The sequence below is a fragment of the Vulpes vulpes genome, chromosome 8, assembly GCF_048418805.1.
Source record: "Vulpes vulpes isolate BD-2025 chromosome 8, VulVul3, whole genome shotgun sequence".
In the NCBI taxonomy this organism is placed as follows: domain Eukaryota; kingdom Metazoa; phylum Chordata; class Mammalia; order Carnivora; family Canidae; genus Vulpes; species Vulpes vulpes.
The window spans coordinates 62,595,202-62,725,588 of record NC_132787.1 but is presented as its reverse complement, the minus strand read 5'-3'; the positions used below and the strand labels follow the sequence as shown (position 1 = coordinate 62,725,588).

The 130,387-nt window shown below is 41.8% G+C and overlaps 4 protein-coding genes across 5 annotated transcripts; 1 reads left to right on the top strand and 3 right to left on the bottom strand.

The window, feature by feature from the left end:
• Nucleotides 1-2,656: 2,656 nt before the first annotated feature.
• ACTG2 (actin gamma 2, smooth muscle) lies at nt 2,657-27,544 on the bottom strand. The gene is made up of 9 exons (XM_025994531.2): nt 27,424-27,544; nt 17,777-17,938; nt 16,814-16,942; nt 11,042-11,152; nt 10,714-10,798; nt 8,683-8,844; nt 7,722-7,913; nt 5,702-5,883; nt 2,657-2,878 (listed from the first exon to the last, which is right to left on the bottom strand). The coding sequence occupies exons 2-9, from the start codon at nt 17,900-17,902 to the stop codon at nt 2,735-2,737; spliced, it is 1,131 nt and encodes a 376-aa protein (XP_025850316.1). The 5' UTR covers nt 17,903-17,938; nt 27,424-27,544; the 3' UTR covers nt 2,657-2,734.
• A 29,286-nt stretch (nt 27,545-56,830) lies between these two features.
• STAMBP (STAM binding protein) lies at nt 56,831-82,967 on the bottom strand. 2 transcript variants are annotated; one of them, XM_025994532.2, is made up of 10 exons: nt 82,892-82,967; nt 80,841-81,058; nt 70,468-70,543; nt 70,083-70,178; nt 68,597-68,963; nt 66,210-66,334; nt 65,180-65,317; nt 59,521-59,633; nt 58,878-58,977; nt 56,831-57,498 (listed from the first exon to the last, which is right to left on the bottom strand). In XM_025994532.2, exons 2-10 carry the CDS (start codon nt 81,041-81,043, stop codon nt 57,442-57,444), a joined length of 1,275 nt encoding a protein of 424 aa, XP_025850317.1. In that variant the 5' UTR covers nt 81,044-81,058; nt 82,892-82,967; the 3' UTR covers nt 56,831-57,441. The 2 variants fall into 2 exon arrangements, with proteins under 2 accessions (XP_025850317.1, XP_025850318.1); XM_025994533.2 differs by having other exon boundaries at nt 82,433-82,913.
• Nucleotides 82,968-94,558: 11,591 nt separating this feature from the next.
• On the bottom strand, nt 94,559-101,735 carry C8H2orf78 (chromosome 8 C2orf78 homolog). Its single transcript, XM_025994693.1, has 3 exons — nt 101,639-101,735; nt 97,342-98,103; nt 94,559-96,501 (listed from the first exon to the last, which is right to left on the bottom strand). Exons 1-3 carry the CDS (start codon nt 101,733-101,735, stop codon nt 94,559-94,561), a joined length of 2,802 nt encoding a protein of 933 aa, XP_025850478.1.
• Nucleotides 101,736-108,601: 6,866 nt separating this feature from the next.
• DUSP11 (dual specificity phosphatase 11) lies at nt 108,602-124,295 on the top strand. Its single transcript, XM_025994535.2, has 9 exons — nt 108,602-108,841; nt 110,241-110,316; nt 114,280-114,411; nt 116,176-116,299; nt 119,990-120,050; nt 122,088-122,134; nt 122,404-122,479; nt 122,707-122,892; nt 123,822-124,295. Exons 1-9 carry the CDS (start codon nt 108,741-108,743, stop codon nt 124,015-124,017), a joined length of 999 nt encoding a protein of 332 aa, XP_025850320.1. The 5' UTR covers nt 108,602-108,740; the 3' UTR covers nt 124,018-124,295.
• Nucleotides 124,296-130,387: the final 6,092 nt, after the last annotated feature.

Here is a 130,387-nt window from a genome sequence, read left to right as displayed (position 1 = left end):
AATCATATAGTAAGTACTTCTTTCATTCAACATAATATCTATGAAACTTAACCATGCTGTATATGTAGCAATAGTTCATTCTTGTGGTTGTATAATATTTCAATATGTCGCAATACCATAATGTATTTTATCCGTTCTACTATTGCTGGACATTTATGAGTTTCTAGATTAGGGCTATCATGAATAGGGTTGCCACAAATATTCTTCCATATATCTTTTAGTAGAGACATGTAATTCTCTTGGGTAATATCTGTGAGTGGAATTGCTATGTGATAGGTTATTTGTATGTTTAGCTTTAGCAAACACTTCCAAACAGTAGATAGTTCTACAGTGTTTGTATCAATCGACACTGCCACCATCATGAGTGAACGCTGTGGTTGTCCCACATTCGTAACAATAGTTGGTATTGTACGTTTTTTCATTTTGCACAGTCTGCAGCATATAGTTTTAATCTGCATTTTCCTGATGATTAAAGCAGCGAAACACTTTTTCATATAGTTTACTGGCTATTTCAGCAAACTCTGTATTAAAGAAGTTCCCAGAATACACTCTGACGGATACATCTAATCACAAAGGGAGGCATTTAAGGAGTAATTAAGAGTGTGGGCTCGATAGCCCCGGGGGTAAGGGTTAACAAAGATAACCCACCAGCAGCACTTACCACCTGCACACAGCTACCACCCACTACACATTCCATACTCACTAATGGCTTCCTTCAGTATGACCTTCAGTGCCTGGGACATTATTGCTATTTATCTTTAGTTGACTTCCTGTTGTGTTTCCTTTCTCCTCAAGCCACTGCAACCCATCCATGTCCCCCTCACTATCAGCACATGATGTGACTTCCAATGAAGACTTCAAGGACAACGCTTCTTGATTTGGGGCAAGACTGGGTTGGGGCAGGGTGAGGAACAACCAGTCAGACTCCCCATCTTCTCCCAGTCTGATGCATTCCTCTATAGCAGGGATTGTCAGTGCTCCACATTTCCTTGGATCCTGTGTGTGTGTGTGCCCTCTTGCCTCCTCACCATGCTTTCTCTCCCAACAGCCTGTGCCTGCAGCTCTTCTTTGCAAGACTGCTGTTGACCTACTGAAGCCTTTCCCAGCACCTGTGGAAAGCCTGGGACTTTACCTCCCCCCAGAATGTGCCTTCCCAATCCCTGATAGGCCAGTATGAAAGCCCAATTGCATCCAGTCAGGCTTTTACACGGGCTGCCTCGGGACTGGGGTGAAGCCACCTGCTCTGGGACTCAGGGACTCATATCAGAGAGGTCCCCTACTGGGCTTCCTCCCTTTTCTTCTTCCGCTTCTCTTACTCTGCTCACTGTTTCTCCTGTGAGCACTTCCTTAAATCACTTGCCCGTGTATCCTCACTTCAGGGTCTGCCTCTGAGAAACCTGTCCTAAGACATAAGTCCACTAAGGATTTTTGTAAAACATGCTTCTCCACCCCACCCCCGAGGACAAATGGTAGGGATGGTAGAAGGAGAGTGTCTTACATTGAGGTCTGTGCTCTTCCACTGGGGCCCACTGTCTCCAAATAGGTGTGTCTGGGAAGGCTCACAGCCAAGTGGGATCTGCTCAAGAGCATCAAGGTTGGGACTTGATTACCCTTGAGAGAGTGAAGGGTACACCAGGCAAAGGTGGGGATCTAGTTATGCTATTAGCTAGCTGGGTGAACAAGTTAACTTGTAAACTAGCTATGAAATGGGAATGATACTAGTATTTGCTAATAGGTTATGGTGAGGATTAAGTGAGGAAACCCATGGAAAGCTCTTACTTAACCCAGGACCTTATATATTGTGAGCTCTTGACCAATGTCAGCTATTCTTATTACCCCTTGTTTTCTCATTGCACATTGTGGGTGCTTCTGTTGCACCTCGAATCATTGTCTTGTATGTGTCTTCTCTCACTTTACGCAGTGAGATTTTGATGGGCAAGAATCATCTTTGCTGGATATGTAAATTTTGCATGGCCTTACCAAGTAATAAGAGATGCCAAAAATTCAGAAAATACTTGTGAAATTTAACAGAATTGACCAAGGGCAGGAGTGGGGAACAAATAAAAAGAAAGAGAGAGAGAAGGAGGAGGAGGAGAGGAGGGAAAGAAAAAAAAATATTCTTCCTAAGAGTGCTCCTCCTTTCTTGGTTAGTTTTGGGGCAGGGTACAGCCTAATCTTCAATAACAAAGGGCCTCATAGAGATCTTAAGCCCACTATGATCTTTCTCCACCCAAATTCAAACATTGTGTTTGAACCACTTATAGGTCACAGCCTATAAAACCTTGTGTTTCTCTTTCCAGTCCTGTTCCCTGTGTATTGCCCTTGAGCACAAGGACTTAATCTCTGAAAGCCTTTGTTTCTTAACCTCCCACCCCTGCCAAAGAGTCATCTAGCCCTCACTATTATTCATGTTCAAGGAAAGGGAAACAAAGTAGTATAGTAGGAGTACTAGCTTTAGAGTCAGACACACTTAGATTTTAATCTTGGTTTTGTGATCTTCAGCAAGTCCTTAACTTCTCTGAGCCTCAATTTCCTCATCTTTAATATGGGAATATATGCATCTCACAGGATCATTGTGTGAATTAGAAATAAGGAGTGAAAAGGCCTTAGCACTATGTAAAAGCCCAGGGTGGAAAAAAAGCCCCACACAGAGAAGTAAGGCTTGCAGGTTTTAATGTATCATGACTGGTAACAGAGCAGTCTCAAGGGGATCCCCGGAGAATCTGTTCTGACTTTAGAAGCACTTCCTGTGGACAATGGAGGGCCCTGCCTCATCATACTCGGGCTTGCTGATCCACATCTGCTGAAAGGTAGAGAGAGAAGCCAGGATGGAGCCTCCAATCCAGACTGAGTACTTCCGCTCGGGGGGAGCAATAATCTGCAAAGAATAAATGTGGTGTATCATGATTAGTGCCCAAGGGAACAGGGAGGTGATCCAGGAGATCATCTCATCACAGTGCCTGGTTGCCCCAGATAAGGACAGCCTCCACAGTCAGAAACAAACAGGATAAACCCTGTGGTAGAGTAGATTGTTGCTCAAATCTTTACTCCCTCCCTTGTCTTCCCCGCCATGGGAAGGATGCACTGTTTCACCCTGTGACTTTGGGCTGGGCCCTGTATTTGCTTTGACTGATGGGTCGTTTGCAGAGATAACACAAACAGGAGCTTAAAGATACCTCAGACACACAGCTGTGGCTCTGCCATCTTGATGAGAAGGGCTTCCCTTGAGAAGCTGCTGGCGCTTCAGTCTGGGCCCCATCTTGAGAGCTATGGACCTGACCTGAGCTGGCTAGACCGGCAGAGCTGCCTAGCCACGCCTGACTTAGATCAGCTGACTCTCAGCTGACCTGTAGATGCACAAGCAATAAATACTTATTGTTATATCCCTGAGATTTCACAGTTGCTTGTCCCTCAGCGATAGGTGATCAACACAGACAGCTAGAGGGAAAGTGCCTCTCTGTTCCTGCCTGGAGTTTAGATGCATGGGCAGCACAGGCTGGGCTTCTCCCAATCCTGAGTCAGCCAGTCCACTCAGACCCTGTCTTGAGCTTCATCTGTCAATAGCCACTGGTATCTGACAAGTTCTTAAATTCACGGATACATGGTTCATCCTCGCCACTGGAGGTCCTGAGCTTAGCCTCTAGAAATTGGTTGTCCTGTGAAACAACTTTGAACTCTACCTACAAGTGGCTCCAGAGGGACTGCTACTATAGAGTCTAAGAATTCAGTGCTAGAATAAACCGAACACTGAATTGATTGTTTTTGTCTCTTTAGACCCTCTCAACATCTTTCCTAAATTGCAGAGATCATGGAATTACAGAAGAAGAAGGGTTCTTAGAAGTTTTTCAGTCAGGCAAAGGTCACTCGGTCACCCTTTGGACTGATACCTCAAGGACCAGAACAGCCGCCTTATTGCTGCACAGCTCTAGTCATGAGAAGAGTCTGAATACTCCTGGGCTGGAGGTCCCCCATTTGATGCCACCTCACCTCACTTCTCTTGGTTCCACTGTACAAACCTGGCTGTCTTGTTTAGCTGGGTTATTCATACCTGCACACATACCCTGGGGCACCTCTGCTCACTCTATTTCCCCTGCTTCAAGCACCCTTTTCCCTCCTCTTGTTTTATTTACGTTGCCTTCTCGGTGATCATGTCTACTGATTAGATCCTAAACTCCTTGAAGGCTGGCATGTGTCATTAAACTCAGGGCAGTGGCTCACAAATTGGGATATGCATCAAAAAGCTGGTGTTTGTTTATCAATGGGGGCACCCCGCATCTGGTGAGCCAGAATCTGGGGGTGAAATGAGGTGTGGTACCTTGACACACAGACCTGGTGAAAAGCCCCTGCCTCAGGCCTGGTGCCATGCCTCCAGTGTGGCAGGCCTCAGTAAGCGTGGCTGTTCAGTGGCTCCTGGTGAGAAGGGCCCACAGGTTCCCACCTGTTTTCTGGTTCCCCCCTTTGCTTCCCTATGCTGAGGGCCATCTGTTAGGCAGGGGGAAGGCCTGGGGCAGCCTTCCTTTGTAGAAAAAAAGTTTCTTAGAATACACTTCCTCAAATGAGGCCTTCTCCCAGAGACCAACTTTATTGTGAGACTTTGTAACTTTCAACTTATTTGTTATCTCTAGTCGATTCCCAACTCCTTTTCTAAACCTGCTAGGAGCAAAGTTCCTAGAAGTCCTAGAAAGCTCTTTCTAGGTTTCTTAGGGACCAGAGGCTGGGGAGAAGTGGAAGACAGGTGGGCCTCCATTCTCATGAGGCCTGTGAGGTGAGCTGCCTGGGTGAGCAGCCACATGGGGAGGATGGGAGCGAAGAGGAGACAACAGAGGCGCCTAGGTGGCTTAGTGGTTGAGCATCTACCTTTGGCTCAGGTCATGATCCCGGGGTCCTGAGATCAAGTCCTGCATCAGGCTCCGCATAGGGAGCCTGCATCTCCCTCTGCTTATGTCTCTGCCTCTCTCTCTGTGTGTCTCTCACGAATAAATAAATCTTAAAAAAAAAAAAAAAAAAAGAGGAGACAACAGATCACAGGCTGTCCAGGAATCAAGTGATGTCCCTGTGAGTTTGAACCAGCAGCCTGCTCCACACTGAACTGTCTCTCTGGAACTTTCACTCTCCTCTGGGGTAACACTCACATCCTTTATTTTATTTTTTAAAATATTTTTATTTATTTATTCATGAGAGACACAGAGAGAGAGAGGCAGAGACACAAGCAGAGGGAAAAGCAGGCTCCATGAAGGAAGCCCGATGTGGGACTCGATCCTGAGACTCCCAGATCACGCCCTGGGCAGAAGGCAGATGCTCAACCACTTGCCACCTAGGCGCCTGATCCTTTTAAAGGCATCCCCCCACATCCTTTTAAAGTCTAAAGATGCTGTAGTGTTGCTTCTTTTCTTTGCCCTCTATTTCTCTCCTCCTGATTGCATCCTCAAACCCCTCAATGTTCTCATCCCAAATTCTTTCACCACCCTCTCAAATCATATGACATCATACGATTATGTTTGAGATCTCACGCTAAACATGTCTCCAACTCATCAGTGCCCAAGGACATAATCCTCTGAGATGAAATCTGTCCCAGGCCAGGACAACACTGAGCTCAGGAGACCACCACTCTATGGGCCCGGCAGACTGTTTTGGAGCATTGCTCAGGTAGGCAGGTCTTTGTCCGAAGGACAGGATTGGGGGGAAGTGGGGCAGGACTCACCTTGATCTTCATGGTGCTGGGGGCCAGGGCTGTGATCTCCTTCTGCATCCTGTCAGCAATGCCAGGGTACATGGTAGTACCCCCGGAAAGGACATTGTTGGCATATAAGTCCTTGCGGATGTCGATGTCACACTTCATGATGGAATTGTAGGTGGTTTCATGAATCCCGGCAGACTCCATGCCTAGCATAGGCCATAGTATCTAGTCAGCATCCATCACTTCATAAATACCCACACCTCCGACTCCTCAAGTGACTCTTCTGTTGTTGCAGCTACCTTAGTTCAGACCCTTAATCACCTCCTGAATAGATTACAGGATCCGACCTTTAATTGGCCCTTGGTTCCTCCTGTTCTCATTGATCTTTCACATTGATCAGCTGAAGTATATTTCTAAGGGAACACTTTCCCTGAGTCAGCTTTTTTCAAGCGTTATTGAGCTATAATTCATATATCATAATATTCACCCTTCCAAAGTGTATAGTCCAGTAGTTTTTAGTAGATTCACAGATTGTGCAACTGTTGCCAAAATTTTAGAACATTTATAATACCCCAAAAAGAAATTCCATACTCATTAGCAGACACTGTGATCTTCCTCTTCCTCCCTCCCCCTAACCTTGGTGACCACTAATTTATTCTCTGTCTCTATAAATTGGCCTGTTCTGGACATTTCCTATAAATAGAATCATACAATATGCAGCCTTACTGTCAAAAAATATTCCATTGTGTGTCTTCTTTGACATGCAATGTCATGTCATCTTTGACAGCCCCCCTCCCCCATCTACAGGTCCATGTTATCCTGGCAGCAAGGCCTTTCACAGTGAAAGGCTGCATGCCAAACCAGCTCATGCCCACCTACCTGGCTTCCCCCACCTCTAGTCTTTTCTGCATGTGACAAAATTCCACACTGAGGTTAGAGGAATCTTTCTAAAATACAAACTTGGTCTTGCTACACTGCTGCCTAAAAGTTTCAGGGACATCATTGCTGGTGTGATTAACCACCACACTCTGTGTGGTCCAGCAACTCCCTCCAGTTTCCCTTGTGCACACACACACACACCCCCCACATTTCTCTCACCATGTCCCAAGTTGAACATGACCTTTCAATCACCGTGCTTTTACATGTACCCTTCCATCTACCCTGTATGCCATTCCCCATTCTGCACTCCTTCCATCCCCAGATACGATCAAATGATGCTCATTCTTCAAGATTCTGTTCAAATGTTCTCCTTCCCTAAGAAGTCTTTACTGATTTCTTAGGCTTATATCACTTTGCTCAGTTGCTATGTACCACTTCACTGTCTATTAACATTTGCTTACAGGCCCAACTCTTCCTATACACTCCTCAAGAAAGTAGTTGTCCTTGTATGAAATATTCTTATGTAATCCTTGTTACAACCCTATCTAGTTGGTACTATCATGATTTCCACTTTATAGATGAGAAAACCGAGGTTTAAAGAAGGTAACACATTCAAGGTGACAGGCTTTGAAAGGACAGAGTCAGGATCTGAGACTGTATCTGACCCCAAACCCATCCAACCTACCGCTCTGGGTTTTGGCTCCTGTGACCTAAATGTTCAGCAATCCAAGAAGTGCTTTGTGTATTAACCTTATTCTTAGTTTTATGTTATATTCCCTATTCTGCTTTTCTTTTATTTTTATTTTCTTATCCTTTTTTATTTATTTATTTTTTTTTTTATTTTTATTTTCTTATCCTTTTATTTAAAGTTAGATTTTATCAGGGTGCCTGGCTGGCTCGGTTGGTAGAGCATGTGACACTTGATCTTGTGAATTTGAGTCCCATGTTGAATGTAGAGATTACTTAAAAAAATAATATCTTAAAAATAAATAAAAATTAGATTTTATCTGATTGTATTGTTGATGTGTTTTTTGGCCCTTCCTGGGAATGTGGGCTATGTATGAACTATAAACAAAGTGTGCATGACTCTTGGTGTTTCTCCTTCCCTTCCCCAGCCCTCCACCTCCTCCACACCAATTAGCAGGGACAGTGGGCAGAACCTCACCAATGAAAGAAGGCTGGAAGAGGGTCTCGGGGCAGCGGAAGCGCTCGTTGCCAATGGTGATGACCTGCCCATCTGGCAGCTCATAGCTCTTCTCCAGGGAGGAAGAGGAGGCTGCTGTGGCCATCTCGTTCTCAAAGTCCAGGGCCACATAGCATAGCTTTTCCTTGATATCTCGCACAATTTCTCGCTCAGCTAGAAAGAGTAGAAAAGACAGAAAGTAGATACTCTGTTCTGTTAGTTTTCCTATTTTGATCTCCATGAAAACCTCCTCTTCTGCTTTGATTCATTCTTAGGACTCATGTTAATTTTTCATTCCTCTTCCTAAGTGCATTCCTCTTTCTAATCTTGATTCCCAGGTAAAACTTTGCAGGGGCTTTTCTCCTTGTGTCTTTACTTTGCGCTGACAAAGCTATGGGCCTTCCTGGGGGCCTTACAGGACACTTTTATGGTAGAGATACAGGAGGATTTGATGTGGTCTTACAGAATCTGGGAAAGCCCCTGCCTAAAATCTCCTCTTGCCCAGGGTGGGCATTGAAGCATAACAACTCCGCCTTGGAAATTTGGACCTTATTTATTCCATGTGTCCTCAGACAAACCATAAATGCCCCTAGGTAACAAAGTGTGTCGTCAGATTTTTACTACCATTCAACCTTGGAAAACCCAGCTCTGATCCTGGTGTAGACATGGAGATCCCTGGGGAGAGAGGGAATGCTGTGCAAGGGCACTTAAGGAGACCTTGTCCCTATCCCCAGAGCATCTTGGTTGGGAACCTTCCTCCATAAGTAAGGCTGCCTTGATCATCTGGTCTTGTCCAGAGGCCCAGCCCCAGCCTAGGATCCTCCCCATCTATTTCAAGAGAGTTTGAGGACAAGCAGGCCCACAGACTTTTCATCAGAGAACACCTGGTCCTAGAACAGATTTGGTCTGAGCTCAAGTTAAAATCAGGACAGGGGCTGGATACCTGTGGTCACAAAGGAATAGCCTCTCTCTGTGAGGATCTTCATGAGGTAGTCAGTGAGGTCACGGCCAGCCAGGTCAAGGCGCATGATGGCATGGGGCAGTGCATAGCCCTCATAGATAGGGACATTGTGGGTGACACCATCCCCTGAATCCAGCACAATGCCTATGGACAGAGGGTATAAGAGCTATGAAAATTTCTTGTCTTTCATCTTTCTGGACCAGCTGCCACATGGTCTTCAACTACCATATTTTTCTCTAGCAGCTGAGAAAATTTACCCACCGTGTATCATCAATAATATTTTTTGTGAACATCATTTATTCTCCCAAATGAGACTGTAACCTTATAGAAGGCAAGTAAAACCTCTTCTTGTATTCCTTAAAACACTTTCACAGTACTGCATCTTTAGTCAACGTGCATCTCAATTGCACATTCTTTAAGAGAGACTAGATAATTTGCACATCCTTCTGGCTTTAAACTAACACATATGTACGTGCATGGAGAATGTTAGATCTGGAAGGGTTTTTTTTTTATAAAAACCAGCCAATTTGAAAAAAAAATTAACATTCCCTACTGATGAAACTTAGTAAACCATGGAGGGAAATGAACTTTTTAACAATGATAATAGGGGGCAGCCCCAGTGGCACAGCGGTTTAGCGCCGCCTGCAGCCTGGGGTGTGATCCTGGAGACCCTGGATCGAGTCCCACGTCAGGCTTCCTGCAGGGAGCCTGCTTCTCCCTCTGCCTGTGTCTCTGCCTCTCTCTTCGCTCTCTCTGAATGAATAAATAAATAAATCTTAAAACACACACACACACACACACAATGATAATAGGGCACCCCAGGTGGCTCAGCAGTTTAGCGCCATCTTCAGCCCAGAGCCTGATCCTGGAGACCAGGGATCGAGTCCCACGTCAGGCTCCCTGCATGGAGCCTGCTTCTTCTGCCTCTCTCTCTCTCTCTCTCTCATGAATAAATAAATAAAATCTTAAAGAAAAAACAATGATAATAAATCTCTCTCAATCCAACAGCCATTTCATAATCAATGGAGAAACTGTTAATACTGTTAGATTGCATTATTAATACTGTCCTAAACATTCTAGTCAATGTAATATGACAGAAAACAGAAATAAGAAGTATTATCAAAAGGAAATAGAATTGTCATTGTTTGTAGATGATGAGGCTGTATACCTAGAAAACCTAAGAGAAACAACTGAGATATGATTAACACTAATAAGATGGTTCAGTAGGGCAAAATAAATATCCAGGGACCAGTAGCTTATACTTGTACAAGGATGCTGATCACAGCATATTTTATCATAAAAAATTAAAACTGGAGACAACCTGAAAGTCCAGTAGTAGAGAAATGGTAAAACAAACTATAGAACCATCATACATTCCCCATCACTGTCCTTGTCATCAGCAGTGAAATTATATTTTGTTTTTATGCACACCCCCCCCCCACACACACACACAGTGAACTGTTGGCTCTATGATGGCAGGGCTCTCTTGCCTGTCAGTGTGTGCCCATGGCCTGGTACAGTCTTTGGCACATGGTAGGGAGTAATGGAAAATATCTGATGAATGAATGAATGAACAAATAACGAATACTTGAGTGAATGAATGTTGAACTATGTTCATGGAAGCTGTCAAGTCCCCATGACAAATTGCTTTATCTTGAAGTTCCCTCCATTTCCTTGAGCACCTTTCCATACCAAGGGCACATATACATCTGCCATCACAGGTTCATGAGCAGAAACATTCCAGTGTTGTGGGAAAGTGTGTGTAATCTTGGGGACTGATGGCTGTGAGGGAAAACGCCCCCGCTGGATGCACTAGCCATGTTTTGTCCACATAAATTCCTGCCAGCTCTACTGGGTAGACCTGAATGAATTCCACGTGGGCTTCCCTTCTGTTACTCCTAAGCAGGATTTTCCCTGGACTTTGGCTGTCTCTTTGATTCTCCTGAGCAGGTACCACTGCAGGAGCCCCACTTTCCCTTCCGCCCCTCCTAGTCAGGAAGGGAACAGACTCACCTGTTGTGCGGCCAGAAGCATAAAGAGAGAGCACGGCTTGAATGGCGACATACATGGCAGGGACATTGAAGGTCTCAAACATGATCTGAAAGGACAGTGCAGGATAAAGGATGATGTGACAGAAATCACAGCACCTCTCGGCCCACAGGATGGTTTGGGATCTTATTAAGAGCAAGGGCTGTGCCTATTTATCCTATTCCTACCTCCCATAGGGCCTGGCATAGACTATACACAGAGCATGTCCTCAAAATTTTTTGTTGTACTGATGCATGAAAGGGAGAAGGGATCCATGCTGTATTCTTCTGCTCAAGACTTTCTGGCCTCTTACCTGGGTCATCTTCTCCCTGTTGGCCTTGGGATTTAGGGGGGCCTCTGTCAGCAGGGTGGGGTGTTCCTCAGGTGCTACCCGCAGCTCATTGTAGAAGGAGTGGTGCCAGATCTGGTTGAGACAAAAGTCAAATGAGACAAGGAGACTCATAGGAAATTCCAGTTGGTATGCCCATGATGGGGGAGCATGACACGACATTCATAGCACAGGCTGGGTTCTGGAGAGGAGACTGTGGGTCCTGGGAACCTCTGCTTGACCTTTAGAGATTATGTTCCTTTTCAACAGGGTCCCAGATAGGATGCGGACCTATGGCCAATATACTCAGTCTATAGATTATTCCCATCTGAACTTCCCTCCTCTTTACTCTTCTGTCTCTCCCTGCTTTCTTCCTTGGGGGCAGGGCCAGGCCAATTACATCTCTCGGTATTCCTTGCTTCCTGGCTTCTGTGTTTGGTTGATGAAAGATATCAATAAGAGGCTGGGGAGTGGGAATAGGAGAGAGGTTAGGGTGTTTCTCCAAGCAATGTTGTGGCCTTCTGTGAGCCCAGCTCCTATTGGATAGCCCCTCTTCCAGCTGTAGTGATGCTGCCCCACCCCCATCCTTCAGGTTTATGGGTATAAGAGCTTTCCTCTGTTCCTAGTACTTGACTGCCTCAACATTCCTTTCTGGTTCCATAACTCTGTTCACATCTCTCTAAGTAGTCCTTCCTTAATTTTAAAACACCCACTTAGTGTATATTATGTCCTGCTGGGAACCTGACAGATATGCTTGAACTGTCACTGTTTATTACTGACCAGGCTGGTGTTTTAGAGCAGGGTTTCCCAACCTCAGCACTTTGACATTTTATTTTTTTTAATTTTTATTTATTTATGATAGTCACAGAGAGAAAGAGAGAGAGGCAGAGACATAAGCAGAGGGAGAAGCAGGCTCCATGCACCGGGAGCCCGACATGGGATTCGATCCTGGGTCTCCAGGATCGCGCCCTGGGCCAAAGGCAGGCACCAAACCGCTGCGCCACCCAGGGATCCCGTACTTTGACACTTTAAGTTGGATAATTCCACGACATGGAGAGCTGACCAGTGCATTATAGGATGTTTGGCATTCCTGGACTCCACCCACTTAGATGCTAGAAGCACTTCTCCAGCAGTGACAAGCAAAAATGTCTCCAGACATTGCCAAATGCCCCCCAGGAGGCAAAATTGCTCCTGTTGAGAATTACTGCCTTAGAGGAAGGCATTTCTTCCCACTATGTTCAGTGATCCAAGATGACCAAACAGGAGTCTTTATTTCAGAGGGACTCAGCAAAGTGTCAGGGACATAGGCTCTGATTTCCTTAGAGGCAGGGCATAGGATCATCTGCCCTGTTGTACCCCATATATTTGTGGGCACTCTACTTTGGGTTAGGATGGTGCTAACTGTGGTGAGGGTAGATATGAATCAGATAAGGCCCCTGGATCTTGGTTTCAAAGTCTGGAGGGGAGAAAAACACCCAAGAAGACAACATACAAAGATACATCCGCATTTTGAGTAAAAGAAGAGGCAGTTCATTATCTGGGGGATTTGATCAGGCCCTGCAGGCAAAGGAAGGTCTCCAGCAGCTGAGAAGGGCATCTGAGGCTGACAAAATGGCATAAGTAGACAGAGGCCCTGTCTGTGAAAGTTTCACAGAAGGCGTGAATGTCAATTAGTCTTAATTGAGTGATGTCAGTATTTCTTCAAATGTGGGTCCCAGATGCTTTGTAGCAGAATCACCTGGCATGACTGTCATAGGTGAAGGCTCCCAGGCTGTATCCTAGACCCATGAATCAGAATCTTGAGTGTTAGGCCCCAACACCTGCACTTTATTTCATTTCACTATTTAGAGCTTTTATAAAGTACTTTAAAAGTTAAAGATGTTAATAATTTTAAAATTAGAAAAATATTTTTAGGAGGAGTAAAAGTCAGCCACATTTCCATCACCTAGTAATAAATAATTAGCACTTTGGCTTTTTCTTCTTACTAATCTTTCACCTTTAAATATTTTCAAACTTATTTCTATCACCATTTATTTATCTCATATACTTGTATTCATTTATTATTATGCTATTTTTATACTTTTTAAAAAGATTTTATTTATTTATTCATGAGACACACACACACAGAGGCAGAGACATAGGTAGAGGGAGAAGCAGGCTCCATGCAGGGAGCTCGATGTGGGACTTCATCCCAGGACTCTGGGATCACACCCTGGGCCAAAGGCAGGCGCTAAACTGCTGAGCCACCCAGGCATCCCCTATTTTTATACTTTTACACTCAATTTTGTTTCCTGCCATTTTGCAATTACTGTAACATAAATAATATCCTTTTCCATAGTAAACATTTATGTTTACATTTATTTTTAATGCTTACATAACATTTCATCACATACCATCATGTATTTAATATTACTATTCATGGTATCTTTGATTTTTGTTTACAAATAATCCTGTCATAGTTATCTTTGTGTATATTACATTTTCTTTTTTGCCATTCAGGATGTTTCCAAATAAATAATTTTTATTTTTTATTTTTTTAAAGATTTTATTTATTTATTTGAGAGAGAGGGAGAATGTGCATAAGCAGGGGGAGGGGCAGAGGGAAAGGAAGGAGGAGACTCCCCACAGAGCAGGGAGCCCTACAAAGGGCTCCATCCGGGGACCCTGGGATCATGACTAAACTGAAGGCAGATGTTTAACTGAACCACCCAGGGCCCCCCACCCCCGAAAAAATTTTTAAAGTGGAATTACTAGGCTAAAGAGCATGGCAATTGGAAGACTTCGATTTTTATTCCCGAGAAAGAGGTTATATCACTCTACTCCAGAACAAGAAAGCCCATTTTACCCATACCTGTATTCAGGGGTCTTGCTCTTAGTATATGAAATAATTTGATAGGGAAACATTGTTTAATTTTGAAAATTTACATTTCTTTCAAATGAGTTTAAGTTTTTTCATATTTGCAACTTTTTACAATTTCTGTTTGGCAAATTGATCGTATCCTTTGTTTATTTGTCTGGTGAAAATGTATTTTTAATGATCAATTTACACTAGCTGTTAATGTAATCTTCATTGCACTCGTGAGTTTTTTTGCAATTTATTGTTTATCTTTTAAATCTGGTTATTTTTTTTCACATACTAGAAGTTATAATTTTTAAGAAATCACATTTGTTATCTTTTCCTCTAAGACTTCTTTCACCAGAAATTTGATGATTGTTCATGCTTACTATATTGTATTTTTTTTTTACCATTTGAATTTTTATATTTAGCTTTTATATTCAATTGATATGGGTTTGGTGAAATGGTATAAGGCAAAGAAGACTCTCCATCCCTAAAATAACTCATCAGTTGTCCTGGAATAATTCACTGAATAATCCTTTTCTCCTTTTAGAGTTCTAAGTTTCATTTATGATGTATTTCCTCTTTATTTTTGTTCTGGTACCAAACTATTTTAATTTTTATAACTATATTATATTTTAATATGTGGATATGGCAAGTCTCCTGTCATAGTTTTTCTCACTCATTTTGTTCTCATAAATTTTAGCCTTATTTATTTCTCCAGACATACCTTATGATTATTTTTCAGGATTAAAAATGGTGATTTTTTTTTCTTTTTTTACTCAAACTCATAAAAGCAGAAAGTAGGATGGTATTTACCAAGAGCTGGGGGGAGGGGAGATAGGGAGATGTTGGCCAATGTGTACAAAGTCTCAGTTATGTGGGATGAATAAATTCTGGAGACTTAACGTATAGCATGGTGTATTTGAAATTTGCTAAGAGGTAAATCTTAAGTGTTGTCAGTACAAGAAAAAAAAGTAACTATGTGAGGTGATAGATACACTAATGAGCTTGAATGTGGTAACTCTTACAAATATAAATATCTATCAAGTCATTAGGTCACACCTTAAATACATACAATTTTTTAAATTGTGAGGGTTTTTTTTCTTTCTTTTTTTTTTTTTTTTACTGGAATGGGTTCTGGGATTCTGTCCAAAGTTGGGCTCCCCACTCTGCGGGAGCCTGTTTCTCCCTCTGCCCCTCCCCTCACTCTTGCTCTCTCTCAAATAAATTTAAAACATCTTTTTTTTTTTTTAAGGTTTTATTTATTTATTCACCGCCGAGCCACCATGGCTGCCCCACTTCGAAATCTTTAGAATAAATAAAATATATCAAAAAAATAAAGAGGAGGGGATCCCTGGGTGGATCAGCGATTTAGTGCCTGCCTTCGGCCCAGGGCATGATCCTGGAGTCCCAGGATCGAGTCCCACATCAGGCTCCCTGCATGGAGTCTGCTTCTCCCTCTGCCTGTGTCTCTGCCCCTCTCTCTGTGTGTGTCTCTCATGAATAAATCTTTTTAAAAATCTAAAAAAATAATAAAAAAAAAATAAAGAGGGGCGCCTGGGTGGCTCAGTCGGTTAGGTGTGAGACTTTGGCTCGGATCATGATCTCTAGGTCCTAAGATCCAGCCCCACAACTGGCTCTCTGCTCAGCGGGGAGTCTGCTTCTCTCTCTCTCTCCCTCTGCCCCTCCCCACCGCTCATTCTCCCTCTCTTTCTCAAATAAATAAATGAAATTTTAAAAAAAATTTAGAAATAAAGAGTTCACACATTGTTACTACTGTGCTAAAATATATTTATACTAAAATATTTTGTCTAATATGTTTTTGAATTAGATGCTGTTAGATCCATATGAATAATATATGCTATTTATTGAGAATGAAGTATGTTGGATGCCTTGAGATTATACTGAGTACCTAATTCAATTTCCAAAGCACTTTAATGAAGAAAGTATTTTTATCTGCACAAATGAGGAAACTGAGGCTCAAAAGGAAGACTCGCTCCCAGACCTCCCTGCCACTGCCTCCAGGGCAGGAGCTCTTAGCCACTCCATGGTGCGAAGCGAAAACTATAGTGTTGTGTCTATTTATCTCACACCCAGAGTGACTGAGTCTGGGATTTAGAGAAAAGTAGGGTGCATTACAGATTTCACAGCAACATTCTTTATTTCTGGTTGCAGTCTGTTCTATTACACTTCAAAAGGCACTCCTCGCAGAAACAAGGATTCTCAGACTAATGTCAGCAGAATTTATCAAAAGAATACTAGAAGAGCTCCGTTAGCATTTCACACACATGATTTTGTTGATCACAAACTACCATTTAAAAATTGCCCCCCACCTCTGTATCTTCTTGCACACACACACAAGCTTCTAAAAACCTATAGAGAGTCCTACTTAGAATTTTCATTAGAGAATCAGCATAACAACCTGGCATCAATGTACCTACCTGAGGTCATGACAGAGAACATGAAAGGGAGAGAAGCCATTTATGCCTGAAGAGGCGGCAGCAGTAGCATTAAGCCCTGCTCGCTGAGAGCTGCTTGCGAGGATGAAACTGGGCATTGGGTGGGACAGGCCCTTCGATGCCAGACAGGAAGTTAGGGACCTATTCCTACTCCAATTAATGAGGAGCTACTGAAGATTCCCAGAGAGGTGAGTGATGTGATCTGGTTTTAGAAAGACAAGTTCTGCCGCAATGTAGAGAATTCATGGATGGTGAGGCAGGAGACAAAGAAATCAGAAAGCCATTGCAACCATCCAGTGAGAGCTGTTGGCAGCCCCATGGAGAGTAGCCATGTGGTTGGACAGGAAGGAAAAGAAGGATATGAGAAACATTTTAGAGGCAGTGGACAGGGCGGAGGCCTGGGGGAGATGAGGGTCATGATGATGCATTATTATACCCAAAGGGTGAGTCCACCAATACCTTCTCCATGTCGTCCCAGTTGGTGATGATGCCGTGCTCAATGGGGTACTTGAGAGTCAGGATCCCTCGCTTGCTCTGAGCCTCATCCCCTACGTAGCTGTCTTTCTGGCCCATTCCCACCATGACACCCTGCGATGCAAAAGATAAGAAGGAGTGAGTTGGCTGAGGGCTTCATGAAGGGTGACCCAGGAATTGGATGGTCTCTGAGGAAGGATACAGATAGGAAAGATACCCTTCTTCCCTGGAGACAGGACAGAAAGAGACAAGGGCAAGGCAGACACCCATGACCGTGGAGGTGGCAGGGAGAGAAGGCAGAGGGTTTCCTGTGGGCTTGCCTCTCTTCTCGCTCCTAAGGCAATATCATTTTCTGAGCGAGCAAGGACTTCTATACACTTCTTGCCTTACTTTGCACACACAGGACTGGTATTTGTCTTCCTCAAACACCTCTGCTTGCATTTTTACATCTCCAGATCTTGGTTCTTGCTCTCCCCTCTATATGTGGAGATCCACATCCTCAATTATCCAAAGCCTCTCCTTCCCTGGTCCCTCTGCTCAGATTTAATCTCTCCCTCCTTTACATTCCCCCTGGTGAAGTATTTTGTCTCTATGCTAGCCTGTGATCTCAAGTTAGTTCACAGAGTATTCATTTCTTAAAGGCCATGGTCTTGTTTACTTGTATGTGTTTGTAAAAAGTTTCTTCCAAACCTAGAAACCCCAAAGACTTAAGCCAGACATAATTCCATCCCTGCATACCTGGGATATATTGGGTTTGGTCCTGGATATTTCTATCTGAAGGGACTCAGAAGAGAGTCCCCCACCTTCAACACACACACACACACACACACACACACACAACTCTCACTCACACATACACTCTCACACACACTCAGAGTTCAATACGGTGTCCACTATGCAGCGCTTTTTCCTAGTAGCTCAAAGCTTTGGGTCCAGATGAACACATACTTGGTGGCGAGGGCGGCCCACGATAGAAGGGAAGACAGCCCGGGGGGCATCATCCCCTGCGAAGCCAGCCTTGCACAGGCCAGAGCCATTGTCACACACGAGCGCGGTGGTCTCCTCTTCACACATAGTGAGGGTGGCCAAGTGAACCAGGGACTGGAGCACCTTTAGAGCAGGGAGAGAAGAGAAGTAGTCAGCCACTTGTCACAATCATGCTGGAGACAGGATTCTCGGTTTTGGAGCTTGACTCCACCTCCAACCAGGGCCCAATTCCACCAGGGACAGGCATAGGCCTGGACTCCCACTCTCTGGCAGGTGGACTTCTTCTCTCTACCCTGTTGTCATGGGCTGAATTGTGTTTCCCTCCCCTCCCCAAATTCCTATGTTGACGTCTTAACCCCACAAGATGTCAGAGGGTGACTGTATTTGGCAATAGGATCTTTGGAGAGGTAATTAAGGTAAAATGAAGTCATTAATCTGACTGGTGTTGAATATGGCTAATCTAATAAGATGGATATCTTAATAGGATGAGGAAGTTAGGACACAGACACACGTAGAGGGAAGACCACATGAAGACACAGCAACAAGGCAGTAGTCATCTTCAAGCCAAGGAGAGAGGCCTCAGAAGAAACCAACACTGCCAACATTGTGACTCAGACTTCTAACGTCCAGAATTGGGAGAAAATAAATGTGTGTTGTTTAAGGCACCCTCTCTAAGGTACTTTGTTCTGACAGCCCTAACAAATGAATCCATGTGTCTCTTAAGGGCCTGAAATGGCTACAAAGCTTTAATCCAATGAAGAGAATCTCTAAAGATGTGAAGTTTAGGAAAGGAGTTGAAAAAATTCACAGTATATTCAACAAAGGATTATTTATAATATAAATGAACTGTTACAAATCACTAAGAAAGAAGTAAACAGCTCAAAAGAAAAACAGAGTATGAACATATAATTGACAGAAAAGGAAATAGAAATGTCCCACAAGTCTGCAAAGATGCTTAGCCTCACTAGTTATCAGGGAAGTACAAGGGAAATAAGACCATTTTCACCCATTATAGTGTTAAGATTCCGTAGGTGTTGGCAAAGGTGTAGGGAAACAGGTACTCTAACTCGAGAAAAACACCAACTTACAACTTGGAACAACTCAAAGATCCAAATTGTGGGATTCCACACTGAAGTCCAGAGAAGAGGCAGGCAGATCTACAGGGATTAAAGTGGATAGGTTGGGCCGCCCCAGTGGCCCAGCGGTTTAGCGCCGCCTACAGCCTGGGGTTTGATCCTGGGGACCCTGGATTGAGTCCCACGTCAGGCTCCCTGCATGGAGCCTGCTTCTCCCTCTCCCTCTGCCTGTACCTGTGCCTCTCTCTGTGCGTGTCTCTATGAATAAATAAATAAAATCTTTAAAAAAAAATAAAGTGGATAGGTTTGTAAACCATTCCACTGAGTGAACAAAACAAGTTGCAGAGTAGAACGTGTAATATAAAACAATTTACAGGAGTTCTTTTTAAAGCACAAAGCAATATTGTGTATTTTTCACCATTTTCTTTTTTGTGGACATGAACTCAGAGCAAAAAGTTCTGAAAAAGAAAGTCTTCAACTGATTGCCCTGATTACCTCTGGAGGAGGAAGGGGCCTGGAAGAGGAGGTGCTGGGTTACAGCCGTCATGTTTCCATTTTTTCCCAAGGACCCTGTATTCATGTATAGGTTATAAGAAAAACCAACAACAACATGCCATTAAGGAAGAAAATATGCAATAGTTACGAGTGAAATGTTCAATCCTAAGGGTGGAAGGGCCTCAGAGAGGAAGGGCAGCCCAAGAGGAGAGAGGATTCCTGATGGGAAGCATGGTCCCCTCTCTCCTCACAGAGAAAACAGTAGACCCTCTGCTGATGCTCCTCGTGGCATTGGGATGGCTGCAACGTGGTGAGGGAATTTATTTTTCCCACACCTGTTGCAGGTTTTCTTTCCTTCGGGGAGGCTAGAAGACAACATCTGGCAACTTCTTGGCACTCAGTGACAAAGGAGAAGCAGCAAAAGCTCAGGAATCGGTGCACAGACAACCTCCTAGCCTGGGGAGCCAGGGGGGTGGGCAGGGGGAGCGGGGGTGGGGGTGGCGTGGTAGACTGGGTGGCGGTGAGAAGGGCCCTGTCCCAGGACTCAGGGAGGCCAACTCTCAGCAGTCCAGAGAAAGGACGAGGTGGCTGCTGAGGAGGGGCCTGTGGAAGCTTCATTCAGAATACCCGACCACAGGCGGGAAGGAGCTAAGTGCTACAGAGACCTGGTCCCTCCGTGACCTCACGCTGAAGGTGGACAAAGTGAAAGAGGAGACAGAGCCTTAGACCTATGCATATGATGTCAGAAAGGCTAAGTCAAGGCTCAGCAGAAGCTTAGTAACATAATTTTAAGGCTAAAAGGGAGCTCTCCCTGTTATATTCAAAGCAGTGTTCGCTAGGGAAGAGGCCACTGTGACTTTCTAGATCCAGCTCTGCCTCTGTCCCTGTCCCCTCCATGATTCCCCATGGCCGTGGATCAAGCCCCAGATCTTTGACTCAGGGTACAAGATCCCCCAAGGTCTAGCCTGGCCTGTGACTCCAGGTTCTCCTTCCCTCTTGCCCCCTCTTGGCCTTCTCATTTTGCCCATATGGACTTTCTTTCTTTCTGAACTGTATTGTCTTCTCTCCCTGCTGGACCTTTAGACACAGAGTCTGGAGCACTCTCCCCAACACACATCTGCTTGCTACTGTAACTCCTGTCACCTGCCAGCCCTCTGCATTGGACACTGCATTTTCAAGAGGCTCCTCTGGCCCACCTGTGTGTTGGGTCCCCCCTTCTTTGCCCCACAGCACCCTGGACTTGCACAAGCAGCGATCAACTCCGCATATCCTGACTTGTTTGTAGCTCTGCAAAAGCAAGAGCTGGGTCTGTCCTGTTCCCCCGCGATTCTTCAAGTGTGCCCAACACAATGTCTCGCACAAAGTGGGCTCTTAAATGTTTGTCATCGAAATGAATGAGCGAATTAATCATTGGTTGTCGAGGAGAATTTTCAGAATAACAAAAATAGACCCAACATTGGTAAGGGGAAATTAAGGTTTGCGACAGAATGGAGACAGAAAGAAAGTCCCTTCACCTAGCTGCTTAAAACAATGTTGTTTCTGGCCCGAGCAGTTTCGGGATTGCAGAGATCTTTAACTTTAACCATGTCAGAAGACTGAAGATGGGCAAAGTGTGTTCCAGTGTTCAAAGAGGGAAAGAAAGAGGATTTTTAAAACCTCAGATAATCTTGATATGCACATTAAGCAGGTTCCAGAAGGCACATTAAGCAGGTTCCAGAAGGCACTGTTAAAGAAAGCATGATTAAAGAAGCAGTGATTTCTTATAATCAGTAAGGGTTTACCAAGAACAAATGTTGGCAGTGACAGCCTTCCCTTTTCTTCCCCAGGACAGCTGTGGGCTGGGAATGCAGGAGAAGGTGGGAGACAAGCTTAACTTGATTGTGGCATCTGACAAGGTCTCTTGTGATATCTATATTGACAAAGCCATGTGGGCTGAACAATCAATTCATTTAGGCATATTTACAGCTGCCTGAGGTACTGTCACTGAAAGGTGTTAATTAATGGGTCGACATCAACCTGGAGGCAGCGATATGCCTCAGGGCTCCACTCTTGGTCCTTTGTCACACATTTTTATAAATGCGTTGGATGAAAATACAGAGCACATGCCAACCAAATTTCCAGAGCTGGAAGAGGGTGTAATATTAAATATGTTGCAAGGAAGAATCAAAACCCAAGAAGATTTCAAGAAACAGAGAAAATGAACTGAAGCAAATAATATTAAATTTAAAAGGGTAAATACGAGGTTCTGTACATGAGTGTAAATAAGCAAACTGTGATACTCTGGTTTAGCATCTGTGAGCAGGACCTGGGATATTTGGACTGTTAGCAGTACTCTGGCCACTCTGGTGGCCAGCATAAAAGCTAACCCCACCTCTAGCTGGAATACTATGTCCAATTCTTGGGGTGACCTTTGCTGACAAAACTGTGGGGAGGTGGGTTTGCATTCATAACTGATGATCATCAAACTGTACTACTTTTCAGAAGGGGAATTTGAAAAAACTTATTGGAAGTCTTAGAAATGTACGTATCTCTTTTTAAAATTCTTCTTTTTTAAGATTTTGTTTATTCATTCATGAGAGACAGAGAGAGAGGCAGAGATAGGCAGAGGGAGAAGCAGGCTCCATGCAGGGAGCCTGATGTGGGACTCGATCCCAGGTCTCCAGGATCACGCCCTGGGCTGAAGGCAGTGCTAAACCGTTGAGCCATCCGGGCTGCCCTGTACATATCTTTTTAACTCTACAAAGGTACTTCTAGGAATTCATCCTTGGGAATCACTCATGGGTGCATGCAAAGATTTGGATAAGAGCTGGTGTGATACAGCTTAAAATAACCAAAAATAGAAACAACCTAATGTCAAAAGAAGTTGTTGAATAATAAATTCATCTGTAACTAACTGCCAGAAACCTTCATACAATGGAGAGGGCAGAATATTTAATGCAATGGAAAAGGTGCAAGTTGCATCACTAGGTGAAACATAGAACATTCCATGTTTCCATTTTTGGTAAAAATTATTTTTAATTTAAAAAATGTGGGCCTCTTCACATAAATTATCTATTTAATCGCCACAAAACCCCCAAAGGAAGATGTCTTTTATTTCTATTTTATGGATTTGGAAGCCAAATCTCAGAGAAGCCTAAGAAATTGGCCCAAGGTCTCTTGGCCAGGAAGAGGCAAGGCGGGCATCAACCCGGACAGATTCCAAAGCCCGAAGCTTACACCTTCCTCATCACCTCAGTGAAGCTGTCCTAACTTCTCCATGTTTGGTGTTTCTGCTTCTGCTTGTCTCTCTAGAGCTGTTGGCAGCAAAAGCCCTAAACAAAAGAGTCTGTGTTCATTTCTCTCTCTGAGCCTCTGCACTCCTCCTACGGCAGGACTAAGTCTGTGTTTATGTGTGTAGTCTGTGATTTATGTTTATAGCCCCCAAACCTAAATTGGGTGTTAAGCACATAGTAGGTGCTCAATATGTGTTGGGTGACAATCCCACCACCTGAGTGGCCCCCTCCCAGACCTGGTCTGCGCTGCCCCTGGGATTCCTGTGTCCCCACAGTCCTTTCTCATGCCCACTATTCACAAGGCAGTCAGCAAATAGTTGTGCTCCCCTGTTCTAGAAGGTGGTCCATTGTGAGGGGAAAACTACCTCAAAAGCTAGAAGGTGGCCAAGAGGAAAAGCTGCGCATCTATGACTATCTCCCTTGAGGGTCCCCTAAGCATTTCTCTCTGGTGTGATTTTATAGTTCAAGCCTGCTTGGCTTATCAATGTACACCTTTGTCTTCCCCTGCATCCCCCTCCAGAAAGAGAATGTCGGACTTTGTTTCCCAAGCAGAGCAGCTGAGACAAGCCACAAAGCAACTTAAAGCTGTTAACAATGCTGTTCTGTAGCACTTTAGGTGAATTGAAATCTGCTTTTCTGAAGTCAGAACCAAATGAGAAGTGACAGAGGTGAGGGCAGGGGTGGGGCTGCTGGCCTGGAGTGGGGCCTCCATGGGGCCCAACGCTGCCTGGGAAGAAGGGTTTTACTGTGGAGCCAGGCTCTCCGGGAATGTCTCTGCCAGGAGAAATTCTAGATCTTCCCCAGCTGCTCGTTGGCAATCTGTGGCTAGGTTCTAGCGTGTCAGCTGAGCCAGAGCCAAAGTCACTGTGGTTTCCTGGGGTCACAACCACTTTCTGCTCAGAGAAAGTCAATCAAATTGTTCTGGCTTTTCTGGCACGTACTACATCTGGTCTTTGCTGAGGATTTCACAGAGTTAGAAACACAACTCCACCCTTGCCCCTCAAGGTGACCAAAACCCAAAGATGTAATGAGTGCAAAGAATTTGTCCACTTACTCATGTCCCTGGCCACCCCAGGCAAATATGAGGGCAGAGATGTTAGCCCCACAACCTGTCGCTCTGAAGGACTCAAAGTTTGACTTCTGAGTTCCCTCCAGCTTCCCTTTCTTTGCCCTCCTCCTCCCTCAGGACACTCTTTCCCATGGCCCAGTCCCCCCACACCCCACCTCACCTCCCCCTCTGGCCTTCCATTTCCTCAATGGTAAAATGGGAAGGGTAATGGCTATCTCCTGGTATGATGGAGCAAATGAAACAACGGAAATGAAAGTATTCCATAAATTGTAAATTGGGGTCAGCAAACTAATGCCACTTTTTATATACTTCAGCAGCTAAGATTGATTTTGACATTTTTTTCTTTTTTTTTAAATTTTATTTATTTATTCATAAGAGACACAGAGAGAGAGAGAGGCAGAGACATAGGCAGAGGGAGAAGCAGGCTCCATGCAGGGAGCCTGATGTGGGACTCAATCCCGGGACTCCAGGATCACACCCTGAACCAAAGGCAGATGCTCAACCACTGAACCACCCAGGTGTCCCAACATTTTTCTTTTTTCTTAAACTTTTATTATTTTTTAAAGTAATCTCTATCCCCAGTGTGGGGCTTGAACTCACGACCCTGAGATCAAGAGTCGTATGCTCCACTGACTAAGCCGGCCAGGTACCCCAGTTTTCAATGGTTGCAAAAAAACAAAGTATAATATTCTATGACCCAAGAAAACTACATGAAATTCAAATTTCAATGCCGATAAATGAAGTTTTATTGGAACTTGTCACACCTGCTCATTTACATACTGTCTATGGCTGCTCTCTCTATGATGGCAATTGTGAGTAGTTGCCACAGAAACCTTTAGACTTGCAAAGCCTAAAATATTTACTATCTGATCCTCCTCAGAAAAAGTTTGCCAACCCCTGTTGTAAAGGGCTGCAAAAATAATAGTTCCTATGATTTCTCTTACTCTTCTCCATCAGAACTTGTTCCCAGGGGCACCTGGGTGGCTCATTGGTTGAGCGTCTGCCTTTGGCTCAGGTCGTGATCCCAGGGCCCTGGAATCAAGTCCTGCCTCAGGGAGTCCTGCCTTCTTGTGGGGACCCTGCTTCTCCCTCTGCCTATGTCTCTGCCTGTCTGTATGTGTCTCTCATGAATTAAAAATAAAGAACTTGCTCCCAGGATGAAATCTATCATATTGGAAGGAGAGGAACCATCCACTTCACAAATCAATGATTACTGAAGGGATGGTTGAACTTATTCCAGTTTCCAAAAACATTTTCATTTCAGTGAAAAGTTTAAACCCTAAAAGGAAGGACTCTCACATGGTGAGACTTCAAACAATAGTTGGAGAAATATTTCAGAGGGAGGGCTTCAAATGACATTAAGCAGCTGCCTATCCTAATCCACATACACACAGATATCCACACAATTGGTGAGGCTGGCAGATAGAAATAATTTAACCAAAAACACTTCTGCGGTGGAAAACTCTAGCAGCATCTTTAATCACCTTTATGTTTTCTTGACTTGGTTGATATACAATTAATTAAATTAAAAGTGACTTCTGGTTACTAATATTTCTGATCTTCAGGAATCTGGGCCTGTTCTGTTTTTTCATCCGGGTCTCTCACTCGTTCTTCTGGTTCCACTCCAGTCCAGAACCCCTCTCCTGAGCTCCAGACCCTCAGAACTAACTGCCTGCGGGGCAAGTGCACCCCAGGCCCCGTGGCACCTCACTCGACCTCCAGTACTTCCGGCTCATCACTGTCTTCTACCTGGACTTGCACCTCCGAGAATAGCACCGCCCACCCTGGAGGCCAGGCCAACAGCCGACTCCTCCCCACCGCCTCCCAAGCAATCCTCAGGCTCTCTTCTTTCTATCTTGGAGCCACTTGGCGGGGTGGGGGGACAGCTCAGGACCCCTGCACACTGCGGTTCTCACCCGGTTCCAGTCCCCTCTCCTCACAGCTGCCAGAGCAGTCCCTTCAAAGGGCAGATCTCTTGCCCTCACCCTTCTGTGGTCCCTCATTGCTTAATCCTTTAGTGTATGAAACCCTACTAATCCGATCCTGCCTGCCCCTCTTGACCTTAACTCTCCCTGCTTCTTGCCTTGAAATCTAAATTTGGTGGAATTGAACCACTTGAACAGTCCAAAGACCATGCTTCCCTGACAGGGCGACTAGTCCTACTTCAGGACCCACCTCAGGTACCCTTTCCTCCAGGAAGCCACCCCTGATTACTCCTGGGCTGGGTGAGGGCTCCTCCTGGGCTTTCTTTATCTACTTCTTTGGTCATCTCTCCTAGTGATTGCAGAAGCCCCTACACTGTCCCTAAGGAGCAGGAACAGTGCCTGGCACATAAAAAAGTACTCAATAAATGCTGGTGGAATGAGCGAAGGGAAGGAGGAAAGAAATCTAGCCTCAAGGTCATGACATCATACTGCCCATTTGGTGTCCCAGGCCTGGCATGTAGTATCCACTGCTCTTTGCATTTTCTCCAGTACTCATCCGTCTCCATTAGAGGAAGCTCTGTTGCTTTTTTGGCCCTAAGGACTGATCTCAAAGTCTAAACTTGTTCAGCTAGGAAAAGCAAGCGCTGAGAACCTCCCTGTGCAAACTGTGGTCCCAGACCTGTAGCCTTAGCATCACCTGGGAACTTGCCCCACTCCAGCCTACTGAATCAGAGACTGGGGTAGGGGGTAGGACAATCTAGGTTTTGACTCGTCCTCCAGGTAATTCTTAAAGTTTGAAAACTCAGGGCTGGGCACTGACAGTGTTGATCTGTGCACCCTGTAAATGAATGATCTCATTTAATCCCCACAACAGCCCTCCGACGAGATACTAGTACTCCCATTTTACACATGAGAAAACTGGGGTCACTCAGTAACGCTGGCAGCTGGGCAGTCTGTCTCCAGGCCTCCACCACTTCACCAAGCTGCCTCAGCCACAAGCAGATGTTAGCAGACTCTGGTCACAAGAGTGCAAATAGTCCCTTGGTCTCCTTCCCCTCCCAATTATTTGTGTGTGTATGTGTTGAGGGGATGAGCGGGGTGGACGCGGGCATCGGCGGGGGATCTCACAGTTGGCTGTGAACTTTTTGGGCAACACTTAACTTTTCTAGACCTCAGTGTCCTCAGAATGAATTAGATGGCTCTCCTGTCCCTGCCAGCCCTCAAACTGCTTGATGTCACAGGACACTTGACCCTGCCCCAGCCCTGACTTTCCACACCCCCAGTGACCCTCGAGCCTTCAGGGGTTGAGAAAATACACCATTCATCTCAGCCAAGTATGAATCAGACGGCATAAGGGACTGAAGAAAATACATTCCCATTCTCAACACAGACATCTCACAGATACTGGGACCATTGTTGGCTTTGATTCAGATACCCCACAAAGCATCTGCTTTCCTGAAACAGCCTCTCAGACATTCTGAGTCATGACAAAGGCCGTGAGGGTAGAGATCTGCACTGGCCCCGGTGAACAGGGTGAACAGAGGCCACAGGTGTTGTATCCCGCCCGCCGTCCAGGCACAGGGCTGTCCAGGATCCCCCTTTCCTGGAAGGCAGCAGCACGCTTGGAGGCACCACTGCCCACCAAGTCCCTTGACGTGTGATCTTGGGCCGGCGTCACAGAAGCCAGGCCAATCTGGAGGCGCCTCCTGCACCCAGGGGCCAGGCGGCAGCCCCGGAAAGTTAGGGCTAGCAGAAGCTGTGCGGTACTCACCAAGTATCCGAGAGGTCCTTCTCCCAGTGACTGAGGGCTGCTGCGTCTTTGGCATAAATACCAGAGCAATATAAAACCCCAGAGGCGGATCTTCTTTAAACAGAGTCCCTAAAAAGGCCAGCTGACGGTGTGTTAACAATATTACCATATAAGGTGGTTTTTTCAATAAATCGGCCTTGGGGGGTGGGGAAGGGGGCTGGGTAGAGTGAATTATCATTTGAAAAATGTATGCAAAAGGACTCCAGTGGCAACAGCCCTGGTGCTGGCGGATTTGTTCCTTTTATGCTGCACTTGCATCAACAAAACTCACACCAGGCCTTATAAGCTGCCCAGAGTGAGGCCAGATGCAGCTCTGCTCCCTGAGACAGAACCATACCAAGAATGGCAGTGGGCCTCCTCCCTCCACACCTCCCTCCTCAGGCCCTGCTGCCTGCAGCACCCCCACCCTGGGGTCGCCCTGGGACAGCCATGCTGGGCCCCAAAGGGAGTGTAATTTTGCCTTGTCTGATACAAGCCCAGGACAGCTAAAAGCTGAAGGGAAATGCCATTCATAGCTGGGAAAGAAATCCCATGTGCCCTACTTACCCGCTGCCCCTCGCACAAGCTTCTAAATGCTGGGCCAAGTCAGCCTGGACACTGTAAGCCACCTCTGGAACTTCACTGTCCCCTCCTGTTTTCCTTTCCTTACTGGATTCCCTCTGTCAGTTCCTAAATTTTGGAAATTACAGACCAAGGGAGCTGCCTTAACACGCCTAACAAGACTCACAAGCTTATAGAATGTTTCACAGTCCTGTGGTTCTTGCTCTTCTTTCCATAGTTCATGTACTCCCTCTGGGCTGATAGTGTGGGAAATGAGACTATCATTATCGGCCACCAGCTCTGGGGCAGGTCCTCTCAGCCCCACATTCCCACAGTCCTTACACCTGATGATTAATTCAGATGGAAATTACTGGGTGCCTTTCGGCATCCCTGGGGTCCTCACCCCAGATGACCCTCCAAACCTGAGCCCTGTCCCCTCCTCAACACTGCTGGGCCTACTGGGTTCTCTACCTCAGAGTCTTTCCCTTTGGTCCTTTGGGCTGGAGACTCCAGGCCAGTCTAGACACTCCTCTCTCCTTCATGCTCTGCAACCAGCTGGGCTCCCTCCTCTTGGAGATGCCCCCTCAGCTCTGCAGCCTGCCATTCACCCCTGCTAGCCCTGCTCTGCTTCAGGCTCTGGTCCTGACACAGCTTCTTGACACTGGTCTTCCTGATTCTGCTTCATCTTCAAACCCAGAGATTCCCAAGTGTGGTCGTCAGCCTGACCAGAAGGCAGCACCAGCATGACCTGGTAACCTGTTAGAAATGCACATTCTCATGCTCCACCCAGATGGGTGGAATCAGAAACTCTGGGGGTGCCCAGGATACCTATCCTTCACCAGAAGAGGCATGCATCAAATACCTGCTTAAGGTGTCCTGGGAATACTGCCCCCTTCGTGACTCAGCCCAAGACTAAGGAGCTTGTGTGGAGGGCAGCAGGGGAGGAGGGCATGCTGGATTTCTTTTCCAGGTATGAATGGCATTTCCCTTCAGCTGTCCAGACAGGTGCAACTGCACCCACTCCGGGGACACTGCATGGGACTTCTACCTGGTTTTGGGTATCCTGGGGCAATGGCCTCGTACAGGTCTGTCTTCCTCATGAACTGAGGATTAACAGAAGTGTGGATAAGGTGTGAAAGAAACCAGAGGATAGGTTAGGGAAGGCTTTACACGAGGGCTTGTGGTTGTCCCCTGTGAGGAAGGGGCACTAGCCATCGTGAGGTATACTTACATTTTGACAATTAGCCAGAGTGCTTAGTGTGAGGTCTAAATCCTGGGCCTCACGGGCCTTTTAGATCCCTGCAAAAGCCCTCACTAGATGGTGGGGCATGCAAGGCCACAGACAAGGTAGGAGCTGTCCAGCAGGGATAGAGTGCTGTCAGTCCTCGCTGGCCAAGCTAGGAGCTCAGGCCGGGTCAGGAGCTCCTGAATCTCCCTCCATGGGTGGGGTACAGGGCGTCAGGCTCTCTCATCCTGATCAGGAATCCAAAGTGGGCATCCCTTCCCTTCACAGTGTCAGGGTTGGCTCTGTTTCCTTCTAAGCACTCAGCACTGAGGCCAGGATGTTCATACCTGGTTGGCAGAGTCAACAATGAAGGAACCTGTAATCAAAGGGAGTTGGTTGTGATTCGGGTCCAAGGAGCCCAGAGATCAGAAAGGAAAGCCATCTGAATAAACCGAAGCTCTGAGGAAATTCTTAGGGAGGTGCAGTCTGCCTTGACATTGACAGAGAGACGTGGGGGTGCGGGGGGAGGAGGCTAAATCAGGTACCAGAGGTACTCAATTTTTCATACTATGAGGAAATCCACATTTCAGATTTGTTCCCCCCCACCTGGGGTTTCAAAACTCAATGCAAAAAAACCCTCAAGAGTACAAAAACTTGTATTTTAGAAAGGAAACCTCTCCTGCAATCTCACACAGACCTGAATCAGAGGTGGCCACTGTTAACAGTATGATGTATATTCTTTCTGATTTTTCCAGATTTTTCTACCATTTTTATATTACTTTATAAAAATGGAATGATAACATATATTTTTACAACTATTCTGAAAGTTGCCACATTCTCTCTCTCTTTTTTAAAGATTTATTTATTCATGAAAGACAGAGAGAGAGAGAGAGAGGCAAAGGAAGAGGGAGAAGCAGGCTCCATGCAGGGAGCCCGATGTGGGACTCCATCCTGGGACTCCAGGATTACATCCTGAGCTGAAGGCAGACACTCAATTGCTGAGCCACCCAAGCATCCTGCCACGTTCTTTTAATAATATTCTTGGGTGTCTTTCCAAATCAGTTCATATAATTTTTTAAACCCTAGCATAGTTTTTCGTAGTAGGGATATACTATAAATTATTTAAACAATATCCTATTGATGGACTCTTGGGTTATTTCCAATTTTTTTTTAAAGATTTTATTTATTTATTCATGAGAGACACACAGAGAGAGGCAGAGACACAAGCAGAGGGAGAAGCAGGCTCCATGCAGGGAGCCCGATGGGGGACTTGATCCCTGGACTCCAGGATCACGCCCTGAGCCAAAGGCAGACGCTCAACCGCTGTGCCACCCAGGTGTCCCATCATTTCCAATTTTTTACTTATGTAAACATTGTTGCAATTAATAAAACTATACTTGTGCATTTATGTGCATGTGTATCTATATAATAATTTTCTTAAACAGAATTGTTTGATCAAGCAAAAACTTTTTTTTTAAGCCTTTATTTACTTATTCATGAGAGATACAGAGAGAGAGGCAGAGACACAAGCAGAGGGAGAGGCAGGCTCCCTGCAGGGAGCTTGATGTGGGACTGGATCCTGGACCTTGGGATCACAACCTGAGCCAAAGGCAGATACTCAACCACTGAGCCACCCAGGCGTCCAAGCAAAAACATTTGAAATATTGGTGGAAACTGTCAAATTGTCTTCTGAAAATGTTGTACAAGTTTACATTCCTGCCAATAGTTTATGAGACCACCTCCTTCTTCACACACTTCAGACATTGAGTAGCAATGATTTTTTTTTTGGTCCAGTACATTTATTACATTTGGAAACATGTAATTTTCATATGACTTATCACCTTAGAATTGTTTTTTTCCTAATTATAAAAGTAATACACACAATGTTGTTTTTTTTTTTTAAGAAAAATTGGAAATAAGTGTTTGCATCTTGAGTTGTTTGCTTCAGTGGGCAATAGCTCAACCGAGCCTCTCCAGCTCTCCTTGTGCCCAAAAGAACCACGTGGCAATTAGCCATCTTTTAAATTTTTCCTAATTCAAAAGGAGAAACTTAGTATCTTCTTGTTTCATATTTTATTTTTTTAAGTAAGCTCTAGGCCCAATGAGGGGCTTGAACTCATGACCCTGAGATCAAGAGGCACATGCTCTATCAACTGAGCCAGCCAGGTGGCCCACTACCTTTTTGTTTTAAAATTAAAATTCAGGGGCACCTGAGGGGCTCAGTCAGTTAAGTTTCTGACTCTTGATTTCAGCTCAGGTCTTGATCTCAGAGTTTTGAGTTTATTTATTTATTTTTTTTATTTTTTATTTTTTTTAGAGTTTTGAGTTTAAACCACAGTTGCGCTCCATGCTGGGCTTAGAAAAAAATAATACTCAGAAATACTTAGAAAAAATAAAATTAGATTAAAATGCAAAATTATTTGGTAACTAATGAGAATGAACACATCCAGCATTTATTAACTTTTTTTGGGGGGTCTTTATCTGAGAATGCCTGGTTCACGTCTATTTTTCCATTGGATGGTTCACTTTGATCTTCTTGAATTGTAAGAGTTCTTGGTACATTTCATTAGTGATACTATTACCTTTTGCCTATCCCAACAATTGCAAATATGCATTTTCTTCCCAGTTTAACATTTTGATTTGCCTTTTGATTTTGTTTGGTAGCATTTGCTTTACTGAAGTTTAATCAAAGGTCTTTCTTAAAAAACAAAACAAAACAAAACAAAAAAAAAACCAAAGGTCTTTCTTTTTTGGTGTCTGTGTTTCACAACATTCTTAGGAAGATTGAGCACTTCTTTTATTTTTTTATTCTTTATTTTTAATTGTGGTAAGCTACATGTAACATAAAATGTACCATATTAACTATTTTTAAGTGTACAGTTGGCTAATGTGAAGTATATTCACTGTACTGTGCAAACAATACCCAGAATGTTTTCATCTTGCAAAAAATAAACTTTGTACCCATTAAACAACAACTTTCCCCAGCCTCTGGCAACCAGCCGTCTATTTTCTGTCTGTGCAACTTTGACAAACTTGGGTACCTCATGTAAATGGGATCATACAGTGTTTGTCTTTTTGTGACTGGCTTATTTTTTTTTTAAAGATTTTATTCATTTATTCATAGACACACAGAGAGAGAGAGGCAGAGACACAGGCAGAGGGAGAAGCAGGCTCCATGCAGGGAGCCCGACACGGGACTCGACCCCAGGTCTCCAGGACCACACCCCAGGCTGCAGGCGGCGCCAAACCGCTGCGCCACCGGGGCTGCCCTGTGACTGGCTTATTTCATTTAGCATCATGTCCTCGAGATTCATGCATGTGGTAGCATGTGTCAGACTTGCCTTCCTTTTTAAGGCTGAATAATATTCCACTGCAGGCATTTTCCACATTTCTTCATTCATCCACTGAAGGACACTTGGGTTATTTCCACCTCTTGTTTGCTGTGAATAATGCTGCTAATGAACATGAACAAATACCTCTTCAAGACGCTGCTTTTAATTCTTTTGGGTTTATACTCAGAAGTGGCATTCCTGGATGATATAGTAATTTTAAGTTTTTTTTTAAGGAACCACCACACTGTTTTCGGCAGCAGCTACACCATTTGTCATTCCTACCAACCGCGTATAAGTGTTCAATTTCTCCACATCCTCACTAACATTTTTTGATAGTAGCTATCCTAATGGAGAGGAGGTGATAGCTCTTGTGTGTTCAAAAAAAATTAAATAGACTTTATTTTCTGGAGTAGGTTTATGAAAAATTGAGCAGAAAGTACAGAGATTTACCATACGTGCCCTACCTGCCATGCATAGCCTTCCTCACTATCGACATTCCAAACCAAACTGATACATGTGTTATAATTGATGAACCTATGTTGACATGTCATTATCACCCAAAGACCACAGTTTATGTTAGAGTTCACTTTTGATGTACATTCTATAGGTTTTGACAAATGTATGATATGTATCCATTGTTACAGTGTCATACAGGACAGTTTTGCTGTCCTAAAAATCCTCTGTGCTCCCCATTTATCCCTCTCCACCCACTCCAACTCCTGGCGGTCACTGATTTTTTTCACAGTCTCCATAGTTTTCATTTTCAAGAATGTCATACAGTTGGCATTGCACAGTATGTGGATTTTTATTTTTTGTAGCCTTTTTAGATTGGCTTTTTTTCACTCAGTCATATGCATTTAAGGTTCCTTTCATGTCTTTTAATGGTTTGATAGCTCATCTCTTTTTAGTGCTGAATAATAATCCATTGTCTGGATGTACCACAGTTTATTTATCTATTCACTCTCTGAACGACATCTTAGATGCTTCCAAATTTTGTCAATTAAGAATAAAGCTTCTCCAAACACCAAATACCTTGAGCAGGTATTCGTATAGATGTGAATTTTCAACTCATTTGTATACCAAGGAGTGTGACTCCTGGGTATTTAGGTGAAGGTATGCTTAGTTTTGTAAGAGACTTCCAAACTGCTCTCCAAAATGGTTGTATAATTTTGCATCTCCACCAGCAATGCTACTCCACATCACTGTGATTTTGATCAGTATTTGTGTGCCACTGCCACCGCTGCTCCTGCTGCTGCTGCTGCTACTCCTCCTCCTTCTCCCCCTCCTCCTTCTTAGTTTTAGAGAGACAGAGATAGTATGTGTGCGAGCAGGGTGAGAGAGACAGAATCTTAAGCAGGCTCTCTGCCCCCTGCAGAGCCTGATGCAGGGCTCCATCTCACAACTCTTAGATCATGACCTGAGCTGAAATCAAGAGTCAGAGGCTTAACTAACTGAGCCACCCAGGCACCTCATGCACTTCTTTTTAATGTCAAAAAATCTCTTCCACTTGACAGTTGTTGATCTTTTAATTTCTTTGAGGAAAGGCAAAAGTGAGTATCATTTATTCAGACATTATTTTGCCATTTTATTTTTGTCAAAATGGAAATTTAGTTATCTTCTTCTGATTTAAAAGGAATACTCATTCAAAACACTTCAGGGAATAAAAGGTATGAAGTGAAAAATAAAAACCTCCACCATGCAGAAAGCCACTATGAATTAAATAAACTCCTTGCAGACATTTTCAACACAAATACACATTTAGAAAAATGGTATTATCCTGTACACACAGCTTTATTTTTTTTTAAATTTTTTTGTTAACTTTTATTTATTTATGATAGTCACAGAGAGAGAGAGAGGCAGAGACATAGGCAGAGGGAGAAGCAGGCTCCATGCACTGGGAGCCCGACATGGGATTCGATCCCGGGTCTCCAGGATCGCGCGCCCTGGGCCAAAGGCAGGCGCTAAACCGCTGCGCCACCCAGGGATCCCTACACACAGCTTTATAACTACATAATTTATTTCACTTCTTATTATCTTTCATTTGCCACTAGAATGTTAGCCCCAGGAAGGCAAGAGTTACTTTTACTTTTTTTTTTCCCTCACTGCTGTATCTCCCTGTCACCAGAGGAGGCCCTGACGTATGTGGGCACTCAATGTCAGTTAAAAGAAGAAATAAACAAATCCCACTTTTACCACCTAACACAATGTCTTGGAATTTCTTTCTTCTGTGCCCATAAATATGTTGTTTTTTTTTTTTTACCAGCATCTGTTTTATTGGCTGCATATATTTCAATGTATTTACTGAACCAATCCTCTACTGTTCGGCTGACTAGTTTCCAATTTGTCACTATTTTTTTTTTAAGATTTTATTCATTTATTCATGAGACACACAGGGAGGCAGAGACATAGGCAGAGGGAGAAGCAGGCTCCCCATGCAGTCTGATTCAGGGCTCGATTCCAGGACCCTGGGATCATGCCTTGAGCCAAAGGCAGGCAACTCAATTGCTGAGCCACGCAGGCGTCCCCAATTTGTCACTATTATAAACAATACTGTGTTGGATATGTTTTCACTTATGCTTGTGAACCTCTGGGATTATCTCCTTAGAACATTTCAAAAAGAAATTTCCTGATCAAGTAGAATGCACATTTTAATTATAAATCATTTTGCTGGGATGCCTGGGTGGCTCAGCGGCTGAGCATCTGCTTTTGGCCCGTGGTGTGATCCTGGAGTCCCGGATCGAGTCCCATACTCGATTTACACATCTTTTCTTTACACATCTTTTCTTGTTTATTGCCAATATGTATTAATTTGTGCATTTTTTCAGTTATTAATCTTTTCTCTTTTTTAAATTTAAAATCAATTAGTCAATATAAAGTACATACTTAGTTTCATATGTAGTGTGCAATGATTTATCAGTTGCATATAACACCCAGCGCTTATCACATCACGTGCCCTCCTTAATGCTCATCACCAAATTACCACATCCCTCCAAACATCTCTGCTCCATCAACCTTCAGCTTGTTTTCTATAGTCAAGAGTCTCTCTCTCTCTCTCTCTCTCTTTTTTTAAGATTTTATTTATTTATTCATGAGAGACACAAAGGGAGAGGCAGAGACACAGGCAGAGGGAGAAGCAGGGAGCCTGATGCCGAATTCAATCCCTGGACCCCCGGATCACACTCTGAGCCAAAGACAGACACTCAACCACAGAGCCACCCAGGTGTCCCTAGAGTCAAGAGTCTCTTGTGGTTTTTCTCCCTATCTGATGACTTCCCATTCAGTTTTCCCTCCCTACCCTATGATCCTCTGTGCTTTCTAATATTTCACATGAGTGAAACCATATGGTAATTGTCTTCCTCTGAGTTATTTCACTCAGCATAATACCCTCCAGTTCCATTCACATTGACGTAAACGTCCTTTATATTTACATGAAGGACAAAAGGTATTTGTCCTTTTTGATGGCTGAGTAATATTCTGTTGTGTATATATACCACATCATCTTTATCCATTCACTTGTCAGTGGACATCTTGGCTCTTTCCACAGTTTGGGTATATTTTATCACACCATATCATATCATATTTTAAATCAGTAGACTCCAGATTCTGCAGAGTTCTGTTTTCTTAATTATGTTTTCAGATTTTTATTGCTACTATATTAACATTTTTATTCTATTTTCTTTTTTTGTTGTTGTTTAAATATTTTATTTATTTATTCATGAGAGAGAGATAGGCAGAGACACAGGCAGAGGGAGAAGCAGGCTCCACACGGGGAGCCTGACATGGGACTCGATCCTGGGTCTCCAGGATCAGGCCCTGGGCCGAAGGTGGCGCCAAACCACTGGGCCACCAGGGCTGCCCTTTATTCTATTTTCTAACTCATTACTGATATATAAGAAATATATATTTTTAATTATATACACACATATATTATTATACACACATATCTAGTTATTTTACTAGATTCATTAGTTTGGGGGTGCCTGGGTGGTTCAGTTGGTTAAGCAAGTGTCTGCCTTTGGCTCAGGTCATGATCCCAGGTTCCTGGGACCGAGCCCCGTGTCAGGCTCCCTGCTCTTTGGGGAGCCTGCTTCTCCCTCTCCCTCTGCCACTTTCTCTGCTTGTGCTCTCTCACACTCTCTGTCAAATAAACAAATAAATATTTTTAAAAAATAAATTCATTAGTTTGAAGTTTTTCTTTTCTAGGTAGATATCATCTGAAAATATTTATTTCAACCAATATTTCTGCCTTTTATTTTTCGTATTTTTATTACACTGTTTAGAATTTGAAAAACAGTGTTTAATGTTTGCCCTTACAATGGGATCCTTGTATTTAATTAAAATGTGTCTAGTTTGGTGTTTTGAACCCATCCCCTCCAACCTCCACAGGTTCTGATTCATTAAATCTGAGGGGGGATCCAGGTGACTGTGCTTTGTTAGCTACACAGATAATATTGAAGTATATTCTCTCCCAATACACCGTTGAGGATCCTATTCTAGTATTATTTAATATAATTTGCATTATTTTTCATCTTACGGAAGCATTGCTCCATTCTAAGTTTAAGAGTTATTCATTGGGAGTTGGATTTCATAAAAAGTCCATTTCAGCATTTCAATGATCCTCCACTAGGATAAAATATGAAAGCATATCTGGTTGAAGGCACCTAGAACTACCAAAGCAGGCTGGACATAAAAGGCCAGGTCTCTAGAGAGAGTAAACTTATTTGGGTAAATCTGGTATTCTGTGCCATCTTCCTCTTGAGGCATCTTTCCATGCTAGAGCAGTTGATCAAGCAGTTGATCAAGCAGTGGGGCCCCAGGCTGGTTCAGTCAGTGGACCATGCAACTCTTGATCTCGGGGCTGGGAGTTCAAGTATCATGTTTGGTGTGGAGATGACTTAAAAATAAAATCTTAAAAAAGAAAAAAGAAGCAGCAGCTGAGGAGTAACTAAGAGACTAAAAAGCTTAACAGTGCTTTTGGCAGACTTGGGCAAGGGAGAGAAGCACTGGGTTCAGAGCCACTGTAGGGAGGGGCCTGTCAAGCACTCTGGGCTTTCCTAATGGTCACCTTTATGTATCAACTTGGCTAGGCCACAGTACCCAGATATTTGGACAAATATTAATGTAGGTGTTTCTCTGGAGGAATTTTTAAGATGAAACTAACAGTTAAATCAGTAGACTTCAAGTACTGAAGATTATCCTCCACAATAGGGGTGGGTTTCACCCCATCAGCAATGACCTTAACAGAAAAGATTGATCTTCCTGGAAGAAGGGGGAAAGGTAGAAAACAAAGTGTAAAAGTGGTGAACTTATACACAAATATGTCAGTAATTACATTACATTTAAATTGAGTAAATATCCCTATTTTTTTATTTTTAAAAGATTTTGTTTATTTATTCATGAAAGACACAGAAAGAGAGAGGCAGGGACATAGGGAGAGGGAGAAGCAGGCTCCACTCAGGGAGCCCAATGTGGGACTGGATCCCGGAACTTCAGGATCGGGCCCTGAATCAAAGACGGAAGCTCAACCGCTGAGCCACCCAGGTGTCCCTAAATATCCCTATTTAAAGATAAAGATTGTTCGACTAGATATCTGGTGATATCAAATTGGCAATTCACTACTTATAAGGGATGCACTTTACATACAAAGATTCAGTAAAATTGAAAGTAAGACACACTAGTCAAAAGAAAGTTATGCTAACATCAAAGTACATTTTAAGGCAAGGAGCAGTCCTAAAGGAAAGAGCCATTTTAAAATATAAAAGGGCCAGTCCACCAGAGGGTATAACAATTCCACATTTATATGCACCCAATAGCACATATACATATGGGCAGAGAGAAAGAGAGAGATTGAGAGCAAAAATTAACTAAACAAAAAGGAGAAATAGATATATTTGCAATCATACTGGGAGTAACACAATTTTCTCAGCAACTGATAGAACAAGGAGACACAGAAACCAGGAAAGATACAGAGTATTTGAACAACAGGATTAAATCTTATCTGGTACAGAATGTTGAGTGAATACTTTTTGTTTCCCTGAAATTGTCACTATGGCCCCAACTGCAAATAGGCTCTAGGAGATGGCCAAAAATGGAGCCCAACACCTTCCCCAGGACTTACTGAGAAGCAGCTCAGCCACCTTACTTTCTGGTTTCCTTCCCTCCAGGTATCTCTGTGGGAAAGCCAGAGAGAGAGGAGATTGAGTCTTCTCAGCCAAGTCCTCAGTCTTGGGGGAGAGCAGTGTTGTAATGAGAGGGGATTCTCCTATTACTGTGTGGAGAGGGTGGGCTCCATCACTGTCAAGTAAGGGAGGGATTTGATCCCTGGGTGGCGCAGTGGTTTGGCGCTTGCCTTTGGCCCAGGGCGCGATCCTGGAGACCCGGGATCGAATCCCACATCGGGCTCCCGGTGCATGGAGCCTGCTTCTCCCTCTGCCTGTGTCTCTGCCTCTCTCTCTCTCTCTCTCTGTGACTATCATAAATAAATAAAAAAAAATTTAAAAAAAAAAGTAAGGGAGGGATTTCAAGAGGACAATTTGGAAGATCCAAGTGCCCAGAATAGTTTTCACTCTCCATAGGGGTGTCAGCTTGTACAGTGCCTGTACTGATCTGCTCTGAGCCCACCTAAAGATGCTAGTTGGAAAGCATAATACAGTAGACAGTGGGGAAGTCTGTGGAGCAGACTTTGTTTTGTTATGTCCACCTCCAGTTTTGTTATGTCCTCATATGACCAATGGGCGCAGGGAAGGTGGCTGGGCTGGAGCCTTCTTGCTAATATTCCTCCAGTTTTGTTATGTCCTCATAGGGCCAATGGGCGCAGGGAAGGTGGCTGGGCTGGAGCCTTCTTGCTAATATTCCACACAAGAGAAAAGCTGTGGTTGTACCATTGGAGAGGGTGGGGATAGGGGAGAGTGAAAGCATTTGAACCAGGCCAGACTTCCCACATCAAGGAGTATGAGCTTGGGTAAGAAGCATGGAACCCACAAAAAACTCCACACATGATCACTACAAGAAAGCCAGCATTTTGACAGTGCTAAATGGAATAACAACCAAAGGGGAAAATTTTGAAATCTATCATACATCTACATAAAAAGACACATGTCCTTCCTTTCTCTCCAATCCTCTGGGATGACCCTGATCCTGGAGGACCTAGAAACAGACTATACCCCTTTCCACTTTCTAGGCATCCCAAACCTTGGGCTGGCCTGAGAGATGTCCCGGATCCCTAATCTTTCCCTTATTATCAGGGAGTGCCCTCCTCCAACTTGTAGTCGACCTATCCCTCCCATCAACCCTTTGGGTGTGGTACACAGGTCCCTATCCTCACCTGCAGACAGAATAAGCTGGAGGAGAATAATAGGGGAATAGGGACCAGAGGAATTTAAAAGCAGGGTTGACAGCCTCCTTGCTAGATGGTTCTTTTTTTTTAGATGGTTCTATTAAAAGTCAAGATCCACCTGACACGTGGGTCTGCCCATCCAGAAAGGTGACTTTTTCTTTTTTAAATATTTTATTTAGGGATCCCTGGGTGGCGCAGCGGTTTAGCGCCTGTCTTTGGCCCAGGGCGTGATCCTGGAGACCCGGGATCGAATCCCACGTCGGGCTCCCGGTGCATGGAGCCTGCTTCTCCCTCTGCCTGTGTCTCTGCCTCTCTCTCTCTCTCTCTGTGTGACTATCATAAATAAATAAAAATTTAAAAAAAATTTTAAAAAAAGATTTTATTTATTTGAAAGAGAGAGAGAGCAGAGCTTGGGGAAAGGTAGAGGGAGGGGGAGCAGACTCCCCACTGAGCAGGGAGCCCAATGTGGGACTCAATCCCAGGACCTTGAGATCATGACCTGAGCCAAAGGCAGTCATTTAACTGACCGAGCCATCGAGGTGCCCCCAGAAGGGTGGTTTTTCAATGAAAGCAGGAAGCATCCACCTTCATATTGTAAGTAGGGGCTGTAGTTTTCCTGAGCGGTTAGGATTCCCTTCCCATCTCTCTAGGCAAGAGAAGGATGTTTCCCCTGCCCAACTAGAGTCCCCAAAGGGTGATTCATGGCAAAGTACTGGCTTTAGGCCTCACTATTATTACTCTGATTGTTATAATCAATACGCTACTTATTGACTTGTGTCTATGTGCCATAAATTATACTACGCCCCATAAAAACAAAACAAAAAAAACCCCTAAATTATACTAAGCCCCATGTATGCAATCTCTTCTTTATTCCTGGTATTATTCACATTTTATAAAGTTGAGGGCTGTCAAGCTGGAGAAGGTGAGGCACTTAGTGAAGTGATATAGCCAGTAAGTGAAGAAAACCAGGAATCCATCCCAGGTCAGTCTGGCTCTAGAGCCTGTTTGTAACCTCATCATTATGCCCTCCCCTAGTCCTGAGGGGAAAAATATACTTGCAATTTGGGATCAGCTGAGCACTACTAGAAGTATCACTTGCAGTGTCTGAAGGTGAGGTTCTCCCATAACCATGAAACACAAATGATTTAGGATCAGTCTTAATTCCAAAATGTTACAGCAAAGGCAAGTCTTTTTCTACGTTTGGTTTAAGAATTCTTGGCCAGCTAAAATAACCTTGAACACATCAAATGAAGAAGCTGTGAAAGCCCAAAATAGAAGATGGCCACTCAAGACCTCATAAAAGTTAAAGTTTAGAATACATTTTTTCACTGTCTTAAAAATACTTTTCTTCAGTAACACCTTTTGCGGTGAGAATGGAATCTGGCAGGAAGAGCAGACTCAGGAAGAGGCTTTTGAGCCGTGATACTGGAAAGTGAGTTTGTGTGGGACCAAACACCTAGGAAGTTCACTTCCTTGGGCTCCCACAAAACAAGTCAGCTGCCCCAATTTTTATAAATATGAGACTGATCTCTGGCTGGAGCCAATTCACTGCCCTGACAATTTTAAAACTTAATCTAAATAAAGCACCCATGGGCGACTTTTTGCCTCTTGGAGTTGTAAATGCTTCTCCTGAACGGCAGACCCCCAACCCCAGTTTTATTAATTCTGTTTATTATTATTTTTTTATTTTTATTTTTATTCTTTGGACTTAGCTGTTGAGCTAGACCCAGAATCCAGTTTATCTTCCTTGAGTAAGAACAACCTGTGCCTCCTCTACCACAAATTAAAAGTCTGTTTATTTATTGATCGTTCTACCCCAAATCTATGCCAGCTCTTCAACAAGTTGTGAAAACCCAGGATTCTCAGATGAGTATCTGACATAAGGAACAGATGGGCTTTCAAAAGCAATTCTACCACAGGTCACTGCCATAATTTCTGCCCTGCAGTGGCAAGAATAATATCAAATTGTCTGCAACTTTTATTGACCTTTCCTCAGTCTGGGACATGGACGAATTGATTCAGTGCTGCTATTCTACTTCATGGGCCAGAACGGGGTGGGGTGGGGTGGGGGGGGGCAGCTTTCCTGAGGGCTGATCCAGGCTGAATTCTGACACCAGTACTTTTCCATTCATTAAAAAAAATCTGATACTATCTTTGGATGGGCTGGTTGCATAGCCCCTTGCTACAAAAAAGAAAGAGAAAGAAGAAAGAAAGAAAGAAAGAAAGAAAGAAAGAAAGAAAGAAAGAAAGAAAGAAAGAAAGAAAGAAAGAAAGAAAGAAAGAAAAGAAGAAAGAAAGAAAGAAAGAAAGAAGAAAGAAAAGAAAGAAAGAAAGAAAGAAGGAAAGAAAGAGAAAGAAAGAAAGAAAAGAAAGAGAAAGAAAGAAAAAGTAAGAAGATATTTTTTTTTTACTCTGCTGATAGGGCTTTATTTTCCTGGACAAAGAATGGTTTGTATATACAACAGACCCTGCTAGCCAATTATGGACAGAAAGAAGGGCTGTAGGATCAAAACCTGGAACATTGAAATTATTACTTGGGTAGGTATTCCTATGTTATTCTCAAGTTCATAAATAGACAACCACACTGTCCAAAATTTGACTCTCCAAATTTGCTTGCACAAAAACCCTCTGTGGTTATTGCAAGTTCCTTTTCTGATGTGAAGTGGGAATCAATGTAGTAAGTGTCTCACGGGTTCTCTACTAAACTTTGGTGAGCTGTGTTACAACAAAACAAAAACAGTTGGAAAGTTGAGAGCCTCGGATCTTACTCAGCCACCAATAAAGATTGGCAGCTGCACCCCAAGCACTTGCCAAAGACTGCAAATTCCAAGTTCACTGTCATTAAATATTTATTAAAATGTCACTGAAAAGGAACTGGGAGTTGTTTAAAATCCATGCAGTCAAGCATCTAGGTTAAGCTAGATTAGCGAGAGCTAGGTGTCTGAACTGAACTAGATACTGCCCCATCGCCTGCACCCATCTGAGTTTCAGAAGAATTATTTTTACTACCTATTAAGCTTTACTACATATTGTACTTTACTATTATATATATAATATATATATGTATTTTACTATATATTGTGCCAACAGTTACATGGCAAAACAGAGCCCTCTACATGTTGTTTGGGTTCACTGTACAAATGTTTATAAGTATTTATGACATGACACACCATGGGGCTCATCCATAGAAGGAATGTAGTCTATATTCATCTGTCCCCACGTTCAATCAATTTATTTTCTTTCTCTAGTATTTTACATATCCTGGAAAACCTTTCTACTAGGTATCCAGAGTCTGGAGACTTGACAATTAGTGGGCATAAATATTTGTTTAAACAATTAAAAGTGGAGTACAAATAAATTATAATTGTAAATAATATATGTTAAATTATGAAAGTGAAATATAAATAAAGTGAAAACATTTATTCCTCCCTTACATGGGTTCCCTCAACACTCATATTTAAAGTTGTTGCTCATCCTGTGTGTACTCATCAATTAGGGAGAAATTGCTCTTGTGCTCTTTCATGAGAGTATGGCTCCTTTATTTTGTTCCATTATTCATCCTTGAAGACGAAAGCACAGCATTTACTTCTGTGTACTGTGAACAGTGCTCTGTATACAATAGGTGCTCAATAAATGCAAATAAAATGAATGAATGACCCACGACCTACATGTGTGACCCATGCTTTTGGGAGTGAAGGGGTCACTACCCCATAATTCTGGTGTTATTATCTAGAGTCAACAGCACTTGGTGTTCTCATTTCTATTGGCTTGTTCACCTTAGGTCATACTGCCCACAGTGGTGATTGCAGGCCCTAACTTTTTCTCCTAGGCACCTGTTGTAGACATCTGTTCCATTTGCTTGCTCAGCACCAACTCCTCCTTTTGCTCTTAATGCCATCAAGATTTTTTTTGGAGAATGAATTCTCCCCCACTCTCAGTGCATGTGGTTCAGTTGGTGTAGAGGCATAAGGCCCAGGCCTGGCCAATCAGAGCACGCTATCTCCCTGCCCACAGTGATTGGTCCTAGGATGAAGTCATGACCATATCCATGACTTAACAATTCAATCACAAGACTTTGTTTTGGAACTGTTGGATACGGAAGTTTTTTTCTTGTTCGATTTGCCAAGACAATAGGATATAAACCTATAGCCATCAAAACTACCATATTGGAAAAACTTAATTAGGGATCCCTGGGTGGCGCAGCGGTTTAGCGCCTGCCTTTGGCCCAGGGCGCGATCCTGGAGACCCGGGATCGAATCCCACGTCGGGCTCCCGGCGCATGGAGCCTGCTTCTCTGCCTATGCCTCTGCTTCTCTCTCTCTCTCTGTGTGTGACTATCATAAATAAATAAAAATTAAAAAAAAAACTTAAAAAAAAGAAAAACTTAATTAAATGAACACACACACAAATAAATTAATGAACAAACACTGTGTATATAAGAGTCAAGAGAGGAATACAGAATAAGTCTTGGGGTACCTGGCTGGCTCAGTCAGGAGAGCATGCAACTCTTGATCTTGGGATTGTGAATTTTAGTCTCACATTGGGTATAGGGATTACTTAAAAATAAAATCTTTAAAACAAGACATAAGAAACAAAATGAGTCCTGATGGCAGTGGGCACTGGATCCAACAGTGCCTGAATACCACTTTGAACTGAATTTTCTGTCAGCACAATGAAAATAGTTCAGACTAACACAGGATTCTATTGTCATTATACGGTCTCTTCCTAGGCCATTTTTAAATTCCAAGGGCCATAACCAGAGGCTTTGTGCTTACAGAACAACACATTCTGAGAACTAGAATATTTGTGTAAACTTATCCCGAGTCTACCATGGTTCAATTAAGAATAATTTAAAACTCCAAAGCCAAAAAACAAAACAAAACAAAACAAACAAACAAACAAACAAAAACTCCAAAGCCATGGGAAAAGTATAGAAAACTGAACTGAGTGAGAGAAGTTCTAGACACAGACATTTAAGCATAGCAAGCAGGGCTGTTAAGAGCTATTCAAGGTGGCAAAGGGGCCAGTGCTGTTTTTAAAGCAAAGTGAAGTGAAGAGAGGAGACTGCCAAGAATTGGGAAGCTAACTACAGGGACAGAGGAAAATCTAAGAATAGTCTTACTTCCTTTAGTCCAGGTGATATTTCTACTTCTCTTACCCACTAATAACCCATTACCATTTCTCCAACACAAGTCACAGCGTAAGTCTCACTCAGGCCCGGGAAAAGGACAGAAATAACCCTCTGGCCATTGTGGTAGTTCTTTTTTGGAGAAGAGTGAGACAGGGAAAGTAATCCTTCCCTAGGAACTGGGGAAGAGAGACCTGCTAAGCCCAGATGGATACAGAGGGCTTCTATAGGCCAAAAGCCCAATTCTCTCTTCCTTAGGTCAATACTTTCTCGGCTCTCCACCCTCCAGGTTTTATCCAAAGATCTCTGCTAGCTCTTTCAGGCAAGGTTTATGTTGAATGGGTTCCAGTGGTGAGGTCATCCTAATGGAAGGTTTCCATATATGACATGCCTCTGCTGCTGCGCCCAAGAGCATTCCCAAGGCCCTTTCACTGATGCTGTCCAAGAATAAGATCTTGGCCGAATTCCCACACTGAAGGGGCAGTGGAGCTTTGGTTTCTGAAAATAGCAGGCATTGTCCTTTTTGTCCAATTAGAAAAGCAACATTGTTCTCTGAAGAATATTTGGGAAATTAAAAAAAAAAAGTAGAAGGAAAGAAAAAGAATAATCATGCCATAATTACATCATCTGCAGATAACTAATGTGAATATTTAGGTGTGTTTCTTTTTCATAGTTTTATGAATATATCTATCTACGTATATTTTAGGAAGGCAGTGTTGCATTATGGTAACAGTGTGGGTTTGGAAGTCTGACGCCACTCATTAAAGAGTTCTGTGGCCTTTGGCAACTTATCTCTTCAACAATAAAGTTTGCTATTTTTTAAATCAGTGCCCTACCAGTATGATATTATTTTAACTTACAAGTTTATAATAAGAGCTATCTGGTAATAAAATTTCTCCCAACATTCTTCTTTCAATTTTTAAAAATGGTTATTTCATTTATTTCAGATTGGTTTTAGAGTAGTATTTTAAGTGGGTGTTATACTATATGTTAGCAAATCAAACTCCAATAAAAAAAATACACACACAAAAATTAAAGCAGTTAGGCAAGAAAGGAAATAAAAAGCACCCAAATCAGAAACAAAAGAGTAGTACTTCCAAGTTAAAAAAAAAAAAAAGAGGTGCCTGGGTGGCTTAGTCAGTTAAGCATCTGACTCATTCATTCACTCATTTATTTATGAGAGATACAGAGAGAGAGAGACTCAGAGACATAGGCAGAGGGAGAAGGAGGCTCCCCACAGGGAGCCCGATGTGGGACTTGATCCTAAGACCCTGGGATAATGATCTAAGCCAAAGGTAGACGCTCAACCTGAGCCACCCAGGCATCCAGCATCTGACTCTTGATCTCTGCTCAGGTCTTGATCTTCAGGGTCATGAGTTCAAGCCCTACATTGAGCTCCATGATGGGCATGGAGCCTACTTCAAAAAAATGTGATTTGGGGGCACCTGTGTGACTCAAGTCAGTTGAACGTCTGCCTTAGGCTCAGGGTCCTGGGATCAAGCCCCAAGATGGGTTCCCTGCTCAGCAGGAAGCCTGCTACTCCTTCTACCCCCTGCTTGTGCTCTCTCAAATAAATAAGCTTTTTTTATATAAATTTTTTTAATGGGATTTGTAGATTTGCACTTAAATTTATGGATCAATTAAAAAAGAATTAGCATCTTTAAAGAACTAAGTCCTCCCCTCATAGTATATAGCATATCTGCCTTTCCGTTTACTTTCTTCATGTCCTTCTATAAAGCACAGTTTTCCAACAAATACCCACCATTTGCTTCGACGTGGATGGAACTAGAGGGTATTATGCTGAGTGAAGTAAGTCAATCGGAGAAGGACAAACATTATATGGTCTCATTCATTTGGAGAATATAAAAATTAGTGAAAGGGAATAAAGGGATAGGAGACAAAATGAGTGAAAATATTAGTGAGGGTGACAAAAAATGAGAGACACAACTCTGGGAAATGAACAAGGGGTAGTGGAAAGGGAGGTGGGTGGGGTGTTGGGGTGACTGGGTGATGGGCACTGAGGGCGGCACTTGGCAGAATGAGCACTGGGTGTTATGCTAAATGTTGGCAAATTGAACTCCAATAAAAAAAATTTTAAAAAAAAGTTTTCTTCCTGTGAGTCTTGCACGTTTTCTATTAATTCTGTTCCAAGGTATTTTCTGTTTTTGGTTGCTAGGATGAAGGAGATTTCTTCCCCCCTCCCCCAGCTACAACTGGATTTTTTTTTTTGAGATTTTATAGATTTGAGAGTGTGTGTGTGTGCGCGCGTGCGCGCGCACGCGCGCGCACACACACACACACACACACACACACACACACACGAGTGTAGGGGGGAGGGGCAGAGGGAGAGAGGGAGCAGATCCCCCACCCAGCAGGGAGCCTGACCTGGAGCCCAATGGGGCCTAATCTCAGGTCCCCAAGATCATGATCTGAGCCAAAGGCAAATGCTCAACCGACTGAGTAACTAGTTGTTTCGTGAACTAGGAAAGCTATTTCAGAAGTTTAATATATGTCTTTTAGTGGATGACTGCTGCTCTTTATTAGATCTAACCATTTTTCAGGATTAATTATCTCTAGATTTCTAGGTAGATACTTAGTTTGCCACCAAGAACTGTGTTTCCTCTTCAATAGTTAACTGTTTATCCTACTTCATTACATTGGCTAGGTTATCCTTTCAGGACGCCATGACATAATAGTGGCTAGAATGGGTCTGCCATATCTGACATTATTTTTTTGTTAAGAATGATGCATGATGGGGGTACCTAGGTGGCTCAGTTAAGCATCCACCTTTGGCTCAGGTCGTGATCCTGGGGTCCTGGGATCAGTCTGTGTCCGGCTCCCTGCTTAGTAGGGAGTCTGCTTCTCCCTCTCCCTCTGCTCCTCCCCTCCCTACCACTGGTACTCTCTCATGTTCTCTCTAGAATAAATAAAATCTTTTAAAAAAAGAATGATGCATGTTGGTGTGTTGAATCATTATTGTGCACCTGAAAATAATGTAATACAGTATGTTAACTCTACTAGAATTAAAGTTTTTTAAAAAAAGAATAATGCTTCGTGTTCTTTTAGACTTATCATGTTAATGAAACTTCTTTTTTCTCCCCTAATTTATTAGGGAAGTTTCAAAAATAAAGAATAAATGTTGATTTTCATCTTCAAATATTTTATTATCCATGAGAGACTCTTAGGTTTGTTTTTTTCCTTTGACCTACTTCTGTGAAATATGATATTAGGGGATTTCTTTTATGGGGCCATTGTTATGTTCTCAACAAACTCACCAAATGCATCAGGGCTCTGGAGCTGGGCAGACCTGGGTTGTTATCCTAGCCTACCACTTACTAGCTTAGCATCATGGGCAAATTCTAATGTGTTCTAAGTTCTAAGGTATCATGGGATGGACAACAAATGCTGGTAGTTAATGTTCCTTTACTATATTGATAAGTTTGTTAGTGCTTTATTTAGGACTTAGGCATCTGTATTGCCGAGCTTAGGTGAAGTGTATGTGTGTATGTACATGATTTATTAGGTTGTATTCATAAAAATGAGTTATGTTGATTTTCTTAACTTTCTATGCTCAACAACAGTTAAAATAGCAAGAGATATTTAAACACCAAAGTCCACAGCAGCGCTATTCACAAGCCAAGAAGTGGAGGCAACCCAAGTGTTATCAATGGATGAGTAGATAAACAAGATGTGATATATACATATAATGGAATATTATACAGACTCAAAAAGGAAGGAAATTCTGACAGATGCTACAACATGGATGATCCTTCATGACATTATGGTAAGTAAAACAAACCAGTCATAAAAAAACAAATATTGTATGATTCCATTTATATGAGGTATCCAAAGAGACAAACTCATTAAGACAGAAAATAGAGGGGTGGTCACCTGGGGGTGGGGGAAAGAGATGTGGTTCAATGGGTACAGAGTTTTAGTTTTAAAGATAAAAAAGTTCTGGAGATCTGTTTCACAAGAATATGAGTACTTAACACTACTCAGCTGTACACTTAAAAATGGTTCAGATGGCAAACTTTATGTTATGGGTTTCTTTTTGCCACAATAATTACTTTAAATGTAAATGGGCAAAATTCTCCAATCAAAAAACAGAGTGGTTGCCTCTATATGCTGCCTACCATAGACTCACTTCAGATGTAAGGACATACACAGATTGAAAAGGAAGGGATAAAAAGAGATGTTCCATGCAAATGGAAACCAAAGGAAAACCAGGGCAGCTATACTTATAGCAGATAAAACGACTTTAAAATAAAGACTGCAATAAGAGATAAAGCAGGACATTACATAATGATAAAGAGATCAATCCAATAAGAAGCTATAACATATGTAAATATTTATGCCTGCAACATGGGAGCATCTAAATATATGAAGCAAATATTAACAGACCTACAAGGAGAATGATAGCAATACAATAATAGTAGATGACTTTAATATATAACTCACATAAATTAATAGATCATCCAGACAGAAAATCAATAAGGAAATATCAGCTTTAAACAAAACTTAGACCAGATGAACTTAACAGATATATACAGAACTGTCCATCCCAAAGCAACAGATACACATTCTTCTCAAGTATATATGGAATACTCTCTAGGATAGACATATATTAGGCCATAAAACAAGTCTTCACAAATTTTTAAAAAGACTGAAATCATATTAAGCATCTTTTCCAATCACAATGGTATGAAACTCGAGATCAATCACAAGATGACTAGAAAATTCACAAATATGTGGAGATTAAACAACATGCTACTGAACAACCAATGGGTCAACGAAGAAATCAAAAGCAAAATACACCTTGAGACAAATGGAAATACAACATACCAACACTTACGGGATGTAGCAAAAGCAGTTATTAAAGGGAAGTTCACAGTGATAAAATGCCTATTTTAAGAAAGAAGAAAAATCTCAAACAACCTAACTTTACACCTCAAGGAACTAGAAAGAAAAAGAACAAATGAAGTCCAAAATTACAAGAAAAAAGAAAATAAAGATAAGAGCAGAAATAAATTAGAGAGTAAAAATAGAAAAAAAAATCAATGAAACCTAGAGCTGGTTTTTGAAAAGGTAAACAAAATTGACAAACCTTTATCTAGATTCACTAAGAAAAAAAAGAGAAAAGGCTCCAATAAATAAAATCAGAAATGAAAGGGATGTTACAACTGATACCACAGAAATACAAATGATCACAAAAGACCATACAATCTATACAATTACATATCAACAAATTGGACAACATAAAAGAAATAGATAAATTCCCAGAAACATACAATCTTCCAAGACTGAATCATGAATAGAAAATCTCAAGAGACTAATTACTAGTAAGGAGATTGAATCAGTAATTTAAACACCACCCACAAGCAAAATTCCAGGACAAAACAGCTTCACTGGTAAGTTCTACCAAATATTCAAAGAATTAATACTAATTCTTATCAAATTCTTCCAAAAAACAGGAGGGAACATTTCCAAACCCATTTAACAAAGGCCAGCATTATCTGATACCAAAACCAGACAAGGACCCCACAAGAAAAGAAAATTAAAGTCTAATTTCCTGATAAACAAAGAGGCAAAAATCCTAAACAAAATATTAGCAAAGTGAATTCAACAATACATTAAAAGGATCACTCATCATGATCAAGTAGGATTTATTCCAGGGATATGGAGAAAAGGGAACCCTTGTGCCCTGTTGGTAGGAATATAAATTGGTGCAGCCACTTCTGAGTGTTTATCTGAAGAAAATGAAAACACTAGCTCAAAAAGATATATGTGCCCACCATGTTCACTGCAGCATTATTTCCAATAGCCAACATATGGGAACAACCTAAATGTTCACTGATGGATGAACAGATTAAAAAATTGTTATATATATATATATATATATATATATATATATATATATATATATAACATATTGTGATATACATATGCAACAGAATATTATTCAGCCATAAGATAGAATTTTAAAGTTGTAATATATATGTTCATATATACATATATATATATATATAATCACATATATGTTGTGAGATACATACATGAGTGCACATGCACATGACAGAATATTTTTCAGCTTTTAAAAATAATGAAATCTTGCCAAAACAACATGGATGGAACTTGAGGCCATTATGCTAAGTGGAATAAGTCTGACAGAGACAAATACCATATGATCTCACTTATATGTAGAATCTTAACAAACAAAACAAGCTCATAGGTAAGCCCTTCGGCCCAGGGCGTGATCCTGGGGTCCCCGGATCGAGTCCCACATCAGGCTCCCCGCATGGAGCCTGCTTCTCCCTCTGCCTGTCTCTCTGCCTCTCTCTCTCTCTGTGTCTCTCATTAATAAATAAAAATAAAATCTTAAAAAAAAAAAAGATAATTTTGGTTTTATTCACATATAATTTTTTTTCTTTTTACCAGAAAATCACCTATTTTACTGAGGAGCAAATTCATTAGCCTAGTTACACACAGTACTTTCTTATAACATACATTTGTTTTTTGTTTTTGTTTTTGTTTTTTAACATACATTTGTTGTATCCTCTTGTTCATTTCCAATTTTGGATGTTTTTCTTTTTTCTCTTTGACTACTTTATTCCTTTTTTAAAAAATGACTATGAATTTATCTACCAACTCTATTTTAAAATTCAATAATTTTTATTTTTATTTTTAAAAAAGATTTATTTGAGAAAGAGAAAGTACGAGCAGGAGGAGAGGCTGAGGGAAGAGCAGTCCCCCTGCTGAGCCAGGAGTCTGATGCGGGGCTTTGATCCCAGGACCCTGGGATCATGACCAGAGCTGAAGGTAAATCCTTAACTGACTGAACCACCCAGGTGCCCCTGATTTCTGCTTGAATATGTGTTTTTTTTTTTTCTTCCTGGCTTTCCTACTATATATTTTGTTCTTTTTTTCTAATTTGAGTCAAATGTTTAATTCATTTTTTATTCTTTCTTATTAAATAGTTAAAGCATTTAAAGTTCTAAATTTCCTTCCTTGTACAGCTTGTAGAAATTTCAGATGTTTGGTCTTTGATACTGCATTACCGTTCATCTCTAAATAAGTATATATGCAGTTTTTATCTTCTCGTATGCTTTCCTTCTTTTACCTTCTAAGAGGTAATCTTCAATGATTAACTTGTTAATTTTTAAATTATACAATCTTTAAAATCATTATTCAAAATGTGTGCATATTTACTGTTCTGTTCCCCATAGAACCTTAAGGATTTCCCACCTGTTTGCTAGGTGACTTTGGTCAAGCCTGTGCATTTATTTCTATCTTTTTGAGTGTCAGGCACTATTCTAGGAGCTGAGAATACATGGGTGAACAAGAACAAGTTGCTGTTTTCAAGGACTATATACTTTAGATACAGAAACTAGAAATAAACAGGATGATTTTAGCTAATGACAGTGCTATTCAGAGAGTAAAAAGGAGGTGTGGTAGAGTGATGGGGTGGAGGTGGTTTAGATGGGGTTGTCAGGGAAGATCACTCAGCTGCCACATCCCATGAACTCATCTTGGTCGTTAGCCCAGAAAACCTCTCCTGAGCCATTTGGCATCACTCATCTCTCTTTGTTTTCAACAGTTGCCTTCCTTGGCTTCTGTGATAAGATAGTGGTGCCACTATCTCCTGGTCTCCTCCTGCCTCTCTGACCTCCCCTTCTCAGCCTCCATCACATCTTCTCTTGACTACCCACTGAATGAGCCTGTTGGGCAGGATAACCATCTGTCCTGGCAGTTGGAAGAGAGCTCAACTGCTGGCTCCCTCTGCTGAGAGCACTTGCTCACATTCAGACCGTTGGCACAAGGTGACACTGTGGTGGTAGCACAGGCCCAAAAAGCAATGTCTGAGGCAAGGTGTTAAGATGGCTTCCCACAAAGTGGAGACAGAGCTTCTCAATCAGGGCATGGGTCCAGCTGGCTTCCTTACACACAATTCAACACCAAGGACTCTATTTTAAGAAGGGCTAAGCGAAAGAAAGTAAGGAAGGCACTCACCTGGAAAACAAGCATGATTCTTACCCTTACAGAATTTACATGACAGTTCAGACCCAACCCACATAAGAAGACAATGAGAAAATACTGCAAGATGGCAAAGAACAACTCATTAAATTGTGGGAAACAAGGGGGATCCCTGGGTGGCTCAGTGGTTTAACGCCTGCCTTTGGCCCAGGCACGATACTGGAGTCCCTGGATCGAGTCCCATGTCGGGCTCCTGGCATGGAGCCTGCTTCTCCCTCCTCCTGTGTCTCTGCCTCTCTCTCTATCATAAATAAATAAATACATAAATCTTTAAAAAAATAAATTGTGGGAAACAGCCTAAAAGTGCCACTGGAGTTCTAAGAAGGAAGCCCCCAGAGTGAATGTACCAGTGAGAGAAGGCACAAGAGCAAGTGGAACCTGAACTAAGCCCTAGGGGATGCAGGGTTGGTCACCAAAGGACATGAGAGCCCATGATTGTGCAGTACAATTGGGCTGGATTCCGGATCTAATAGGCACAGTGAGTGATATTAGACACATCCTATAAGCATATGGTCCCTCTTCGGACCCTAAGTAGGCTAAGGCGAACAAAAACCCCAACTCTGGGTAAAGGAGTGGAACCTTTGTGAAGAGGGTTCAAGATTTTTTTTTAAAGACCTTATTTATTTATTCATGAGACACACACACACACAGAGAGAGAGAGAGAGAGAGAGAGAGGCAGAGACACAGGCAGAGGGAGAAGCAGGCTCCATGCAGGGAGCCCGACGTGGGACTCGATCTCGGGACTCCAGGATCACGTCCTGGGCCGAAAGCAGGCACTAAACTGCTGAGCCATCCAGGGATCCCCCATCTTATAGATTTTTAAAAGAAGTCTGGGAAGTTAAGTGACTTGTGGGTGAATAAACAGCTGGGCCTAAAGGCAAAGTCTTAAATATTCAATCTGGCACTTCCTCTCCAGAGGATAATGTTCCAATGGTCTTGATCCAAACAGTCCTTCTCAGTGCCCCAGGCAAAGCTCCACACAAAAAGAAATGAGTCCTGACTCAGAAGTTCCACTCCTGGTCACATGCTTGAAAGATCCTTGGACAAACTTGTCTCCAGATCCAGGTATGGTTAAAACACTGAGATATGGGGGCAGGGAGAGCCAGGAGGCACAGTATCAACTGATGAACTGTTTTCTAGGGAACAACTGAACTGTTCCTGAACTGTTCTCAAAATCTATTTGAAACAGAACAACATTGTGGGATTTACTGGGCTTTCATGTCATTAAAGCTTTGTTCTCAGAGGTCTCCATTCCTCCCAATCGTCACATGAAAAACTTTTCCTTTTACTGGGGCAACTGAAACCCAGAAGAAGTAATCAATAGTTAAAGGGCATAGACACCATGATTTTAAAATTGGGGGTATCAAAATGAAAGTTGAAACTCTTGCGTCTCAAGCAATAAATATCTGCCCCACTAGCCCCACTAGGGAATACTTCTCCCCAGGCTGCCTCTTAAGGTGTCTGTTACCTGACAAAGCAAAATAAAGGCTTAAGTGGTTTCTTCTTCCTCTTTGGTGGCATTTAACTAGAGTATGTGAAAGTGATAATCTGAAGAAGCTCAGCCCTGCCCTGACTCCTAGAAGAGCAGCTTCCCCAAAGTCTCTCTGTACCTAGCCCATGGCACTTTGGAAGGTCTGTGCCTCTAAAGTCAACTGGCAACCAGACACTGCCTCTCCCTCCCTACTCAGCCCAGACCAGTAAGCATGGTGCTTCTCTGCCTTGGGAGCATAAAGGCTTTCAGGAGCCCACGAATCAGTCTCTTTACTGAGCAGCTGCTATTGTTTCAATAGAAGCTGTTTCCCCATGTTTCATGTTCTGATTCCCTTTTATTCACAATATGGAATGCTTCCCTCCTTTTTCTACAACTCTGGCTCCTTTTCTATTTCATGGGCCTGCCCCACCCATCTCCCTGCTTCCTTGTGGTCTGGCTTGCTACCACAGCTTTACCCCAGAGCTTGGTGGGGAAAGAGACACTGAAACCACCCCATGCAGAGTGACTGCAGAGGTGGAAAGAGGGCATTTACACACTGGTTTCCTGCCCCCAACAGCCTCTGAGATTTCTGGCACACAGGTGCAGAGGCAGAAAAGATGTGGCCATTTGGTAAAGAGTAAATGACCAATGTGGTTGTGACACATGACATATTCAGTTCACTCCGGTTTGACAAACATTTGCAGAATGTCTCTGAAGTGCAGAGATGGATAAGAGAGCTCACAATTCTTAGGCAAGCTTTTCAACCCTGGCTGCACCCTAGCAGCTTTAGAGACAAGGACGAAAACAAAACCAAAACACTCTGAGGGACCCCACTCCAGAGATTCAGAATTCATTGGTGTGGGGTAGAGCACAAGTACTAGTATTTTCTTAAAAGCTCCCCAGGCATTTGAATGTGGAGCCAGGGGCAGGAGCATTATATGATCATATGCAGAAAGTTCTGAATAAAGGCTAAATTTAGGTTTTAGGCAATGCAAAGCTATTGCAGGTTTTGAAGCAAAAGAGGAAACATGAGGATGGCTATAATTTAGGAAGCTTCTCCTGACTGTACTAGGCAGAACAGACTGGAGTCAAGAAATACTAAAAAGAGAGACAGTAAGAGAGAGAGAGAGAGAGAGACTGGGGAAAAGCCTATTATTGCACTAGTCCAAGTAAGGAGAAATAAAACCCTAAACCAAGCAATAGCCCTGAGCATGGAAAGAAAGGACCAGACTGGGGCAATTACAGGACTACTGAGGCAAGGCATGACAGTCCAGGCTGCCTCTGGGGCCACAGTGGAGAAAGGAAGGCAGTAACAGGAGGGGCACTCTTCCTTTCCCCAGACTTGCTTGGCCCCACATTCCCACCTACACTAGAACTGCAGAAGAGGGCAGCCCCACTAGCCCAGCGGTTTAGCACCGCCTTCAGCCCAGGGCTTGATCCTGGAGACACAGGATCGAGTCCCACGTCGGGCTACCTGCATGGAGCCTGCCTCTCTCTCTCTCTCTCTCTCTCTCTCTCTCTCTCTCTCTGTGTGTGTCTGTCATGAATAAATAAATAAAATCTTTAAAATAAAAAGAAAAGAACTGCAGAAGAATTTCCAATACCTTGGGAGTTAAGAACCTAAGAGGAGAAGAATATAAAGACTTGGTTCTTCCAAGGGAAAAGTTCAAGGACACTAACCTGAGTGATAAAGAACATAGTATATTCAAGGACACAAAACTTTAAAATGAAGCGAAACTTCATACATTCGCAGACTTTCTCATAGAATTGTGATATAAAAAGAACCCACTCTTCTACACAAGGTATTTATTCTCCTGCCCTCACCTGTGGGCACAAACAATACCATTATTTCTAGGTTGCCTTAGAACACTAGGTGCAGCTCATAGAAGGAAATCTATAGAACCAATTGCAGCTTCAAATACCTTCCTAGATGGTGCCGGAGTAAGAAAAACAGAGTCAACATATTAACATTGGCAGGGTGGGGTGTCAAGGGAATGGAATCACTCATTTGGAGTGTAACCTGGCACTGCAAATAAAGGCTCTATTATCATTAGCTGAAAGCTTTTAGGGCATAAGAAGGAAGTGAACGGGATGACCCACTTGAGACAACACCAAAAGAACACAGAACTTCACAGCCCTGGAAGATGGCAACAGCCAGACAAAAGATGAGCAGTTAACAGTGAATTGGGACACTCCTTCAGTGTCAGCCCAGCTCAAATTCCCCATACAACCAGACTTCTTCGTTAGCCTGTTTAGACAATACTTGATCAAACATATCACTCTAGAGCATACACACATAAAATATGTTAATTGTCATTTTATTGTAGAGGAAAAAATATCCTGTAACATTTGTTAAATAACAATACTTCCTGACAAAAATCATTCTTCAGGGTTTTTGAGCCTCACCATCTCGTCAGACATAGTGAGCTATCCCTCACCCTTGTAATAAGCTTCATTAATATTGGCATAAACCACAGGAAAACCCAAAGATTTTCTAAATGGCTTCCCAATTTCTACATAGATGCCCTTAATAATTCCAAAGGTAAACAACAAACATATTGGTGGAGAAATTAGGATAGATTAGAGGGGAAAAAAATATTAACACAACTGGTGAATCGAGAACAAAGGGCATAGATAAGTATTCATTATACCATTTTTTCAACTTAATTTTTTCATTACAGATATACTGAAGAGTTGTCTTAGCATGATCATGCCATTTTCCACACTTGCCTAAAAAGTACAGCCAATTATTTCTTTTTAAACCAGAAACAGAAAAATTAGTTCTCCCCCAGGTTATACTCACTTTCAATTCTGTCTAAAAAAGCTTCCAGAGTTTTCTGGAAAGTTTAAATTAAGAGGCTACAGTACACTGATATGGTTTTATAGTTCTTGGGAGGTGTTTGAGTCAAATTTTCATCGAAGGTCTGTGATGGTCACTGCTCTATCCACAACAGTCACGTGGCTGCAGCTCTACAACAGGCAAAAAGAAAGAAAGGGAAAGTCCTGGCAAATTCTAAGAAGTCACTTTTTAAAAGTTCTTATTTAACATGCTCATTCTGGCTAATGGTTTCCAGTCTGAAAGCCAGATCACTACTTACATGGCAGTTACGGTGAGGGGCCTGGGATTCAGTGACTCCCCAATCCTAATCTGTAGGCCTCAATCAATGTGGGCCCACATACCTTCATTGACTTTTCAACTGGATGTATATTCTACAGTCATTCACAAAATATACATTTATTTGAAAGAACTGCTGAATTCATTAGTTTTGGGGGCTCACTGTGTCAACCAGTTAATACAGTGCACCCACTGTCACATGGGGAATGCTCACTTTTGGCTTGCAAAAGGGGTCTTTATAACTGAAAAACTGAAAATGTGGTCACTGTTTTTCCAGCCTGTTTCAACATCCTAGTACCTAGATATTTATTACATTCCAAGGCAGACTGACCTATTTATGAACAGATCTGTCAGAAAGTTCATTCTTACATTCAGCTAAAAACTCTTTCCTTGAGGACTTAGTTTAGTTCTGGGAGTCTTACGAAATGCACTCAATACCTTTTCATACAACAATACTTCTAACTTAAAGTTGGTTTTCAGATACTCCCTGAGGTTTTCCTTCTAAGCATCCCAGTTCCTTTCACGTGACAGGGTTCTGAGTTCCTTTTCCATACTGGTCACTTTTTAATGAACCCAAAAGAAATAACACTCCATGGCTAGCATGGAGTGAAGCAACCTATCACATTAGATTTGAGGGGCAAATTGAAACATACCGATCTTATCAACAACTGAAATTTTTTATTCACAGAATACAAGTTAGGGAAAAAAAACCAGAAAACAAAAAAAACTTCCTCAGAACGTCAGAAAAAGAAATCCCTATTATTTAAGCAAAATTTCAGAAGCAAATATATCTTACCTATCTTAAGTGGCTTTTCCCCTTTGAATCCAAATCTCTTATTAAAGTATAGGCTTAGCTATAACTAACTAACTAAAACTAATATTTAATAAGCAAGCTACTGTACCAGGTACTTTCTGTGTATTCCTTCAATTAAGCCTCTCATTAACCCTATAAAGTAGGTGTTATCATCATTATCATCTCCCTTTACAGATGAGTAGGCTGAGGCCCAGGAAGATGAAGTCTAGTCAGACAGTCCTTAAATGGCAGAGCTACAACTCAAATCCATTCCTATCCCACACCACTTCCTACATGCATCCTTTTTAGGAAGACTTGAAAAGATGAGTGACAAGGCTGATCTTCTATGTGGGTCAGATAGGATAATGCACCTCATCAGCTCAGACTGTCCTCTCTGCTTGAATGAAGCACAGCCCCAATTTCTCCTATTTAGATACATACACAGAAGAGAGGTGGATCCTTGCTGTGTGGATGAAATCCTTTCTGGCGACAGGAAGAAATCTCTTCTAGTCCATGGTCAGTTAATTTAAAGAATCCAGTTCTGCAATAAGAAAAAGCAGGCCCAGAATCATGCAAAGGTGCTTCCCCAGTCTGAAACACATGCGCATACAGAGTTCATTTTGAGACAGCTTCAAAAGTATGCTGGCACATAGGTCTCTTCTCTGGTGAATGAATCAGAGTTAGAGAATGACTCATCACTGCCACCACACTAGTTTTGCTGGGAGAATTCATAGTAAATAACAAGATTTAGAATGAAAAAGAAGTTTAACTGAGATAATGTTTGATTTTGAAATTCTTTACTCTGACATCAGTCTCTTAAAATTCCTATTGCTTCAAGTCAAACACTTCAATTTTATGTCCTTTTCTCCTAAAAGCAACAAAAGATTGCTTTGATGCCTTTTTTAAACAAGCATAGTAGGTGTATCAGGATACGGTGCTGAAAAGGTAACCTTTTAAAACAGCCAATTAATCCCACAATCTAGATATTTTAGAGAAAACAAGGTCTTCTAAATAGAGACTTCTTCCTCGCAGGCTTTTCCCCACTATCTCCCTGTAATGCCCTTCAGGGCATCTATGTACTTACTCCTGGAACTTGGGGGAGCAAACAATGGCTATTGATTCCGGCAACATCATCTGGTAGGAGCAATGAGTGTGTAGATCAACACTGGAGAGGAAGGCAGTCTGTGTGGGATGAGTCTGAGAAGAGAAAAAAAGGATCTGAGACCCCTGTCAGTGAGACAGCCGAGCCTGGCCCATGAAGAAGACAGAGCAAAAGAGTTCTAAACAGCTGGCCACGACCTCCTTCTCAAGTACAAAGCCACTGGCAGTCATAAGGACGTATGCCTAAAATTTATTACTTTTGAGCATTATAAATAAAGTATAGCTTAACAGGGGTATGTGAAGAAATTCACAATTTGTAATTGACTGTCAAGACTTATTTGGCCCCTCATATGCTCTCTCTCTGAAATAGAGTTATCCATTCTGGAATAGACGGTAGATGCTGTCCGATACTTCAATGCAGTAGAAGTCAAGGACTCAACAAACCACAGTTGGGTGAAGGATTCTTCTTCCTGATGGAGGTGTTAAAAGGTCAAGCATAAATGTGCAGCTCTACAGGCAAAAATGTCAAATGCTATCCTATGGCCAAAGTATACCATCCAAGGATGTGAGAAGCAGGGGCCATCAGGATTTCAGTGGTAGTTAAATCACACAAAAGACCCTATCTCGTTTGGGAAAAGGAACAAGATATTGAAATTTGAGGGTAATCTGTTACAGCACCATCAAAGTTTTATTGAGCACATTGTTTATACACAAATGAGTAACCACATAATGCCTTATGTTCATCTTAGAGGGGTGTGAGTGTAGATAACAAGAATAGGAAAAGAAAGCCCCAACAGGACTAAAAAAGACCACCAACCTTTACTGAAAGAACACCCAGAAAATGAATAAATATACCTTATCAGCATTCTCAAACTTGCTGTGTACAAAATGAAGCTCCCGAGGAGCCTGTCAAAAGCATAGGCTCCTATGCCCTATCTTTAGAAATATCCATCCTGAAACTTTTTCTTTTTTAAAGCTCATTCATGGGTGTCTAGGTGGCTCAATCAGTTAAGCTTCCAACTCTCAATTTTGGCTCAGGTCGTGATCTCAGGGTGGTGAGATGGAGCCCCATATACGGCTCCATGCCCAGCATGGAGCCTGCTTGAGATTCTCACTCTCTGCCCCTCTCCCTGACTCTAATTAATAAACAAGCAAACAAACAAGTAAATATTTCCAGGATTCTTATGTGCAGCCTCATCTGAGAAGCACCACTCCACAGAATGCTATGGCCGGCTCACTGTGGAAGAGGCCTGCAGGCCAGGAACATGGTAACAGAGTGCTGACAGCAAATATACACACAGGTCCTCATGGGGGCAGGTATGAACTTTGGTGACCACAAGGAAAAAATACTATTTACCAAATTATATGATCCTACAGACTTTTAGGGACAAATGGTCTGTGCCAACACCTTTCAGCCTGTGGTCAGAAGAAGGAATTTTAACTGGGGATGAATTTTAACTGGGGATGAATGAGGCCTACATAAGCCAATCTAGGCCTCTGATCTAAAGTTGGGATAGGGATCCCTGGGTGGCGCAGCGGTTTGGCGCCTGCCTTTGGCCCAGGGCGCGATCCTGGAGACCCGGGATCGAATCCCATGTCGGGCTCCCGGTGCATGGAGCCTGCTTCTCCCTCTGCCTGTGTCTCTGCCTCTCTCTCTCTCTCTGTGTGACTATCATAAATAAATAAAATAAAATAAATAAAGTTGAGATAGCTAGAAAGACAAACTAGAGACACACAGCAGAAGCTCAATAAATCATTGTTCAACTAAATCAAAAAACCTTGTCTTAAGCCTGTCTTCTCTTCTATTGTGCTTTTTCTCCTTCCCTTCACAATTGAATTTCTTGAAAAAATAGTTGTGTCCCTCCTGCCGGAGACAGAGGGAGGCATTTTTATGAAGAAAAAATGATAAACCAAAGGAGCAGAAATGAACACTGGGACCAAATGCCAGGGGCTGCCTTGGCGCCTGGCCGGGAGGGAGCAGCCTGGGACAGTGGTACGAGCTAAGGCAGGGCTGAGGCCAGCTGGAAAACTGCTGTGAATCTTGGGCTGGAGGGCCACCCGGTAGGGGGGAGCAATACATGATCACATAAACTTTTTGATCAGCCAAACTGATTTATAGCTGGCAGAGTACAGAAGGAAGAACTAATCTTTTGCATCATCCTCTTGTCAATTTTAGGATCTGAGCAAATCTCTTTCTTCTGTTGTTAACCCCCAGTTAGGAAGTAATGGTACAGAAATATCATAAGGGGGGAAAGCTGAAATACTATCAACTTCAGCCCTAAATTTATTCCTAGCTTGACCCTCACTCATTTAGAAATTCTTTTATTCATTTGTGGCTGAATTCTACCTGCAGTCTAAATAGTAATTATTCCAAAGTTCCCTAAAACCACCTGTCTCCCCTCCACCCAGGCAGTGGATCTAGACTGCAACCCTGCTGAATCAAATGAATTCCTCCAAAGAGAACCTCCAAAACCTCTCTGTATCTCTTTCTTCAATTCTATCTCAGAAAGATGAGTGTTTTCTCCTCTATATGGAGATGAGCCCCCTTTTTGTACTTTTGGTTTAATACTTTCCTACCTCCACATTATTTTATCTCTGTCCCTTTACATCTCCTCTCTTGGCTCCACTACGTTCCACTGAGCTCCACTGGCTTGCTGGCCATACAAAACCATTCAGACAACTACATACAAGAATGTAGATAAACCTTAAAAATGTTGAGCAAAAGAAGCCAGGCACAGAAGAATACATATCATATCATTCTATTTACATAACATTCATAATCAGGCAAAACTAAATTGTTGAGGTCATGGGTATATATTTAGGTAGTAAAACTGTTAAGAAAGCAAAGGATTTCCAGAAAAGTCAGGAGAGAAATTTCCCATATCAGAGAAAAAGTGTGACAGGGCAAGACCAGGGGGATGGGAGCATGCCGCTCAAAATGTTTTATTTCTCGATGTGGGTCATGCATGTACATAGATGTTTGGTTCATGATTTGCTGAAGTATACATTTAATGTACTTCTTACATGTTATATTTCAAATATAAAAGTTTCAAAAAAACCAAAATCAAAACAAAACACATGTTCATGCCTTTCACACTAAACCATAGATCAATAAATATTCTCAACCTGGCTACTCCTTAAACCACCATCCCATTTTTTTCCTTTGCCCATGAACTAAACTCTTAAAAAAAAATAGAGTACATTTCACCATCACAACCTCAATCCCCATTACTTCTTCTTTTTTTTTTTTTAAATATTTTATTTATTTATTCATGAGAGACACACAGAGAGAAAGAGATACAGGCAGAGGGAGAAGCAGGCTCCCTGTAGGGAGCCCCATGTGGAATTCGACTGCAAGATCGCAAGACCCTGGGATCACACCTGAGCCAAAGGCAGACACTCAACCACTGAGTCACCCAGGTGCCCTCCTCATTACTTCTTAAACCAGTGTTCCTCCTCCTCTGGCTTCTGTGCCTGAACACTGCCCTCACCCTGCTCTTATACCTTTTTGCTTCATTATCAACTACTCCCTATGCTCCCCTGGGCAGCCTGCACCCAAGCTACTGGTGACTCTCTTCTTGCTCTCCATCCTCCTCCAGTTCCAAGGCTTTCGAGGTCAGCAATATGGGGCGGTCTCCCAGATCCCTCTCCCATCCTGACCTTGTTCCCAAGTCCCAGCCACATTTTCAGCTGCCTGATAACTACCTCCACCGGCAGAATGTCTCACATGTACTTTAAGTACAACATGCTAAAAACTGTACCTACAATTTGCCCCACTTCTGAAGTAAGTTATCCCCCTTGGAGCCCCTATTTCTGCTTGTGGGATGATCACTGCCACCCTCATGAGTCAAGCCTGCTCCCTAAGTCACCACTGACTTTTACTCATCTTCCTCTTACTCACTTCCTTCCCAAATGCAATGCCATGACTCTAACGTTCATCATTAGATTCTATCACCACACTCTTAAATGATCTCCCTGCTTCAACCTACTTTAAACTGCCTTTATTTTAGATATTCGAAAGAATGGCTTTGATCACATCATTGCTCTATTCCAAAACCTTCTTATATTCTGCTTATCCACCCAAGACCCTCCAGAACATTGCTTCAGTGTATCACATTGAAGCTTATCAACTACGGGTTCCTGATATGAACCATGAACCCTGGCAGACTAGACTTCTCAATGTCTCAGGAACACAGTATTCTTATTCCAATGTTGCCCCCTGCATATGAAACTCTCCCTTAGCCTATCTTGTCAAGATTCTACTACATCAAGCCAGGTAGAGTCCTTCCCTCCTCTGAATTCCATAGTGCTGTTTGTATCTCTTGAAGCATTGGCACATCCTGCCTCATGTGAACAGTGATTACTCGTCTCTGTTTAATCTCCTTTATGAGACCAAAACCGCATCTTACTCAAACTTGTATCCTGCAGCAGATAAGAAACAAGTTCTCTTTCTTCCACATACTATCACAGGGGATATCCCATAGAAGGCAAATGTTTAGGTCATGCAATGCACACAGAACAGAGGTGCGTGGGACTGCCTCCTGGGTCAGTATTTCCCGAGTATCGCAGACAAGTATGCGTAATCTCCCCCCAAAAAAGCAGACTTGTTTGTGTGCAAGCCTATTGCACAACATGAAAAGTACCTTGGTCTATGGAGTGAGGAGTTGAAAAGGAATAGAAAGAAAAATGCAGAAATGCTCTTTAGGGATGAAATTATATTTTACCTAATTATCACCAGAAGGTTGCATACAGTAAGTAGACACTTGAAAATTGGCCATATTGGTGACCCTACTAATTTACATAAAGGTATATGCTGCTTTAACAATGACCAAATACAAGCATCTGAATTAACTTCCTTGGCTCATTAAAATATTTTGATTTATGTACCTTTTAGGAATATCATTTGCATGAAGTAGGTAGAGCCTATACAGTCAATATCCATGTATACTCCAAGGCCAGCGTCCTACCACCATTCACACTCACAGAGAAACTGGGACTTTATGGAAACAAGTTCATCTTCATTAAAACATTTTTTAAAATTCAAAAAATTAGGGGTGCCTGGGTGGCTCAGTCAGTTAAGCGTCTGCCTTCAGCCAAGTCATGATTCCGGGGTCATAGGATCAAACCCTGCGTCTGCCTCCCTGCTCAGCAGGAAGTCTGCTTCTCCCTCTCTCACGCATGCTCTCTCCCCTGAATAAATAAATAAAATCTTTTAAAAACTAAAATAAGGGATCCCTGGGTGGCTCAGCGGTTTGGCGCCTGCCTTTGGCCTAGGTCATGATCCTGGAGTCCCAGGATCAAGTCCTGCGTAGGGCTCCCTGCGTGGAGCCTGCTTCTCCCTTTGCCTGTGTCTCTGCCTCTCTCTCTCTGTGTCTCTCATGAATAAATAAATTAAAAATTTAAATAAATAAAAACTAAAATAAAATTAAGAAAATTAAAAAGCCTTAAGTAGTTCCCAGAAATCAGTACTATAGTGGACGCAGTCAAGTATGCTAGGAAAGTTAAGTGTGTATCCAACAGAAGGAAAGACAATCACCTAAATAATCTGGACACAGTTCACTTTGTTCTAAGAAAGAAATAAGCAGTTTATAACATGGGGAGAGAGAAGGAGACTAGTCCTCGGAAAGCTGGGTATTGCTTACATGGATCCAGCCCAGTGTGATAAGACCCTGTTGATCCTGTATGAGGAAGAGCTCTTCTTCGTTCTCAGTGTGGCAATAATCAGACCCCGCACTTTGCTTGGGGATGAGAACATGGGTAATGGTAAATTCATTCTTCATCTGTCAAAAGGAGAAAACAGCTAGCTTGTCACCACTCCCTGGCACCAGTGCAAACCCACTCTGTCACAGCAGCAGCAAGGTAAACATCTACATAAGCAAAAGCCCTTCCTGTACCAGAATGAGTCCTTGGTTTCCCTGAGTCCCTCACCTCAGTGGTTCCCAACCTTGGCTGCCCATGTGCACTGCAGCGGGTACTCTGCAAAGCCACAGGCACTCACACCCTGTGGGAATTCCTGGCTGCAGCCAAATGGGACTACTTGTGAGTCCCAAGAAGCTCCAGGATAGTACCATTTCTCTTCCTTTGTGCACATCTAAGATAATTTCCCTCTTACTGCTTCTCTTAGCCCTTCTCATCCTCCAAGGCTGTTTCAGTCTATTCTGTTTCACTCATTTCCACATTCAGCAGTTAGTAATGGGGTCTTCCTAGTGCCTCTATCCAATGACTTTCCTTCCTCTGAATTCCTAGTGCTCTACCGCATATACCATTCAGCATGCTACTTATCTTTGGGGATGTATCTCCCATCTCTTCAAAATGCTTAGGTACATCTTGTGGACACATGCTGTGTGCCTTACATATCATATATTCCCAGGCCTACCATAAAGCAGGTACTCAAAAACTGACATATAGGTAATGCTAGCTCTTCCTACCAAGTTTAGAATTACCTCTTTCTTACTAGTAGCATTAAAATAATCTGTTCAATTCAAGGGACCATGAGTATCAATGAAATGCAAGGTCACCAAACTCAAAGCAACACTGCATTATGCTATCCCCAGTTCCTTCTGCAGAGGGATCACTGAATACAGTAACTGATCCCTGGATATCTTCTCTGAGGCTCACAGGAGGCCAAGGGGGAAGTAATAGTCTAAACTCAGGAAAATGTTTGGTTTTTACCAGTTTTCCACAGAGAATTCCACATGTCTCCACTCCTCGGGCTGTGTTGGCACTGGCTAGCTGGAGAAACTGTGGACAGAGCCTTTCAGGTACCACCACATGGCGCAGTCCATCGATTGTAGGAGCTGTAAAAGAGAAGGGAGAGAAGTATGGGACCACGGGGAGAGCATTCCCAAGTGGACCCCTGAGCTGGCAGTCCTGGGAGAGCAATGCCAAACCACTGGGGTTCCCCAGACTGGGAACAGGGAGTGGGGATCTTACCCTGATGGATGAGAAGGAGGCTGTGGCCACAGCCACTGCAAGTACATTACTTTAAGAAAAGAGGCTTTAACCATTCAAGTTAAGACAAGGGTAAATTACTACTTAAAACAAGTTCCTGAGCTATTCAGAAATTCTGTCACAATCTAATACAAAGGATAATAAATAAATAATCTCCTCATTTTTTTTTTAAAGATTTCATTTATTCATGAGAGACAGAGAGAGAGAGAGGCAGAGACATAGGCAGAGGGAGATGCAGGCTCGCCTGATGTGAGACTCAATTCCTCGACTCCGGGATCACACCCTGAGCTGAAGGCAGTCGCTCTACCGCTGAGACACCCAGGCATCCCAACCTCTTCAACTGAGCTTTTACTTTCATTTTAAATCTCTCTTCTATCTCAGATAAGAATACTGGAGACTAGGACTTGCACAGAAATACACCAGGTATATTCTGTGTGACAGAAAATACTTTGGGTAACTAATTCTGAAGAAGATGTTAAAATGCCAAAACAAAACAATAACAAAAAACACATTCTGGTCCTCAAAAGAGGCATGAATGCACAGAGAAACTTATAAACCTGGTTTTGAATGCCAAGAATGAGCCCCACCCTGGATACCAGAGAGAACACTGTGAGAGACCACAGGCTCAAGTTAGGGGGTGTCTTTCATGGTTACATTTTCATTTAAAAAGAAAAAGGATATTGTTTTTCAGATGTTCAACAGCAAGCTCTGGATTGCTGAGGAGGTAATAGATCAGGGAGCAGGCAGTCACATGGCATCTGATGATAGTATCTGAGGATTCAGAACGAAGGCTCAGCACAGTCCTTTCCTTGCAATTCTGCAATCACTCACCGAGTGCACACCAGTGGGTACACTGTACTCAGCCCACCGTGAACACAAATACAAGTAAGATTCAAGCCCTAACCAGTACAAAGTTAAAATCTAGTTATTGGCAAATAACACTACCAGGTAGATGATCTCAACTGCATTACAGATACTAAGAACTCTGGGAGTCTTGAGGAGAACAGAAGCAATCTGAATGAAGGGAAGGGTATATGGTAAAACTTTAAGGAAAGCAGGGAAGGCAGAGACAGAGAAAGGAGATTATAGGTTCAGGGCAAATGCTGACAAACCTCCTTGGATAAGATAGTCCAGAGGCTGCTCTGGAAACATGACAGCCCAATCAGACCAGAGCACAAAATGTGGATGAAGGAATGGCAGTGGGAGACAAGTTGGCTGAGTACATGAGGCAAAATCCTAAAGGCCAGGCTTCGGAGTCTGCACCCCCTTGCCCACTCTTGTGTTGTCCTTGTAAGTGGATCTTCTGCAAAGCTGACTTCCCGAAATGCTACTTGAAAGCCAGTTCCTTCCCAAAATGATCTATTCTACTAATCAAGGTACATCCATCATTTTGCTGCTACTGTTACCGTCTCAGGTGATCAGTGGTGAAAGGAGGAAAGACTGCCGACAGTTTTTATGGCTAGACTGAATCATCACCAACTGCATATGATATTTACCTTGATTAAGCTCCTTAAGGATTAGGAACAATTTTAAAACAAGCATAATTTGGGATTCCTGGGTGGCTCAGTGGTTGAGTGACTGCCTTCGGCCTAGGGCGTGATCCTGGAGTCCCTGGATCGAGTCCTGCACTGGGTTCTCTGCATGGAGTCTGCTTCTCCTCCCTCTTCCTGTGTCTCTGCCTCTCTCTCTGTGTCTCTCATGAATAAATAAATAAAATCTTAAACAAATAAATAAATGTCAACTGTTGAATTGTAAAGTGGTACTACAAATTTCAGATTTCCCTTCCAGAGGGCCAACAGTGGTCTCTAGTTCACTGAACATTTTGAATCTCTGTAAAATCCTTAAAAGTTGAGGGTCTGACTTTCAAGGATATCATGAGCAATTCAGATAATCGACCTGTGCCAGGTAAATTATATCACTGAAGCAAAGGCCACTTTCATACAGTAGCCAGTGTGACAGGACACCGCACAGCAATACTGACCAAAGGGGCTTCTGTGACCAGGGTCTAATGGGTGGGATCATGGAGGTAATCTTAGATTGAAACCCCCAGAACGACATTCTGCCTGGCTGAACCCCAGGTGGAAGAGGACCTGAGCGAGTGGACTCACTACTTTCTGAGTTGCTCAATGCTCCAGGTTTTAAGGACCTGTCTACCACAGGTGGCTTGGCAGGCCTTACAGCTGTATTACAGTCCGCAGGCTGTGCAGATGCGACAGGTGCTGGGGGGAATATGTCTGGGGAGGGCTTCTCCAAGTCCGGCACCAGAGGCCCGCCTAGGCCAGGGTCCACCTTCCCAAACTCTTGCACGATTTTCAGCCGCTCCTTTTCCAGTTCCTGGTTCCGGATCATCTCCTCAAAGGCATGGAACTGTTCCTGTTCCAACTGCTGCTGCTTCTGCTGCGCCACCCTCTGCCGTTCCTTCTCCAGTTCCTGCTGGATGGCCACATTCCGGGCGAGTTCTTCCGCTTCCCTCTTCTACAAAGAGGAAGAGCAGTTAGACTTACACATGATGCTCAGGTGATGTCACACCTCAGGAGGACAAGGCTTTGCAGCACAGTGATTTCCTAAAATGTACACCTACTCTGGCCCAATTTCCCAACACGGAATTCACGTTGCCCTCGGCAGTTCCAAGGAATGGTCACCACTTGGGTCTAGCTGGCCACTGCAGACCTAGTCTTCAATTCCCACAGATCTCTCCCCAATAGCTCTTACTGATGCATTTTCTTCTTTACCGAAATCCTGATGCAATTTACTATCTACACCTCATGATCTGCATCCTACACAGTTTTATTCTCTAAAGGTGCTATGTACACATTCGCTCTCCCAAGTAAGTCCACAAAACAGAACCAAATCCAAACTTGTACCTATTGTATTGGGGGTCTCTATTGAACTGTAACCCAAAAGGAAGCCTCTGAAATTTTCCTTGTGATTAGTTCAATAACAGAATGATATTTTAAACAAGAAATATCAAGTAATAATCTCCTTCAATAAGGTTTTCACTCACTCAGTTCCTTAGAAAGATATGCATCACTGCATATCTGTTTACTTCTCTGCTGATTTGCAACGTTAGAGTCCAGAATAGGGCTCAGCAGAGCACTACAGAATAAGGTGGAAGTGCCAGCAGCGTACATTCACATCTGACACAGACTACAGACAGTGCTTTGGGAGTTTCTCCACAGGCTCTAACTAACTCTTCTAACAAGAATCAATTGAAAATAGATTGAAAAACAATCAGTTATTATTAACAGGTATAACCAAATGTGAATCAACACCTCCAAGTTCACTGATCTAAAAACCTATGTTTTAATGAAAATTTAATGAAAATGAAACAGAAATCACTGTTCTTAGGCTCTCATACTAGATACAGGAGAAAAGCAACAGATTTTCTGTCCCTCAAATCACCCCGGGGGATAAGCAGGCTAAATATGCATTAGAATACTCAGCCTAAACATTCTTTTGAGTTTCTGGCCTTTGCTGAAAGAAGTAAAATATGACACTAAAAGCACAGGATCTGCTAAAAAAATCATATTACAATGCTAGGGCATACCCTAAAAAACCAAAATAATTTCCTTCCTTTTAGTGTTATCTACTTACCTTTTCTTCATTATATTCTATATATTCTTTGGTATATCGTTTTAATAGCTCTTCCTTCAGCTCTTCTGCTTTGGGAAATGCAATTTCCTTTAACTTCTGAGACACAAAAATAGAAAACTGATAATGAGGATAATTCCCAGCTAATTAAGTAGAGAAGTAAAAAGTATAATTAAGTCAATTTGGCAATGGTAACAATGTTTCTAAAAACAATGTAAAGTACCCCCTACTGTACAATACCTGCTACTTTATAACTGATCTGGTTAAATGGCCTTATCTCCCATTGCAGGATTTGATGCTCAGATGCAGACACAACTACTTTTACCTTGAAGTGAGTCTGTGCTGCTTTGAAGCTTTTAGATGGGCAACAGTGACAGTGAAGACCCACCTTTACTGTGTCTTTCTTCTCAGGAATGACAGCCGATTTGTAATCTCGATGCTTTGGGAGCTTCTCAATAAAGAGCCTAAAGGAACAGATCAGAATTATTATCATGCAAAATATCCAAACATCCAACAGACTCTGAAGCAAAGCAATTGCCTTGTTCTGCAGCCACTGTTGAGATGGGTTTCCAGACATGCCAGGGAGGTGTCACACACATTGGCCATGTTCCCCACCCACCTTTAACCCTATGTTCCCCTCCTCTCCCAAACCTGGTGTGCAGGAAGCACTAAACTCCCACAACTAAAAAGATGAGAGGGGGAAAAAAAGCAAACCTACCCTGTGCCCAAAAATATACCTCTAAAGAGATTATTTTTCTTGTTATAATGACAGTGACAGGTTTCCAAAGGAAAGGGCCTCTGTCACAAATTCTTCTTCAAATAAGTTTGGCAACCAAGGGCAGGGGGCTGAGAAAACCCATGTTTTATGACTACCCTAGCCCCGTGATCTTAATTTTTGCTTCTTTTTCTTTGGGATTCATGTTCCTTCAAAGCAGGATATTCTCTGCATCATATTAAGCACTGAGATGCTTACACAGTACATGTGTTGTAGGCATGTAATACATGGATATTACATATGTGATGTGCCTTACGGTCCTGATGAAAAGTTCTTAGAGAAACTAAGTACTAGATTTTCTCTTTCAGTTTTGTCTGTGGCTGTAAAGCTCAATAGGAAAAATAAACTGAATCAACTCACAGATCTCTAATATTTATGACGTCTACTTGGGAACAGTGAAAACAAACAGGAGTTCAGTAACTTGTCACAGCCCAAAGTGGCAGATTCAGTTGGCCAGTTTCAGAGTCTATTCTTCTAACCACTATATCACTCTGCCTCTACAGGGCTCCTGGAATGCCTAGAACTGTTGGAGGGGTACTGAACAAAGATGTCTTTTAATAGAATAAGTTGTAATAAATATAAGCTGAGACCCAAAACAAATCAATTGAGGGGAGTTTGCCCACAGCTCTAAAATACCATACCGTAGTTGGGGACTAACTGACTCCCAATTTCTGCCATGGGTAGGAGTAAACGGAGGAGGAAGCCTTAGTAAGGAAAAGAAGCCGACCCCACATGAAAGCAAACTCTTTTTAGATGAGGCTTCCTCTCTTGGTTCTATATTAGGCACATGAAATTTTCATTTCAATCCAATCTGACAAGACCCTTCAGGCAGAGATGAATTCTAAAATAAAAATGATTCTAAAACTCTTCCCTTTGGGTTCATGAAAAAGATATAAAACAGTTTCCAAAGTCTGTATTTAGAATAAATACAGATTCATTTGTTCACCCATAAAGTCCTGAAAAAGATATTAAGTAAGACTAGTTAATATGTGCAAGAGACCTATAATTCAGTAACTGTCTGGCCCTACAAGACCAAGCTACCTGCTCATACTTTAGGAGGCTGAATGTGCTCTGTATGTAAGACTGAATCAGCCAAGACAGTACCATGTCACATAAATACCGCACTTTATATTCACGTGTGCTTTCAACCTAAAGGGCTGTGAAGTCCCTGAGCCCAGAGATTCCTGTATCTTGTGCTTCTCTGCATGTCCCTCTTTTTTTTTTTTTTAAAGATTGTATTTATTTACTCATGAGAGAGACACACACACACACACACACACACACAGAGAGAGAGAGGCAGAGACACAGGGAGAGGGAGAAGCAGGACCAACGTGGGACTCGATCCCGGGTCTCCAGGATCATACCCCAGGCTGCAGGCAGTGCTAAACCGCTGCGCCACCAGGGCTGCCCTCTACATGTCCCTCTAAAGCCAGCACAGTGCCTGTATGAAGAGGCACTTAATAAATATTTGAGGCATAAAATGGTCTTAAGACCTTCAGATGAGCTGAGGAAAAAAAAAGCCCAAAGTATAAAAAAGTGTATACAGTATACCATCTGATATGTAAGAAGGGGGACAATTCTCTATGTGTATGCACATACACATTTACTTTTAAATAATAATACAGGAAACCAAGGAATGTAGAAGGCAGGGAAAATAGAGTAGATGGGACAAGAGTGGGAATGAAACCTCTCAGCATACACCTCTTCCTATTATTTTGATTTTGAACCATGCAATGGAATCTAGTTTTTAAGTAAAGGTAACACTTCTAGATGCACACATGAATATCTTTCTCTTGTTTCAGCAACTGTAGTCAATTTTCTGAATGAGAAACATATGCACAGAAGGGTCTCTTGAAAACAGAACAGGCAACATAACCCATTGTCTGTACTGGAGGCAACAGCACTCAGCGGTGAGGAGGCAGGCTCTGGAGCCACCCTGCCTGGGCTCACATCCTGATTTGGCCATTTACCAGCTGCATGAACTCCTGAAAGTTATCCAGTCTCGCTACACTTCAGTTTATATATACATATAAATCTCTCTCTCTCTCTCTATATATATATGGTATATATGTATATATGGTGAGAGAGAGAGAGAGAGAGAGAGAGAGAGAAACCAGTGCTACCTGATAGGGCTGCTGGGACATTTAAAGAGATTAAAAAAAGTGTCAGGCACAGTGTCTGGCACATAGCCAACATCTGCTTGATATATATGCTATATATAGCATATATATATATATATATATATATATATATATAGTGATTGCTACATTATGCCATATAATTGTTTTTACTAACAAATAAACAAAAAGTGTGAGCAAGAACAGAGGAAGATGTTAACTCCAGGGCTAGAAGTGTTGTAGACATAGAATACCTGTGGCCCAGATGTATACTGTTCTCTGGGGTAAGATCTGGTTGCAGCTTAGAGAGGGTACCAAAGCAAAGATGGTACTTAGAACAATGAGGATAAAAAGATATGCAGAAAAGGACAATGAGGATAAAAAGAGATTTGCAGAAAAGGAAATCAACTTTACTTATAATGAAAGAAATTCAAATTAAGATAAGGTACCACTTCCAGATATCAAATTGGCAAAGGCTTAAAGGTTGATTATAACCAGTGTACAAAAGGATGTAAGGAAATGGGTATCCATATATACTCTTAACAGGACTGAAATTTGATAATATACTGTGTTATTACAGAACTGTAATTTTCCTGGGGTCAGGGAAAGAAGACACCTCTTCAAATTTTAAACTCTATATTTTAAATTCACAATTTCACCTCTAGGAATTTATCCTACATAACAGTACAAAGATATATATATAAGACTAATCAGTATAGCATTGGTCACAAAAGTAAACTAAAAACTCAAATGTCCATCAATAGGGGATTATGTAATAAATTATGCTGCAACAACATAATAATTCACTCATTCATTCAACAGATATTTATTGAGCACCTACTATGGGGTCAGGCATTATTGTAAAGGCTGAGGATTTGGCAGTGAATATAAATCCCTCCCACCACAAGGTGTGTATTACAGTGAGGGAGACAGACAATAAAAGAAAAAATATATAGATAATCAGAGCTAGGAGAAAGTCATTAATAGGAAAGGGGAACATGAAGTGACAGGAGAGGGAGTGAGATTTTAGATAGGACAGCTAAGAAAAGCATTGCTGAGAAGATGGCATTTAATTAAGGACCAAAAGAGAGGAAGCCATGAAGAGGTCTGGAACTACACAGTTCCAGGCAAAAGAAATAGCCCTGAGGAGAATGAGATGGATCAGTATGTCCTGATATGGAAAGATATGACTGTTAAGAAAGCAAGTTGTAGAATAAAATATATTGTATGATTTCATTCACACTTTAAGAAAAAAGGAATAAACACGTGAGCCTATGTGCTTCCATGGACATAAACATTTTCCTATACACACAAGAAATAACAGTGGTTATCTCTGGTGGATATGACTCTCCTTTCCACTGTAGTATTTCTCTTGCCAGATGGTTTGAAAAAAAAATTGTTTTAATTTAATCATGAATATTACTTTTCTATACAAATAACAAATTCAGAGTCAAGCAGAAATCCTAGAACATGGGATTATAGATTATAGTGAGCATGACCAGAGATCCCAGTCTATAAGCCTCAAACCCAAGGGAAAACATTTTCAATACAGGTAACAGATCATTTTCAGGAAGCAGGTCTGTGTTACAGGAGGCTCACACAGCAGACAAGAATTGCCTAAGTCCTCTGTAACTCCCTTCTATGTAGCCTAGTCAATGACCATAAAAAGCTGTGAAAGAATTCACCGCCTGGATAACTGTCTGTGCTCATCATGAAAATATGTACTGATTTAATATGCTGAAGATCCTGCTATACTGGGGTCTGCAAAAGGCAAAGTATTCCTGCAGGAGGGAAAACCTCTGAGAGGCAAATGTGCTTCAGATCATTAAGATGCCTGAACTGCCCCTGGGAAAAGAACAAACATGCCTTTTAAAATCCGGAATTAAAGTATCCACAAAAGGTCTAGAGCAATGACCTGCAATAGTGGAGGAGGCAGAGGAGCAGTAAGGTAGATGCCTGCTCCCCTCCCTCCTCTCTCCTCAGTTGTAATAATTGCCAAAGTGAGCCATTGTTACTAACAAGAATATACCAAGTAAAATGCGGTGCAAAAACAGACTGAGAATATTAAGCCAGAGGTTTTTTGCAAGTCCTACAGCTTGTCAGTTCACAAAATCAGAATTAGGGCCTTAAAGATACCTGTGAGAAAAGTGAAAATAGCTACATTTATTGCTTCCGGCCAAGCCAATCCAAAAGTTCCAAATTAAACTCCAAATCTAACAAAGTAAGTAAATGAGCTGCTGCAGCCCACCCCCTTCTCCCTGAGCTCTCTTCCAGACCCACTTGATGGTACTAAATGGTCCCATAAGTGGACACCATATACAGGGACAGATCCCCATATTGATCTTGCTGTTAACATGGATATTCGTGTCACTCAAAGTAACCTCAAGTCATAGAACGAAATTGATTTAAGTATCTGTGTATTCTTAATCCTACCCCCTCTTGGCTATTCAAGAGTTTACTGCTACAGTTAAGCCCTTTTTGTACTGTCCCATCAGCTTCTCCTTCTCCACAGGTTCCTTTCAATCAGCAAAAAATCTACTCCAGAATCTCCCATCTCAAAATACATACCACATATTCATGCACTCCTTGTCCCCCTTCAATTACTCCTTCATTCTTCCACTTACTCTCTATCCAAACTCCTCCAAAGAGTTATCTATGCCAGGGCTTGGCAAACTAGTATATCCAGTCTGGCTTGCCATCTGTATCTGTAAGTGAGGTTTTGTCGGAACACAGCCACACCCATTCGTTCGTGTGTTATCATACTATAATCAGAGGTTGTGAGAAGGTTCAAATGGCCTACAAAGCCAGAAACATTTACTATCTGGCCCTTTACAGAAAAAATTTGCCAACCCCCAGACTGTACTTATGGTGTTTACATTTTTTTTTTAAAGATTTTATCGATTTATTCGTGAAAAGACACAGAGAGAGAGGCAGAGACACAGGGAGAGGGAGGAGAAGCAGGCTCCATGCAGAGAGCCCGATGTGGGACTCGATCCCAGAACTCCAGGATCACGCCCTGAACCAAAGGAAAGATGCTCAACCGCTGAGCCACCCAGGCGGCCCTGGTATTTACTTTCTGATTGTCCACTCACTTTTCAGCCCACTCCAATCTAATGTCTTCATAGTCCTTCCAATGAAACTGTTTACCAAGATCACCAATCACATCACAACAGCAAACCCCAAACCTCACCTACCCCATCTGACCCATTCTGATACACTGCTACTCTCCTGCATATACTGGCCTCTTTTGGTTCCCATGACACCACTTTCTCCTGGATTTCCTGCTGCTTCTCAAATCTCCCATCAAGTCTTATCTGCTGCCCCTCTCTACCCAACCAACCTCAGGGGTCTTCTTATTCTATAGTCTTATTAACAAGGTTTCTGATCTTTCAATGTATCACGAATCTTCCTGGCACCTGATGAACCCTATGGACTCCTTCTTAGAATAATTTTTTAAAGATATAATATAAAATGTGAAGAGTTACAAAAGAAACCAATTCTACTGAAATACAGATTTCAAAATATAAAAATTGCACTATGGGGACGCCTGGGTGGCTCAGCAGTTGAGCTGCCTTCCGCCCAGGGCAAGATCCTGGAGTTCCAGGATCAAGTCCCACATTGGGCTCCTGGCATGGAGCCTACTTCTCCCTCTGTCTCTGCCTCTCCCTCTCTCTCTCATGAATAAATAAATAAATAATCTTTTTTTTTTTGAAATTGCACTATGTGCTTCTTTATTGATATACTGTTAATATGTTAAAAAAAAACAGGATCTAATCATGGCTTTAATAACTGTATTACAATTAAGGAGCAGAGGTAAGCATAAATGCTGTTTTGGGATAGCAGTATCCATCATAATGTGTATTAATTTCCATTGGTGACAATATAACAAATATTATGAATGCTACTGTGAAATGGAAGGAAATGCTAAATTTCAGTTAGAGGTTAGTAAATAAGAAAAGTTTTTCCCAACCAAGTTTGTGGAACTAAATTCTATAATGAATCCCCATGGGGTTCCTGGACCACCCCCCCCCCCCCCCCCAAGTAAGACCTATATGCCAGAAGATCTTAGCAGTTCTCATGGCTTCAGAACCACCCATATGCCAAGGACTTCTGGGTTTGTATCTGCAAGCCAGACCTCTCCTCAGTTCAGGCTGGAATGTCCAACTTCCTACTGCGTATCTCACAGGCATCTTAAACTTAACACCTTCCTGTGTCAAAGAAGCCGGGCCTGTATTCTTGAATTTCCTCCCTACTCAACTCCTTTTCTTTTTCTTTTTCTTTCTTTTTTTTTTTTTTTTTTTAAGATTTTATTCATTTATTCATGAGAGACACAGAGAGAGAGAGAGAGAGGCAGAGGGAGAAGCAGGTTCCATGCAGGGAGCCCGATGGGGGATTTGACCCCGGGACTCCAGGATCAAGCCCTGGGCTGAAGGCAGGAGCTAAACCGCTGAGCCATCCAGGGATCCCCTCTCAACCCCTTTTCTATACCATTCTCTCCATCTAAATGGGCCAGCACATCCTAAATTACTCAGGGCAGAAACCTGAGGTCAACCTTGACACCATCATCCTTGCCAAAATGTCAGTCAGTCCCATGGGCTCTAACTCCACAACGCCAAATCCACCTGCTGCTTTTCATACTGCCACACTCCTTCATGCCATTGCTCTCTCTCTTTAATTGCCATAAGATTTTCCTAATCTGGGACGTCTGGGTGGCTCAGTGCTTGAGTGTCTGACTTTGGCCCAGGGCGTGAACCCGGAGTCCTGGGATCAAGTCCCACATCGGGCTCCCTGCATGGAGCCTGCTTCTCCCTCTGCCTGTGTCTCTGCCTCTCTCTCTCTCTTTCTCTCTCCCTGTATCTCTCATGAATAAATAAATAAAATCTTAAAAAAAAAAACCAAAGATTTTCCTAATCTCCCTGATTTCTCTTAACACATCCTCCACTATATACCACATCATAGCCCAAATTTATATTTTTAGAATATAAGTAAAGTTAGGTCATAACCTCACTTAAAACTCTGCAATGGCTTTCTAATTCTGTCAAGATAAAATACAAACTCCTAACCGTGGCCTGCATGATTCAGCCCCACCTGCCTTTCCAGCCTCATCTTCTTCCTCCTCACTTGCTCCATTCCAAACACACTAGTGTTCTTTCAATCCTCACACTAAAGTATTTTTACTTAAGAGCTTCTGAACACACAGTAACGCCTGTTTTAAACACTCTGCTCCATACTCTTGGAATGACCAACTCCATGGCACCCTTCAAGTTTCAGTGTAAAATTGTTTCTATTTGATACCCTTGGTTATTCTGTCACAGCCCTCTCTTTCTTGCTTTCCTAGCATATGCCTTACTTTGTGACAGTTATTTGCTTACCTGTTTATTATCTTCTCCCATAACTGGAAAGATACATCAGTAAGGGCAGGAGCCATTTTACTTCCTATGTATCCAGGACCTAGAGCAGTGCCAAGTACATGGCAAATGTACACAATACATATTTGTTGAATGAAGATGGTCCCTGCCCTCAAAGCACTTTCTATGAGGGGCAACAGGACCCAGAAGGTTCTCCAGAAAATATTTGATAGAGTGATTCCATGATTCTATTTAACTTTCTCAACCATAATTCTTTGAAGAATTGTGCCCTGGGGCCTCATTTTGGGAGAACTCTCCACCAGATTGCTGGAAATATACAAGAATACTATTTCTGTCAGCAGAAGAAGAAAGGACAGTAGCCAAATAAACTTCTCAGGAAAATAAGTTTTGTGCCCACTGTGCTGAAGAATGAAAAACTCTTAATAGCAAAGAGAGGCAAAAATGTAATTGTAATTCTATGTAACTTTATCACCATTGAAATCACATAAGAGGGCATGATGGCATGGGTGGACTGCACAATCTCTAAGGAGACAAGCACTACTTCTAAACTTAAAAAATAAAGTAACAACAGCTGTTCTTTTTCTACCAAAGGGACTCTTAAATCACAGTACAAATCCCAGGAAGTCTACTTCTATGCTACTTTTCTGTAGAGCATTGGTTCTCAACCAAGGCAATTTTGCCCTTTAGAGACCATCAGGTAATATCTGGAGACATTTCTGGTTGTCACAACTCAGGGAGGGAGTGAGGGGTGCTACTGGCATCTGGTGGATATAGACCAGGGATACCATTAAACACTCTACAATGCACAGGACAATACCCACAACAAACAACTATTTCCACCCCAAAAGTCAACAATAACAAGGTTGACAAACCCTGCTGCAGAGCACTATGTGATCAAAACCTTAACATGATATAACTGAAATGCATTTATCATTTCTGGGAGAACATGTAAGAAACTATTAAGAGTGATTGTCTCTGCGGAAGGGCACTGAGAGTTTGGGGGAAAGGCAGGGATAGGAAGAATTAGTTTTAAAATATATATATACCCTTTTGTGCCTTCTGCATTCTGCACCATATGTACATGTTACCTGCTCAAAAAATAAAAATAATCAAAAAATAGTCAGTGTGGCTCAAAACTATGGTCTCAACTCTAGCTTCAACTCACAGAACATTACCAAAAAGAAAAGAAAACAAAACAAAACAAAAAAACCCCAAGACCTATGTTGTAGATGAATCCTGAATTAAGAGTTAGAAATGTGGGGATGCCTGAGTGGCCCAGTTGGTTTATTAAGCATCTGCCTTTGGCTCAGGTCATGATCCCAGGATCCTGGGATGGAGCCTTGCATCAGGCTCCTTGCTCAACGGAGAGTCTGCTTCTCCCTCTGCCTCTGCCCCTACCTCCCCACTCGTGCTCCCTCTCTCTAATAAGTATTTTTTTTTTTAAGTTAGAAAATCTAGGGGTGCCTGGGTGGCTCAGTTGGTTAAGCACCTGACTCTTGATCTCAGCTCAGGTCTTGATCTCAGAGTCGTGAGTTCAAGCCCTATATTGGGCTCCACACTGGGCATGGAGCCTACTTTAAAAGAAAGAGAGAGAGAGAGACAGAGAAGATCTGAGTTTTGTTACTCTAAAGTGTGGAACAAAGCACTAAACCCAGAGCCCATTTCCTCACACGCAGAATGAGAGGACAATGTGCCCTACTCCATGTACCTAGAACTATGAAGATCAAATGAAACAATGCAGGTGAAATATTCTATGAACTATTAAGAGCCATACAAACACATCGCAGTCATTATTTTTCTAAAGGTCCTGGTATTATGAAAGAACAAAGCTAAAGATGATAAATGAGACCCTTTAACATTATTCCCTTTCTAAATTACACATCATTTCATTATCACTGGGGTTTTGGAAGCTGTTCCCTGTTAACTGCACTACTATTTTCTATTTATGCTGCCTACCCTAAGGTGCTGAGCAACTCAAGGGAAAGGTCTTATGGTGAGCCACACAAACTATAGGTGGTCAATACTCACTTGATGATTTGCATGATTATAATAAAGGTTAAGAAGAAAAACCTTTTTCTTGAATCACTCAATTTGTGACAAAATAAGTAGAGGTGAGGAATTTTGGCTCTGCTAAACTTCAACAATAACCCTATGATTAGCTGCCTCAATAAAGAAAGGACACAAAAAACACTCATCAATACAATGTTTTGCACAGCTTAACCATCCTCTCTCTTGCCTAACAGCTGGGCCACATGGGCACAGGCCAAAAAGCTAGGTCTCTTACTCATGAAATCACTGAGTCATGAAAATAACACTTCCAGTACTCATGACTTTGAATGTCAAGGACAGTATGTAGGAGCTGCCTGCAAAAATGATTAATGCTAATGATGTTGTAAAGTTCTCTAGTTTTAGCAATTCTGAGCAGAATAAATGAGCACAAGAGCAGAATGAGTGAGACATCAGTCACTGGAATAGAAAAAGGAAATCGGGGGTGTCTTACGTGATATACTTGTTATAGAGGATGAAGGCATGTTCAATGTTGCCTTCCTCAGAGTAAATGGATGCCATTCGGATAATCTCGACTCCAGAGCGGAAGTACCGTCGGGGTGGAATGTCTTCATTTATCTCCACTGTGCTACCCATCTGGGATAGGGCTCTCACCCGGTCTTCGGGCGGAAGGCTCACATCTCCATGGTCAGACATCAGGACCAAGAAGTTCTGAGACAGAAAAAACAGGTGGTATCAGTACCATGGTTCTCATCACCCCAGCACAGCCTAGCACATGGTATGGTTATCCCACAAACTTCTACCTTATGAAGAAATTAAGAGAAAAATACCATGCACTGTGGCTTGAATCAAATAAGGTCTCTTTCCTCTTCTCAGAAGGCTGAGACCCTCAAGAAGCCCATGATAAAAGCATTGGCCAACTCAAAAGCCTACAATACCTGTGCCATAATTAGGTGGTACAGGGAGTAAAACTGAAATGGGGGTTCTCTTATACCTTTCATACTAATCATTCCCTATCATTAGATAGCTTTGCTCTCAGTATCATAAAAGGATGAATGGCATCTTCTATTTTTTGCATGATTTCTCCTACCAGCTACCCACTTCCATCTACCCAGTACTTGGCATAGTATATCAATGAACTTTCATGAGGACTGTTAACTGATTTCAAGTTTGTTCATTTTTATTTAATGAGAATAACAACATTTTTCCGTGGTGTACTTTTTCATATCTGAGCGCAAGGTAAGGGGAAATGGCCTGGAATGAATGCCCACAACCCTAGTTCTGTGCACTTAAACACTATTCCAGTCAATCCACAACATCACTCATTACGTCAGATTAAGGAATTTAGATGTAAATAAACAAAAACAAAAACAAAACCCTTACTTAAATCTATCTTCAAAGACTAAGCACTCTTCAAATAACAAAAAGGGCACAAAGATAACTTAGGATGCAAAGATGGACCAGCAAAAAAACCCAAGGGTCTTCCCTCCCTGTGTTTCAAACTGCAGTAATTCTACAATCTTTCTAGATCTGTTAGATTCCAATTCCCAACCGGTATCAGTCTGTATCATTTTCAAAAAGAATCTGGATATTCGTTACAGATTGAATTACAGCACACCCTAGCCAGCATGCTCTAGAATAAACAAACCATCGAAGAATATGTTTTGGAATTCAAGGCCCTATGTCAATTGACCCCAATTTGTCTTTTTAGTCTTAAACTTTACTCCTTCCCAACAGAGATCTTTTGTTCTCTCAGAATTCTGATCTGCCCAGAAACCCTCACATGTGTTTAATTTATCCATACACTATTTTTCTGTTTCCCACTCGCGCCCTCCCTCAGAGAGGCTTCTCTTGGCCAGTTCTAGCTCGAGGTCACACTTCCCCCAAACTTCCTCTCCAAACACTCTCAAGAATAGTACAAAAGCTGTGCGGACGACCGGGGATGCAGAGGTATTCCATCTCCCCCAAAGCCGGTTTAGAGGCTCAGAAAGCCGCGAGCAACTCTAAAACCTTCCCAGCTGGCCTAATTCGTAAACTCGATCCAGAGCCCATTAAAGCTAACTGAAGCTTGTTGTGCCTCAGTACCTCTGCGGAAGAGGATCTGCGGGGTCGAGAATGGAAGACCCTCCCAAGACCAGCAAGCGGTGCCCGGTGCTAGAAGGCTAAGCAACACTCCACAAAGAGCAGATGCGGCATCCCCAAAAAGGGGGAAAGGTGGCACAAGGGGCTGAGGAGTTAAGACGAAGAGGAGGTCAGAGGAAGTGGCAAGCGTGAGCGGAGGGCCCTCCTGACACCTGCTTGAGGCCCCCTTCTCGAAGGCCCTCAAGCCCAAGTTGCCAACCCAGGGCAAAATTATCCTGGTTTTCGGGTCTTCAGAGCGCGGCAGGCGGGGACGCGCTGGGCCTGGCTGGGACCGGAGCCGTCAGTGGGCTCGCCCGCGGCGGGCCGGGCAGAGGGCGCGGGGAAGGACAAGGCTGCAGGCCCCACAGTCACCGCGGCCGCTCCCCTTCAGATTCCCACCACATTCCCGGGACCCTTCCCCACCTGTCCCCGCGGACGCCACTCCGAGCTTCCGGAAACGTCACATCCGGCGCCCGCGCCCGCGCCCGCGCCCGCGCCCGCGCCCGCGCCCGCGCCCGCGCCCGCGCCCGCGCCCGCGCCCGCGCCCGCGCCCGCGCCCGCGCCCGCGCCCGCGCCCGCGCCCGCGCCCGCGCCCGCCGCTCTACCCATTTCGCGCTCAAGAACACAGAGCCTGGGAAAGCGAGCTGGTGGGCGGGGCCAGAACCACCACCTGCGAAAAAAACAACCAATGAGGAGAGAGAGAGCTCGACGACGGCCATCTTGGTAAAGGAAAAGCAACAAGGAAGAAGGGGAAGCAAATAGTTAAAAGAACCAATAAGCAAGTTAACTTGTTATTAGAATTAATTTGGTTTGGGGTCGAGTTTCCTGCCAGATAGCCCCTGTGCCACCTTCACACAAATCCACAAATCAACGTTCAAGAGGGGATTGGTGATGCAAGTAGCTGCCTAAAGTAACCAGGCTTTCTAAATTGGTGAAAGAAAAACTGAAAATTTCAGTTTTTTTGTGTTACTTCTTACACAAAATGGATAACCTCGGGTATTAGGCAATCGCTTTTATTGCCTAGAAAAGAACTTAAGAGTAACTTTTTAATGTTAGAACACCAATACAATTTATTAAAAATGAGTGTTTAATTTCTAAGGGCCACTGTGCAAAGCAATGTAGACACAAAGATCTGTATGACTCAGTTCCTGCCCCTGCAGCCAGGACAGGAGGTTATTTACACCAAATACAAACAGTGGCATATTCTGTGTACGGGCGTGTGTATGTGTGAGTACATGCACAGCCTCTTTCCAAAAACGTCCTTGAAGCCTGCTACTCATTCTTTCTCAGGAGATTTTGTATATCACCACTCTGAAACTTTCTGCTCTCTGGGGATACTTTACCCACCAAATATGGAGACCCTCCCTCTAAGTTTGTTAATGTGATGACATGACTATCCTTCACCATCTTGCTGAAAGCCTCTGCACTGGTTTTACCCCTTCCACTAGGTCAGCATTCAGATCTCTAATTTCTCTGACTTGCTGTTGTGTATCTGTCTCTAGGATTTTCCCAAAGGGATTCTATATGGTCATTGGCTTTTCAGACTTACCGCTGAAAGCCCTTACCAGATTCTTTCTCCCCTACAAGCATAAATATGCATGTCAGTACAAGGATCCACTATCAATTCTCCTGGATCCTCTGCAGATAACAAGACAGTTGTAAAAGGCACTCTAATGGGTCTTCAGAATTCTTTTTTCTATTGACACTTTCCCTTCAGATTGTAAACATCATGGGTAGAGCCTTAAGAAATTGAGACACTAGGGGTGCTGATCATAGGGAAGGCATACAATTTAGTTGGAGCCAACGCAGGACAAAATCCAACCCATTCAACCTCTCAGTAAATATTTGTTGAGCGTTTACTATGTGCCAGCTTCTGTTCTAGGTGTTAGGGATACAGCCATGAACAAACCCAGCAGGTAGATATTGTTATTGTGCAAGTACAGGCAGAAGCAGAGCCTGGGGGGGGGGGGGGGGGGGGCAGAGGCAGCTGTTCCCGTTAAGCACAGTTTCCAAAAACTAAATCTTCTTTGTAATGTTAACAAGTTAACAGAGTTTACAAATGTGCTAGATGTGAAGACTATGATGAGAAGCCTTTACAAAGCTATGAATGGGAAACACAAAGGGTGTGAATAATCTCAAACTCAACAAGTATCACATACAGACTGTCCTTGATATTAGAAAGGAGATATGTCCAGGTGATGCCAGTTCTTAAGATAATGGCTAAGAGGATGCAGTAAACAGGATCTGGTTCATTCGGGGAGGGAATTAGTAAATATTGAACAGTTTTTGGCCTCTGGGGCAAGTGGTCAGCACTCTTGGCTTTGCAGGGACCAGACACAACAAGCAAGAAAACACTGGCCAAGGTCAACAGCTGACATTCTTCATTTCCTGATTAACTAGGAAAGTTGAAAACTGAACAATTTTGTACATGCTGAGTAGGAAATTAGCGCTACAAGAATTCTGTTGGCTCTTGGCATAACTGAAGACAATATTCTACTTACTCCTGCCCCAAAGGTTGGAGGCGTCCTTTCACCAAATGTGCTTCAGCAGCTCCCTTGTTGGGCAAAGGCCAAGCTAGGAATTATGGTGCTCCTTTCTGGCACCCACACCTAGTCAGTACATTTTCCCTGAATATAACAGTCTCCATCTGACCTCTTGCAAAGTTCAGTGTCACAGACTCCAGCACTCCTATATGTTTATTCCTACCTGATCATTCCTGGGCAGCAGCAAATGACTCCTAAAAGGCAAAATTCTTACCTCAATATATAGCATCAGAGTAGAGAGAAAATGCCCACATGGGCTTTGTGGGGAAGCTAAAAACAAGGCACATATCAGCTGCCTCCTTGTTACTCCTATGGTGAATGACATAGCTAGAGGGGCAAGGCAATCTCGTTAGTATAGAAATGACGTCCATTCTTACCTACTTCAATGCAATCTTACAACAGCAGATAATATTCTTTTTTTGTTGTTGTTAATATTCTTTTTAAAACAAAAATCAGGTTCTATTGCTTCTGGGTTTAAAACCCTTCAATTACTTCCCATGACACTTGGAATTAAAAAATCCAAACTCGGGGCACCTGGATGGCTCAGTGGTTGAGCATCTGTCTTTGACTCAGGGTGTAATCCCGGGGTGCTGGGATTAAGTCCTGCATCGGGCTCCCCACAGGGAGCCTGCTTCCCCCTCTCTCTGTGTGTCTCTCATGAATAAATAAATAAAATCTTAAAAAAAAAATCCAAACTCCCCACCCTGGCTTACAGAGTTACTTGACTCCTGCTGTCTCTCTAACTTCAAATCCTACTCTCTCTCTCTTGCTTACTAGTCTCCACCACACTGTCTGAACATCAGCTGTTCCAGTCTAGACAATTGCACAGCTGTTTCCTCTTCCTGAGATGCTCTTACTCTGGTCTTCACTTGGCTGGCTCTATCTTGTAATTCACACATCAGATTACATGTCACCTTCTCTGACCATACACTCTAGGTAGCCACTCAGTCACCCTCTATCACTCAGCCTTGTTTTAAATCTTCTCTTAGTCCTTACCACTGTCCCCTTTGTTCTTTTAGGATCTAGATTGATTATTGTCTTTCATTCCCCTGTAAAATATAATCTCCAGGAAGATAGGGGCTTTTTTTTTTTTTTTTTTTTTTTGCTTGCTCCCAGGTATATCCCCAGTACCTCGAGTAGCTTGGGATCCCAGAAGACACTCAATAAAGATTGTTGGATATTCAAATATTGTTAAAATAAATGCTGTCTCACTGTCCCCAAAATTAATTACAAAGATGGCTAGCCAATTATGGTGATAGCTGAAATGAACAATGAAAAATAGTGTCCATTATACTCTTAGATCAAGTCTTCTCTACAAGGCAGTTAGAGCTAGGAGCAGGAAGCCTCCATAACTAGACACCTTCATTAATTGAGCAAGTATTAATTAAGTATGTATCATGTTCAGGACTCTATGTCAGGCAATGGGTCTACAATAATAACAAAGAAAAACTCAGTTTTCATTGTTATAAGGCCCTCATGGATGAGAATTTAGAGTCATCCACAGGGAAAAAGGGTTTTAAAAGGTGATTAAGTTTCTCAAGGGGATGCTAGTGAACTCCATGCCCTGAAACACTGAAACGGCCTATTTTGATAACTTCTTCTCTCTCTTTTTTTTTTTAGACTTTATTTGTTCATGAGAGACACACAGAGAAAGGCAGAGACATAGGCAGAGGCAGATGCGGGCTCCCTGTGAAAAGCCTGATACAGGACTCGATCCCTGGACTCCGGGATCACGACCTGAGCTAAAGGCAGACGCTCAACTGCTGAGCCACCCAGGTGTCCCCATTTTCTTCTTCTCTTTAAGATTAAAAAAAAAAAAAAGATGTTATTTATTTGACAGAGAGAGAGAGAGAGAGCACAAGCAGGGGGAACTGCAAAAGGAAAGGGAGAAGCAGAATCTCTGCTGAGCAGGGAGCCTGTCACAAGGCTTAATCCTGGGACCCTTGAATCATGACCTGAGCCAAAGGCAGATGCTTAACCAATGAAGCCACCCAGGTGCCCTGAAACAGCCTATTTTGAACATCTGTAGGGAATGGGAGTGCTCTGAAAGTAGAAATGAAATGTGTACTAATGAGAAATTGTTTACATTGTTAAAATTTTTGCTGTGAACCCATTGGGAATAAAAAATGACACATAGAATTTTAAAAATAAATACTTTTGGGATCCCTGGGTGGCGCAGCGGTTTGGCGCCTGCCTTTGGCCCAGGGCTCGATCCTGGAGAGCCGGGATCAAATCCCACGTCGGGCTCCCGGTGCATGGAGCCTGCTTCTCCCTCTGCCTGTGTCTCTGCCTCTCTCTCTTTCTCTCTCTGTGACTATCATAAATAAATAAAATTTAAAAATAAATAAATAAATACTTTTTAAAAAGATGTAGAATGCGTTGTTCAAAAAAGGGGGGGAAATGCAGCAAATGTATTGGGATCTTTAATGCTGACATATTGCAACATATACAACATTGCACATGCATGCAAATTATATTCCTTTTCAGTTGATCTTGGAATTAACCTGATGAATAAGTTGTTTCTTGAGAAGATAGCTACAGTAAAATTGGTAACATCAAGATGAATCTGAGGTTTGGAGCTCCACCTATAGTTTGAAAACTGGTAACTGCATTGCCAAGAATTTCTAGTTGGGAAAATCGTTCTTAGGCATGCTTGGAAAGGTTTTTAATGTGTGTATATTGTTACAATTAATGCTTAAATATATACATAAGGGGTCAGTTTTATTTTAGACATTCTATTCCTTTGTCACTTGCTAGTTATCTGTGAGTTTTATAATTTGGTTCCTAATAACTCAAAGCCTTTTGTTTTAGGTAAGATTGACATTCTGAAGATAGTAAATTTCAACAAGAGTTAAATGAGATAAGTTAAATGTTATAAGTTAAATGAGATAAGATAAGATAAGAAACCTTAGGGCTTTTTGAATTGAACACTTCAGGTTGTAGCATGAAAGCAGCCACAGAAAATACATGAAAAAATGAGCATGGCTATGTCTCAATCCCTCAGGTTGAGGGATTTTATAATTTTATATTTGGTTTACATATTTCTTTTTTTTAATTTTTTTTTTCATGATAGTCACAGAGAGAGAAAGAGAGAGAGGCAGAGACATAGGCAGAGGGAGAAGCAGGCTCCATGCACCGGGAGCCCGATGTGGGATTCGATCCCGGGTCTCCAGGATCACGCCCTGGGCCAAAGGCAGGCGCCAAACCGCTGCGCCACCCAGGGATCCCGGTTTACATATTTTTTTGCAAAAATACCTCCATATAACTGGCACTATATCTTTGAATGGGAGAAAAATTTCATGCCACCATACTTACACTCTTTGAAAAATATTTGTTCAGTCAGTCAGCTGATATTTATTGTGTATGTACTATGTGCCAAACATTGCTCAAGGCCTTGGGTATATATCTGTAAACAAAGCAAACAGAAAACAAAAAATCATGCCCTCAAAGATCTTACATGTTAATGATGGGTGAGGGAGTGACAGATTATAAACAATTATCATGTTAAACAAGTAAATTGCATAGTCTATTAGAAGATTCTAACTGCTATGGGAGAAAAGGGAAAAGATTGAAGGAAGGGAGAAGTACAGGGACACAGTTGCAGTTTCAAATAGTGTGCTCAGGTAAACCTCCACTGAAAAAATTTGAGTGAAGACTCGGAGGTAAGAAGAGCCTTCCAGGTAAGAAATAGCAAGTACAAAGGCCCTGAGCCAGGAGCTTGATGGTAAACTTAAGGAACAGTGAGGACTCAGAGTGTGACTGGAGTGGAGATGAGCAAAAGGAACCATAGCAGTCGGTCATGTAGGATATAGGGATCAGCAAACTACAGTGTGACCTGACTTTGTCAATGAAGTTTTATTGAGACATAGCCATGCTCATTTTTTCATGTATTTTCTGTGGCTGCTTTCATGCTACAACTACCAAGTTGAGTAGTTGAGACAGAGACCATCTGGCCCACAAAGACAAACATATTTACTGTCTGGCTCTTTATAGATAGTTTGCTGACCCCTGATGTAGGTAGGACCATATATGCCATTGCAGGGACATTGGGTTTGACTCAGAAAAATGAGGACCCCTGAGAAGGTTTTAACAGAAGAAAGGTGGGATCCGATTTGTGTTTTAAAAGGACCATTACAGTGATTGTGTTGACAAATTTTAGAGAGGCAAGGGTGGGAGCTGAGAAACCAGTTTGGACTGTGTTCACAAGGTACACTGGGGTGCCCCCAAGATACCATGGCAAATTCACCAGCGTGCAGCAAAATATTTTAAATTTTTGAAGGATCCACAATCCTTCAAATATTGACATCTGTCAGATATCGTGTGAGCTTCCAGCTAGTAGGTGGTTCACAGTTTCAACATTAAGTCATGCTATTTTCCTTTTGGCGCTGCCATATCTTTGTGAAGCTGGGTTTTTGGCAGTACCTGCACTGAAAAGCCAATACTTTTTGAAAATTAATGTGGGGCAGGAAATGAGGCTGGCAGTGTCCAATTTCAGTCCAAGGTTTGAGATGTTGTGCAGTGCCCAACACTCACACAGTCTCCATTATCAAGCAATTGTGGTTATTTAAGAGTGAAATAAAAATATTTTTTCTTTTCACTTATAGGTATTTTTTTCATATGTCTACTTAGTTGTTGGAGCATTATATTATCGCACAATGTGTTGTGTTACTAGAGCATTTTTCCTGTAGCTACTCTAGTGAATCGCCACAACCTGGTGGCTTATAAAAGCAGAAATTTATTTTTTCACAGTTCTGGAGGCCAGAAGTCTGAAATCAGTGCCCCTGGGACAAAATTAAGGTATAAGCAGGGCCATACTCCCTCCAGAAGCCCTTGGCGAGGATTTCATTCCTTGCTTCGCACAGCTCTGATGCAAGATTTGCTTCCATGGTCACCTTGCTTTTTCCTCTGCTGTCTGTATCAAATTCCTGCCTTGATCTTATAAACACACATGTGAAGGGCGCCTGGCTGGCTCAGTGGGTGGGGCATGTGACTCTTGAACCCCACATTGGATGTAGAGAGTACTTAATAAATAAAAGGACATATATGATTCCTTTTAGGACCTACCTCGCTAAGCTGGGATAACTTCTCCATGTCAAGATCCTTCATTAATCACATATACACCCAAGGATCTTTTTTTTCTAAATAAGGTAGTAATATCTACAGGTTTCAGGGATTAGGACCTGATCTCTTTGGATGGCCATTATGAAGCCTACTGCAGGCATAAATACTTACTACATTTTTGGCACCTAACTACTTAATGGGACTGTTAAGTATTTGTTTGAGCCTATAGGTGAGACACGAACGGCTCGGTGAATATACAAAATTTGGGAACGTCTGAGTTAGGAGGCTCTGCTATTAACCCAGGCAGGGAATGACAGGGGCTTGGACTTGAGTGGAAAGGGAGAAAAGTGGTCAGAAGTAGACAAGTTCCGATACAATTTGAAGGTAAGGCAGATGGAATTTGTTAATGTTCTGGATGTGTGGCTGGAAGGGAAAGAAAGTAGTCAGATGACTATGAAGGCTCCTTACACTTTCTCTTTTTCTGGAAAAAGTATTACTATGACCTGAGATGAAGAAAGGGCTGCATAGACCAGATTTTTTGCTGGAGGGGAGGGCAGATTGGCAGTTCCATTCTGTGCATGTTTAGAGAAGTAGATACAAAGAGAAGAAAAAAAGAGATCTAGTCCTACACAAAGGTGGTGTGGTATTTCCCTCAAATGGATCAAATGGGGGCCCCCAAATGTGGGGCGAGGATGCAGTGGAAGCCGGTGGCTCTGGAGGTGAAAGAATTCACCCGTGGCAGAACAAAGGAGATAGGAGTTTATTGAATACACTGCAAGGGAATGGCCCCAGGACAGCAGAGGGGAGGCGGTTTGCAAGGAGACAGTGGGTGGCGCTGTATTTAAAGCAGGAAGGTGAGGAGGGAGGGGATGTTTGGAAGTTTCCCTTTTATGCTAACTGTACCTGGTTGTAAGTAGTCCGTTGGTTAGTTAGGGCCTATGGATATTTTGAGGTGGGTGTCCAATGGGCCCATCTGCATCCAGCCAGGTCATCGTTGTGGGCCTTTTCTACATCCCGTTGGTCTAGCCTGTTTGCCTAAAAAGTGGCCTCTACAGGTAGCATTAGAAAATGCGAATAAGGAGCTGAATAGCATCACCTCAGACAAGGAAAGCAAGTCAGAAAGGACTGGCCCACAAAACATTAAAATTGGAACAGGTCATTTCAAAATAAGCTAAAAGACATTAGAAGACCTAATGCAAAAGATGAGAAAGAATATGGGGCCAGAAAGGCAAGGGGAAGTTAATGTCAAATGGCTCGAGTTTCTCTTTGGGGTGATGAAAAAGCTCTGGAAATGGTAAATGGTATTTTGGGTTTTGTTGATCTATTTCTATGAGAAGGTTGGGGAGATTCAAAAACTAGGCTGCTGCCTCAGTCTTTTCTGGAGTCCTGCTCAATTTTTGGACATGATTATTTCAAATGTGTACTACATCATGGATATACTTTTTTTAAAAAAGATTATTTATTTATTCATAAGAGACACACACAGAGAGAGAGACAGAGACACAGGCAGAGGCAGAGGCAGAGGCAGAGGGAGAAGCAGGCTCTTCACAGAAGCACGATGTGGGATCCAATCCCAGATCCTGGGATCACGACCTGAGCCAAAGGCAGGCGCCCAACCACTGAGCCCCCTAGGCATGTCCATCATGGATATACTTAATGCCACTGAATTCTGTACTTAATAGTGGTTAAATGGCCGATTTTGTGTTATGTATTTTTTACCATAACAAAAAAATAAGATGGAAGAACAACATAAATCAGAATTGAGATGATAGAGCTCAGGACAGAATTTAAAATAAAAATTAAAATTTCAGACATGAAGACTTAAAAAAAAAAACATGAATTAATGACCATTATAACAGATAACGCCTTAAGAGAAACAAACGAGAAAAACAGGAAATTTTTAAAAAATCAAAAGAAGATAAAAACATTCTAGAGAAATGGCAAATATAAAAGATTGGCCAAAAAAAGCCAGGAAAATTCTGAAAAGAGTAATACAAATACATATAAGAATTTAGCATGCTATAAAAGTGACATTACAAATCAGTGGGACTAATTAGTCAATAGATTGTGATACATACATGTTGAGACATAATTTCTCTGGAAGGATTCACAGTGTGGCAAAAGTAGATGTCTCTAACAGGGCGGGGAAATAAGCAGCTGGGTATTTGTTGAATACTTTTTGTAGCTTGTCCTATCGTGTGAATTTATTACCTCTGAAATCTGACCGCCTGAGTTCAAACCCCAGCTTCCCTAATTGCTAGCTCTTATTCTTGGGCAAATTTTTGACAGTCTCCGACCCAATCTCATTATCGTGAGATGGAGTGAATAAACTCTCGGTAAGTGTAAAATACTGGGAGAAACAACCCAAATGTCCACCAACTGATGATTAAACAAATGTAGAACCATGCAATAGAATATTGCAGTCCTAAAAAGCAACGAGGTAGACACACTACAACACCGATAAACTTTGAAAACACTATTCTAAGTGAAAGAAGTCAGACACAAAGGTCACATATTTTATTATTTCATACAAATGAAACGTCCGGAGAAGGCAAATCCAGACAGAAAGAAGATCCGTGGTTGCCAAGGGCTGGAGGGAGGAGGGAATGAGAAGTGACTGCTAAGGGTTAAGGGGGTTTCTTTTTGGGGGTGATGAAAATATTAAGGGTTAGATAATGGTAATGGTTGCACAAGCTTGTGTAGGTACTAAATGACACCGAATTTACAGTTTCAAAAAGTGAATTTTGTGATATGCCAACTATAGCTCAATACAAAATAATTTTTTAAAAGATTTTATTTATTTATTCATGAGAGACACACACACAGAGAGGCAGAGACACAGGCAGAGGGAGAAGCAGGCTCCACGCAGGGAGCCCAACGTGGGACTCGATCCCGGGTCTGCAGGATCACGCCCTGGACTGAAGGCGGCGCTTAAACCGCTGAGCCACCGGGGCCGCCCCCAAAATAATTTTTTAAATGCAAATTACCGGTTTCCCCTCCACACCAGGTGACTTTCCTGGGTCCCCGTCTCCCCCCTCCCCTCCACTTCATTACCTTTCGGCCCCGCCTCCTCCTCTCCTCTCCCGCAACCCTCCTCCCTCCAGCTGCCCCACGAGGTCCCAGGGAGAGCGGCTAGACCCCTGGCGCCTGCGTGCTGCAGGTGTTGGGAGCACCATCCCGCGTCCTCGTGCGCCCACCGCTCTTACCCTGCGAGGAGGGACCCTTCCAGCGGATTCTTCTCGAGCGCTTCGGTTGGTCGCGTTTAGAGGACGTCCATGGAGGACGACCTGGCAGGCCCCCTCAAGTTAACGTTTAGGTCCCTTCAGAAGTTTGATCGTGGCCACCGGTAACCTCCGGTCGCTGTGCTCTGAAAGCCAGGTTGGCCGCGCATGGAAATCCTGAAGGCTTTGGAGGCATATAGGCCTCAAACCGAAGCCTCCTTCCTCTGTGGGCAGCGTGATCTAAGCCCACTGCGGAGTCTCACTAGTAAAGTGGCACAGTGGTACTAGTCTTGTCTGTTGTTCTGCGGGTTAACTGAAGCAGTGCATTCGCGGGCCTGGTGCATTGGTGTTTAGTAAACGGTGATTACTAAAGGGAGGGCCTCTGGATGATGGCCCTCCTCCTGCAGCAGTGCGCTTGGCTAGGCTCCTGGTATCAGCTGCCCCCAGGAGAACTGGGAGCCCTTGCCATCCATTTGGTACACTCCCCTGTGATTTGTACTTAACCTTGCCCAGCTACAGTCATACATGGATGGATAAGGCAACTCAAACCTTTTGGAGGTGTGTCTTGAGTCTCTTGTTTTCTAAAATACCTATCTGGTGGACATGGGACATAAGGCCAACCTCCACTAGAGGCTTCACATTTTTCCTAGTCCGCCAAGACTCATCTATCATTTTTCATTCTTTTCAAAATGTATCCTTTTAGTCCTAACCTCAGACCCTGATTCTGCCATTTCCCCCACTCCTGCTTTTTATAAAAAGACATAAAAATCTCTCCCCTTTTGGCCTTCTTAGGCCTGAACCAAGTTACTTTCTCTTTTCTTATCCTTCTCCCTCATTCTCCCATACAATTCTTTCTCATACAGCCTTTGATTCTGATCCCCACCAAAGAAAAACCACAGTTAACAGCATCTCAGAACTCAAAAGGATTCTTTATTTCTTATCAATTATATTATGTTTTAAGTTTTAAAATATATCCAAATAAATAGAGAAATTTATATCTATAATATGAATAAATATTATCTATAATATGAATTTATCTATAATATGAATAAATATTATCTATAATAATGTGAATTTATATCTATCTATAATATGAATAAATATTATCTATAACAATATGAATTTATATCTATAATATGAATAAATATTATCTATAACAATATGAATTTATATCTATAATATGAATAAATATTATCTATAATATGAATTTATATCTATCTATAATATGAATAAACCCCTCTGGGTACCAACACTCCTAGTAGCCCTTATATTGCATAGCCATAGTATTGAGAAATTTCCATTTCTTTTTCCCTCTCAATGAAAAATTGCATTTTCCCCAAAGAAGTGTATTTGGCAGCATTCTCGCGCTCTAGCTGCGCCTGCCTCTTCATGGCCTCCCGCTCTGGCCTCTGCTCTTCTGTGATGGGCTTTGACATCACTGGCTCAGGAACATTGGGTTTCCTCCATGGAATTGGTTGCAAGCTGAAGTCTTCGAGTAGAAATTGGTTTTGAGGTTTGGGTGGAGACTGGAGCTTGGTCACAGCAGTGGGAATGGGCTCCCGCTGGAGAGAAGTGGAAGATGATGTTTTGTAGGGTGCAGGCCTAGAGACAGCAGATTGTGGGACACTAGGCCGGATAGGGTTGGTCAAACCTGGTCGTGTGGGATTGGTTGAAATTGGCCGTGTGGGATTGGTTGAAATTGGCTGAGCAGGCCTGGCAGGACCTGTCAAGGAGGCAGGAGTCGGCCGGGATAGGTTGGCTGCAGCAGGTTGAGCTGAGCTGGTAGAACCAGGCCTGGCAGGGTGAGCCGCAGCAGAACGATGTGAGGCCAGAGACTGTGGCCTGCGTGGAACAGGTCGAGGTCGAGGCTTCTCGAAGATTGGAAAAGGCAAAGGCACCAACTTGACCTTCCCAGGGGGTGGCAGCTCATACTGGGATGGAGATGAACACTCTTCGTCAGCACCCCTGTCTGGTTTCTGGGCTTTGATTTGATTTTTCTCAGGACCTTTACCTTCATGTGTAGTATTAAGCCATGGTTTGATAGCTGGGGATGGCCGGGCATCTTTTGGGTTGCTGGAGCTTACCAGGGCCCGGGAGGAAGACAGTCCAGTTTTCTTATCACTCTTCTTCCCCAGTGCATGAAAAACCTGCACAGACTCCAACATGTGCATGCCTAGGCAGCTTCGAGGCTTCTTAAAGGTCTCTTGACTAAGCTCGGGTTGATTTTTCTTCCGCTTCATCTTGGGAATGGTTGGCTTCTCTTCTGCCTTGATTTTGTTCCCTGACTGCTTACTTTCTTCAGATTTCTTGGGGTTGTTTTCTCTGGTCCTTTTGGTCTTTTCCTGCCCATGGCTCTTAGCTTTACTGGTCCTGCTGGATGCAGCTTTCTGAGATTTGCTGTTGGAATGCTTGGCCGTGTTCACTGGAGCCCTGTCACTGTCTACAGCATCGCAAATAACCACATCTCCCCCTAACAGGCATTCTGAGTTTTTTGCCTGGATTTTGGCCTTGGGAGCACCATTGATAGGCTCAGTGGCTTTATGTTTGTTCTTTCTGACTTGATCAGAGGGAGCCTTTATGACACTTGACTTTTCTTGCACCTGGTTCAACTTGATGACTCTGGTATCTTTGGCTTTGATCACCTTGGCACCTTTGGATTTATCAAGGTCTTTCAAGGAATTAAAGAGCTGGGGAAGATGAATGTCCTTCACCAGTGTAGCTACATCTGCAAAACCACCACTAGATTCAATCCCATTTTCAAGGATCCCTTGGTTCTCAAGACTCGGGCAATTTTTTCCCAGATCGGTGTCTTCAGAACCAGGCTGTTCCTCCTGACCAGGAGGGTCAATGGAGGCCAAGAGGTGGTGAATATCAGGAATTTCTAAAGGAAGTAGTGGAGGATCTTGGTTTTCTATCGGGATCTGGTAGGCATCCAGAGGCTTTGAAAGCTTGGTTTTAATATCATCCAAATTCTTATTCTCTGTTTGTTGCTGGCTGGGAGCTGGAGGCAGTACCAGGACATTACTAGAACTTTGGACTGGAGCTATCATAGAGATGTCTCCAAGTTCAGGTGGTGGGTTACTTTCAAGCATCTGGATATTTCTGCTACTGCAGGACTTGGGGAATTCTGGAGTTTGTGGCAGACAAAATGCCTGACTTGGAGGTTGCAATCCTAGGGACGTCTCCATCCCCAGCGAGGTCTCCATCACTACAAAGGAATCAAGGAAAAAGTCATTTCCTGGTAAGTGAGATGCTCCCCCTAGAAACTAACACAGAAATCATGCACCTTCTAGCAATGGGCAAGGCAGTTCTCCCAGATCTTCTTAGGAGATGGGAGGTGACTTCTAACTCTTACTGGTGATCATTCGATGTCATTGATGTTTGATTTTCTTTGTATTTTATAGGGTTGTTATGTCAGGTAAAAGTGATTTTTTTATATATTATGAAATGTTTAACAAAGCCTAGCATTCTCATATAGGGTCACTTTAAGTCTCTCTACTTTCCTTAGAGAATAAGAATACTTGACATCATGGACTAGGAGAGGGAGTAGAGCTCTTCCTGATAAAATATGTAAGTGAGGATAAATTCTTAGCCTGCTTGCTTCGGACAGGATCTCAGAACACAGGGTCTTAAATCTTGGTGTAGATTAAGGAAGTGAGGGAAAGTTAAACAGGCATCATCACAATAAGAGTTTCAAAATGCTTTCCAAAGACCCTGAAGCAGTAGCTCAGGGAAGGGAGTTCACTACAGTGTGATAGTACACAGAAGGTGATCGGCTACAGCAGTGCAAAGTGTGGTAGCCCTTGGTATGTTCTTGGGGTTCTTCGACCTATAGCATAGATAGCCATTACAGTGTGCCCACCTCGCACCTCTACTAAGTGTTTTTAAATAGAGTCTAAAAGTGGAGAGCACTGAGCAAGGGTAGTGGTTATTAAAATCTCAGGACTTAAATTCTGCCTGTCTGTGGACTCAGTACTTCTCAGCTCCAGATCTGACCTGATTTTTGAATGCTGACCTTATTTCTCTCCCTCTTGCTATTTCTACTCACCTTGAAAACTTGTTTCTGTGATGGGTTGAGCTGACACAGAGTAGTATATTCCAGAATCAGAGGCTGGTGGTAGAACATTTGTGGGCTGAACCTCCTTGAGTACCATCACCATTTCTGGTTGAGGGGCAGAGGCCCTACTTCCCGTGTAGGACACAGAACCATAGGATTGCAGACAGGGGCCAAGTTCTCCAGACAGTAGAGGCCCCAGTGTGCCTTGATTATAGTAGTATACCTGGCTTCCTTCCTGATAGGGAAGTGATAGGCTGTGTCCCTGATTTGGAATCTGAGATGGTGTTCCCTGAACAAGGCTGGCAGAAAGTGATGGATACAGAGGAACCAGGTTATTGGCCTCTGAAGTTTTGTCATACTGGGCTGCCATAGACATGGAAGAAACACCTGTGTCCTGGTTAATGATAGTCACAGTGAGGTCTCTGACTAAAGATGACTTCTTTTTAGTGCTTCCCATGACATCCCACCGAAAAATACCAGGATAGGAAGCAGCTGATGTAGAGCTCTGGCTCTGCCCAGTAACTTCAGACAACGTAGTTGTACTGGAATGTTGGTACAGGTAGGCACTACCCATGAGTGGCTGGAAAGAGGAACCAGAAGCTGATGGTAGTAGCCATGCCGAACTGACAGCTGGAGCAGACACTCTGGAGAAGCTGCAGACACTTCCTGTTAGGGAAGCTGTATTGCTCACCACAGGAAGAGACAGCTGCAGAGAGTTTGGAGTTCCAAGTAAAGATGGATTTTGGAAATTTTCTGTAGGGAACAAGAGGGTGATGAAATATCAGGGAGATGGATCAATTCTCACTATGTTTAAGGAACAGGATTATCTTAAAGTTGTTGCTACCAGGAAGCCTCTGATACCAACACTTGCTGAGATACCAAAACCCAAACAGGGTGATTAAGTGCTGAAGCAGTCTGGTCGGTACTCTTCTATAGTAACTATTTTATTTGTATAACCATTTTATTTGTGCATTTCATGCTATTACCTAGAGTTCACATACCACTCAGTCCAGTTGGTAAATTTAAAGTGTCCCCCTCTTGGGTCACCTGGCTGGCTCAGTCAGAGGGGCATGTGACTTTTGATCTCAGGGTTGTGAATTTGAACCCCATGTTGGGTACAGAGACTACTTGAAAATAAAAGTTTTAAAGGAAAAAGGGGTCATTCTTATCTTTTTAAACCTGGTTTCTGATCCTACCTCAAAATGATTGAAAGTTTCTCAAGAAATTTTTTTTTTTTTTTTTAAGATTTATTTACTCATTTGACAGGGAGAAAGAGCACAAACAGGAGGAATGGCAGGCAAAGGGAGAGGGAGAAGCAGGCCCCTTGCTGAGCAAGGAGCCCAATGTGGGGCTTGATGCCGGGGCAGATCTCAGGCCCCTGGGATCATGACCTGAGCTGAAGGCAGATGCCCAACTGACTGAGTCATCCAGGCACCACCCAAGAAGTGCTTTTTGAGAGAAAAAATTTATTTATTTATTTATTTTTTTTTTTTTTAATTTTTTTTTTTTTAATTTTTATTTATTTATGATAGTCACAGAGAGATAGAGAGGCAGAGACACAGGCAGAGGGAGAAGCAGGCTCCATGCACCCAGAGCCCGACGTGGGATTCGATCCCGGGTCTCCAGGATCGCGCCCTGGGCCAAAGGCAGGCGCCAAACCGCTGCGCCACCCAGGGATCCCAGAAAAAATTTATTTAAACTCTCTTTCAGCCTAAGATTACTCATATATAAAGTGGTTATAATAATAATAATAATGGAAATAATTCTTACATGAATAAAAGTGATACATTACACTTTTTATATTGAAGGAAGATATGTTCTGAAATGACAGAAAAATCATGAAAAACATAAAACTAAGAAAAAATATATAGATATTAATGAAAACTGGGATATGTAGCAAGCATCAAAGCATAATAAGTTCACTAATAAATGAAGTTCTCTATCATACATGCAAGATGATGGAAGTGAATATTGCCTATCCTATTTTGCTGAATACTACTAACCAAAACACAGCCCACAACAGAAGGTGACTTTGAATGAATTCCTAGCCAGTACATACAGAAAGAGAAGATAAAACAGTAAAAATTGTCTAACAAGCAGCAAATGATATAAATTTGCATATATAAGTAGTCACAATTTTTGTGGACAAATATTTCAATAATATCTGGTACAGAGCAGAGAGGAAAATAGTATGCATAAAAAGGAATTCCATTATTGTGTTCATTCACATTTTTCTGAATATTACCCAGCAAGTAACAGATACTAAGTCTAGTAGAAATGTATATTTCAACTGAACTCTACCTCTGAAACTAATAATATACTATATGTTAATTAATTGAATTTAAATAAAAATAAATAAGATCAGAAAAAAACAATGAAAAAATATATTTAATATAATTATATAATAAAAGAGAGAACACTTAAAAAGCATCACAGAGGTTTTTATATTCTATCCAAAAATATATTTTAATCATCTTCAACATCCAAGAAAATGTCACCCCCAAAGTCTAAATTAAAGCCATCATCACTAAAATCAAATAAAAAAAAATTAATGTAGGAAACCCAAAGGACTCCACAAAATTGTCTTAGATAAATTGGAATTAGAGATGTGGAGCTTGACTTTTTCTTTTCTTCTTAGATCACTAACTAAGATCTAAAAACAGATGTGTTCCCTCTGTGTTGGGAAGAAAATAACTGTAGAGATGAAAAGTAGTCTTGACTCAGAATATATTGATCACACAAAGGAATTAGTCCTTAGGATTCAATCTAGGAGATGCCATTTTTAAACAAACTTGGTCTTATTTTTAATAGGCAAAACATCTACAAAGCTTAAAAATCAGAAATATAACTGAAAATTCTGTTTCTTTCAGCCCCCTAGATAGCCACTTTTATTTCATTTTATTTTAAGATTTTTATTTATTCATGAGAGACAGAGAGGCAGAGACACAGACAGAGAGAGAAGCAGGCTCCCCATAAGAAGCCAGATGTGGGACTCAATCCTGGGACTCCGGGATCACACCCTGAGCCAAAGGCAGACGCTCAACCGCTGAACCACCCAGGTGTCCCAGATAGCCACTTTTATTAGTTGCTTGTTGATAATAAGCATCATTTCTAAAGTATATTTCTAAAATGTTTACATTTTAAGCAATTAACTGCCACCTGCATTCAGAGAGGCAATACATAAACCCAAACAACTGAGTATGGCTTTTTTTGTAAGCTGCTTTTCCCTGCGATGCCTTACTCTGGCCTTCCTTTCCTGAATACTCTATTAATGGAAGTGTTTGCTAAAATCATCTTTGTTTTGTCCTACTCTTAAGCAGATTTCATTTCATGCTCTTCCTGCTTTTATTTAAAATCTTTGGTTCCCTTCCATATTCCATCCCAAACTACCTCTTTTTTTTTCTTGAGAGCTCCTCTGTGCTTTTCCTCAACATTCTTTTTTTTTAAGATTTATTTATTTATTTTAGAGAGGGGAGAGAGAGAGAGAGGAAGAGAGAGAGAGAGAGAGAAGCAGACTCCCCACTGATCAACCTGGGAGCCTGATGCTGGGGTTGATCTCACAAGATCATGACCTGAGCCAAAGGCAGACATAGATGCTTAACTGCTCAACCTCAACTGACGATGATGGCGGAGCCACCCAGGTGCCCCTCTTCCCCTTCATTCTTATATTTTCTCCTCCCCCTTGGTTTCAGTTGGCCTGTGCTGAGGGAAACAATCCTGAATGTCCTTACCTTTGAAGACTTGCCTCCCTCAAACTCATTCTTCTCCATCCTCTTTCCCTCTTTTCCCTTTTCGACTACATAAGGCAGAAACTTCAAATCATGCCACTGTAACTTTCTGAACAGTACTGAATTTAAAATACTACAGTTGAAATATTAGTGGAGGGACCATTACAGGTGAAACATCTTGGTAAATATTGCTACTTTTCTATATAACCTAGGTTTTCTCTCTTTCTGTCGAGACACTCTCACGAAGTCTCTGATTTCATTTTCTCCATGGGTGCCCTTTAACACTCAATATTAGAAAAGAAAGGGACCAGAGAGAGCAACCCATCTAACACCCTAAAGTAACAGGTGAAGAAAAAACAGATTTTGTGAGTAAATGACTTGTTCAAAGTTACACAGCTAGTAAATGACAAAGTCAAAACTGAAATTGAGGACTCTGGAGTTTTAGTTCAATACTTCCCCCCCCCCCCCCCCCATTATACCATGCTATTTTGAATGTACTACTAAATTTAGGGCAAAAAAAAAAAATCCAGTAAAAAACTTTTAAAAGTTTCTTTCCTTACCGGACATGGTTAGAGAAGAAGAAACATCCACTGCAGATACAAGGGGCAAGGAGCCGATACTAGAGGGTATTGGAGCAGCTGAAGCCGAAGAGTGCATGTGTCCAGTACGAAGGTCACTGGTTACTGGTCACTTGCGATGATCCAAATTTATTTACAGACAACTCCATGGAAACCCCAAGATTCTACCAGGTGGTGGTAGTTTGGTGGGAGAATGATGTCACAAAGCAGGCAGTTTAAAGGTATGAGGGAGCCAATGGGGAGGTCACATTCCCAATAAGAAGCCGGGATTGGGTGGAAGGAGTGGTAGGAGAGCTAAAACAACACCTCAGTGGCACCTAAGCCTTCAAGATAGATGTGAGTTTCATTTTCCCCAGACTCTTATATTAGGGAAATCATCTCAATGTTTCTCAAAGATGTTCATGAATACAACTAACTAATAGTTATTTATATTCTATATATTTTATCTCATGTAGTCTACATTTATGATTATAAATGTTAATTAATAAAAGTTAATTAACATCCTTACAGACAAAAGGCACATCTAGGTTGAAAAACTACAGGTGTTCTGAAATAATATTGGTCTGATTAGTGAACTTACTGCAGCTTTTAAGAAGCAAAGGATGGGATTAAAGAGCTCTTTTTGTAACTTGGTTAAAGAATAGGGTGAAGTTCATTGAGTGCACTTCATGGGGAATAATGTGGTACAGGCTCTTCTCTTGCAGTTTCTTCTCATTGAATCCTCACTTTCTTGGGCTGGGACGAGCTGGGCTAGGCTGGGCCTGGCCAGGTTGGGCTTGGATCTCTCTTCTCCGGATCTCTCTTCTCCTCTCATTCATCATGGGCATTGTTTCTGGAACTAGCCTTGATCTGCAATCTTACAGTCGTGGGTGTTACTTCTGATCAACTTCCAGCAGCAGGCGTCTTCTTTTCAGTGCCTGATGCTTTGCAAAATGAATTGTGCCCATTAGAAGCAAATACCAGAGAGCTGGATGACACAGCTGATCGCAGACCTTTCCTTTTCCAGCATTTGGTTGCAATTCTTCTGCCCATAATTTGCTACCTCTGGCTCTTTGGGCCATACAGGAATCCTGCCATCCTGTTCTTTTATGGGTAAGAGGCATTGATGGCATCTGGGATACTTTCCCCTTTTCCTTCTCACTTAAGTGTATCCAGTGTGGCAGTTACTGTAGCCTCCTCCCCCCTTGCAAACAGCCACTGTAGAACCTTGGGCCTCTAGGATTCTCTGCCTGCTGCTTGGGTGCAAGATCAGGCAAAATGAAGAAGAGAAGAGTTAGAGAAAGAAGAGGACATTCATTGAGAATAGGGAACATGCAGAATGAAAGAGTACAGGAAAAACAAGATTCATGTGGATTTTTGATTTCTGTGAGAAATAAGTTGACACATTTTAGCTTCATTTTGTATTAATAGAACATACAGGGACGCCTGGGTGGCTCAGTGGTTTGGTGCCTGCCTTTGGCCCGGGGCATGATCCTGGAGTCCCATCGTGGAGTCCCACATCAGGCTCCCTGCCTGGAGTCTGCTTCTCCCTCTGCCTATGTCTCTGCCTCTCTCTTTTTCTGTGTCTCTCATGAATAAATAAATAAAATATTTTAAAAAGAGCATACAATTATATATATTCACATGTAAATTTATATTAATAATATTAATAATATTATTTATATTAATATATTAGTATAACATTTACATAACATTAATTCCTCTATAACATTGATTATAATAACATATAATTACATAATTAGTATTTAATATCTTATAGCCATTAAATTATTTATTTATGCAGCTAGATAGTGCAGCAATGGCCATGAACTCTGTACACTAAAGAGAATATATATTTTTTTAGTTTTGGGGGTCATATTACCTCATTTACATCATTTATTGTATGTTCATAGAATATAGGTTGTTTTAAATGCTCCATTATCTTCAACATTTTTTCCCTTGTTTTTTTAAAAAGATTTTATTTATTTATTCATGAGAGACACACAGAGAGAGGCAGAGACATAGGCAGAGGGAGAAGCAGGCTCCCTGTAAGGAGCCCGATGCAGGACTTGATCCCAGAAACCTGGGATCACAACCTGAGCCAAAGGCAGATTCTCTCTCTCTCTCTCTTTTTTTTTTAGATTTTATGTATGTATTAATGAGAGACACACGGAGAGAAAAAGGCAGAGACACAGGCAGAGGGAGAAGCAGTCTCCACACAGGGAGCCCTCTGTGGGACTTGATACCAGGACCCTGGGATCATGCCCTGAGCCAAAGGCAGATTCTCAACCACTGAGCCACCCAGGCATCCCTTCCCTTGTATTTTTAAGGAATCCAGCATTATGAGACATAATGTGTTTTCCTCTTGATGATTGTTTATTTTAAAGCATCATGAACTAATGTGAGTTGATGGATTTTGTGGAGACACTTTAGAAAGGGTGCATGAGAAAGGCACCATGGCAACTTACACTGTGCCCCGGAGCGTAAGGAAGATGCCTATAGTCAGTCCCTCCCAGCCTGGATTGCTTCTTGTGACTGATAAAGTGCGTTAGGGCTGAGCTGCTCATGATTTTTAGGTGATGTAAGCTGGTTTAGGGGAGGAAATCTATGGATCCAGTCATCTTCCTCAATGGTAGGCTTGTAGGAGAGCCTAGATCAATCTACCTGTGAACTTTTCTGGTGCTAAAATTAGGAAGTGTGTGGTATAAGACGCCAAGAGCCCACAAGAAGATAGCTTACAGATGGGACCTCCAGAGAGACATACTTCACCTATAAGCCTCCTTTTCCTATTATGAGATATGAGTTTGTTCAATGATGGGGGTGATGCTTATCTGAGAAGAAATTGTGAAAGGTGTTGCAGCATAGAGACATGGCTTAAGCTTGTAACCTTTTTTCAAGATTTTCCCCCCTCAGAGTCATACCTCAGATAGCCTAGTTCAATGATATCAGTATACAATGTGAGGCTAACAGTCCGTAGAAAGTATCAGCAAGCCAGACCAGTGTCTCTTTCCTCTATGTTCCTATGGAGATCAAGGGACTCCATAGCTCCTACATTTAGGGTGGGTGGTATAAGATTGAGGGAAAGTGTAGTAACATAAATTCTGGTATCAGTGAAATATTTACATGTTAAAATATTCAGTGCTATCATTCAGTTCTATTTAGGCAGACCCTTAGGCCTTTCCTGGTTCCCTCTATTTTCTCTCCAGAGTTCCCGCCATTTAACTTTAGCCTGAAAGCTCAGCATCATCCTAACTTCTAGAAGACTCTTTAAAAAAATGATTTTATTTATTCAAGAAACAGAGAGAGAGGAAGAGACACAGGCAGAGGGAGAAACAGGCAGAGGGAGGAGCAGGCTCCATGCCAGAAGCCCGACGCGGGACTTGATCCCGGGTCTCCAGGAGGCACCAAACTGCTGAGCCACCCGGGCTGCCCTCTAGAAGACTCTTAAACAGAGAAGGAATAACCTAAACAGTTTAGTCCAACACTTTGGAACTTAGCATCAAGCCCTATTCTGACCTAAAGTCTTATTTTTATGGTTAGGGTACCATCTTATCCTATATGTATTTTTTTTAAGATTTTATTTTTAAGTAATCTCTATACCCAATGTGGGGTTTGAAACTGTAACCCTGAGATCAAGAGTTGTGTGCTATAACAGCTGAGCCAGCCAGGCACTCCCATCTTGTTCTCCAGACCCACTTCCTGCATTTTGCACACATTCAGATCAACGGGAATTGTAATATATTCAACTATCCAGTCTATCTTAGCAGGCTCTCTCTTACTTGCCCTTTTGTCAGTTTGTGATTTAATTAAAGACCAGGGTCTCTCAAAACCCTAAGGTTAGTTATTTTTGTTTGTTTGTTTTTTTCTAAGACCTAAATACCTAGAGCCCTACCATATAAAGATAAATTTTGTTAGTGTCAACTACTTAGCTGTTTGGTGGTCCAAATATCCCTTGATCCCATATTTTCCATTTCAGTGTACTACATACCTATAAAGGCATTCTTTTATCTCATGTTGGACTCACTCCCATCCTAAGGCCTACTCTTTTCTAGTTCCCATATTTTCTGAAAACCTTATTATGCCTAGGTCTGGATTTTCTTGTATCAAGTATAACTGAGCTTGTTGTGTCTTTTAGCAAATTGAGAGTCCAAGACCAATGTACCTTTTTTAGTTTCTGATACATTTATGTCACATTTTATATATTGTCATATTCATAGATATATATACCATTCATACGTTTTGGCTGCTACATGCCTATTGAAATTTTTTCAGAAATTCCAAAAGAGTAGTCTATAATTAAGCACCAAATTTGAATGTACCAAATTGTAAGTTTGCAAATGTGCTGTGGGATCTTATATATTTTCTTTTTCCAAATAGCAATGTAATAATACTGACCTGTTTTAAATAATGTGTAAGTTTTCAGAATTGTAAATCCTTGTGGATTTAAACTTGGTTAGAATCTGACTGTCCCAGAAATGTCAAAGCTAGTCATCTTTTTTACCCATTCATTTGATAATTTATTTAATAACTCTGATCTTTCTGAATCTCAGTGTATTCAGATCTCAAATGGTTGTAAAGACCAACAATTTATATACTTACAGAAATTAGAAACTAAAAAATACAAATCACAAAAAAATAGGTATTGTCACCTGGAATTCAGTACTCTATTCTGCCTTCAGACCTACTGTAGGACATGCTGGTCCTTTGCTATTCCACAGATAGCAAAAATTCAGTTTTTCTAACAGGTACAGATCCCTATGCCATACACTGTGTGGAAATCTTAGATGTGAGCTTCTACTCTCTCTCTCTCAGTTATTTTTTTTTCCCTAAGAACTAAATACCTACTGTCAACCTCTGGTGTGATACCTGGTACATGATAAGAATCCAATAAAAGTTTCACTGTGAGTAGGAGTGCAGGTTGATACAATACTTTTGGAGGGTAACAGTATCTTTCAAAATTTTAAGTCTACATATCCTTCATTCCAGCAATTCTACTTCTAGGGATTTAGATATAGACATAAACATATTTCAGGGCATTCACATTGCAGCCTGTCTGCAACAGAGAACAAAAGCCTGAAAGCAACTAGAAGTCCATCAATATTGGACCGGCTATATAGATTGTTTTCTATAATCTTTTTTTTAAAGGTTTACTTATTTATTTATTCATGATAGACACACAGAGAGAGAGGCAGAGACACAGGCAGAGGGAGAAACAGGCTCCATGCTGGGAGCCCGACGCGGGACTTGATCCCAGGACTCCAGGATTGCGCCCTGGGCCAAAGGCAGGTGCCAAACCGCTGAGCCACCCAGGGATCCCCCTGTTTTCTATAATCAATGAAACATTATGCACTCCAGGCATTAAAAAGAATAGAGCGGATGTATGCATAAATTGACTAGGAAAATCAGTATCCAAGATAGATTGTAGGATACATATATTCTACCGTTTTGTATAAAAGAGAAGATAACTATATATCTACAAATAAATATTTATATATAAACAATAAGTCTTTCTCTTACACCATACACAAAGATAAACTCAAAATGGATGAAAGATCTAAATGCAAGACAAGAATCCATCAAAATCCTAGAGGAGAACACAGGTAACACCATTTATGAACTTGGCCACAGCAACTTCTTGCAAGATACATCTATGAAGGCAAGGGAAACAAAAGCAAAAATGAATTATTGGGACTTCATCAAGATAAAAAGCTTCTGCACAGCAAAAGAAACAGTCAACAAAACTAAAAAATAACCTACAGAATAGGAGAAGATATTTGCAAACGATGTATCAGATAAAGGGCTAGTATCCAAGATCTATGAAGAACTTATTCAACTCAACAGCAAAGAAACAAACAATCCAATTCTGAAATGGGCAAAAGACATGAACAGAAATTTCACAGAGGAAGACATGGACATGGCCAACAAGCAGGTAAGAAAATGCTCCACATCACTTTCGATCAGGGAAATACAAATCAAAACCGCAATGAGTTACCACCTCACCCCAGTGACAATGGTGAAGATTAACAAGACAAGAAACAACAAATGTTAGAGAGGATGTGGAGAAAGGAGAACCCTCTTGCGCTGTTGGTGGGAATGTGAACTGGTGCAGCCACTCTGGAAAACTGTGTGGAGGTTCCTCAAAGAGTTAAAAATAGACCTGCCCTACGACCCAGCAATTGCACTGCTGGGGATTTACTCCAAAGATACAGATGCAGTGAAACGGCAGGACACCTGCACCCCGATGTTTCTAGCAGCAATGTCCACAATAGCCAAACTGTGGAAGGAGCCTCGGTGTCCATCGAAAGATGAATGGATAAAGAAGATGTGGTCTATATATGCAATGGAATATTCCTCAGCCATTAGAAACGACGAATACCCACCATTTGCTTCGACGTGGATGGAACTGGAGGGTATTATGCTGAGTGAAATAAGTAAATCGGAAAAGGACAAACATCTGGTCTCATCCATTTGGGGGATATAAAAAATAGTGAAAGGGAATACAGGGGAAAGGAGAGACAATGAGTGGGAAATATCAGTGAGGGAGACAGAACATGAGAGACTCCTGACTCTGGGAAACGAACAAGGGGTAGTGGATGGGAAGGTGGGCGGGGGTTGGGGTAACTGGGTGATGGGCAATGAGGGGGCACTTGGGATGAGCACTGGGTGTTATGCTATATGTTGGCAAATCGAACTTCAATAAAAACATACACTAAAAAAAAAATAATAATAAGCCTGAATGTAAGCAGTTGGAAAACATCTGGGAGAACCACACAAGGAAGTGGAGAAGTGGGACTTAACTTTCATTGCATATCCTGTACTATTTTGATTCTGCAGGGTACACACGTGCTCATCGAACCTGTGCTACCGGCCCCCGGCTTAGGAGGGCACTGTGGTTCCCCGACTCCTGTTTACTAATCAAACTTCTCAGTCAGCCAGCGTGGTGACGTCATCACGACTGTCGCGGCGCGTGCGCAGTAGAAGGGGGCCGGAACGGCGTGGGTGGTGCTTCTGCGCTGCCGCCCTGGGATTTTGTTTTGGCCCGGAGGACGCTGGCCTGGCGGCTTTGTGGCTCTTGCCGTTGGGTGGGCGGCATCTTGGGGCCCAGATGAGCCAGTGGCATCATGCCCGCGGCGGCTGGGGCCAGGGGCACGTGTTCTCTGGGCGTCGCTCAGCCAAGAAGAAGCGCGGAAACCACGTCCCGGAAAGGTAATCCGCCTTGGCCCCAGGGCGTGGCCCTCCTGCTCTGAGCTTCTGGGCCTGGGCTCCGTCCCTTATGGTCTCTACCTGCGCCGGGCCCCGCCGCGCGCCTGGCCCGTCCGCCCGAGCTGGGAGGCACTGATGCTCCCGCTGCTCCGCCCGTAATATCTGATCATCTGTGAGGTTCTGATTTCTTCCCATTTTGTTAAAAGCGAGGCTCTGGCCATTGCTTTTCTGGTAAAATGCAGAGGGACGGCTTTTTAAAGATGGGCTGCCAGTATTGGGGACACCCCTTAATTATCAAATTGGAGTCACCCTGAGTTCCTCGAGCTGTTCTTTTGGCACAGCAAATATGACTAATAAGACGAGTTCGAATGAGAAAACTCACCAGGACATCCGAACTTTCCACCGTAAAAGTTGATTTCTATTTTTTCCAGGAATCACAGAGGGCATACTGTTGCTTCCTCACACGTCTCATTTGAGCTAACTTCTTCTGTAGAAATAATTTTGACACCTTACTCATGCGTGCAGCGAACTCTTTTCTTATTTCTTGAGACCTTCCTTTCCTCCCATCTCCTGCATCACGTCCCCTTCATTTTATTTCCTGGATATCATTAAACTGTCAACTACTCTATGTTAGAATTTGCCTGATTTGTTGCGGTTAGGTGCTAACTAGTGTACATATATCAACTCTTATTTCTTTCCAATCCATTTTCCACACAAGTCCTTTTAATAGACTAGTTCGAATGTTGCTCATAAATATATACCAAAAACATTCTCTTAAGAATACAAACTCTTTGCCATGGTCTTTAAGACTCTGCATATTCAAGACTCCTCTCTTCTCCAGCCCCACACTGTGTCATTTTTGTCCTCACTTTCTGTGCTTCAGCTATACCGAATTAACCTTAACTAACTCATCCTACAGATGTCAGCTCAAATAGGACTTTTCACTGTGACTCCTAACATTCCTAAGTGAAGTTCACAGTCCCTTTTCTATCAGGTTTTCTTTTAAAATATGAACTTGAAGTTCTCTGTTGATTGAATTTGATGGCATCAGTTGTATAAGAACTAAAACTGAAGTGAAAAGAATTAAATTTAAATTATTTCAGTCAAAAGGTATGTGTTAATGACGTCTTAGTATTCAGGGTTGGTCTAGGTTTTATCAGGGATAGAAAAGTACTGGCCAACCCTGGTTTTAGATCTGCCTTATTTGTTGAGACCTTTGTACTGTTGCCTTGTATCTAGGAAGTATAAGTTGTTGCTAGGGGTTGAGTAAGTAGTGGAATAGCAGAATTCAAAGGGAAGAGGGGACCTACTGTGTGGGCTATGGTTTCCATTTACAAGGAGCCTTCATTCTATGCAGGGAGATAGGCTAACATAAAATTTGGCTAACAAATTATATTAATAGGTGGAAAGACTACCTCCCAATTGGACAACGGATGCCTGGGACTCGTTTCATTGCTTTCAAAGTTCCTTTGAAAAAGGTGAGCAAAAGTTAATTTATATTTCACAAATCTGAATTCATGATGTCAAATACTGGTGCTTGGCCATGTCCCACTCCACTCCCCCCTTCTCTTTTTGTTTTGTTTTGTTTTTGTTTTTATTTTTATTTTTCCAGTCATCTCTGTAGTCCGTGTGGGGCTTAAACTCATGACCCCAAGATCAAGAGTCCCATGCTTAGGGTTGCCTGGGTGGCTCAGTTAGTTAAGTGTCTGACTTGATCTCGGCATTAAAAAAAAAAAAAAAAGTCACCTGTTCTATCAACTGAGCCAGCGAGGCACCTCTTCATATCCCCCCCTTTTTTTTTAATGAATTTTTTTTTTAAGATTTTATTTATTTATTCCTGAGAGACACAGAGAGAAAGAGAGAGGCAGCGACACAGGGAGAGGGAGAAGCAGGCTCCATGCAGGGAGCCCGATGTGGGACTCGATCCTGGGTCTCCAGGATCACGCCCTGGGCTGAAGGCTACGCTAAACCGCTGAGCCACCCAGGCTGCCCCATATTCCCTTTTTAATAACAAATACTTTGTTATATCCCTTTTACTATTCTGAAATAAAATTCATAGATAAGTACGACTTCCATACTTAATTTTAGAGAAAAATCAATATAATGCTGAAACTATAATACAAACAATGAATAAAAGTAACTTGTAATAAGGTAATATGTATTAATTTCAATATGTAAATATTTGGGCATAACTATATTAGAAATAAAGTAGGCAGTTCCTTGCACCATGAATATAAAAACTGCAGATGCAAATTGAGCCAGATGGGTTTTCCTGCCTTACTGGCAGGACTTTCCATGATAGTGAACAGCTCTTAGTAGATTTTCAAATAAAACAAAGTACAGTCTTTACTTGATTGATAATGTGATTAATGCCTTGGAAAATTCAACGTACTTTAAAACTATACAAAAAAACTTTCGAGTTTATTTGTGGAGTTGGTTTGAAGGCTTAGATAATTAAGAGTTTTTCACCCGTGTGAGTGTTGAATAGGATATTAAAAAATCATTAGGCTTCTCTGTGTGGCCTCCATAGGAGGATACATCATGAGGCACCATTGGCCGTGCAGGCTGGTGACAGGAGTGCCTGTGGCCCAGTCGCTGGGCTCTTCAAGGTGCAGCAGAATCTATGAGGTGAAGATGAGTCAACATCGTTCTGATGTTTTCCAAAAACGTCTTCAAGGATGGCTGTGATAAAACCACAAGGAACACAACTGCATGTAATGAGCATTTAGGTAGCTGCAGGTGAATGTTCAAGTCTATAATTAAGGTGGTTAAAAATTCTTAATTGCCTCAAAGGCTTGCAATTGAAATGAAAAATGAAGAATTGGTCAAGAAGACATGAAATGAAGCAGATGATGAAAATGTGAGACACAATAGTAGGACTGTTAGGCATTTGGCAAGATTTTAAGCATCCATGAACTCCATTCACTAAATGCTAATAAGACCCCTTCACTCCCATCATCATAACCAAAAAACACCCAAAAATCCAAACCTAAAGACTCAGTGCCCTGGATTAGTAAGTCAGGATTTCAGCTTGGAAATTCTAAAAATTGTGTTTTTGTTTGAACTAAGAAAGTAATAAGTGGGGAAAGCATTTGGCCAATATAAAAAAAAAAAAAAAAGTGAGAAAAGGGACACCTGGCTGGCTCAGTGGTTGCATATCTGCTTTCATCTCAGGGCGTGATCCCAGAGTCCTGGGATCGAGTCCTGCATTGGGCTCCCTGTGGAGAGCCTGCTTCCCCCCCTGCCTATATCTCTGCCCCTCTCTCTCTGTCTTTCATGAATAAATAAATAAAATCTTAAAAAAAAAAAAAAGACTCATATCTCATTAAACTGCCCAGCATAAAATGGATTGGTATCTCGAGAAGCACACTTTGGGTGTATTGGGAATTTATTTGTTACTCCTAGGTCAGAGTTCCTTTTTCATCTCTTATGTCAGTTCTTCTGCATCTTTGGATTTAAAAACTCATCTTTTTATAAAGGTAACTATATGGTTCTTATTCACATCCATCAACGTCAAACATGGTGGTGTTGAATAAGTAGAATAGTGTTGAATAGTGTTTGGCCTATAATAAATATTAACAGATATTTGTGGAATGGACACCCCATTTGCGGTTACTGTGAGTTATCTCCTGTATTTCTTTTCTCTGTAAGATTGTCCTAATTCCCTAACTCCCTATTTCTGGCCTCTGAAAGTGGATTCCTGAGGTTCCACCAGGGTCCCTGCTTAGCCTCTTGCCTAAAAGTACATCAGCAAGATTGAAAAATAGGAAGACTCTTTAGTTTTCCCTCCTCCACGCAGCCACAAATCTTTCCTGTATGATGCCGTGATAAAAAGCCTCCTCCTAGCTCTATATACTCGGGTTATCTGTATTTACCATTGGCATTATTTAGGCACTGTAAAGGGGACTACAGAGCTGCATAACCACCCCAGTGCAGTTCCTATTCATGCTTAGAGTTAACATGTGACATTGACTTCCTGTGTGTTTTATGGAAGTCACCCAAAGAAAAGCAGCCCCAGTACTTGACAGTCACTTCTCATGCACATTGGAATATAAAATAGCATAGGTTAAGTGTCACATCAGTGCTATGGCAAGAAATACCCAGGAATTCAAAGGAGGGGGAAATGATAACAGACAGGAAGGCTTCCTAAAGGGTTTGTGACTTGAATTAGTTATTTAAAGTTGTTCACATGGCTAGAGATGATATTTGATCCATCAGCTCCAAGTCTGCAAGAAGCTTACTAGAGAGAGTGTATACCTTGTAATTCATTTACTCCTCAAAGCTCTCATATGTGGAAGACTCAACATCATCAATCTCTTATATCTTCCTAAGTTAATATATTACAAATATAACATCATCTCAAATAGACTGATTCTAAAATTCATAGAGAAAAATAAACCTAAATAGCCAGGAAAATTCTGAAAAAGAAGAATAAAGGTGGAGGGGGATCACGTAGCCCTGCCAGATACTAAGCCTATATTAAAAGTGTAGCTAGAGGGATCCCTGGGTGGCGCAGCGGTTTAGCGCCTGCCTTTGGCCCAGGGCGCGATCCTGGAGACCCGGGATCGAATCCCACGTCAGCCTCCCGGTGCACGGAGCCTGCTTCTCCCTCTGTCTGTGTCTCTGCCTCTCTCTCTCTCTCTGTGACTATCATAAATAAAAATTAAAAAAAAAAAATAAAAGTGTTGCTAGAGCACAGGGGATTTTTAGGGCAATGAAACTATTCTGTATAATACCATAAGAGTAAATATATGTCCTTATACATTGGTCAAAACCCATAGAATGTACAATACAAAGTGATCTGTAACATAAACTGTGGACTTTGAAAATGATGTATCAGTGCTGGTTCATTGATTCTAACAAATGGACCACAGTGGCGTGGAATGTTGATGGAGGAAAATGAGGGGGATGGGCTAAAAAGAGAGGGTATAAGGGGAAACGCTGCTTTCTGTTCGGTTTTGTTTTGAACCTAGAACTGCTCTAAAAACTAGTCTGTTAATTTTTTTTTAAAGTGTGTTGCTGGCATTTGAATAACCTAACAGATCAATGAGCGGAGTATATAAAGAAGCCAAATATGTAAAGGAATGTTTAGCAATAAAAGCCACCCTTCATATATATATGTATATAAGAAGTATTTAGAAGTACCTATTTATAGGTGTCCCGCGTGGAGCTGGAGATACAGTAGTAGACAGGACTGATACGGTCCCTGCATTCTGGGACTTAGAGTCTGGTTAGGAGATGAACATAACACAAACATAGAAATAAATGCATAGAAGTGAGCTTATTTTCTTCCTTCTCATCTCTAGAAGAAAGGATTGTAACATAACTTGTAAATTTCCAGCAGAGGGGAAACTTTCCTTTGAATCTCCTTGTGTGTTGGCATCACAAGGCTTGAATAAATGGCTTTTAAGCACACACTTGCTCTTATTTCATTCTAACAGAGTTTTGAAAAGAATCTTGCTCCAGAAGAACGTTTTTCACCGTTGGATCTTTTTAACAAAATCCAAAACCAGAATGAAGAACTTGGACTGATTATTGATTTAACTTATACTCACCGCTATTATAAACCAGAGGTAATTGGAACCCTTCACTGAAAAGAACCTACTTACTGATACTATAATAATGTGTAGTATCAGTAGTTATCATCATATGCTAAGGCTTTTTTCCATGGGTAATAGTTCAAAAAGGGAACTTAGTGGTTTCCTTAAGTACCTATTTCTTTTTTTTTTTTAAGTACCTATTTTTAATTAGTATGTCAAAATGAGGTTAAAGAATGAATTAAAATGTAATATTGGGCAGTCGGCTCTGTATGTGCTAAAGAAATTCTGTAAGCTTCCATGTTCCATATTTTGAAAATAAACTTTCAGTAAGAATAGTAGCAGCCTAAAAGGAACGAAATGAATATCCATTATGTCTTTAGCACTTATTTTAAGCAGTTGCCTGAGCATGTGAGCATCATGGTAAAAGACAACTGTACTTTAAACCTAATGCTTTTCTTTTCCCAGTATATAATCTGTTGGCCCATGTGGCCTCTCAGTGGGAGGGAATTATCCTTCTGGCCAATTTCGTTTTCTTGGACAACAAATAATACCTAATGTTTATTAATATTTGTAAAGCAGTTTGCTATTTAAAAACTAATTTTCCCTGCATTAACTTAATTAATGCAACAGTCCTTTACTGATGAAGTACTAGTAGTACTGCTATCTCCTGCTGAGTGCTTACTCTGCGCTAGACTCAGAGGATAGATGATTACAGTTGCAAATTTTATAGATGATAAAACTAAGTCTCAAAAAGAGAATTGACACTTGAACTCAGTTATTCCTCTTGTTTTAGTTTATTGTGGTCAAATGTACATAAATAATTATCTTAACCATTTGTAAGTGTACAGTTCTGTGGCATTAAATACATCCACATTGATTGTCTGTTGCATAACCATTATCATCTATAACCGAAACTTTCTCATCATTCTAAACAAAAACAACATTCATTAAACAAATAATCTTACTTCCTCTCCCTGCCATGGTAGCCTCTATGCCAGTTTCTATCTTTGTGAATTTGACTGTTCTAGGTACTTCATTTAAGTGGAATCATAGAATATTTGTCCTTCTGTGTTGGACTTACTTCACTAACTAATGTTATCAGGATTCATCCATGTAACAAAATGTCATTTCTTTTTATGCCTGAGTAATATTCCATTGTGTGTATATTCCATATTTTGTTTATCCATTCACCTTTGATGGACACTTGAGTTGTTTCCACCTTTTGGCTACTGTGAACAATGCTGCTCTGAACATTGGTGTACCAATATTGGGTCAGATCCCTGCTTTTAGCTCTTTTAAATGTATAGGTAGGAGTGGAGTTACTGGATCATATGATAGTTCTATGTTTAGAAACCTTTGAGAAACCATCAAACAATTATCACACATTTTAAATATACACAGAGGTAGACATAATACTGTGGGTAATCATTGTACACCCATGAACTTATCCAACTTTAATCTTTATTAATTGACAGCTCTTGTGTTTCATCTCTATACTTACTGGCTTCACCCCATTCCATATTATTTTGAAGCATATCCATATATCATATAATTTCACCTGTACTTTCTTGGTATATATATTTAAAATATAGGACTTTTATTTTTTACTATAATTATATAACATTAAATATCCAGTCAGTGGTCAAATTTCAATTGTCTTCTAAATGTGTTAGAAAATGTTTTTTAAGAGTTGAATTAAATCCAGATAAGATCCATACTTTGCCATTGATTATTAGGTCTCTGAATTCGTTCCTTACAAATGAAATAATAACACATTTTCATGGTTTTGCCTTATAGGACTTACCAGAAACTATTCCTCACTTAAAAATTTATACAATTGGGCATCAGGTGCCTGATGATGACACTATTTTTAAATTCAAATGTGCTGTTAATGAGTTTTTAAAAGAAAATACAGACAATGGTGAGTTTATTGTTGTTTTCTTTCCTCTTACCTGAACTTCGGTGTGCATTTTGAATGGGGTTGGGATTTTTAGTATTTTTAATAGTTTTAGCAATTAGGCCTGTTGTGTTTGATAATATTAAGGTAGAAATGTCAGATGGTGCAGATAGGGTAAGGTGTTTTTCCTTTTATGGTCACAAACAATTTAGTTTAAAAAGTGGTTTTAATGAGAAGTATGAACTAGCCTCCTCATCTATTTTTATTTATTTTTAAGGATTTTTATTTATTTATTCATGAGAAACACAGACAAAGAGAAGCAGAGACATAGGCAGAGGGAGAAGCAGGTTCCATGCAGTGAACCTGATGTGGGACTCAATCCCGGGACTACAGGATCATGCCCTGAGCCGAAGGCAGATGCTCAACCACCAGGCTATCCAGGCGTCCCATCCTCATATCTTTTTAAAGATATTTGGGAAATATATAATAAAAACTTTTTTTGTCTTATTTATTGGTTCAGAGGTGAGAGGTAGGGGAAAAGGTTAAGGATGTCAGGGTTTTGGGTCAAAGGATATGGAAAGCAAGGCTTGTGTGACCCTCTGCTGAGAAAACAAGAAAAAAAGATCTCAAGGTCTTAGCATATATAAAAGAGACAATAAAAGGAAAAGGTTTGGAGACAGAGCCCTAGAAGCAGAGCAAACCAAGGTGCAGCAGTGGAGTGGCCTCCTCGTCATGTGCATTTAAGATATTCCTGCTGTTTTCCATTTTGGATACAAATGCAGAAGGACACTACCACCTGTCATTCAGACATAAAGGACTTTAAAAAGCTCTCATTTCTTGTTCCTGCTTTAAGATCTACCACTCTGTGGGAAATAGATCTTACTAAGCTATTAGCTTCTAAATTTTAAGAATCCACTTACCTATTTCTGGCATCTGGCTATCAGAAAGAATCTGGTATTTGCTATATTTTAAGATTAAGGAATCTTTTGTCTTTGGAAAGCCACTGACCTACAGAACCAAATGTTCATTTTGTTCTCTTCCTAAATTTAGCTTGAGGAGTGTATACTGTGTTAAATAGAGAGCATATATTCCATATACACACACACACAAACAGGGACTAGAGGAGAAAAAATAGAGATGGAGGTGGGAAGATAGGGGATGGGAGGTGAGAGAGAAAAAGACAGGAATTTTAAGATAAATTTTCAAACTATAACATGGTTGCCTAATGCAGACACTAGCTCTTAAATATCTTAAGCCCTGTTCCCTGATCTTCCCTCTACATTAACTTTAAAACTTAAGAGGCTTGGCTTTGCTTCTGACAAACACGTCATCCATGGACGGGGTAAATTATTTGATTTGTATTAATTTGTCTCAGAAACGTTACCTCGTAAGATATTAGGGTGCAGCTGCCAGCCTTCTCACTGCTTCTAGGCTCCTCTGTGTGCAGCTGCCCTACAGTATTCCATCTGTTCTGTGAGGGCTAGAAGATTCATATGAGTGCACATGAGCAGGTCTGTAAATCTTGTTTGTTCCCATGTTCTACCGTATTGAGCTCTCCTGGTAGTCCTGGGACCTTGCTTATGATCCACTTTGGCTACCTCTGCTCTAAGCCCCTCCCACATTCCAGGCTCCCTGATGAAGAGGGTGATGCTCTACTGTCCACTCCTTAGAACTGCTAGAAACTCAGAAAATACGTTGATTCAATAAATGCTGTGAGGCTTTTGGACTTGGTAGAGCTCAGGGATACAGGGTGAAAGCAGTCTCTATTCCTTAGAAACCTACAGTTACCCAGGAAGATAAATGTGTGCTAACTCTAAGATAGTGGCCTAATTAGAATAAAAGAACTAGGTGCAACAGGAACATGAAGGAGAAGTTGAGGGAAGCCTGCCTGGGGAGACAGCATTTGAGCTGGGTAGTGGAGAAGAGAATTTTGCCAGAATGAGAAAGAGAATGTCTGAGTTTTGGGAATAAGTACAAGAGGCACAGGGCTTGAACTTGTACCAGGGAGCAGAAGCCTCTGATGTGACTAGAGGGTAGTATGAAAGGGCGTAGAATTCATATGTTCATTTTCAACAAGCATTTAAAGGTCACTTTTTAAGTTAAAGGCAATGTTCTAGGAAGCAGGAACAGAAGTAAGTTCTTGCCCTTTTAAACTCTGCATCCTGGTGGAGGAGAGGAATGAATAAGTAACTATATGAAATGTCAGATGGTCATACATGCTTTGGGGAGTAATAAAGAGGATTCAGAAGTGAGGGGACATATGGGGTAATCAGGGAAGGCCTCTCTATTAAGATGTCATTTGAGTAGAGCCTTAAAAGAAGTGATGAACCATTGGATATCTGCAGAGTTTGGGGGACAGAGTGTTCAAAGGAGAGGGAATAGTAGGTGCAAAGCCTGTGAGGCATGACTATGCTTGGCGTGTTTGAGGAATAGTAAGGAGGCTAGTGTAGCCAGAGTGGAGAATTTATGTGAGATCAGAGCAGTAGAAAATGGGATCTGAGAGGTTGGCAGGGGCAGGAGGTAGATCATGGAGTACCCTGTAAATCCTAGTTTGAGTTGTTGTGGACATACAGTTCAGTTGGAGAAATTGATGATACCGTTTATAAAGAGTTCTAAGTGCTGTGCTAATAGTTTGGGCTCTATTCTATGCTAAATGAAGATTTTTAAGGGAGCAACCCTGCAAGTGCTTTCCTACCAGACACCATCTAGTTACAGACATACATTTTGCAAAGATCAACTACATGTGATTGTTTTTAATTTCTCACATAATTTTTTTAAGGGATGGATTAAGAAATACTATGGCACAGTTGGAAAAATTTTAAACTTCAAGAATGAAGTCTTTGTTCTGTTGGCCTGCTGTGCAGCTTGGGCTTATATCTCCAATTCTCACTTTTTCATCATAAAATATGAATAGCACTGCTTACCCGAGTGCTTCACGGGCACATAGACTCTGGTTTGTGTGGGGAGCACCAAGTGAGAGAAGGAATGGAAGTGCTGAGGGAACTCATGAGTCCCATAGAAACTGTTCTCTTTCATATTTAGTATCCAAAGTAAAGGCATTCAATTTGTTTTACTCAAAAACAAGTTTCATTCTTCAAGCCTGTTTTTTTTTGGCTTCCATTTTCTATAAATCAGTTACCAATGGGCATTCTGTATGAAGAAGCTGGGTTTGTCTCAGTGGCATTTTAGCTGTTAGTAACTGACCAGGCTTTCTCCAGTTTACACAATTGCATCTAATAGGGGCTATGCAGAATTTCTCAGAGGTGGTGAATTTCGACTTTATGTTAGATAATTCTTTATATAGTATGTTTCTTTCTTTCTTTCTTTCTTTCTTTCTTTCTTTCTTTCTTTCTTTCTTTCTTTCCTTTCTTTCTTCTTTCTTAAGATTTTATTTATTTACTCATGAGAGACACACACACACAGAGAGGCAGAGACACAGGCAGAAGGAAAAGCAGGCTCCACGCAGGGAGCCCGACGTGGGACTTGATCCCGGGTCTCCAGGATCATGCCCTGGGCTGAAGGCGGCGCTAAACTGCTGAGCCACCCGGGCTGCCCCGTATAGTATGTTTCGAAAATATGCACTCCTCACTAGTATTCCTTTTCAGGGTAGTGGTAGTTTTTGTGGCAACTAATAAATGGTACTCTGAGGAAAATTGTAGAATTTGTTTTTGGCATATCTGCTTCACTTATTTAACTCCGTTCCTTGTTTTTTAGACAAACTTATTGGTGTTCATTGTACCCATGGTTTAAACAGGACTGGCTATCTCATCTGCAGGTGAGTTACCAACCCCAAGAGAAAGATAATGTTTAAGTTGTTTTGTTTTGTTTACAATAGTAGTGTAACCTAGTTGCAAAAAATGGAGTCAGTATTGAAATGTATGAAATAGAAAGCAGTCCCCACCCTGAGATTACCACCATAATAATTTAGTACGTATTTTTTCAGGCTTAAAAAAGCAGACAGATATAATGGTGTGTTATTTAGACATCCTGTTTTATAATTTAATATATGGTGGGCATCTTCCGGTGAAAGTATTTGGAAACCTTATTCTTTTTTAGAAACTGTATTGTTCCTCTGTTTCCTGATAAACATAAAAGTCAGAAGTTTTTCATATTGTAAAACATTGAATTAATTAACATTCTTGTTTGAACAAATTTGAATACATATGCTATTTTCTCAGAAAATTTCACTCAGAATGGATTTCTGAATCAAAGAATTGATGTCATTTTTTTTGTGGACTTTGCTACACTGTACTGATTTATATTTGTTCATTCAGAAAATACTTATCAAGAATCTGTTACGTGTAAGCACTGTGCTGGGTGCTAGCAGGAAGACTTCAGAGACTTAACTTGCCCTTTATGAACCCTAACAGTCTACAGAAAGAATAGATGTTCAAGAATCACACAAATGTGTGTAAAATTACAGCTCTGACAACTGCCAAGGAGAGAAGCATGGTACATGAGAGCATATTAAGAGGGAGGATTTGACATGGAGATTTCAGAGTGTTTCTCTGGGGATGTTTGGGCCGATACCTGAAGGATGATGAGGTATCTGTTAGACACTGGGGAGAGAATTCTGGGCATAAGGAACAGTAAAGACTGATAATAGGAAAAAACATAAACTCATTGGAGAAATGAGCCAGGGAGAGTGGGCCATGAGAAGTATGGTGTTAAAGTGGAGCTGAAAAGTTACGGGGAAAAATGTTGGGGGAGAGGTGCGAGTGCCTGGCTGGCTGATCAGAAGAGCATGTGACTCTTGACCTCAGGGTCATGAGTTTGAGCCTCCTGTTGGGTGTATAGATTACTTTTTTTTTTTTTTTTGAGATTACTTAAAAAGGTTTAAAATGGATTTGGAGGAGCACCTGGCTATCTCAGTCAGAAGGGCATGTGACTCTTGATCTCAGGGTCTTGAGTTTGAGCCCAATGTTGTGCAGAGAGATTACTTAAAAAAAAAAAAAAAAAAAAAAAGTTAAAAGTGGAGCTAGAAGTATGGGGAGGAGTGAGATCATGAGGGTCTGTGTTGAGACTTTATCTTAAGAGTAATTGAAAACCATTGAACTTTTTTTTAAGGGTGAGTTTGTAGAACAAATTTGTATTTTCAAGCCATCATTTTGCTCCTAATTGGAGAATATACTGCAGGGGAGGAAAGAGTAGAAGCAAGGAGATAAATTAGGCTTTTGTAGAAATCAAGGCATGATGGTAACTCGGACCAAGGTGTGGTCATTTGGGTAGAAAGATATGAACATATTCTAGAGGTGCTTGTTGTTAGGACTTGGTGGTGGGTTGAAGATCAGGGTGAGGGAGAAATGGCTGGTGGTAGTGGTGACTCCTAAGTTTCTAGCCCATACAGTTGGTTAGATAGTGTTGTTTAGATTTGATGTTAATATTTTTCCCAATTTCTCTTTTGCTATTTGTTGGTTCCTGGTAAATATTCTGCCAAATTAAGTAAGTCTCCTATTTCTAGTATAAAAACCACTTAGATCAAAAATGACTGTTATATTTTATTGGATACCTTTTTAATGTCTTCCAGTTTGGTCCTGTATTTTCTTCTCTTTAGTTCATTAACTAAATTGTTGTATTAAGGTAAATAATTGTATTAATAGATGTGCTTAAAGTTGGGTCTTCGTTGCATCCTTGGAATAAAAGCCTATTTATGGTCATGGTATATCATTCTTTAATAATTGTTGGATTAGATGTGTTGATATTTTCCTAGGATTTTTATACATATATTTGTAAGTAAAATTGGACCTTTTTTGAAAAAAGCTTTATTTTTTTCTTTTCATAATATGTGACATGAATTGTGTTGTTTTGTTAGATATTTGATTGATGTACAAGGCATGAGGCCAGATGATGCAATTGAATGTAAGTATGAGGGTTGTCACTCTTTTTTCCTTTTTATAAAAGTTGAAGGTGGAAATGTAGATGAGTTTCTCAAATTTTGGAGAAAAGAAATGTTTGTAATTCATTTGTTCTGACATAATACAATTTTCCCAAAAGTTTATAAAGGGATGTATTTGGAAAAAGTAAGGTGTAAGGGTCTGAATAATGAGTGGATTTCAGCTTTGATCTGCTTTCTCTGGGAAAGATTTGCTTTTTGTACAGTGATTTCTAACAGTTCACCCACTCTTCAGTATTCAATAGGTGCCGTGGACATTGCTTAGAAAGACAAAACTACATTGAAGACCTTCAGAAAGGTCCCATCAGAAGGTAAGTTGCATTTTATATGTGAGATATGTGGTTAGGGAGATATGTTTTTAGATCCTTTAAGTTGTACCCATCCATTTTTCTTGTAGCTTACTTACTTGGTCGGGGAAACCTAAACAAATGAGGCGGGGAGGATAGAATTATTATTTTCATGGGCCAAAATATTGTTACTAAATTGGCTACAGAATTTGGAAACCAGTAATAAACTGTGTGGAAATGTTCTCTTTGAGGAATTGGGATTCCAGTATATCCAGATCAAGTGGTTTTGAAGATACAACACATATGATGGAACCAGTCCACACCACTATTAAATCTGTTAACCAAGGACATTGGTATAACCTACATCAGACCCAAGGTTACCCAGTACCTTCTCGGCATTTCCACAGCCAGACCCAAGATTTGCAGCAGTCAGTAAGGTATCTCTGCTGTCCCCTTTTCTAGAATTGAAATAGAAATTTATATCATAAGTGATATAAATCTCATGTGGCAAACACATGAGAATGGTGAGAATTGATGTTTTCTAGCTCATCAGTGTCAACCAGGAGGTATCAGTTGCTCCTATTTTGCATTTAGAGCTGGAGAATCAAGTAGAGGATGGGGAATATGTGACTTTTCAGAGGCATTTGGGAAAAGGACTTAGAAAATTTCATTGACTCTAAACCTAGTTTAAGCCAACAATTTGATGTGATTACCACAAAGGATCATTACACAAAGGATGTGTTCTTAGGCTACATTAGTAGTGGTAAAGTTTTCAGATTAAGGAGGGTTGTTATTTAAAGAGTAAATATAAATTATAGAGAAAGTAGTACAAATCCAGTATGATACATTAAATTTACTGATCTTTTTGGAACAATTAAACTTCAATCTGAATTTTCCAAATTTGTTGTGTGTATAGTTATTACTAGGACTTCTACACTTTATGGCTAATTTATATATGTAATTATTTATAAAGTGAAAGCAGCTTTCTGTTTTTAAAAATGAATACCTTGTTCTGTCTCATGACAACTCTACCAGACTTGGGGAGAAAGTATTTGATTAGAAAAGCGTGGGCATTGATCTCTGTAGGGAAAGGTGGAATGGTTCTCGGGAAGCTACCATGTGCCAAGGTGTCATGGTAGGTTATTTAAATACGTTATCTCAGTTTACCTTGAAAACAACCCATGAAGATGGAAGGTGTTACTTTCACTTTATAAAGCACTGAGAAATCCAAAGATGAAGCAATTTATCTGCTAAGGTTATACAAGTAGAAAGCAGGAGAACCAGAGTGTCTGTGTATTATTTTATAAAGCTTATTATGTATTTTATTAAAACTAATAATAATTCATTACTTCCTGTTTTCTTTAAGAAAATTTTCACAGAATCAGAATGTTTACCAGAGAGGCCATATCCCTCCTCCTGGTCCCGCTGGAGAGGACTATTCACAAAGGAGGTACTCTTGGAACGTAAAGCCAAATGCCAGTCAAGGAGCCCAGAATGCAATGTGGTATCCTGGCAGTTATTACAGACTGTCCTATCCAACCTATTGTGGGTGGACCGAATGACACAAACCTGTCCTGGAAATCTTCCTGTAGGCAGAGCAGGACTGAAGACAGCTGGAGTGACTTCGTATAAGATCAGGCCAAATGAGGTTTATAATCTATTTTATTGCTCCCTTATGTGTTCATGCTTAAAGAAAAATGACATTGATACTTACCTCTTCGCTGGTAAATTTACAGTATTTGCAACAGTAAAGGAAATAATCTGTCATCCAGTCTTAAATTTTTTTTAAGGAAGCTGGTATTGTAGAACCGATAATATAATAAAGAATTTCCCATGTAAATTATTTTTTAAAAATTCTGTTTTCCTTATCTATGTATTTCTTTCTGACTAGATGTGTGATAGGAGGAGTGTATGTATGGAAATTTCTGGTGTTTTTGTCATGTTCTATTATTGATCCAGTCACTAAGGCTATCTTTTTCTCTCCTGACTGTTCAAGATTTCTATTAAAATCTATCTAAGAGACAATCTCCTTAAAATCTAATCACTATTTGAAATTAGTAATTGTATTTTTATGATTAGATGTTTCTTTCTTTGGCAGTCTCTTGTGGGATCTATCTGCTTTCACTGAATTATCAGATATGCCGTCTGACACAGGAATGGATAAACATTTAGGTAATTGTCAGTTGGGCAAGAGAAACTGATCGATAAACCAAAATGCTGCTTAATTTACCTGGCAGGGTAATTGTTATCAATTGGGTAGAACTATTCAGAAAACTTGAAAACTTTTATAGACTACAAAATTTCTTTAATGAACGGAGTAGGAGTAGGACAACATTTAAAACCTGGGATATCTGGAAGACTTGTGGACAAGCGTGGCTCTTTGTTTTATTGCTTCTCTGTTGAACATAACCTGCTTGGGATCTTTTTCCACTTGCCTCACAGTAGAAGGGTGCCTTGATCTTGACTTCTCAGTTACCTTTTCTGTAGATATTTGATGAATATTCAGGCAACTTGGCTTCATTTTTTTAAAAAACCTCTGACTTTGAAGATTTGTATCCCAGAATGTCTCATACTGCATGCGATAGGTATTTTCTTTATCCTCTTTTCCACATGAACATGTGGAACTGGACCCTAAGCAGGTGCTCTAGTTCAACCAGTCCCCTGGTCTGTGTCTAGTTAGCTCAGTCAAGTAGCTACCTTTTGTCTGAGGAATGGCTCGTGGTTTTCCTATGCCTGCCTCATGTAACAGATACAGAAGTTCTTGCTGAAAGGCTGCTCTTGTGGAATTGTCCACCAGCATACACCGTGAAGGCTTACATGGACTAAAATTGGAGCCAGACAACTGGTGAGGCATAAAAGAACAAGCAGGGGTAGGCATGGGAATCCAGCTACTCTGATAGTTTTCGTTGGCAAGCAGATTCTAAGGAGGACATTGCCAGCAGAAGTGCCATCATTATAAGTACTGCTACCTTCAGAAAATGTGACCCTGTTGTCCCCTCTGTCCCTTTCCCATTTCAGTTGTCAACATGGTTTGTTAAAAAACTAGGCTCGTTAAAAACAACCAAGAAACTAGGCTCCTTTTGCTATCTCATATCTCATTTATTCTTCCCCACACTAGAGTTCTGGCTTCTGCTGGCACCATACCGTTAAGGTCTGGCTAAAGAAACCAGTGACACTCACTCTTTTAAAGGTCTTCAGTAGCCTTTTTAATTTTAAAGTTTTCATTTTTATTTAAAGAACACATGAGTAGTTTAAAATTCAAATAGTTCTACTGAGAGTACAGTAGAAAAGAATAGGTCCCCCCCCAATCTTACCCCTGGCTATCACTCTCCAAAGGCAAACACTATTCTTTTCTTTTCTTTTCTTTTTCTTTTCTTTTCTTTTCTTTTCTTTTCTTTTCTTTTCTTTTCTTTTCTTTTCTTTTCTTTCTTTTCTTTTCTTTTCTTTTCTTTCTTTTTCCTTTCTTTTCTTTTCTTTCTTTTCTTTTTTCTTTTCTTCTTTTCTTCTTTCTTTCTTTCTTTCTCTTTTTCTTTCTCTTTCTTTTCTTTTCTTTTCTTTTCTTTTCTTTTCTTTTCTTTTCTTTTCTTTCTTTCCTCTCTCTCTCTCTACTATCAGGGGGGAAGGGGAGGGAGAAAGGGCATCTTAAGCAGACTCCATGCCAAGCTCCAAGCCCTATGGTGGAGCTTGATCTCACAACTCGAAATCATGATCTGAACCAAAATCAAGAGTTGGACATATGACTGAGCCACCCAGGTTCCCATAATACTAAATATTTTTGCCCTATCTTCTAGTGTTTGTCTCCCATGTTTAAATACTATGTTTATTTTGCCATTCGATGATTTTTCCCATTTGTGATATTACCAACACTGCTGTAACATTTCTCTTCATATGGTTAGGATAGACACAGATCCTTTTTTGTTTGAAATCTCTTCTGGAGCCCTCTAGGTTGCCTCCAGGTTGGGTGCTGTGTTAGTGTGCTAGGGCTGCCTTAAAGCACCAGACTGGGCAGTTTAAACAAGAGAAATTTATGTTCTCTAGAGTTTTGGAGGCTAGACGTCTGAGCTCAAGGTGTCGGCTGGGTTGGTCTCTTCTGTGTTTATAGATGGCCATCTTCTCCCTTTGTCCTTATGTGGTCTTCCATCTGTGACTCTGTCCAGATTTCCTCTTACAAGGACACCAGTTATATTGGATTAGTGCCCACCCTTATGACCTTTATACATATCACCTCTTTCAAGACCCTGTCTCCAGATATAATCCCATTCTGAGGTCCTGGGGGTTAGGGTGACTTTAACATATGAATTTGTCTGGGGTAAGGGGTGGCACAGCTCGGCCCATGACAGGGACCTTAATTGTTCTCTATGCCTGGGGAGTAGCTGTTGCCCTGGGATTTCTCTTCACTGTCACCCTGGTCATTTCTTATATCCTTCGTCTGTTTCCTGGATCTCATAGCTGGCTGCTTTCATGGTATACTTCCCGGGTTGGTGGAGTATATCCTTCCTTAGCTTTCTAAGATATAAATTTTTCAAGACTTCTGCATTTGTGAAATGGGTATACTTTATTCTTTAATTCCACTGATAATTTGCTAGGTTACAGACTTGTAGGTAGGTACTTTCAAATGCATTTATTCATTGTTTTCCACATTTTGTTGTTGCTCTTGAAACCCTGTGGTATTATGATTCTTTGGCTTTTGTTTGGGACCTGTAATTTTTCTCTCCAAAAAAGCGCTTTAGGATCTTCTTTATCTAAAATGTCTTGAAATTTCATGATATGCTTAAAAGTGTGTTTTTTGTTGTTGTTTTTTTAATTTGTAATGCTGTATACTTAGCCCTTTCATGCTGGCAAGTTGTGTACATCAGTCCTGAGAAATTTTGTTCTTTATATTTCAGGAACCTCTATTAGTTGAATATTGGATTTTTAAAAAGATTTTATTTATTCATGAGAGACACAGAAAGAGAGAAAGAGAGAGAGAGAGGCAAAGACAGGCAGAGGGAGAAGCACGCTCCACGCCGGCAGCCCAATGTGGGACTTGATCCCGGGACTCCAGGACCACGCCCTGGGCCGAAGGCAGGTGCTAAACCGCTGAGCCACCCAGGGACCCATTATAGGATATTTTTTTGAAATGTACTTTTAAGTTGATTATATATTTTTCTCTTGTTTTCCATTTTTAACCCTTTTGGCCTTTCTTTTTTTAAAATCAGGACAACTTGGGACGCGTAGGTGGCTCAGCAGTTGAGTGTCTGCCTTTGGCTCAGGGCATGATCCCAGAGTCCTGGGATTGAGTCCCACATCAGGCTCCCTGCATGGAGCCTACTTCTGTCTCTGTCTGTGTCTCTGCCTCTCTCTTTCTCCATGTGTCTCATGAGTAAATAAATACTTAAAAAAAAATAAAATCAGGAGAACGTTCCTTCAATATATTATTTTTTTCAAGTACTTTTTTTTTTTAATTTTATTTATTCATGAGAGAGAGAGAGGCATAGACACAGAGGAGAAGCTGGCCCCATGCAGGAAGCCTGATGTGGGACTTGATCCCGGGACTCCAGGATTATGCCCTGGGCCGAAGGCAGGTGCCAAACCGCTGAGCCACCCAGGGGTCCCCAACTTTTTTTTTTTAATGAATGTGTTCTCTTTTTTCTCTCCAAAGTTACCAGTATTTTTAGGTTTCTTCTGTTTCCTGCATCAACTATTTTCCTTTTGTTTGTTTGTTTGTTGATGCCTGTCTCTCTTAGAGGTATTCTTGAAATATCTGGTGATTTTTGCCCATCTTTTCTTTTCTTTTTTTTTTCTTATCTTTTCATACTTAAGATTGAGGCCCTCAAAACTGATGGAAGCTCTGGTGGTCTCATGGCGATTTGTAATAATGTCAGTCAGTTTGTTTTTTGTTAACTTTCCCCTTGCTGCAGTTTTATTTTTCCCCATTCTGACAGTTGCCATCTTTGATAATTTTATTGCACTCTCTCTCATCTACCATTTGATCTCTCTCTTCATTGTCTTGTGAGTTTTTAATCTGTAAAAATTCCTTTATTGGTAGTTTGGGTAGGAAGTATAGATAGAGATATGAGTTCAGTCCAGCCAGTGGAATGAGTCTCTGGTGCCAATAAAGTTGGGTTTGGGATTTATCCTGAGTCTGACATGCTTGACCATTACATGTTGTGTCCCAGAAGTGAAGGCCATCGAGTGTCCTCACTGATGATTTGATCTTGCAGTATCAGCCACAAACACTCCCACTGTGGAGGGAGGCCCTATGTAGGAACCTGTATGAACCACCTTTCTTTTTCTTTTTCTTTTTTTTAAAGATTTTATTTATTTATTCATGAGAGACACACACACAGAGAGACAGAGACACAGGCAGAGGGAGAAGCAGGCTCCATGCAGGGAGCCTGACGTGGGACTCGATCCTGGGTCTCCAGGATCACACCCTGGGCTGAAAGTGGCGCTAAACTGCTGAGCCACCTGGGCTACCCATGAACTACCTTTCTAATGGAATTCTAACAACTACCCCAGAATTATGTCCTGACTTAGAAATTTCGGATGGCTTCTGGCCTTCAGAGCCCACTTCCAACTCCTTGTCAGGCCTTCTGTGATCTGACTCCGAGCTGACTTTTCAAAGCCTCTGCTCTACTTTATTCCATTCTACAGTGTGCAGGCCATTCCTGGAGTACCTTGTGTCACATTTATGCCACCATGTCTTTGTCTTCCAGCTTGTTCCCTTGGCTCTGATGGTGCTGCAGTCTCTGAACAAATCACTCCCATTCTGGAAGCCCATCTCAGTAAAGCCTTCTCTCCCAGCTCTACCCCCTAATGAATCATTCCTTTTCCTACAGGGTACCTTGTGTCACTACTTAGCATTTATTTCATCTATATCTCCTTTTACACGAAACACAGATTCCAAGCACAGTCACTGATTCCCTCAACGCCCTCTTCCTTACAAAGGTGCCATCTGCCACCTAGCCCATATTCCCATTTTCAGCCTTGCCCAGCAAACCTTACTGCATTCCCCAAGCTGACTGAAGCCCAAGTTATATTCTTTTTAAGATTTTATTTATTCATTTATGATAGAAATAGAGAGGCAGAGACACAGGCAGAGGGAGAAACAGGCTCCATGCCGGGAGCCCAACGTGGGACTTGATCCCAGGACTCCAGGATCGCCCCCTGTGCCAAAGGCAGGCGCCAAACCCCTGAGCCACCCAGGGATCCCCTAAAGCCCAAGTTAAACTCTGGGCCTGCGAGGCCCTTACAGCCTCCATGCCAAGCCCTCTCTCCTCTGTCATTTCTCCACTTGAGAGAGGAGAGCTGTAGGGCCGGTCACAGGTCTCAGGCTTTTTTCTTTTTTTTTTTTTTTTTTAAGATTTTATTTATTCGTGAGAGACACAGAGAGAAAGAGAGAGGCAGAGACACAGGCAGAGGGAGAAGTAGGCTCCATGCAGGGAGCCCAACGTGGAACTCGATCCTGGGTCTCCAGGGTCATGCCCTGGGCCGAAGGCAGCACTAAACCACTGAGCCACCAGGGCTGCCCAGGATCAGGCTTTCTGAGCTGCCAATGAAGGGATGATCAGCAGTATGGAGGAGCCAGCTCCCACTGTGGGGAGCCTTGATTAATGGAACACAGAGGCCAGGGGGGAGCCTGGCAGGCAAATTCCCCCTTCCTTGCAATCCCTTCTGTGGGGTTTGTCAGGGAAGGTTTTTCCTTTCAAGGTTTCCGGAGAAAGTTTAGCCCACTGAACAAACATGTCCCAAACAACCCATGTGTCTTCCTGGCTCATTGTGGAGCCTGCCTTTGAGGTAATCCATTACCTCACATTGCTTTGTAGCTTTCCTTGCTTTCCTTCCCTTTATTCTTCACCCGTCTCCCTGCACATATCCCAAATAAAACATCAGCACTTTAATCCTTGTCTCAGGCTCTGCTTTCCGGAGGACCTAGGTAAGATACTCAAG

What these genes read in the sequence shown, in the direction of transcription:
- DUSP11 (XM_025994535.2), top strand. Translation starts at nt 108,741, where the DNA reads ATGAGCCAGTGGCATCATGCCCGCGGCGGCTGGGGCCAGGGGCACGTG. An exon ending in ACCGCTATTATAAACCAGAG is followed by an intron (nt 114,412 to 116,175) that starts GTAATTGGAACC and finishes TTTGCCTTATAG; the next exon opens with GACTTACCAGAAACTATTCC. An exon ending in GATTTGCAGCAGTCAGTAAG is followed by an intron (nt 122,893 to 123,821) that starts GTATCTCTGCTG and finishes GTTTTCTTTAAG; the next exon opens with AAAATTTTCACAGAATCAGA.
- STAMBP (XM_025994532.2), bottom strand. Translation starts at nt 81,043, where the DNA reads ATGTCTGACCATGGAGATGTGAGCCTTCCGCCCGAAGACCGGGTGAGA. An exon ending in GAATTCTCTGTGGAAAACTG is followed by an intron (nt 65,318 to 66,209) that starts GTAAAAACCAAA and finishes TCCTTTTGACAG; the next exon opens with ATGAAGAATGAATTTACCAT. An exon ending in AGGATCCACCTCTCTTCTGT is followed by an intron (nt 57,499 to 58,877) that starts GTATGTATCTAA and finishes TGCCTGTTGTAG; the next exon opens with AGCTGCAGCCACGTGACTGT.
- C8H2orf78 (XM_025994693.1), bottom strand. Translation starts at nt 101,735, where the DNA reads ATGCACTCTTCGGCTTCAGCTGCTCCAATACCCTCTAGTATCGGCTCC. An exon ending in TTCTTCTCTAACCATGTCCG is followed by an intron (nt 98,104 to 101,638) that starts GTAAGGAAAGAA and finishes TGTTCCCTACAG; the next exon opens with AAAATTTCCAAAATCCATCT. An exon ending in CACAGAAACAAGTTTTCAAG is followed by an intron (nt 96,502 to 97,341) that starts GTGAGTAGAAAT and finishes ATTCCTTTGTAG; the next exon opens with TGATGGAGACCTCGCTGGGG.
- ACTG2 (XM_025994531.2), bottom strand. Translation starts at nt 17,902, where the DNA reads ATGTGTGAAGAGGAGACCACCGCGCTCGTGTGTGACAATGGCTCTGGC. An exon ending in TGGGCCGCCCTCGCCACCAA is followed by an intron (nt 16,943 to 17,776) that starts GTATGTGTTCAT and finishes TTTGCATCGCAG; the next exon opens with GGTGTCATGGTGGGAATGGG. An exon ending in CTATTCCTTTGTGACCACAG is followed by an intron (nt 7,914 to 8,682) that starts GTATCCAGCCCC and finishes TACTCTTTCTAG; the next exon opens with CTGAGCGAGAAATTGTGCGA.